Here is a 121,896-nt window from a genome sequence, read left to right as displayed (position 1 = left end):
AATTGCACATGCAGGTAAATTAGATCAGATTAGTTTCAATGGGAGGCTGTTGAATATACTAGAGATTTTAGGAAGGCCAAGAACATGTTACTCTTTTATTCAAGTCTGTTAAAATGCTATTAAGGGCTTTCCTTCCTTATAGTTATTCCTTAGAATATTAACACTAAAGAAGAACCATGAACTTTTAAAAAATATTTTAAGAGAAAATAAGGATTTCCTCAAAAATCCCTTCTGGCTTATGAGCTGAACTTGCTCCACTTGTTTCCAGGTGTTTTCATGTATACTGTAAATTCTGCTGACAGCTTTGATAAACATAATACATCAACAATGCGCATCTGGTGGATTACATAAATGATTGAGTTCTAGATAAACACAAACTTGATAGTCAAGATTTTTATTTAACATGTATCAAAACAGTATTAACATTAAATCTGATGAATTTTATGCATTTTTGTGAGTTTGTCTCGGTCTTCACCTAGTTCAAATATATTTTATGGTGCACATTAATATTAAATATTAACACAAGTTCATTGTAACTTAAGTTAACTCAACGGCAATCTACATTAGCAACACATGAAGCCAGAAAACAACAAAGACTAATCCAAGAAAAATCTTAGACCAAGAGTCTCAGTTAAGGAGGACTCTGACTAGGACCTTCAAGAGGGTTCTCCTCCTCTAAGATCAAAGGATTTGTCATTTGGGCTTCTTGGGTAACATCTACTTTCATCAGAACCACCGCCCTGAAATGAGAACAAACAGGTGTTAAGCAGAAAAAGGATATGGTACTATATTAGCAGTTCCATCCAACTGTGCATCCATTTTTCCATATCATCATGCTTTCTTAATACATATGTTCATTACCCTTCTGACAGGCACATGCCCAACATAGCTCCAAGAAACTACCAAAGTATGGCCATTTTTCCAATGTTACAGTAAGACATACATACGAAAGAGAACATCTGGTATATACACAGTGCTGTACACAGTTCACAGGGAACTACAGCAGACAGTTCCACATGTTTGATTTGGCAGATTTTTTTTGTGGCACTTGCTCTGGTTGATGCCTTTTATATAAAGCAGTTTGTCTTTTTCTTAAAAGACGCAATAAAAGCGTGTGTTTTTCATTTGATTTAAGTTATATTAAATAAAGCAATTGGTTCAACAAAGCTCAAAACTTTTGTTAAATAAAATAGACATTATGAGGATACTAGAGATGTATATTAACATGCAAAAGAGGAACTTGACCGGTGAGAAAAAGTTGGATTAGTAAGAGGAACTGAGTCCTCTAATTTCCAAGTGCCCAGTCAAGCAGAAATGCTTTTCTAGTCAAGTTAGAAAGCTTAAAACATTTCTGCCAAGTCGCTCTTAACAAGGAAACTGCCCCTTTTTTGGTTTACTGAATAAATACACCGTGGTTAAAATTCAGCAAACACCTTCAGGTACTTTACCTCAATGACATACTTCTATTGACAAATAATAATGTCACATGAAAGCAGCCTTGAATGTACCACCGAGTTTTGAGGATGCTACATGTATGTAAAATGCTAAAACATACAGTGACACAGACATACCGTTTAAAGTTTACGGTGATTACAGCCTGTTTTTAGATGTCAATCATATACATTTCACCTCTGTAATATTCTTGATATTTAAAATTGAGCTATTTCTTATATTTTGAACTTTGAAATATATTGTATTATTTAATTAGTTCACTCAGTTACTGTTATTGTCTTATAATAATAAATCATTTTGTCACAACTCATGTACATCATCTCTGGTTTTTAGTCAAACTTGCAAAGGCAGTGGTATGATCCTTTGAAACTTTGTTACACTTAAGGCATAATTATTAGCTTACCCAATAACAGACAAAGGGATCCCACAGAGTCCTGCAGACAACAGGAACACAAAGCCAGGGCACCATGACACCGTAGCAGCATAAATACTGTTAAAGACTCCAGTCGATACCTTGTTGCTTATTATCTCCAGAAAGTACAAGAAGGCAAACAGGGCTCCTGTAAAATAAATAACAATCATAACAGTAACAACACCACCATGCTCAGAAGGTGAAAGGGTTACACAAACCCTAAAGATTAAGAGTTTAATTCTGTCAAATCCAACAGAAACTTAAAGTGCTTCGTTTTTAAGTGCACCCACAAGCTTCTGGAATGTGCCATCCTTCAATGGACTGACTCCACAAACACTCTCAGACATGGTTTTGTGGTTCTTGTAAAGCACTAAACTCACTCACCCTGCTCAGACTTTGAGATGATCTCTGACATCATGGCGCGCAGAACAGGGAAAGGCATTTTAGACAGAATCATTGATCCAATTGCTGGAGGGGAAAATGCATAACAGACAATTACTTTTTTATTATGCAAAATACTTCAGCATTATAATATAATTACATTGAAATCTGGGCCAATGAACATTTTAGATTTGTTTAATGTTAATTTCCTGTTCATTGATAAAGATGCACATCTCTTAGACAGCATTAGATACAAGAGGATTATGCAAAACAGTGGTAACTGAGGATTAAATTGGACAAAAACCCATTGGTTACTTCCAGTTAGTAATGCAGATTTATAGTGTTTGATTGAGTCTATAAATCTATACTGTAGGCAAAGACAATTCAGAACTTTGCAGCTATGATGCATCTGCAGTTGTAATCGCATCTACCTCACTGATTGTGCAAATAGAACAATATTCTACTGGTGTTGACATTAATGCAGTTTTCCTCTTTTTGTAGCTCTGACAAAATGTGTCGACTTGAGAGCTAATAGATTTTGAACAGTTTTACTAAAAACCCAAGATGGCAGAGTCTTCAAACCAGCCTGCGAGTCTAGCATGATCAGCTTACTTTTACTCATCATGGCAGAGCAGCACAAACACATCTTGCTCAATATGGCAGGGTTTTATGGATATAAATTACTTAAGCAATTTGCAGAGTTCCAGTATTCTGATTGCCTAGTTAAGAGTGCTAAAATGTAAAGCCGCTCCCCCTCACCTACAAACATAAATAAGGTGGTCTCAGCAAACGCTGTCATCACCATGCTCATCACCAGAGACAGGATCCCAAACAGGACAATGAACAGCTGGGGCACACCACAGCATGTAAATAAGGACACTCCCACGAAGCTAGTCAGGAACACAGTGGTGGTCAGTGCTGAGCCGTAGCCAATCAAAATCTCAGTCCAGCACAGGGGCTTATTGAGCTCATACAGCGTTATCATAGAGACCCCACCAATATATGCAAAGGAAAAGCTGATAAAGATGACAATGAGGAGGGCCAAAGCAATTTTACAACTACGACTAGCCCCTGCAAGCATCTGGTAGACCCCACAGACCATCTGTTTTATGGCTGAGCGCTGAGGTGCCAAATCCATAATAACGACATCTGATGGAGGCTTTATTGTCTCCTCAAGGACAAAGACTGCATAGATTAGGCTCAAACACAGTATCAACGCAGATGTTAGGAAAGGCCAGTTAAATCCTGCAGTTTTCAGGAAGTAGCCTGTTGATATTGAAGCCCCGCCAGCCAACACGCCAATCATCATGTCTACTCCAGCCATGCGCAGAGTCTTCTTGCGACGGGTGTCACACAGGTCTGCTATGTAGGCAAAACAGCCACCCAGAAATGTGCCCAAGCCGCCACACAAAGCGCTGAGGATTGAGGAGCCAATGAGAAGGTAAATGTTGAGCTCAAAATAGGATACAGTCAGGTAGGCCAAGGTATTGATCAACATGCCAATCACAGGTATGATGATTGTGATTTTGCGCCCTGCTCTGTCGCTGTAGGTCACCAGCAAGAGAATGACCAACAAAGATGGGATTGTGCAGAGGACATCTGTGTCAAGGGAGAAGAGAGATGCCTGCTTCTGTACGCCCTAGAAATGCAGAGAGACACAAAACAGACTTAATTTTAACTGCAAAAGCAAACTCACCAAAATACAGCTTGGTAACTGTGTTTTTGGACACAGACATTTTTCAAGTTTTTCCTCTGTATAACCCCAGAGTGGATTTTAAAAATAAAACAAAGATTGGTAAGTAAAGTCCAACTTTTAAGATTCAAATCATATTAGAACTTAATGAATTTAATAACAATATAAAATTCAACTGTTTTGAAATTACAGCCATTTTTATATATTGCCCCATTAACAGAGGGTCAGAAGCTGACTGAAAAGCAGCTTCACAGCCAGTATTCGAAGGGATGCTCCCTGCAGTTGATTCCAAGTGTTTCAAAGCCATCCATATGGATAAAGCATACTGCAAAAGCAACCCAAGAGTTTCTTAATACCAAGAAATACTGTCTTGAGATATTCTTCAGTCACCTGATCCCTGAGGTCAGAGACCCAAAAACAAGCAACAATTGAAGGTGGCTGCAGTAAGGGGCTAGAAGAGCATCCCAACGTGAGAAGAAACTGTATTTGGCACTCTGTGCTCTACAGTTCTGTCATTCATCATATTATTCTCAGAGAAGTATTAGGAATAATCCTTATTTAAAATTGTTATTGTTCAGTTATTTCAAAGTCTCTGAAATGGAGGACTCTGTATAGAAATGGTTGTAATTCCTAAATCGTTCATGCAAAAAAACATTAAATTAAAGCCAAAAGCAAATTCAGTTGAAGAAACTTTCACATGCACTTGTAAATTTCTAAGTAATGCTAGATCTTATCTGAAATGAGCATTAAATATGAATTTTCCTGCTACAGTATCAATGACAGTATTCAGTGCAACAGTTTTAAGAAAAGTATAATGCAAATGCAGCTAATGCTGATTTGTGTTTTACGCCACTTAACTGATGGCTGTAACTGTGCATGCCCTCATTTTATAGTAGGTCCTTCCATTTTTGGTACCCATGAATCCTACCTTGGAGCCAGAGATTAATGACAAACCTCATAACTGCTTGAGCTGTTGCTTGTTGTACATCTGGATGTGTCAGAGATGGGATAGGTGGTGTTTGTCATCTGCGCCCAGAGTCTCCGGTAAACATACTGCTGCATAAGTGGAGCATTGAGAAAATAGGAAAAAGTGCACAGGGCCATCACAGGCTCCAGAAGCAAGAGACGCTTCATTCTGAGGAGGGCTGGAAAATGTCCTGAACAAGAAACAAGGACAATGATTAGATTTGAACTCAAGTGACAACTAAAACTTGATCACTCCACATGCCTGAAGAAGGCATGGCCATTCTTGTACTATAGTTTAAGAAAAGAAAGCAATCTAAAACAGGTGAAACCAGTTGGTCAGTGATTTTATAGTGTTGCAACTGTACAAGACATAGGATTAAAAAACAAAAAAGAAAACAAACCCCACAACAGTTACTCTACTCCACTAAAAACTACAGTTCTGATTCAATGTATAAGAAACTGTCTGCATGGGCAATATTTGTTTGATTGAGTTTGTATTTTATTTATTCAAGAAAACTGCATTACATTACGGATCAATTGTATACTGTATCAAACATTCTGTGGTATTCTACTCCAACTGTGCTACTTTAGTGTATATAGCCAGCATTCAGGTTTGTGCGATATTTGGAGATTATATCAAAAAGACTGTGTCACAGACTCACTGGTATAATATCTAACCAGAGAGCCTGGAGTAATATACCAACATGGTAGAAAAATACTGATTAAATATAGAAATCTTTAAATTATTGCTCTGTTTTTTTAAAAAAAAAAAAAAAAAAAAAAAAAAAAAAGGTACTTAGCAAGATAAGCACAACATGACTGCTTATCTTGCCACACACACACACACACACACACAGAGTGTAAAAACAGTTCTTGACTTTTTCAGTACAAAACACAGAACTAAAACAGTTAAATACATTTTTCCCCTAATCATAGAATGCCGTTTTGACTCAGCTTTTCCCCTCAACTTGTGACAAGGCATACACCACACACACCATGCACCAGTGCCATATCAGGGAAACTGAAGAAGCTGAAACAGCACCACAAGAAAGTAAAAGTTCACAACAAAAGGTTGTGAACTTACCCAATGCTGGCTTCCTATAAGCAGCGTGAATGCAAACAAAGCAGCCTTAACATTGTGTTCTTGGAGGAGTACCCCAGTGTGCAGTTGCCACCAGCTAATCCCCAGAACTGACTGGTTTGATGTTAAACAACCAGACTTTAGAGACTAAGAGGACTGGAATGTGCAAAAATTCAATCGTATGTATAACACAACCTCAAACTAGTCCTTCATGAAATACAAGCGGGATATAAAACTAAACAAGGTCAAACATTAACAATTTGTACTATGTATTATCTGCAATATTAAAAGCAATGAGAGATATTACTGAGGAAAAGACAGACAACTATTTTTTCCTTCTGTAAAACAAGACCGATTTATACGAGTTTTTTTCCCCCTCCTAGTAGGAGTTTGCATTTACACATAAAGAAAGCCAGTTTTCCAACATGACATTTGGGCTAGTGATCATCCCAAAAATGACACTAATAGTTTGTGAAAGAGGAAGAAAGCTCTAAATCGCTTCATTCGTTGATTTCACAGGTGTTCAATCAGACAGAGGGAAGCACAAAATAAGTAAATAAAGTAGATCCAGAACGCAGGTTTAAGAACCTGAGTCAAACTTCAATCCAACATGAGAAACTCATTTTCCAGAAAATCTGAGTTTCTTCAGTCTGCCCTGAGTATGTTTAGTTTGTGCTCAGAGTGTGCATGAGTAATGAAACAAAGTAGTCATCAGTGGAGCTCCAATACGAGGATTCACCATGGCAACAAGAAAATAAAGGGCAGAGCTTCTACTTCAACCCAGTCTACAGAGAAATAATAATACATACCAGTGGATCATGACATTTATCTCAAAAAGACCAGGATGGGAGGAGAGAGTGATTTTAATTAGTGAGATCCACTTGATTTTTAAATCTAATCATTCCACTATAACCTGAAGGGATAAAACTCACACAGTAAGTGCAGATGAGGCAGTTTAATTATGGACATAAATTTGCTTCGGGTGCTTTGCAGTTGAGGTTCAGTCTTCACATGTTTGGACATTTATAGTGAGAGTGGGGGAGCAGCTAGATGAGAGCCTGCAGAGGTGGAACTATGCTCTGGAGAGAAGAGGAATCAATGTCTCTCAAATCAAGTCAGAATGTGTGTGAACGAATGAGAAGGAGACCAGTTTAACAATAAATATGAAAACAATAGAGGTTGTGAAGGAGGACATACAGAGGGCACTTTGAAAGAAAATGCATGAATTAGGAAATGAAACAGCATTTGAGGCAGCTGCTTCATATCAGTTCGTCAAGTATGTGACACATTGACTAAATTTCATGAACTGAGAGAACTCTCAGGAGTGGCAATAGTGAGCAGGTAGGCACCAGCCTGGGAGCGCATTGGGTGTATAGTCTGCTGCCCCGATAAGTGACTCAGTTTAAGATGGCCCTTCTCTGGAGTACAACGCTCATTTCCCCTCATCTCAGTATGAACATACTCAGACTTGTACGCTAAACAGGCTTTTTGGACGAAGTCAACGATCAATAAAGTCAATAGAAGTTGTTCCGTTTGCTCGGACTGAAGAAAAGAATAAAGGTCAAACTAATATTGTTAACACCATCAATAAAAGGTCGGGAGTTCTAGCCTTGGATAGATTTTCCAATATGACTAAAAAAACTTAAACACTCATTCACACGCTATTGTCACGGGGTTGTTGTCACGGGGACATCATAGCAGCTGACGTCAGTGTACTTGCAGATATTTAGCTGTGAGCGGAGTGATTTGTCTGGCTTACTTTATCTAAAGACCGTCAAGCCAAGTGCTGCAAAATTCAGGTTACTTTTGGTATACTTGATAGATTCTGCTTTTGAATTAGAGCTTTTGACCTTACCCTGAGGTCAACGATATGAATTAAACATGGAGTAACTAAAGCACGCGGAAACTCACCTTGTCTAATTTCTAGTAAATATGGCACCGAAGCACAGAGAATGGTGGTAAATCCGTGGCGTTAGGTATCATGAGGTTTAATATGTGATAAATCTATGGTGAAGTACCACACCGATTGAATAAAACACGACCAGAATTTTACCAAGTGCGGCCTTACCTTTTTTAGGACGTTGGAAAATGGACACTGCCAGTGGGCCTCCTGCCTGACAGTAAAAGTAAAAGTGAACCAGGCAGGTTGATTGGCCAGCCAGAGTTTCTGGAAATTAAAGTCCCAATTCAGTTCACCTGTGAGGCCGGCTGGCTGTCTGAAGCTCTCTGACGAGTTTTTTTTTTCCCATGTACTAATTTCATATAGAAAAAACCTAACATCAGGTGACCTAAATGGGACTATGTTAGAAAACAGTACACTTGCAATAGTGGTGTACATATTGGCTATCATATAATTTACAGACATTCAGTAAGCAGGAAAAAGTGATGAACTGCCAAAGCAATTAGTAATGCTTCTATGGTTTTTAAGTGTCTAATATCTTGATTTAGATTGGTAAATAGACTGTAGTCAATACGAATTATGGAGGAGCTATAAAATACAGAAATGGCCTGTTTTACAAGTACTCTGTGTTATTTTACCTACATTATAATTAATCCGGTCCTTTTTGGCCAATATATACAATATATTTTTAAAACTGTGATGTTATATATTACAGATCTCTCTTGAAAAAGACATTTTTAATGTCAATGACACTTTTTACCTGGATAAATAAAGGATGTGTAAAAGTAACCTCTCCCCCCCCCAAAAAAGTGACAGGAATGTTGAATGAATGAAATAATTTTTTTTCTGCAGAATCACATTGTGCTGGGATTTAGCTAGAAAATTAGAAACGATTTTTTTTATGTTTGTTATGAAGGTCACTGGGTATAGAAAACAGTATTGCATTTAAAAATGTTCTTAGCATTTCATCTCCATCAGAAAAAAAATCCTACATATTTATTAAACATCACCTTGTTTGATACAGTTTTAAGAAGATAAATGATGTCGTGCTGATATTTAGTTGTGAATTTTCAGTCTGTATTAAAATACAGAAGCTTGGCCCACAGTGGTAAACATTTTTTTTTTTATTAGACTGTTGCGAATATTGTGTTGACACAATAATTAAGACTATTACACCCAAAATGTAGTAACTTAGCTACAACAAAACCTGAACAGAGGTTGAATCTTACAAACTTCAGGTATGTAGTGGCATAATTGTGCTGGTGCTTTCTTCTTCTGTTTTTCTCAAAAACCAAAGTGTGAAAGAAAATCCCACAACACTTTCCTTTATTTAGTTTGTTGATATTCTCCAGATAATTGGAAAGGTTTTAATTGATAGTATGGAAAACTGAGCTTTTCAACCTGGTCGTACCCCGAGGCAAGCAGAGACCTAATAAGTGACCAATTCAGTCCACAAGGTCTTCGGTTTGGTCATAATACAGAGTGGTGGGTTGTTTCCAGAAAGAACTTTAGTCCTCATACTTTGAAATGATTACCATAACTCTTAGTCCCCTTTACCATTTGTGGCTTGGTCTTTTACCTTTTCCTTGAGCAAAAATGTGATGTCAAGGTCAAATTTTATTTGCTACATTAAAAAAAAAGAAATAATATACATTTAAAATGTATCCATTCAAAATGTTTTTGAAAATGTCATTGTCATGGTCAGACTTCTACCTTCAGACCTTCGAGATTTCTATCAATTTTAACTGGGGTTGTTAAACCTGAGAGGTAGAGAAATCTGTTTATCCATAACTCCAATAAGCACAGCAACAAAGGAAGAAAATGTAACCTATATTAAACACCACATAAAATAAATCACACACACACACACAAAAAAACAAAAAACAAAACAAAACAAATCTTAACAAGCAAGGTGCTGTTAGTGTTTGGTAGTCCTGGCGTCTCAGGTAAGAAGAGGGCTGTGGTCACTCTGATCTTGGACAGGATTCTCCTCCTCTGAATTGAAACGCTTTGGCCTTTGGACCTCTGTGGCAACATCCACTCCTATCACGCTCACCATGCTGAAATGAGGCGGAGAAAAGGGGGATGATATAAGAGCAAAATAGAAAAGGGAGATACATGTCTGCTAAAGCTCAACATAAACTGGCCAACTGTTTCTGTGTCCGTTTCTTCCATTACATCTCTAGTAGCCCTTCTTAAGATTACATCCATACACTTTCTACAACTACCAACGTGGTGGATATGTATATTTAAGGGGGGGGGAAAAAATCCCATTTTGTACCATCTGCTACATACAAGACTCATCGGCTTCTTTTTAGCAAATAAGCACAACAACAACCAAACCACATCAGTTTCATTTCAGTGCTGACGTGGCTTGAAAATGCTACCACTCTATGCACTCAAAAGGAAAAATATAGTCTCTTGTTGAATTCAATTAGTTGTTCTGTTGTTAGACAAAATTGCTAAACCAGTGCTTTTGTTATTCTATGAATAGCCGCTAAGTAATAGGAAGGAAATGTGACAACAGCTTTATTCACTGAAGGAGTTTTTCACTACACCCCAGTGCAATAAAGTTCAACAGGAAAGAAATTCAACTAAACTTCAGTTGAATTAAAAGCAAAGCCAAGGCTGTAACAGCCCAAAAATCAAATCGAAGGGATACTATGCATGTCATGAGTTATAAGGGAGGACTTCTTTTGTAAAAGGAGTTGGATAACGAATGAGGAACTAATTCTTCCTGCTTAAGCAGAACCACTTCCCTTTTCTAAATAACTGATAAACAGTGACTTGGCAGCTTGTAACTTGCAACTCCATCCACACAGTGCAGAGTTGTGAAGTCTGATCTCACTAGAAATCTGATCACAGATCACCAAAAAAAAAAACTCACATGCCTTCAGTCAAACTGAACATTAACATAATCCAGGACAAACAACATACAGGGCAGTGAGTTTTGGTGGTAGATAATGGCTTCTGTGAGCAATGCATTAAAAATACACGGTAACATGAACAAAAGTAGCAAGACCTGAGGTGAGTAACCTTAAACTATGTCATGTGACTGATATTTATGACATAGTAAAATGAATGGAAACTAATAATGTCTGGGAGGTACAGCAGGAAATTAGTTTGGAAATGTATTACTCTACACATCAATTATAACTACCAGCTCAGAGAGCGTAACCCTGGTTACTTTTATAGCTACAATTCTACAGCTAATTGCATCACAGCCATTAAGTAAGTTTCTGTTTCAAAAATAAAACGGTTATGAAAGGCACAATGACTAAGGTTATACCTTTATAGCTGGAGACCTTTATTCCCTCCCGACTAAAATTACAGTTGGGTAATTTTAGTTGCAATGGATAAACTTAGGAGTCTGAGGCGTGTTGTACTGTCAATGATTGTCATCACAAAGCCCAAACAACATGCCTGTGTGTGCAGCCCTTCTCCTCTAGGTTAAACACTGGTGACTGAACAACTTTGAACTAAAATGACAACTGCTTATCTGCAATGTCTCAAATTGGACATTGCACTAATTTTCTTCACCATCGGCACAATGTGCAATTCCCTTGTATTCTTATTTATCCCTTTGTATATTCTGTATTTATATATGTCTCTGTAATTCTATCTGTGTATATATGGTATATTTCTGCTCACATTCTGTAACTTCTGTCAGTGCTGCGCTATTAGAAACCGAATTTCCTGGAGGAACCCACCCGAGCGATTAATAAAGTTTTATCTATCTATCTATCTATCTATCTATCTATCTATCTATCTATCTATCTATCACTACAGTTTGAAGTGGATCAGATGAATGGGCTTGAGTAAGGCTAACTGGCTGAAAAGTAGGACAGTTTTCCCAAATTATTAGTAAGATTGCAATTTGCAGTAAAAGATGCAAAAATGCTGGCCTGGCTATTTTAAAGTTGTGGGAAATCCATTGGCCTACTTATTGACTTACCCCAAGGCAGTCAAAGGAATCACACAGAGTCCTGCAGATAACAGAAAGACGAAGGCTGGGCACCACGCTACCGTAGCAGCATAAATACTGTAGAACACTATGGACGATACATTATTGGACAAACTTTCCATAAAGGAAAGACAGGCAAACAGGGCTCCTGCAATAGAGAAAAAAAAATCAGAAAAACAGAAAAAAATAAATAAATCTGCAGGTCATAGGGTTACTAAGAACTTCTGGTGTATAGTTTTAAGATAACCCTCTGCTAAATTCAACAGAAACTTGGAGAGCCAAAGCTGCTGGAACAGGCAATCCTTCAATGGACTCTGGCTCTACAAACACACTCAGACATGGTTCTGTGGTTCATGTAAAGCTCTGAAAAGTCACTCACCCTGCTCAGACTTTGGGACAATCTTTGACATCATGGAGCGCAGTACAGGGAAAGGCATGATAGACAGTAGCATTGGTATCCTCACTGTGGCAAATGAAAAACAGAAGATCAGCATTATATAATGCATCACACTGTAGTTTTAATGTAACTGCATAAAACTATACATGAGGAAATTAATATTTGCAAAATTGTTTAGTTACTTATGAAAAAAGTATGTTGCATCTATAAATGTAACAGATGTGTGTTTTCAATTACGTAGATTGTTGCAATAAGATAATTAAAGTAAGCAAATGAGCGATAACATAATTACACCGTTTATAAGTTTACAATGCACTAAAAAAATTAGGAGTCTCTAGTAGTAGTTGTGCACCTTATAAAGCCACCATAAAAAGTCCTATTCTGTCAATTAGTAATCCAAGTCACTAGCATGCAATGTATTTTGGGGGTGCCATTTCTCTGTTTATAATGCCTTATGTGCTTTTTCTGCAAAAAAATAAAAAAATAATAATAAAAAAGAGCACACAAGGCATTTCTACTTCCTGCAGCTAAAATTGTCCTTATGCTTTTTAATATGACACATTCTGCGTTTTTACACCCAACCATTTAATATCGTGCCCACAATGAACACTGAAACGGGCTTTGGTTGATGCATTTTTCCTCTTTTCATACCGCATATTAAGACAAATTTTACAATAGATCAATGCAAAACACTAAAAACTAAATTTGTGTCAGAAACTATATATAAGCAATTTCCTAATTCAGGGTGTTAAAAACAGATACAACTAAACTATGGACTTAGTTCATGGCACACCTTGTTAAAAAATAAATAAATAAAAATAATTATATAATTATTTTTTTTATTTAAACAAACATGGGTTAAAAAGTATTATCTCTTCATTTTATGTACGAGTCAAAACTACTGTACATTCCAATAGTTGCATTTTCCTCCTCACCTATAAACATCAACAAGGTTGTTTTAGCAAATGCCGCAGTGAGCATGGCTGATACAACAGACAGGATCCCCAACAGGACAATGAGCAGCTGGGGCACACCACAGTATGTAAACAGGGACACTCCTGCAAAGCTGGTCAGGAACACAGTGGTGGTCAGTGCTGAGCCGTAGCCAATCAAAATCTCAGTCCAGCACAGCGGCTCACTGAGCTCGTACAGTGTTATCACGGACATCCCTCCTACATATGCAAAGGAAACGCAAGTGAAGATAATAATGAGAAGGGCCAGAACAGTTTTCCACCTGCAGCTGGCCCCTGCAAGCATCTGGCAGACCCCACGGAGCATCTGTTTCATGCCTAAATACCAAGGAGATCCATCTAAAGTAACGGCACTAGTTGGAGCCTTCTTCACAGTCTCCTCAAGGACAAAGATGGCATAGAGCAGGATCAAAACGAGCATCAGTGAAGAGGTTAGGAAAGGCCAGTTGAATCCCACAGTTCTCAGAAAGTAGCCTGACGATAATGCAGCCAGTCCAGACAACAGGCCAATCATCATTTCCAATCCAGCCATGCGATATGTCTTCTGACGATCATCCTCGCACAAGTCTGCTATGTAGGCAAAACAGCCACCCAGAAATGTGCCCATACCACCACACAGAGCACTAAGAATTGAGGAGCCAAAGAGCAAGTAAATGCTGAGTTCAAAGTAGGACACAGTCAGCAAAGACAATGTGTAGATCAATGTGCCAATCATAGGCATGATGATGGCTATCTTGCGTCCTCCTTGATCACTGTAGGTCACCAGTATGAGAGTGACCACCAAAGATGGGACTGTGGATAGGATGTTTGTGTAAACGGAGAAGAGAGATGTCTGCCTCTGTACCTCCTGCAAAAGCAAAAAAAGAGAGAGAGAGAAAATGTGGTTAATTGTAAAGCCCTTTAAATTCTGTCAGCTTGCATTTATGAGGAATGCTAGATGTCCTCAGCTCTCCTCAACAGCAACTCTTGAACCTAAATTTAATGTTAACAGGAGTCCTGGAAGCAGTGCAGGGGTGCACAAATAGAGGATGTTGAAGGAGAAGATTTTTTTTTTGGAGCCAGATCAAAATATCTTGATCATACCTTAAACAGTGGAAGAATTAAAAAAAAAAATGTAAAAACTAATTATTTTCAGACATTTCATAAGAACTTTAATGTTCAGGACTAAAAGGGGAGGTGGGGGGAAAAAAAAGCTTTTTATAATACCACAGGTGCTGTTGTGGCCATTTACAGATAACACAAGTTTTGTCCTGTTGTGGTTTTCACTTCTCTTTTATGTGTAATTCTCATTCTATACATGCATGTTAAAGTAAAATGGCATTGTTCCTCATAGAACAATGTCTTGATGCATGCTTAATCATCCTCCCACTGAAAGGACTATGTCCAGATGAACACAATCAACCTTTTGGGGCTCATAGAACAATACTCTTTTACATCCTTGTTACAAAATTGTTTGCTTATTGCAAACATCCTACAAATAAAAAGATTGTACCATCATATCTGTATTCTGTAAGATTATCACTTTTTAGCTATAGTGTAGCTACCACAGTATGTGGGTATCTGCATGAGCACAGACCTGTAGTCATAAGAAATTCTTTGCACGTCACCTTATTGCGCTAAAGAAATGTTTGTAACCCAAACTGTGAAAGAGAGGAAGTTAAAAGTTTATGGGAAAAATGTATGAATAAAAACGTTGAAAATAGACATGGAACTAGTAATGCTATTACAAGTTCTAAGTAGGCAACTTGTTATACCGTACATGTAGGGCTGTTCGATATAAGATATATATCGGATGGCGATATAAAAATGTCTGTTTCATTTTACGCTATTGTTTGTTTCGTGGTGTAATAAACTGTTTATGGCAATATTTTTTCATTATTTTGATGGTCACTGTAGTGGCTATATTAATTTCTTAAAGTTCTCTCTTTCTCTTACATTTAATATAATCACACTACAGACAGACAAGCCTTTGTGGGGTTTTTTTTTTTTTTTGCCTTGTCCTTAGCAACAACGAAGGTAAAACCACCGCGTGTCCGCTTGTTCCACATAAACCTTTTACAATAAAGCTCAAGATCCTGTTGAGATTTTTCAAAATAAACTGAATTACGTGAAAGATGCCGAGTGTTTACGGGTAAGAAGCAAAAAAGAGCCGTCAGGTGCTAAAAAATAAACCTTAGACTCAAACGTTAGAACAGGCTTTTCCCCGCAGCACGCTGTGTAATAAATATTCAGAAAGAAAACAGCGCCAGTTACAACTTATGTCTAAAAATGTATAGTTTCATGCATCAGTTAAAACACTCGACTCCAGGTAGGCGACGTCCAGCTGGAAACACTTCACGCAAGTCGAGCTGCCCGAGATTCACAGAATTTACACAAAATGTTACATTTTTTGTGATTTATATCGTTATCAGATGAGAGATGTCTTAATATCGGGATATGAGATTTTGGTCATATCGCACAGCCCTACGTACATGTACTAGTTATTATTACTAGAGTACTGTGCGAAAGTTTTAAGCAGTTAAAATGTCTCACACAAGACCATCGGAGGCATCTGATTAGTGTACAAGTCATGCAAATTAACATAAACATACGGAGTCATTAGGAACTACCTTCATATTGATAAAAACGTGCAAATAATCCAGAGTCATAGTCATAACATGTCAGTCTGGAATTAATATGTAAGAAACTCACATAGAAGCTCCAGACAGTTTTTTTTTTTTTAGATGATTGAAACAACGTGCCACCCAATACCATGAAAAGCTGTTGACCTAAAAGAATCTGTGTCTTGGTTTAAAGGTAAATGTTTGCACCAAATATTGATTTTTTTTTCATGGCATTCATTCTTAAACAATCCTTGCTATATTCAAAATGTTTTTAGTTTTCAGTGTGGTGGGAAAAAAGAAAGAAAATAAGATACTCCAAATTTCAGGAATGGATAACACGCCTTTAGTGATTAAAGACTAACCTCATTATAGTGAGACTGGTTGCTGCTGTTGCTGTTTGCCACACATCTGGAAGTGTTGTCAGAGCTCAGGTAAGTGGTGTTTGTCACCTGCAGCCAGATTCTCCTGTATGCATACTGTTGCACAAGCGGATAGTAGAGGAAAGTGGCAAAAGCATACAGGGCCACCACCGGCTCCACGAGGAAAAGCCTCTTCATGTTTAAGGGCTAAAAAGTATCCCGTGAGAAGATATGAAAGACAGTTGATAGTTAGATTTAAGCCTGAACACAGGTCACAAAAATTAACAATACACTGCACTGTCAGATATTTAAAACAATCAAATACAGCATAATACACAGCTATTGTTGTGGTAAAAATTCAAATGAGAATATCAAACCCAAACTTCTAAGCACATTTTATTTTGCTGAAACTTTTGGATCTTTAACAGTCGTGAAAACAAGTAAACAGGCACCTCCAAAAAACAACCAAACAAAAAAACAAACAGACAAACAAACAAAACAGAGTCTGGTAACAGAGAGTCGATTTAAATAATAAGAAAGGATCTGCATGGAAGCAAACATACTTTATTTGTTTGGTTGTTTTAGAGACATTGAACTACAACGTCGATAAACAACATATCCTGACAGGCTGAAACATTACATAGAATAGTAGACAATCTAACGACGTTCCTGCTTGACAAGCTGGAGGAGATCCCACCGGAAGATAGCAGATGAGCATTAACCTTCTCTAGCATGTTGTGAAAAACAAGACAGTGCTACCTCTGTTTGACGCCTACCTGTTTAAAAAATCGTCAGGGTCACATACATCACAATTACTTATGCCCCGGCTAATGTTGTTTATATGAGGAAGGTCGGAGCGCTTGTTTTATACAGAAATGTCAGAGGTTATGAAATGCCGACGTCCCACCTCTAGGCACACACGATTGGACGGCAGTGTTCTCTGTTGGACTCATTGGATTAAAGCAGCTGTCAATCATAGGTGGAATTGCTCAAAACATTTCATGGGTTCTTTTTTTAAGTCGGGTAGTTCATAACTGCATATTAGCACGAATTTAAAATATTGCACGCTTGCAAAACGTTTAATTTACATACTCCAATGCCTTTCTTGTACTAAGGCATGCGCTTTACGTTTCCTTGGCTATTACGGTAACGTGAGGTAGGCGGACGTTTGCGTCGGAATGTACCATTTTGCCAACACACCGGGAAGGATTATGTTGTGACAGCGGAGTTACAACCCGGCGGGGGAGACGGTAAGACCAGATAAATTGTGTTACTTCTACATAATTTCTTTAAAAACCGGTCGGTAGTAAGAATTGCAGAAATGTAAATTATGTTTGCGTGTAAATGTTTTACATGGCCGACTTTGTTAAATGTATATAATAGTAACAGTTTGTCACCCCGGACATGCAGATAAGTGCCACCATCAAAATATTGTAGGCTAGCGAATCATAGCTATCCCTGTGATTCATCCAGCTAACTTGGCTAGCGTTACCAGTTAGCTTTGCAGAGGTTAAAGGCAGCTACTACTACTACTACTTTCGTTTTATACTGTCATCTGTCGTTTTACTTGTCGGTCTAGGATTGCACAAAACCTAGCATTTGAGCTACCTCGCTGGTGAACGTTAGCGTTTGTTCTGCCGTTGCATTACGGAGTCGTGACTGTCCAATGGATGGTATTTAAGCCCCCCCCCGGCCTAACTGTCAAGTACCGTTATCAGTCGCAGTGCTCCTGATACTCGCAATCTTGAGTTACCTGCAGTACTAATTTTTTTATATTAGTTAATTATAGGCGTGGGCCTGAGCTGCATCTGCACTTGATCTCACGTTAAGCTTCGGATTTCGCAATGCAAGTTTACCCCCTTTCCGGATTAGGGAATTTAATTATTGCCTAATTATGAGTTTAAATAGAAATTTGAAAAAAATAAATAAAAGAAACCCCGAAATCGTTAAATTCACAATAAGAGTGTTGCAAAATTATGGAAACGTTTATGTCTTTACCTTTGGTTTAGTCTGTTAGCTATACAAACTGTAATAACTTTGATATTGAGCCAGACATCTTTTTAAAAAAAGTGATCAGATTTGAGGTCACCTTTCTGATGCTTTCACCGTCATTAAATTGCAGGTGTTTTATGTGAGAATATTTCTTTTCTGATCTATTGTCATTCTTTTTTTAATTTCTCTTGTTTTCCAGGTAATAACATAGGGTTTTTTTCCAGCTTGGATCAATTATGGCCTTCAGCAAGGGATATCGTATTTACCACAAGCTGGACCCACCACCTTACAGTGTCATAGTGGAAACTAGGGCCAGGGAGGAATGCCTCATGTTTGAATCAGCAGCTGTTGCTGTTCTGTGTAAGGCATCTTGTTTGATTATACTATAATAAGATATGATTTACATTCTTTTTAAGCCATTGCACCAAATAAGGAAGCTGTAAAAGCAATGCAACTAAAAGATGAGTATCCCTTATTGTGTAGTGGTGGATGTGATATATTGCTATGATTTTCAAAGGAAGGTGGTGCAATATTTTCCTTAAATTTTGTTGCCATTGTTTGTCTTCTAGCGGCAGCAGAGAAGGATGCTATTAAAAACACATATACCAAGATAGTAGATGCCTATGGAATTCTGGGTGTTCTTCGCCTAAACCTTGGTAAGACGCGAGAATGTGTTTTGCTTGTTGCTCCTAGATGGGTCCATTCCTGATTGACTGTGAACTTGCTCTGATTATTTTCACCATTGCTGCTTTCTTCTAAGCTGCTTTCTCATGTCCTCCATGTGCCCTTCAAGGCTCTTGTTATCACAACAATAAAAAAGCACTGTAAGCGATTAAAGCTGTGATTTGAGTGGCTTGCGATTTTAACCATTTTTTGTCCAGAATTTAATTTTGTAATGTTTCTGTATTTCCTTTCTTAACACTCCAGCACTGCTTCTCCTTCTTTTCTTTATAGTGGATGTAAAATACTTTTTTTCTGTCATATATATATAATGTTACAGTTGTGGATGCTAATATTAAAATTGTGTTTTAAACAGTGAGGTCAGATTATCAAGTTCTAAACATTTGATATCCAGGAATTTGTTTTCTACTCTTGCATCTTCATGATGTCAGAAAGAGAGAATATCCTTCATATTGTGATATCAGGCACACAACTCTGGCTGTGAGCATAGCAGCCCCACCCACCTGCTGTTCAGTCTGTTTGTTTGCTAGCCCATCAAATGATAGTTGGCTTAAAGGGAATTTGTCCTTTTAAAGGAGAGTAGCTGAAATGGCTTGCTTCAGATAGTGAATGAACTGAGGAGCTTCACCCATACCCAGTATAAGATAAAGAATTATTTTGAACTTGGAAAGATATCTTAGTAGTGTCAAAGAATAAAAAAAAAAAAAAAAAAAACCAATATGAAAACTGGAAATAAGAGAAGGGTGTGCACTAAATATGGTAATTTTTTTTTTTCATATTCACATTTTTTTTCACAGGTGACTCCATGCTCCACAGTCTTGTAGTTGTGACAGGCTGTAGCTCTGTGGGCAAGGTGCAGGATTCAGAAGTTTTCAGGGTCACGCAGACAGACTTTATATCACTGAAGAATGATCCAGGAGATGAGGAACGAATTGCTGAGGTGCGAAAGGTCCTAAACTCAGGACATTTCTACTTTGCCTGGTCTTCCACTGGAGTCAGCATGGACTTGAGTCTTAATGCACATCGCAGAATCATAGAAGACACTACAGATAACCGCTTCTTTTGGTAGGAACTTAAAAGCATTACTGTTCCAACATTATAGATATGCTATAATTTATGGTTTTTCTCATTTTGTGATATGGGGAACTTTTGTGATTTGCAAAACTGCTCTCTGTGTTTACGGTTACATCTGACTTTGTGAATCACTAGGAATCAATCTCTGCATCTGCACCTAAAACATTACGGTGTAAACTGTGACGACTGGCTGCTGAGGCTGATGTGTGGGGGTGTGGAGATCAGGACCATCTATGCAGGGCACAAACAAGCCAAGGCATGCATCTTCTCACGCTTAAGCTCAGAGCGTGCTGGCACGCGATTCAATGTCCGAGGAACAAATGATGATGGACAAGTGGCCAACTTTGTGGAAACTGAGCAGGTGAAATCTGTTAAAGTTTTTGGAACCTTATACTTGCCATAAAAATGACACCGTAAAAGATAAGATAAGATAAGATAGAACTTTATTAATCCCTCGGGTGGGTTCCTCTGGGAAATTCGACTTCCAAAAAAAGCAGCTGAGGAAAAGCTGAGGATCAAACATGTGTTGACAGGTTGTGCTCATGCCCTATAACGACACATAGTCTGTTTTATGATTTCTGCTTTACATTACGTTTGCTTCCTGAAAATTCAGCTACAAACCACACACGAGTATACACCTATGCAGATGGATGTTTTATACAATGTGTATTTTTTGTTTAGTTTTTTTCCCATCTTACTTATTTTAGGATTTAATTTCTTTTCATAAAATGTTACATTATACACTAAACCAAATTTGTAATCTTGTTTTGAACAGGTTATTTTCCTGGATGATAAAGTCTCATCCTTCATACAGATCCGTGGGTCCATTTCTCTTTTCTGGGAACAGCCGGGAATCCAGGTAATGAAAGCTAAATGTATCCCATACAACTGTTGATTGTGGTTTTCCTATATTAAGCCACACAGTTAAAAAAAAAATGAAAGTAGGCCTGATCTTTGGGGGGGGTTGTTTTGTTTGTTTGTTTTTTAAAAAGCTGGTCATTATTATCATTGATGCTGTAGTTATAGATGAGGCTCAGTTTGGCTTGCTGGAACAGTGTGCGTGAATTAAAGAACTGATGAAACTGGCACTGGTCATTTGCAGAACAAGCCAAAAAAAGTTTTACTGTTTAAAAATGGCAGATGTGTCTGTCTAAGACAGTGTGAAGGGAATGGAGTGCATATATTTATCACACACTTTTTAACACATTTTGTTGCTGTGTTCAGAAAAAGTCCATTAAGGGTGTTTTGTTGCAACTGAATGAGAATCGGCACCCTAATAGACTGGCTGAGAACCTCCACCTGGTATAACCTTTTTGTTTGTGTTGTGTTTTTTTGGCTTTGCTGGTGCTGGTGCTTTCAGACTGCAGATAGGTGTTCCCCTGTGCAATGACAAAGGATATCTGTGGAAATCAGGGAATCCCTTGATGGAATTTTCTTCCTATACTCAGTATCTGTACAGAGTAAAAATATTTTTGATATTTTGATCAGGAAGTGGAATCACATATTTAATTTGCATCACAAAGAACACAAGTGGGATTTTCTTCCCTTTATCCTGACATTGCACAGTCTGGAATATTAGATCAGATGTGGGGGAGGTTAATGACAGTGATAGTGTTTGGTAAAGGGCATTCTTCTGTTTTCCTCAGCTCCCAGACATCTTTGGTCAGGTGAGAGAACCTGATCTGAAAACATTCCCGAAGCACTTCCCTTCATTGTGTCCGCTGATATTCACCAGGCAACTGGATGAGTATTTAATTTGATAATATGGACAGAGCTTTTCAATTTTGCAGGAGCTCTTAAAAAAAGCTAAGACCAAATTAATCACCTATTCAGTCCACAAAGTCATTGGTTTGGTCAAAACACTGGGTATTGGGCTTGGGGTTGTTTTCAGACAAAACTGTAGTCCTCCTGCTTTAAAGCACTGCCTTAGATCTTCATCCCCACCAGTTGTGGCTTTTAAGCTCTCCTCCTCATACTCTCTAATATCTCCTGAGCAGGTTTTGTACATTTGGTTTATCAATGGTAAAATTTACTGATTTATTTTTTTTCTCAGTTAGTGCACATTAGACATAGATATTAATTAGTCTACAAATCATATTTGTAGTGTAGTATTAAGGCTGTAAATCATTCAAATGATTGGTTGATCCCTCTTAGTTAATTCTAAATAATTTTGAAAATGTTTACTTAATAAGTTACTGCTTTATAGATTAGTAGACGAAATGTGAAAAAACTCTTCCTGTAGTTGGTGACAAAGCTTATTTAGTTAACGTTGCATAGAACAGTAGATGCTTTTGAATTCAGAGCAAGTAAGAAAACTGATTTGACTGCAGTTATTCTGCAGGTCTGAGTTGTACAGCTGTAACCTGAATAGTTTCAGATGCCATCTCAGGAAGTTATAAAATATGCAAAGCATAGACCTGCTCAACAGTAGAGAAAGAGAGGAGTGACAAATGACAACAGCATGGAGCAAAAATGTTAGCCCTTCCACACATGCCCAGGCTCGGCCACATTGGTGCATAGAAGCAAACAAAGCAGATTAATTCTAAGCTCAACACACACTGCAGAATAAAGGGAAATATAAGATTCTTAGGGAAGTAAAAACCTTCCACAACACAATGAAAGTCAATACTGAGGTCTATTACCGAGTACTATCTCCAGAGAAACTACAGTTTTTTTAGACACAGAAAGCATCCTGAGTCACTAGCTGAAATATGAGGGAGTGTTGCTGTATTTTTTCTTGTTTTAACAAGCTGTCACAGACAGTAAGAGAAATATTTGAACACAGAGAGAATCAACTTTTGTTTATACAGGAAGTAAAACTCTGCTGACTAAGAGTCTCTTTTGCAAGAGTGTCCTGGGCCCAGATAGCCAGCCTTAAGATGCCATGTTATTTGATGGTGGGAGAAACCACAGAAAACCAACATAAGCAGAGAAAACATGTTAACTCAACACAGCAAGGGCCCTTCCTGGGTTTAAACCCAGGACTACTTGCTATGCTAACCACTGAGCCACCATGCACAAATGAGAAGAGAAGATGTAAACTCAGAGTGAGGCAGAAATTGGTAGGGATAACAAAGGAACAAGTAGAGACATGCTCTGCAGAGTCAAGAGACTTGCGTAGTACAGTCACAATGCCAATGTCTTGCAAAGCCTATCCAGGTCTACTCGTGTGGTCATGTTTGCCTATGAGACTGATGATTTGCTCAGTATCAGCATACTTTCAAAATGAGAATTAATATGAGAAAAAGAGGCTAAATGTGGGAAAATGCTGATCAATTACAATGTATCATTTATCTGCTGCTCAGTGTCTTTGTTGGAACAAATCTCCCCGTTTTGCACCTATGTTGCTCTTTTCCTAAGCAATTCTCTTTTTGGGCCCTATTAAGAGCTCGTTTCCTCATTTCAGATGTCTACACTTTCTTTCCGAAATCCATTTGTCATCATAGGGTTTTCTGGTCATCTGCAATGTGTGTGTGTTTAGAAAACAGACTTTTTTGGTATCTTTCACCAAAGAAGGACACTGTGACTTGTGTCTCTCCAGGTTGGTTCTCATCGTGTCAAACTCTCAAGGGGATTTGAGGCAAATGCGCCGGCATTTGAAAGGTAATTAAATTGTTTTGTGTGCACAGCTCTTTTTGTGTGTAGCAGTTTCCTGCAGCTTTATCTGGCCTACCACAGATAGCCACTCCTCTGAACCACAGAGGAAATGCTATATTATTCCTGTATATCTCATGTACTCGTCACAGTAGAGGAAAAACTATTAAGGTCTGTGAAGAAGACATTAATTGCAGTGTGTCCTCAGAGGTTGGTTTATTAGTAGCCCTTATTTAGCCATCAGCCTTGATAACCTGTGGTTTACATTAATCACAGGTAGTTCATTCAATTTGGAAGTCATTATTTCAATTAATGAGTGTGTGTGTGCCTGTTCTTGACAGCTATCTTTATTTGTGCCTCATTAAATACAAACATTTTTTGGTTAAATTTAAATATCAAAAAAGTGAAAAATTAAACTGCTCTCAATGTCTTAATGTCCGTCTGCTAAAAATAAATGTTTCTTTACATACGCAAATGTTTTAATAATCATTAAATAAGTTAAGATTTTTCCCAGTAAGAACAATTTGACTTTAGTCTTTATAAAATGAAACTTTTTTTTCTTTTTTCTAGAATTACGCTGTGAACTGGCTTGTTACAGCTGTAGGGTTAACAACAGAACAGAGCTGCAAGTTCCTTTGCTTTAAGCTCAATGCATTGTTGCTGAAGCATACACTCAGGTCATCAAGAACAAAAATGATGACCCGAATCTGTGGGTTACACCTTGCTAGTATGAACTCCATTCTTATCAGCCCACAGCAGCTACCCAACCAGTCTCAAAGTAGCCATGTCATTCACTGTGCATTCCAGCAGATATGTCTTACAGAGTTCTGTCAGCACTTCTTTGATTTCCAGATCTTTTGGATTCTACTCATTTTTTGTGGAGCATTTTAATGGAGTTATGAATATGAATGTATATTAGACTTTAAATCATTAGTACTGTGTAACACATTATTTGTTTTTTCCCTCTAAGTAGTTGTCAGGGCTGCTAATCTTTCTAATATCTATTCAGCTAAGGGATGATGAGTCATCCTTTGTGATATCTGGTTACCGGTAGTTTTTGTTTGCAGCCAAGAATGTCATTGTAAAAGCTTTGCTTTTACACATGTATTCTATTCCATTACCGGTAATATGACTGCAGTCAAAGCTTTTACATATCACTTTTAATTCAGCACATGTCTGTTAACACCACTGTTAAGATAAGCTATAGTAAGATTATAACCCCCTTGTAAGAAATAACCAGAAGAGAATTCCAGGCAGGCTTTAAGGTCCTGTGCAGGCTTTTGGTTGACATGGATAGAAATGTCCTTTTTCTGGATTCTACCCGCATTCATTTGTAGAGGAAATCTCATAAGAGGGGCAAGGTAGATTAAAAGGTAGGAACAGGCCTTACAAGTGACAATGGAACAAGAGAGTGCAGCTCAGAACAGCTTTGAACATTTGCTTGAACAGCTTGAGAACATTTGAGCCACATGTGGATATATAAATCTTAAGCTGTGAGGAACATTAAGATAAGAGGCCTACAGACAATATTAAGTGTCTTAGAAAGTATTAGGCCACCAGATGCTGCCAGAACAGCACCTCAGCAGTTCTCCATAACTCTCAAATATCACTGGAGGGATTGAACACCATTCTTATAAAAGAATCCCTCTTTTGGTGTTTAGTGGTGATAAAGAGCACTGTCTTTGTCTCCTATAGATGTTCAGTAGGATTCAGATCTGTCAATATCTGCAAAGCTATAACAAGTTACTCACATCAGTTTTCAGTCACAGCCTCAATTTTTCGCTGTGTAAAACAGATTGTGGTGGATTGAGCAGCTAAAAAGTTTGCTTTTCTTCACGTTAGTTTGTTGATCAGGTGCTTTGATGAAGGACTACCACGAGCTTTTTCTCAATAAAGGCTTTTCTAGTGTTTACAGGAACAGTGCTGCCGTTTTGGACACTAGGAACACGTTTTCTTTCACAATCTCAGTAACGACTCTGCCACTTTGCACTTCACAGTGTGCAAAGAGGCTCATCATTGCTGCTGCTGTTGTATTATCAGTGTTGTTGTTAAGAACTGAGGGCTGCACGAGTTTAATGTTGTCAGACTATTTATTCATACGCTGCTTCTAAATAAGTTTTTATTACAGGTCCCATTTAAGTTGCAAATGTGGGTGAAGCGCTCGCGTTTGCATCGTTTAACACAACAGTACGCCACAGAGTTGTGTGTTAAGGTTGCTACAGTGACAGGACTTTTGATGCAAACTAGGCTGTTGGTGTTTAATCATAGATGAGTCATTTGTATTTGTCTGTCCTAATTATTGTTACAAAGTATGAATTTTTTATTTTATTTTAAGTGAAATTTGTAAAGGATAAGATAAATGTGCTTAATGTCATTTTTATAAAGTGCTTACTATATCAGATTGTGTGTTTTGCAGACACTTTACTGCACTGAGGCGGTTGTATGGTAAGCAGGTGATAATCAACCTGCTTGGAAGTAAAGAAGGGGAACACATGCTCAGCAAAGCGTTTCAGGTGAGAGGTCAATACATTGTCTGTTAACAGTGATGTGCTGTGAGATATTTATCTGAGGATGACATTCCAAAATACACTAGCAGTAAGCTATGTGTGTTCAAACAGATTCTCTCTGTTGTGTCCACGTAAGCCCACGCCATAAAGGCAGGGAAAAATATTTCAAGTGGGTGGGTACTGCTGCTCAAGAAAGACTACCTCAGTTTCTTACTGTATTTTCTGGTGAATGAGTCAGTAAAGAGCATTATTCATTTGTTTCTATTTTACATATTTGCACACCATAGCATCCTCTATTTTTACCCTTTATCATAAGATCTCGAACCCTGTCTTTTTCTGTGGTCTTGTAGTTGCCCTCAAACCACACAGGAAGTTTACCTAATGAAGTATAAAGCCCCATATAGCTGCAAATGCAAAAGATGTTACATGTTTTGCAGCAGCTAGAAATGTTGGGACTTAAGGTGTCATATGTTAGGGTTAATTGCCATAAATGCTGTTGATGTCATCAGTGAGCTGAGTTTGTGTTTAAAATATATAAAATGGTTTCTGACTATGCGACCGGGATGTTCACACATTACTATGACATGCTTCAAGAATTCAGGTCAATGATTTGCAATGCAAATTAATTTGCCCTTCAGTTAAGGCAACACACCTTACATGCAAAATAGTTTTGCAATAGATTTGATTTTGAGGAAGTCTACCTGTCTCACCATTTTAGAGTCACCTGAAAGCATCAGAACATGCTTCAGCAGTGAAAATGGTGAACTTTGACTACCATCAGAATGTGAAAGGTGGAAAGGCAGACAAACTTCACAGTGTCCTCAAGCCCCAGCTCAACAAATTCATAGAAGAGTGTGGTTTCTTCTACTATTCTGGAGAAACTGGGATATTAAGGTGAGAAATTGGTGCTTGCATGCCTGCGTACCCGACCTCTTACCCCATGAGCGATCTGTAATCTACTGTATAACATTGAAGTGGATAAGTGGAAGAGGATGGATTTAAAAAAAAAAAAATTCTTGTTACTGTTAAAACACAGAATCACTTTTATTTATGCAAAAAATCAAACCCAAAACATTCCGTTGTACCTTTTAATTTTGTTTTTGTTTTTTTTAGTTGCATCTGATTATTATTTGAGTTGAAGCTTCTGTTCATGATATGTTCACAAGTCATGCAGCAATTTTAGCACTATGTAAACTAATAAGTTAAATGCCTTTAATGATACCCTGTGTAGACAGGTGTTTTATTATGCCATTGTCACCAGTGAAAGTTTTAAGTGTACATGATGGTAGGGCTGCTCAATTAATCGAATTTTAATCACGATTACGATCTGGGCTTTCAACGATCATTAAAAATGACTGAGCCGATTATTAGCCCCTCCCTCATTTATCCGCGACACCTTAAAGGCCAGTCCGTGAAAATATTGTCGGGCATAAACCGGTCCGTGGCGCAAAAAAGGTTGGAGACCGCTGATTAAGAGGACCCGAGGGAAGCTCGGAAAGCTAAGCAGAAGTTATTTGGAGAGGAGAGTGACTGGCGTTGGTTGAAAAGAGAGGTAAAAAAAAAAAAACTTCAGTGGTGTTGCACACCATTGTTAACCCTTTAAATCCGGTCAGAGCAGCACGCTCCGTTTTGTGTAACTATTTTTAAATCCCTGTAGAACCGGAACCGTGTAAGCTAGCGCAATAATTTGTTTTGCATATGAAACCAGAGGAGTTGTACTTACATCTGATGCCATCAGCTTGTCCTCGGTCACGGTTTCCTTCCACATATAGCTTTGCAAAAATTGCATAAAAAGCGCTTGCAGGAACAAAAACATAATATTCCAGAAACACGCTTTGCCGATCCGATCAGCTGTTCATAACACTTCCCACAGTGAAACAGATGTCAGCGCGAACTGTCTCATGTCCGCCATTTCCTGGCCGAAACCGGAAGTGACGTCATTTTCGCGGAAATGTAGTTTTTTACTTGTAGACCTTAAAAACCTCTACTGGTCATGTTTGACTTTTCTGAATAGTTTCTGGGATGCTTAGAACTCGAATTGCACTGCTGGAAATAGTTTATTTTGATGCACCTGCTGTTTTCTTTGCAAATTTGCATCATAGGATTGGTTTTTTTGTTTTACCTGCAGTGTATATAAAAATTGGTGTATCTCCAAAATAAAACTATGAAGACACTCAAAATAAATTTCCTGTTGTTGTAAACTATTTTTTGCAACTTTTTTGTATTTAAAGTTTTGAAGGATAAGCCTCTTAAATTTCTCCAAGTAGAAATATATGTAAAAAAAAAACAAAACAAAAACGATTTTCAATTTTTTTGTAGTTTATTGCACTTTTTTGCAATTAATGTAGTTACTATGGACTTAATGCATACATATTATTAAAATATGGGCTATAACAGTTATTTAGCAACTTGAAATGCTCCCACAAATGGCACTACAACATGTAAAAAAATAATATAAGCTCTGGCGGACTTGGTTCTATAGTAGGTCTTAAAGGGTTAAATAAATATCGTCAAATAATCGCGATCTCAATTTCAGTGAAAATAATCGTGATTATCATTTTTGCCATAATCGAGCAGCCCTACATGATGGGAGGAAAAAAAGCTGCAATAACTCTTTATTGTGTGGTTTTAGGACTCAGGGAGGGACTATGAGGACCAACTGCCTGGATTGTTTGGATAGAACCAACAGTGTCCAAGCTTTTTTTGCTCTCGAGGTAAGAGTACTGCTGAGCTTGTCTGCTCCTGTAGTCTTTAAAGAGGATTTTAGTTTGACCCCTGTCACCCTCCTTTCCTCAGATGCTGCCTAAGCAGTTGGAACAAATGGGTTTGACAGAGAAACCACAGCTGGTGGCCAGGTTTCAAGAGGTTTTTAGGACCATGTGGTCCGCTAATGGTGACTCCGTCAGTAAGATCTATGCAGGCACCGGGGCCCTGGATGGCAAGGCCAAGGTACAGACTTTTACTGCAGTAAAAATGCACACGATACGCAGGTTAGCAGTAATTCACAATTGAAGCACTTCAAATAATTTTTCAATTTCCCTGCCAGCAGCCAGATTATGGCCTACCTGATAAAGCACAGCATATTCCAGCAATCTTTAATTGTTGCTTCTGGATATGTGATGATGATGATGATTATTATTATTTTTATTACTACTACTACATAGGTCACAACTTTTAATATTTAAAGCGTGTGACCTTTTTAAATATTAAAAATCTACATTTGATATGTCTGAACTGCAGTCATGTTACTGGATAGACATGCACCGAACCAAAGATGGGTTTATTCTAGTATATAAACAGAGGGGGAAGCATAAAAAGCTGTAATTTAAAAATAGGAACGATCCAATTTTAAAATGTTAGTTTTAACTTGGATATTAAAGCATAAATTACAGTTTATAATACAAGTATGGACTTAGTAAGTAATATAAATAATGGGCATGTAGTACCTGCAGTGACAGTTCTGCATGGACAGCTGATCTTCTGTGTGTAGAACTGTGTGCTTCTGTTTCTTAACTCTTGTGTGCTGTCTCTTTCGGCTGTCCTCTGGACCTCTCTACCTGTGTGGTAAGTTAACAAGATAGTTGATGTTTTGTTTTGAGCCGTCGTGGTGAATTATTGATTTCCATGTCTGGGTCAAATGAGGATGGTGATGATGATTGAGGGTTAGTTCAGACCTCTGTTTATTTCTTTGTTGTATTGCCATTGAGGGTTCCCTGTCCTAGAAAAACCTGCTGTGGACACTCCATGGAGATCTCATCACTGATTTACATAAATATGAAAAGAAAAAAATGAATGATCATCGGGCACTGTCTGATATCTTCTTGGAACCTGAAGGAATCAGTCTAGATTATCAGTGTCTGTAAATCAAACGGTCTTGCGCATCAGTCAGTGACATTTTAAAGTTCTTCTGTCACAATCTGTATTCATTTGATCTCTCTGAAGTGGTCCTCTTTTGTTCTCTCCGTTGCTGGAACGGAAAGTACAGGCTCTTCACACCAAATGAGAGCATTGTTAAAAATTAAGGTGGCTTTATGTAATTGTTTTTTGCACTGTGTGTGAATACCTGTCGTTATTGTAGGCGGGGAAGCTGAAAGATGGAGCTCGTTCTGTGACTCGGACCATCCAGAACAACTTCTTTGACAGTTCAAAGCAGGAGGCTATAGACATCCTGAGGCTAGGCTCCACACTCAACAGTGATTTGGCAGACAAAGCTCGGGCTTTGCTCACCACTTCCAGTCTTTATGGTAAATGCTGGGGGGGGGGGGGGGTTCATTGGATTAGTGGATGTATCTTGCCTAAAATTTGGGGTGAATAGTTACATTTTAATGTTCATAATATAATTTTATTTATCTGCCATCAAGAGAAAATTATTTGCTTAGATATGTTTTCTGTATGCTCCTGTATGTTATAGCCCTGTTAGCCAAAAGCTACTGTGTCACTAAAGTGGGAAGCTTAATATTAACGTTCTTCCGGCCTGACTGACTGCTTTGCCGGTATTAACTGTTACAGCGCTGGTTAACCCACACTTCTTTCCCTTCTCTCCCTCTCTGCTTTCGCACACAATTGTAGTCACTGAACCTGTCTTACAATCAGGTATAGTAACTGGCAGACTGCTACCAGTGGATGGATCTTTTTCTACCCTGTCATAACCTCGTCCTATAATTTGTTTTACTTTTTATTTTTCATTTGTTTGAAAACCAGTGTTGGTAGTGGTTTAATTGACTATCTGTTGCATATCATCAGGCTTCTTAAACTGTAATTTTTAAAAAAGATGTTTTTAATTTTGCATTGAAATGTAACACGCCTTTAAGTGGAATTTTACAGACAGCAGTGAACCATTACCAAGGTTGATTATGTGAACCTTTTGTTGTATTTCAGCACAAGCTCTGATTTGCATCCTTTTCTCCCATGCCCTATGTTTTATGACATTGTTGTGGTTTTCATTCATAGTATATGAATACCACCTTTCCATTGGTTTTGTTGCTTTTGGTTAGTGTTTCCCATTCTAGTTTTGTTACCCTGAGTGCAGCCGTCCATATATACATAAACTTACTAAACTAACTGTAGAATTACATTTTAATTCAAATCCTTTCCCTTCTGCAGCATCTCCAAGAGTATTGTTGGGAATGTGTCAGAACTACCATAAATACACAAGGCCCAAGCAGATTCGTGTTTGCATCGGTACCTGGAATGTCAATGGGGGTAAACAGTTTCGAAGCATTGCTTTCCGCAACCAGACACTCAACGACTGGCTGCTGGATGCTCCAAAGAATGCAGGACATCCTGAGTTCCAGGGTATGTCAGTGTTTTGGACTTTTTGTATATATAATCTACAGATATATATTTATATATCTTTTGATTTATTGGGTAAGAGAAATATTTGGGTGGGGTTTTTTTTTTTTGTTTGTTTGTTTGTTTGTTTTCTGACAGTTTGCACATTTTTTCCCTTAGATGGGAAGAATTCTCATGTCTATACTAAATATGAAAAGTTACTGCTTATATAAGTTCACGAAACTGAGATACCAATTGGAATGGCAAAATAAGTTTGATGTCACATCTAAATCTGATCATTTAACGTTTAGAAAGTACAATAAATTGTAATTAATGCTTCTAGAAAAGGTGGATTGTTATGAATACATTTTCATGCTCCTTTTCTGGTACTTAATGGTATAAATGTTAAGATGCTGATATTTTCTGATTAACTTGTACAGTTATATACTTGCTTGCTGTCCTTTATCCGAACCCTGTAGGTACAGTATAGTTAATCACTTTTGCTGTTCCTACAGTAATTATGCAATACTATGCCAACATAATTTTTATTAGTTAAAATTGAAATAATGCACGTGTAGTTAAAAGACATTTATTGAAATCTAGAAACTACCTCCATATTCTTATGATGGAATATATCAAGGTATTAGAATGTTTACACTTATGGATCATTAATTAGATTTTTGTCCTTTTTACAGACAGCAGAACAAACCCCATAGATATCTTTGCCATCGGTTTCGAGGAAATGGTTGAACTGAATGCGGGAAACATTGTCAGTGCCAGGTATGTGTGCAAGATCGTGATCTAAGATTAAAGAACTTTGTCTCGTAGTTATTACAACAACACTAGAGCTTCTTTTTTTTCCTTTAAAAAACTGAAGATAAGAAATATAAGCTTCAACGATACACTGATTGCTTTAAAAGTGAAAAATAAAGTAGAAAAAAAAGTTGTTTCCAGCAATGGCTGCGGATTTACAGTTTTGAGTTTGCTAAAACTTGCTCAGGTCATTAGACAATGCCAGAACTATGACATGAACTGCTTTGAGGGTTTTCTAACAGTTAGACAGTTAACATGATAATTTGGTTAACTTTATCATCTGCACTGTAATGCCTCATTTTGTTCCTGTCTCAGTACTACCAACCAGAAGCTGTGGGCTGCTGAGCTCCAAAAAAATATCTCACGGGACCACAAGTATGTGCTGCTTGCCTCAGAGCAGCTGGTGGGAGTGTGTCTTTTTGTTTTCATCCGCCCACAGCATGCACCATTTATCAGGTATAAGCTGCACAGAAACCACATTAGTAGTTATATAATTAGGGGTGTATGGTAGTAGATGTAATCTGATATTCGTTGTGTTCCAGGGATGTAGCTGTTGATACTGTAAAAACTGGAATGGGTGGCGCCACAGGTAATAAAGGAGGTGTGGCAATCCGCCTGTTGTTCCATACCACCAGCATCTGCTTCGTCTGCTCCCACTTTGCTGCCGGCCAATCACAGGTCAAAGAGAGGAATGACGACTACAATGAGATCACACGCAGACTCAGTTTCCCCATGGTAATAACCATAACATTATTAAGTCAAGAAAACACCCTGTTGTCTAAGTTAAATGCTTAATAACAGAAATCTTACCCTCCAGGGCCGTCTGCTGTATTCACATGATTATGTGTTCTGGTGTGGAGACTTTAACTATCGTATAAGTCTGCCTAATGAGGAAGTAAAAGATCTCATCAAGCAGCAGAACTGGGATGCCTTGACAGCAGGGGACCAGTTGTTGGACCAGAAGAATGCCGGTTTGGTAAAGCCTACAGCACACATGCATAATTATGCAGATGTTATACTTTACGCATCCATGTTTGAGTGTCTGCTAATTTGTGGGACTGAGCCTGGACATCTGCTAACAATGTGATGATACCAGCAGAGCAGTATTTTTCACTGTTTCAATATATATTGCAATATGTCAGATTTACATAAATAATTTATGTTGTGATTTTTATGATATCAAACTTTTGGTTTGTAAAAAAAAAAATAAAAAATTGAGTGTTCTGTGTTGTAATGTTAATTATATGAAATGACTGTATAGTATGGTCTCTTACTTCATGTAAATGTACTTTGGATTACAAAAAAGATCCTGTGATGAAGATATTAATCTAAAAATGTCTTCCACAGGTCTTTCGAGGTTTTATTGAGGGAAAATTAGATTTTGCCCCCACCTATAAGTATGACCTCTTCTCAGAAGACTATGACACCAGTGAGAAGTGCCGCACGCCCGCCTGGACTGACCGTATACTTTGGAAGAGGAGAAAGTGGAACTTTGACAAAACAGGTTAGATGCAAAGTCAGTGTGTATAACCCATCTAAACCAAATTATTTTTCCCTTTTATTACAGATCTCTAAAGCAACACAGGAAAAATAGAAATAGGAGCTCAGGATATGCTTGCATTGATATATATTTGTGTATTTTTTACAGCCCAGGAGATGAATATAGTAGCAGCAGCTTCTTCATCTAGAGATAGTGATGATGATGTAGAACAAACCTGGAGCCCTGGCACTTTAAAGTACTATGGAAGGGCTGAGCTGAAGACCTCAGACCACAGGTAACTCACAGCATGCATAGAAGTGTGAAGGTTTAGATTAAACTTTGTAAAGTTAAGCTATCTCATCACATAGATTAGAAACAGAGGTGGTTAAAATGTGGCATTTTTTTGTAAATCAAGTGCCGCTATCATTGGAGTGACCTGCGTTCCCTTGTATCTATCTGTAGGCCTGTGGTGGCAGTGATAGATGTGGACATCCTAGAAGTGGACCCAGAGGCTCGGCATCAGGTCTACAAGGATGTCATTGCCCGGCAGGGGCCTCCAGATGGGACCATTCTGGTGTCACTCTGCTCCTCCGGGCCTGACGACTACTTTGATGATGCACTCATAGACGAGCTGCTGGAAAAGTTTGCTAATTTTGGAGAAGTTATCCTCATTAGGTGAGCCTGATATCTTAATACAAAGAGGCAGGCATATCACCTTCAGATGGTTAGTGTGTATTGACAGTGGCCTTGTTTGGACAGGTTCGTTGAGGAGAAGATGTGGGTGACTTTCTTGGAAGGGTACTCTGCTCTAGCTGCTCTGTCTCTCAGTGCTTCCACTGTAAGTCTTCACGAGTATAAAATTATTCCAAAGCTAAAAGACAAAACATTTAAAATCACTATTAAACTCTCATATAAATGTCTATCAACCCTTTTTTGTCGGTGGCGTATGTGGTAACTACTCTCTTTATTCTGCCTTGCCTGTATCACCTGGTTTACATTTAAGGTCCTTGGCAAGGTGATCGATATCCGTCTGAAGAGTCCAGGCTGGATCAAGAGTCTGGAGGAAGAGATGAGTGTGGAGAGGATCTGTGGAAGCATTCCCACATCTGCCAGCTCCACCCTGCTTGCTGAAGATACAGACGTGGGTGATGATGATTACGACATGGAAGGTGAAGAATGGCTGCCAAGCAATCCCAGTCCTTACCCTGAAAAATGTGCACTATAAATGATGGCTGTAGGGCACTGTTTCCAGTTATTAATTCATGCCCTCTTGTGTCCCGTACCAGGTGATGTGGACGAGGAGGTTGAGGAGATCCTTCCTCAGCACCTGCAGCCTGGAGCAGGGACTGGCCCTGGATCTTCCCCTCTCCCTTCTCCCAGAAGTAGCCCCTGTCCCTCCCCCACCCATGGAGAACCTGCTGCACCCAGCAGACCTAGCCGTGGAGCACAGCCCTCCCGACCATCGCAAGGTAAATACGGCACTTAGTAAAGAAGTGCTTTCATGGCGGTCTGTGTCTGCTGGAATGTAAACTGTAATTTTGTTGTTTGTAATGTGTGGGAGTAGATTGAAGTCCATTGTAACTGAGGAAGGAATATCAGGGAATGTTATACGTGATGATGTAATTTATGTTTAGTGTTGGCAGATGATGTGTATATTACAGTAAACTACTTGTTTTCTTTTTGAGAGATGTTTAAGTGACATTTTTAACATAATCTTTTCTTAAGTCCAAACTAAACAGATGCTTTGTTAGATCAAGAAATTGTATAAAAACCGTTGGGGAAAATGTGCATGTTTTCACAATGTCTCTAAAATGGGCAGGAATACATTTTCTCGACCCATTTGGAAATGTGGAAAAATGTCACTTAATCTACTTACTTTTTTTAAATAAATAAATTTACCTCTTACATATATATCTTTTCCTCACAGGGCCTCCTGTTGACTTCCAGCCTGGTGCCCCCACAGCTCAAGGCCTGGAGCCCAAACGTCCACCTCCTCCTCGCCCCAACGCCCCCCCTGCCAGACCAGCACCTCCACAACGCCCACCACCACCTTCAGGTAGAGTAAATTCTGGAGTCATGCATACATTTCATTGAAGCCTGATTTTTAAGAACAGATAAGCAGGCAACCTTAGAGAAAATAGATGTCACTTTTAAGTGGAAGTTTGTAGATTTGATTTTTCTGGCTGGTATTGCATTGTGGAGTTTAACATTTTCACTCTCTCCCACGCTTTGCCTTATTTCTGAAGGAGGCATGAGCCCTCTGCCAGTTAGAAGGCACTCTGGAGGTAAAGTGATTGCTGTGCAGTTAAATGCTTAGGTTGCTTAAGCATTCCATGCAGTAGGCACTGTTTTATATGCCAGCTATACATCGATAAGCAGCTAAAAATTAACATTAATTAGAAGTTTGGATATATTTTTTTAAATTATTCTGCCTGGTTTTGTGACATATAGGCAGATAATAACATTTTCACCTTTTTTCCATGCTTTGCCTGATATCTGAAGGAGGCATGAGCCCTCTGCCAGATAGAAGGAGCTCTGGAGGTAAAGTGATTGCTATGTAGTTAAATGCTTACATTACGTAAGCGTTTGCTTTTAGCAAGTGCTGTTTTCCATTAGAGCTATGCGGAGAAAATTTGTTAAATAAATCTTTAATTTGAATTTGGATTTGTAGTTTAATTTTTTTCCCCGGTATTGTATGGCATGTAGGCAGATGCTAACATTTTCACTTTCCCGCATGCTTTGCCTTATTTCTAAAGGAGGCGTGAGCCCTGAGCCAATTAGAAGGCACTCTGGAGGTAAAGTGATTGCTGTGCAGTTGATGTGTGTAAGCACTGGATGTAGCAGATGCTGTTTTTCATTTGAATTGCACGCAGACAGGAGCAATGAATCGGTGCTGATTTGGGAACATTTAGTCTGTGTGTGTGCTGTAAAACAAGAATATGCTATGAGATTTCAGATTAATGTAAATATTGAATATTGTCATCATTTTGCTTCTAGAGTTTAATTACAAACAAGCTTTGTAGGAATAACATATTACAAAAAGCTTATTAATAATTACTGGCCATACATGCTCAGCTGTCATAGAGATGCTCTTGAGCAAATAACACCAGATATATAACTTAACATTATATAGTCTGAATTTTTTTTAAATTTTGCTAACTGAGAGCTGCTCAGACTTAAATGCATTTTTTTTTTAAATTGGCTTATAGTTAAGTTTAATTTACACACAATATTTTTCTCCCAAATGTATGTTTTTTTTTGCTGAAACACTAATGCAACATATACCTGAACCTTAATGAATGCACACACATCTGGATGGACTGTGGATTTAGCTGGAGCTTTTCAGCTGGGGTGTCATGAAAACTTGAAATGAGATATTTGGATCTGTTTGGTTTACAGGGAGCAGCTACAAAATTAACTGTGTTTATGAAGTTTGTCAGTTGAAATGTGCTGAAGACCACTTAGGTCAAGTTTAAATGTGCATCCTCCCAGTACTCTCCATAGTGTGTGTGTGTGTGTGTGTGTGTGTGTGTGTGTGTGTGTGTGTGTGTGTTTTTTATTTGTTTGTTCTTTGTAGTTGATACAAATCAGGGATGTCAAGCTCATTTTACATTGCAGTCCACATACAACCTATTTAGATCCGATATGGGTCAGACCGGTGAAACCAGTGATTTATGTCAGCATAAAGAAGTTTTATTTTCAACATTTTGTCTCAGTTTTGCTACGTTATAATGAAATGCTGGTGTGGTAAGTGAAAGAAATCTGTCCGTATGAATCTTTGGGCGTAAATTCTGAAAAGTAAATGTGTAACATTACTAATTATAATTTATTATGTTGATGTGTTGTGAATGGCCATGGTGGCGGTCTTCATCAGTAAGAAAAGCAGTGAAACTTTTTAAAACGTGGTTAAAAGATAAAAATGTATGACGTCCTTCACAGGTTAGAGTCTTGGCAGGCCAGTTATGGCCCCAAGACCTTATGTTTGATACCCCTGATATAAATTCTTATATAGTCATTAGTGTCTCCCCCTCTGTACTCCCTCTGTGAGTCCTGCAGTATTCTTAGTGTTTTAGACATTGGTTACTCTTTCTTGTATTTATTCGATTTCTGAGTAGTATGTAATATACATATATATACATAGTAGACATTGTCATGATGTTTCAACAACACCAAAACTTAGTAATTTTGGTTTTAATAAATTGGTTATCATGTGTCCTTCTGTGCTTTATTTTCAAAACATCGTTTTCCCTCTTTGACTTTAAGACTGTGTCCAGTTTCCCAAACCACGGCTTGGTAGGAGGGCCAGTCAAGGTAACCAGAGACGAGTTGTTTTTAGATCCCTGTATTTTTGCGCCCGGTCATCAATGTGAATTAGACTTTTTTATGACATTGATGATTTACAGATGTTTTACTCTGAGTCTTCTTTTTAATCTTGTGTGTGCGTGTTTGAGAAAGAGAGATGTGTTGCAGGTTAGGTTATATTTCTTCCTTCCCATTTAATATTCACTGGCAGTACACGACATCCACCAGAGGTCATTGGGTTCTAGAAATATATTTTACAACTGTATAAAAAGTTGGACAATGAAAATAAATCAGGGGTCATGAGTTCCATACTTTGTTAAAAACCATTTGCACATACTGATGAAAAGGATACCTGACAAGTGTGTCTTTTGTCATTACGGACTAAACGAGTAGTTGTCTGATTGTTGTCGTCAAACCTGGGGAGATGATGTGAGTTGAAGGGAAATCTCTTGGTCTTTGAGGTGGTCTTTAATTCAGTTTGGCTAATCCCTTTTGATTAGTTGGAGGTGGCAGGTGGGTGTTCACAGCATCACATGCTTCACTGCACTGCTGCATTATTGCCAGCATATGCTTTTGCTACTGCTTTTTATACCGTACTATCCTTGGGGGCACGTATATCCCATCAGTACTATTCCAGTTTGTGTATAACAAAATGTGGTTTGGTTTCCTTTGTGCTGCAAAGGACAAAAAAGCCCTGCTCTTCCTCGGCCAGATGCTGCAGGTGAGTGCCTGATAGCATGCAAAGCTTCACTGAGCATCCATATACTATTAAAGACAAGGGAGCTTATCTTTGTGTTGTGTTTTACTTGGGTATGTGTTAATACCCTGATACAAAATACGCCTGTCCTGGGCTGGAGGATAGGGTTTGGATTAATAGCCTATTGGTGACCTGACTCATTTGTATGGTGACTCTGGTTAGCTAAATCTCTCTGTTACATTAAGGGTGCGTGTGGTTGGCAGGGGTGACTGTATAGTTAACGGAGTTAGTTAGACAGAGACAGACATCCAAGTGGCGTGAGAAAATGTTTGCAGGCTCTGAGAGGAGCTCAAGAAGAGAATAGTGAAAGATGAGGAGTATGCTTTCTCTGTGGTAAGCAGTTGGCTCACAGAACAAGGCCTGCCTCTCTCCCAGACCTCCTGCAGCTCAGGAATGACTGAGTCATCATTAATTATGAAGTCAGCCACAGGGAATTTGGTCTGTCATAGGTTCAGGTCAGTTTGCAGTCTGTTCGAATGATATTTAGTGCTGCTTTAAAATTTTCTTTAACTTGAACTTATTAATCTTAAAAGTCCCTGTTCTGTGAATCTCAACCTACAGGGCACACCCTGCATGGTCAGTATTGTTTGGAACAAATTATCTTACAGTTTGTTTGTCTCTCAGGTCGAGGGCAGACAGCAGCAGGAGCACCTGGACCAGGAGGTGCTTCCAGACCAGTGAGTTTAATACTTAAGATTTATCATCATTCTTTCTTTTTTTCTTCTTTTTTAAATTTTGCCCACCTCCTAATTTCTATTCACTTTTCTTTCTTCACCCTTCAGAATATCCCTCCTCGAGCCGGGGTAATCAGTGTGACACCTCAGTCTCGCCCACCACCTCCATCTCACCCTGGAGCACCAAGGCCCATTCCAGAGGTGCATCCCGGGGCCCCTCACCCTATTTCAGATACCCACCCTGGAGCCCCACGACCTGTGCCCAGTGCCCAGACCAAACCAGCTGACCTGCCTCTGGGTAAAGAAATACGTTTTCATAGAGGTTAATGAATTGTATTATCGATAGTGGGGCATTGCTGAGATATTCCAATGTGAAAACTGTCGCCAAAATCGTTCTTCAAACTAAAACAGCTTCTGGTGTGTTTAATAAATTGCCATTTTGATTAAAGAACAAGATGAATTGGTGAAATCCACCTACCACTGTTTGTTTCTGTAAGGATCAAAAGTCTTAGAGGGGCAGGTTCCTTTTGCGAGCCAGTCAGGACATGTTAGGCTCAAAGGAAGGACAGCTAAAAGAGACGGGAGCTAAAACAGCCCATCTCAGACAGAGGCTACATTTAGAGGGGTTCAAATGGCCAGTTAATTTAATTATACACAGAAAAAAATAAACCTGGAAATTTGATTAATAAGTCTTTTGTTGTCACACAGCAACTTTAACCCTTAACTGTTTTCTGTTTCCTCACTCTTGCCTCACTTCTTCAGGTCCTCAACCCTCAGGAGCACCTCCTGCAGCTCCACCTGCAGTGAAGCCCCAGGTTTCATCACCCATGCAGCCTCCCATGCAGCCTCAGCCAGCTGCCCCTCCAGCTCAGTCTCAGCTTCCACCTCCAATGCAGCCCACACTTCCAGCTCCTCTCCAGCCACAGCCAGCGCCAGCCCCTAAAGCAGCAGGTCCTTCTGCTGCACCTGCTGCTGCCGCCCCCACCGGGCCTCAGCCGAGTTTAGCCTCTCCTAAACCCCCACCACGTTCCCGCTCCTCTCATGCTCTGCCGCCTGACGCTGCCAAGTCTGAGACTGCCCCAGCTGCACAGGTAGTTGCCAACTTTCTTTTCATTTAATTATTGGAAGTAGTGAACACACACTTATTTAATTAGTACAGTGAGATTATTTTTCCAGATTGCTGTTTGGGTTCGCTTTGACAGATTTTGAACTCCGGTTAATTAAATAAGATGTTGTACACCTACTTATGAAACTGCTGTGGGTTAAAGACTACAAAAATAGAAAAAGATCTTTTTCTGCTTCCTTTTCTGTCAGATGAGCTGAGTGTTCTTTGTCTTTCTTTCTGCTTTACTCTTTCTGATACATTTGTCTCTTTTTCACAAGCTGGAGAAGCCCTCAGGGTGAAAGGTACTTGATATTAAACCACCTTTTTGTCTCATCCTCCATAGCACAGTCCTGATGTTAAAACCTTTCATACATTAAACCCAGTAACTTCCCTTTTTCTTATTTTGTAATCGATTTTATCTTTAATGCCAAACCTGAATGTTTTGCTCTCCTATAAGGCCTTGCATATTTTTTGTGTTTGTGTGTTAGGCTCATAAAGCGGAGCGTCATTTGTTTTTACTTCTCTTGTCCGTCAACATATCAAACCATAAAAGATTTGAGAAGGATGGGAAAATAAGAAAAACAGATGAAAATGTGATGCTTGCTGTTATCCATTTCCTGTCACTTGTCCTTTCATATGGGTTCACTGTGCTGCAGATGTTGAGTGAGCTCATATCCAATGACATCAGAATTTATTTTGACATTTCCTTTGATTTGTTTTATTTTAACCATTTTTTGTAGTCGTGCGTGCGTGCGTGCGTGCGTGTCACACCATTTATGGGTGGGGAAACAAGTTGGAGGGGGAAAAAAAGCTTTGGCAATGTTGTGTTATGAATGTCATTCAAGTCAAGTTTGTTTACAAGGAATAACCAAGGGGTCAACATTTGTTTCAAAATATATGGTTCATTTGATAGTTAAGTACTCCAGTCATAATTGTGCGTGGTTCATATCTTCACAGTGCATTTGTTGTTGAAGCATTTTCTTTGTTTTGTCCTTTCTTAGACAAACGGACTGAATGGGATTCAAGGAGAAGCACAATGGAAGCCCGACCCCTTTGACACACTTACATCTGATTTCTTGCCCTCCTCATCCTCTTGGCACACCACCCAGTCACTGACCAGAGGATCCTCCCGGCGTACGCCAACTGTCTTTTCCTCCACCACTCTCCCATCATCCTTCTCCCACCAGTCCTCCACTCTAGCAGATTTGCAAGCCTTTGATTCATCCTCCTCTTCTTCACTCTCCACCCCGTCACCATTTGCCTCGACGCTGCTCCCTCCTCCTCCGGTCCCGTCTCGCAGTCGCTCTCAGGAGACGCTACGCGCCTCCCCCAACCCTTTCTCAGCTGACCCACTTCCTGCCCGACCCAGCAGCACCAACCCCTTCACTGGCCCACTGGTGCAGCAGCAGCAGCGGCGCCCGCTCACACCTGACTTCACTTTTCAGCTTTCGCCTCCAACAGCAAACCTTCAGAGAACTGTGTCTCTTACTCCACCACTGATACCCACCCCAGCTCAAACAGGAGCTCCTGCAGCTGTACCCACCACCCAACTCCAAAAGACCATGTCTCTGTTTGGACCATCATCCAGTCTTAATCCTGCTCCTGCTTCTTTACTCCCTCTTGCCCTTAACCCATCTCCTCCTCCCACTTTACCCATGGTGGCACCCTCATCTCTTCCACCTGCCGTTGCGCCTCGACACCAGCCACCTGGCCCAGTAGCAAAGCAAGCTAAGCAATGGGTCACTTTCGATGATGATTTTCAACCTCCAAGCAAAACTTCACAAAACCCAGTCTTTCCTTCCAGTTCCCTCGTGCCCCAAACTCAGATGCAGCCTTCCAGCTCTGTGTTTAATTTAGAACCAGAGTGGTTATCTTCCATGCCTGCGGCAATCCCGACCCTCTCTCCTCCCATCCCAAATAGAACTGCAACCAGTAACCCAAAGCTCCCAGAGGGACCCACTGACAACGGCTTATTCCCCAGGGATTCAATGGAAAGATAGAATCACAGTTCATATGTAAAGGGCATATCCAGATATGTATAGATCTATGATAAATGTGTATATGTGTGTATGTACAAAAGAGACAGTATTTAAGAAGTATAGACCAATTCCCTTCTGAATTACAGGAAAGGCTTTGTATCTCAAGCAGTACGATGAGAAGAGTATGAGCCCAAAAGTGTGTTGTTGACTTTACGTTCCCGGATATTAACACTTATTTTACTAAGAATCATTCTGACCGTTATTTTTTATTCATGGCAGCAAACATGTGCCTGTGTCTACAGTATGTTAATCAAAGTATATCTATACGCACAAATCATTTGTGTATTCACTTGTGCAATATCAAAATATTCCTTGGCCGTGCACCACGCTGCACTTGCCTGCGAAGTTTTACCTAAATCTGTGTAACTTTTAAAATTGCACACCACGGTTCATATCCTTCATTTTGAATGAGCTCCTCGCCGGAGTTGATGCTAATCTACTTTTCACAGTATCGTCACAGAAGGTTATGCACTGCAGGTTTACATTTGCCCCGATGTTTGCTGCTGTCCGCAGCAGTTTTCTTTGATTTGCAAATATAGTTAATTGTACGTTTTATTTCTGTTCTTTTGTATGTGAGATAAAAAATTATAGCATTACATGGTATGCTTGCTTTTATCATGAATGTACTTTATTTTGCACTGGAGGTTGTCATCAGCTCCTTGCTAAAGCCACAGTGTGGAAAAAGACAGCACAGGTCAGTTAATGTGACTGCTCACCCAGGGAGCCATGCTCTTTAATATCATCTCATCCAGCGGATAGAAATGCATTTTGTTTTCTCTCTGTTCATTCAGGTTTCTTACGCTTAGCTGAACATATTCTGTAGCCCTCTATCAAAACCTATACATAGAAGTTATGTATAAATGTGTGTTTCCAGTATGGAAAATAATTGGGTGTGTGTGTGTGTGTGTGTGTGTGTGTGTGTGTGTGTGTGTGTGTGTGTGTGTGTGTGTGTGTGTGTTGACCAGTGTCAGTGGTTTGCATAGAGTAACTGAAATGCACTGCGTGTGCGCTCCTGGCTGTTGAGCCTGAAGACTGAGTGAGCATAAGAGGGCTTTTTTTTTTTTTTTTTTTTGTTATTTTGATCCTTCTTGATTCATCCAAAGCATCACACTAAACTATTAAAGAATGTGGTGTGTGTGTGTGTTACAGTACAAAGAGGATGTGATCTGTGTTCATGGCAGCAAGCACATGCCATGCATCAACAAGAGGGCACTTTTTTTTCCCACTTTAGTCTTTGTTTAAAATGCTTCTTATTTCTAATAGAACTTATTCTGAATAATCGTAATGTTACTGTGGTGAGAAGTGATGTGTTTGAAGTGCATAATCGTCTCTTATCGTGTTTGACAGTGTTTGTATTTGGATGTGAGTGCGTGTACAGACTTAAGAGTGGAATACCGGAGCTTTTCCCTTTTGAGTATAAGCGGTGTATTTCCTTACAGGCTCTGCACTAACAGCTACTGTATTCACTTTTTCCTGGCTGCAGCTGTGTATGTATTCCCTCAGCCTGCCAGAGGCTACACCCAGGCTGTTACGCAGCAATGTTGACAATACAAGACAGGACTGTTTTGTGGGGGGGGGGGTCTCATGCCACTCTCCATCTAAATAAGAATGCCTCTGTACAATTGAGTACTCTGAGTACCATCTTGACTGACTTCATTAGACTGAACTACACACTCTGCTCAGACCCAGATGCGTCAGCAGAACACATTTCCAGTGTGGCCCACATTCCAGACAGAAGTTTGATTTGAGTGTTGGGTGTCAAAATCTCAGCTTTTTCTGATCCACATGTGATATCTATCCCTTGGTTGTTTGAGGGTGTTTTATGACTGAGCCTCACTGATATCGTAACCATTCTTCAGGTGTGTGTGTGTGTGTGTGTTGTCAGAGGTGATGTGTCAGTATTTTGTCCTGTACTACCTACTTCACTTTTTCACTGCTGTTAGTCAGCGTTAACGTTGACGGTGATGATAAGCAATAGATTTGCAGAAGGATGAGCAACAGGTACCATGCCTCGACACATGCCATTTCCCCCAGCCTTCAGGAATTATGTTATTTGAAAAGCATTACAGTGGTTCATGAAAGATGAACATCAGATTTAAGAACGCGCCACCTAACTAATGCTTCTGCTTTCTGTTTAAACACTTGTAAAATACGCAAAGATAATCTTCATTCACTGCAATGAAGGCAGTAGCTCTCTATGTAAGCAAGTGTATCGGCTGCCTCTGCTTACATGTAAGTGTCATCTCTAAAATGCATCTGTGTTATTCAAAGTGTGCAGTAGATACTGTATCTGCATTAACAGTAGGTGACTAGCCAGCGCTTTGTGTCATGTCACAGTTCGAGATGACATTTTATAGGAAATAAAATGCTCCTTTTGTGAGGTTGGTGTCCCTTTTTATGGCTATAATCCATAGTAACTAAGAGTCTGTGTTGTGGAACATATTCTGTATGTATTAAAGTGAAAACTTGGAGCTGTAATTCACATTAATATCCAATGTTCCATAATTTATGTGCACAGCAGACAGCACATTTATGTATGAAGCAGTTTATGTTGTATGTATGCAAAAAATAAATAAATGTATGTTGACATGAGTACTTGTTGGTTTTTGACTGCATAAAAATGCCCCTTATTCCTGGATAGTCTTTTGAAATTTTAGAAACATACAGTACATTGTTATGCCATAATATTTATTTTAAATTAAGGACTTTTAAAAGATCCTAATTATTTCCTTAAGATGCCATCATGAGTAACGAGGAAATTAAAGGATTTTAACGTGACGAGCATGGCAAACAAGGTGAGCGCTTCTAGCCGGTTTCTCTTTGCACAGTGGAAATGGAGCACAGTGTTGCCGCTGTGCTCCATTAGGGGGCAGTGTCACAGCTTTTATAGCACGAAGTGTCCTCCAAATTACAGTCGAAGAAAGCAGCCGGGCTGACCAATCGTAATTGGGAAGTAATGCCACCGGTTGTAAACAGTGTGAGCTGTTTAGTGTGAGCGCAAGTTAAACTGGAGGGACCGAACACAGTGCTTCACGTTTTACTGCATAGGTACGTGTCACCGCTGTAGGTCACTGTGAGAAAATAACAACAGACAGTATCACTGTGTCACTGTGAGCAGCCATAACAGTTAGCTTCCATAGAGCTAACGTTAGCTACGTGTGTTCTGGAAGCATCCGCGACAGGCACGGCTGTCGTTATGGTTACGCACTGTTGTCCTACTGAGGGAAAGTGGTTGGTGGTGTTCAAGTTTCATTCAGGCCCCAACTTTCTTCTCTTTCAAACCTATCTTTCAGGAAGGTGGGGTAAGCAGGTGTTGCTTAGCGAAATGGTGCAACTTCACGTGAAGCGTGGAGACGAAAGCCTTTTTCTTTTTAACACCACCGTGGACACCCCTCTGGAAACTCTGATCCAGCAAATTACTGCCATTTACAACGGAAGGCTCAAAGTGGAGAGACTATGTTCAGGTGAAAACACACCCTCGGTGCTGCCACGACTCAAACCTGCACCTCACTACTGTTGAAACTTAACATCAGTGCTGGTGCACTCTATTTTGACCAGTTTCGTGTCTCTGAGTTCCCCAAATAGCATAATTCAACCCTGTAAGTGGGCCTCTGACAAAGATCTGCTTGTTCCTCTGTGTGCCCTCAGAGATTCCCGAGCTTGCAGACCATGGCATCTCACTGCCACCCAACATGCAGGGGCTGACAGAGGAGCAGATTGAGGAGCTAAACCTGAGGGATGAATGGGGAGAAAAGTGCATCCCCAGTGGAGGCTCTGTGTTTAGAAAGGATGAGATTGGGAGGAGGAATGGACAAGGTGAGACTGTAACATCCGTTTGGGTTTGCATGATTTAATATAGCTCTGTAGTTAAAGCCTGGTTTCCTGACTTTGTGCAATTATATGAAATGATATCTGATAGCACGTAACAGCTGTAGATAATACTACACAAATTTCCTTTACAAAGATGACAATTTTGCAAGCAATCCTTTTTATTTGCAAGAATGCATGTTTAAACCATCCCTTTGCCTTCTACTAGCGCCTAATGATAAAATGAAAGAGGTGCTGATGAGAACGGTGGAGGCTGCAACGGCGCTCATCTCCAAAGTGAGTTATTTGCTTTAACGGTTGATCGTTACTTTTTGCTTTGTTCAAAAAGGGCGTCACAAACAAATTACGTCATTCTCTTTATCATGCAGAAACAAGTTCAAGCCAATGTTTGTGTCACTGTGGAAATGATAAAGGAAGCACTGGATCAGCTAAGGGGGGCGGTCATGATCGTGTACCCCATGGGGCTGCCTCCTCACGACCCAATCAGGATGGAATTAGAGGACAAGGAAGACCTTTCAGAAACACAGGTGAAACAGCTGAAATGGAGGCTGATGGCCACATAAAATTAGGAATTTTTATCTTCCATTTATGGTATGATCATTGGAGGTGTTATTTTAAAAAGGTGTCTTATTTTTAAATTAATTTGAAGCTCATGAAATTGCCTTCGCCCTCTCTCAACTGTTTCTGCTACTTTTCTCTTCATCTCAGGCGTCTCTGCAGGTGATCACAGACGACGAATGCCAGCTGTGGTGGGCTGCCAAAGAGATGCAGAGGGGCAAAAAACTGCAGGACTACATTGGCAGAAATGAAAAGACAAAGCTAGTGGTTAAAATCCAAAAGGTGAGAGCCATTTCAATCTAAAGTATGTTTGAGGCCCATGACCTTCATCATATGTTTTTGAGGGTTTTTTTTAAACCCTTTTACTATTCACTTTAGAAAGGACAGGGGGCGCCAGCGAGAGAACCTGTAATCACCGATGACCAGCAGAAACAGATGATGATGCACTATTACAGAAGGCAGGAAGAGCTCAAGGTGAGGAAATGTGTCACATGTTATAAACATTTGGCTTTGAACAAACATTCTAATCTTTTCTTTGTCACATTTTTAGAAACTGGAGGAGGCGGATGATGATCGCTACCTGGACTCAGAGTGGTCAGACAGGCAGGCCCTCAAAAGACAGTTTCAGGGTCTCACTAATATCAAATGGGGGCCGAGATGAAGACCAGCAACACTCTACAAACCCAACTCGGAGCCACTTCTGTGATCTGGAGTTCAACAGCTCTGTATTCAGCTGGACAAGTTGCCTTTTCAAAATCTTAAAATGAGCTTCCTCTTGGTCTCATGTGACATCATCCAGATAGTACTAATGATTCAGCCTGTGTGCTCTTATATCTTGGAGTTTCTCCTCCTCTGTAACCGTCCTGAAGTTCAGATCCTGACATAATGTGAAACTGAGGCTGGTGTTTGATTTATTTAAATATAAATTTGCTCCCAGTGTTCCTTTATCAGTTTCACCATGTTGTTTTTTATTGAGTCTGTACGAAAAAAATAAAGTTTATTCTGTGTTTTATATTTTGATCACGTGAACACAAAAATTGATCAATATCAGTAGTTTTACATCCCTGGGAGTGCAAGGACAAGGATGCTACACCTTTCCTCTCTTTGTCTTCTCGGTAATGAGACAAACAAACGCCTGTGAAAGTTGCTCGCAGTCAGGAAGTTTCCACACAGTTCAGGTCATCCCAGCAGGACTGAGAAAGGTGTAGAGTTCAGACTGAGTTGTCATCCCCTTGAACTTTTGACGGAGACGAAGCAGTTATCCAGAGAGTTCTATCAAGTTTCACAAAATGCCTCCAAAAAGTCTGAAATTCTCTTAAAGTTTTTTCTTTTTTGATTGGTCAAAGCTTTACTCTAGAAGATTATATAAACCTCATCACCAAAGGTGCTGTCACTTGCTTTGTATTAAGTCCGCAGTGGATGATCCAATCAAAGAATATCTAATAGGAGGCGATAAGGAAATATCTGTCATAAAATTATCACTAGTCTCAGGGAATACCTTACACTTGAACATTAGTTATTTTTCCTTGGAATGTTATCCCCCCTCCTCCTGATTCTTGTTTTTGTAATACATCAAATGGTCTTTACATGCATTTGTATTTCTTAGTTTAGTGATCTCTTTAGATTACAGGATCTGTTCCCTGACATGTTCTTCGGTTTATATCACAAACACAGCCGCTATGAGACTGCTTGATCAGGAATTAGTGCAGTAATACACCCTCTGGCCGCTTAATTAGCTACACCTGTTCAAGAGATGCAAATATCTAATCAGTCACTCACATGACAGCAAGTAATGAATAGCCAGACTTCTTCCAGCTGATAGGAAACAGTAGCTCAAATAAGCATCTTTGAAGGAGAGGGCCACACTGCTGCTCCTGTCAGCTACGAGCACGAAACTGAGGTTACAATTCACACAGGGTCACCGAAATTGGACTGTAAAGACTGTAAAATCACGGTCAGCTGTGACGTTTGGATTGAAGGTGAGAATTTGGTGTAAACATCTTTAAAGTATAAATCCATCATGCATTGTATTAACAGTGATGGTGTAATGATGTGAGGAATATTTCCTTGGCACGGCTGGTGCAAATATTGTAGCTGACCATGTCCGTCCCTGTATGACCACAGTGTACCCATCTTCCCATGGCTGCTTAACGAGCCGTGCCACAAAGCTCAAGTCATCTCACACTGGATCTTGAACTTGACAGTGAGTTTACAGCACTCAAATGACCTCCCTAGTCACGGGATATTAGTCCAATAGATGTCGTGGAACGAAGATTCCACATGGATATGGAGCTGACAAATCTGTAGTGACTGTGTGATGCTATCATGTCAATATGAACCAAATATGGATCAAAATGTCAGCATCTGTGCTGAAGAATTAATGACGTTTTAAATGCAAAAAGGGGACCAACCTGGTACTAGCCTGTGAACCTGATAAAGTTGTTGGTGAATGCTTTTTTGTTTGTTTGTTTGCTGGGGTTGTTTTTTTTTTTATAAATAATGTTTCAGCCTGAAATGTTAAAGCTATATTTAGTGGTGAGTCTGTATAAATACAAAAGACATAAAACTTTGTTGATCATGGAAACTTTTGAAAACTTTTTCTTCGCATATTGTTCGCAAAAATGGCAAAACACAACAAACTGCAATGTTAAAAAAGGAGCTTCTTGCGGTGGTGATCAGTATACCTGATGGGAAAAAAACACCAGATGCTGAGTAGCATCCACAGGTCATGAGTTATTTAACACGAGCTGCCATTCAGATAGGCGTTCATCCAGATCTCCTGCATGATCATCTCTCTGCGCTCAATCCTCTCCGCCCGCTCGGCCGCTTCGCTCACATAAGTCACTTCCTCCCAACCGTATATCGCCTTCCTTTCCGTGGCTGAGAGCAAAGATCTTCCCGTTCCCTCGTGGTCATCTTCTTCTTCATCTGTGTCATCCTCATCCTCGTCATCTTCCTGATACTTAACAGTAGGGCTTCCCGGCTTGGGTGCAAGTCTGTGATCTCTGACCCAGCGTGCCCTGCAGGTCACTCGAACAGATACAGCCAGCAGGGTGAGCAGGAGACCAACGCACACGCTGGAGGTAAACAGCAGAGCTGCCATTTCAGGATGCTCTGTGTAGGAAACAAAGAGGGGGAGTTGCGATAAAGCATGGATTGGGAGTTAGTTCATGAGCGCATGTGTGTCAATACCTTTGATGTAAGCATATGTCAGGAGAGAGTTGCTCATCATCGCTCCTGAGTTGTCAGGCCTTCTTGAGCCTTTAGGAAAGGGCTCCTCCAGATCTGCAGGAGAAGATTGTGAAGATTACAAGTACGATGTGAAGAAGTCACAATAAAATCTTGGAACTGCGTGGACGGCATGACGCTGTTGTACCTTTTTCTGTGCCCACGCTAGGAGATGAGGTGAGGCTTACTATGTTGGGGTCTGCCACCCTTAGTAAACTCTGCGGTACTATTGGGAAAAGGACAGAAGAAGTCTTTGTATCGCTGTGAACAAAATGACTCAGTGGCTCAGTAGACCGTTTTAAACAAGCTACTTCTCACATCCAAACTGAGCCAACAATGGAGTTACACATTCAGATCGAAAATACTTTCCCTACTATTGTATTAATAATAAGCGCCCTTCAAGGCTAACACACATTGTTTTGCTCTATATGGAGCCAACACATCCAGTCAGAAGAATTCTTTCAACACCAGGCTCCAAATTACGATGCATGAATGTGACCTCGATGGCATTTGTGCCAATCACAGGAAGTTTATCAGGATGTCAACTCCAACTCACAAATCAGTTGCTCACAGTCCAATCTTCCCCTGCTATTGCGCTCTTGGGTGTGATGGGATAAGAACAGCTGATGGCTGGGATCAGCTGATAAGAATCCAGAGTAGGAAGTTAGAAATGTTCACCGATGGAGCTACCGCGTAATGAACGAGGCCAAAACAAAAACCTTCCTTTGTGTACGTGCTCCTACTTTAAAACAGCTATGTTCAATTCATCACAGGGATTGCAATTAAGGTGAATGAGGAAACAGAGAGGGTCCTACCACAAGAATAGATCACACTGAGGTACTTCCTGGTTCCTGGAAAGCATGGGTCCCTAAAGGTCTGGTTGCTGACGGGAACAGCACACTTCTGTTTGCTGTAGCAGGACTTGGAGACCAAGTGTACGGCCTCATGGTTCAGACACTCTGCAGGGAAAGAGTCAATTGCAAAAAGAGTTACTGAATAAGAAACATGGATTAACTGTAGTTAATCCATCTATTGGCTTCCGCTTATCCATATCAGGGTCGTGGGAGGGGCTTGAGCCTATCTCAGCTATTGTAGGGCAAGAGGCGGGGTGCACCCTGGACAGGTCACCAATGTGACACAGGACTAACATAGTTGTGGTTAAATTTGAATAAAATCAAAAGCATCCAGAGACCTAACTGTATCCTGTCATTGTACAATGTGAAATCAGTCACGTACAGTTTGAATGTCACACCAGGAAATGTTCCCAGAACGAAATGATAACAATGGCTGGGACACACTCCAATGAGTAAATGTATTATTCCATTATTCATGTTATTATCTGCACCTGCTTTTTCATGCTATGGGAAATGTCAAGACAAATGTGAATAGATATTTGTTTATGATAACATCAGAACATTTTCTTCTGCTTAACCAGGTCTGGGAACAGCAGCAATTAAATAAGTATCCCTCCACAAACTGCCACCTTATCACGGTCTCACACACAGAAGTTTCACAAGATTATACAATGAATTATTTAATTCTATTGAGAAGCAATATGTCGCCCTTTTTAAACTTTCACAGTGCTGTACTCTAAATGTAAAACAAACTGTGTCCTCTTTAACTTATTCGTGCATCTTGAGACCTTTCATTGCTGGAATCGTCTGCTAGAAACTCACCAAACGGGGGTGGTCTTGTCAGGTGTGAGGGGCAGGTGTCGGTGTGACCCAGCCTTCGCCCGTAGACAGCTGCATAGATGTTCAGCGCCCTGGGGGGCTTACAGCGCAGGACCATGGTTTCTCCTTCACACACCACATGTCTTTTGTGTTCAGCTGAGTGAGGGGGGGGAAAAAAGGAGTAAAGACGACTTGGAGGAGGGTCTGATGGTGGTAGGAAACTGACGGCTGAAATTGGGTGTGGGGAGGATTTTTATGTGTGGCTGTGTAGCTATTCGCTTAAGAATGTGTGAGGAAACTTGTGCTGAAACAAAATTTGACCCGATGAACTCACTAGGTTTACACTTGTAGTCCACATGGAGGTATTTGGTAGTGCCGGGGCAGGGGTCCTTCCCAAATAGCAGGTGATTGACAGGCATCTGGCAGTCTCTGTGGCTCTGACACTCCGACAAAAGCTTCTGCACAATAAACATGGACGACAGTCAGCAAACACCATCCACAGTGAAGGAAGGACAACCAAATCAGATGCAAAGAGCCAAGCTTATGCACCGACTGGTTGACATGACGATTTTCAGACTGCGTGAAAGTGACGAGCAGCCACTAAGTAACAGCTGACCCAGTGAGAGTGAAAACAGCTCTTTACCCCACATATAAAATGCACCTGTAGGGCTGTGAAAGCTGAGCAGCTGTGATTGTGTGCCCCGAGTGGAGGGTGTGGAGCTACTCCGCAAAGCTGCATCTCGCTGCTCCCGTAGAAGGCAGACTGGATGGAGATGGTGGAGTGGCGTGGACAGTGGAGCCGCAGAGGTTGCCCATCACACGCGTGGGCAGAGTGGCTGGTAATGATCCTGGACAGGTAGTCTGTTAGACAGAAGACATGTATGCATGCACAGAAGGGAGACTTTGCTAATTTTACACATTACATTCAGAATTTCACCTAATCATACTGAATTAAAAAAAACTAAACTGTAGTAATTTATTAGCTACATAAATAAAACACTCTTTTTCTTGGATCTACTGCATCAGTAGCTGCGGAGCAGGTTGCGTGGCCTCTTTGGCGCTCTTGCAGGTGTCTCAGGTTGCTTTAAAAAAAAAAATCACTGTGGTCTTGCCTCACTCACTGTCTTTTTTTTTTTCAAAGTGGCATATTCGGCGAACCGGCATTCAACAAACATAACTGCCCTGTGCTGTACGGTTATACATTACATTACTACTGATTCCAAGGTGTTGAGCTGAAGCTGTGCACAGTGTATCCAAAGATAAATACATTTATAAATCCAACACTGGGGAGATGGTTCAGATAAAACACAAGAATATGAGAAGAAATGCTGCGCAGTCATTTTGTCAGCTTTACCAATACAGCAAGAAGACACAAAATAGAGAATTAAGATGTGTTACATTATACCATCCAGACTTTCTTGCTGTATCATGAACACTAGCAATGAGAAAGAGTACAGCCACATTATCTATAACACCATACATAAAAATGGCAAACAGAAGGTTCACCCCCCACACACACACCCCAGCCACCCAACCCCACTGGCAGCTGTTATTACACACCATATAACAGTGGGGCTCATACCCAACCTGCTGTAACAGAAATACTTCGTGTTCTCATTGTCTGCACGACCACCACCACCACCCCGTAATCCCCCACCCACCCACATCACCATCATCTTACCTGAGAAGTCAGCCAGTCCACTCATGCTTCTGGTCCACAGGAGTAAAGTCAGACAGAGGAGGCTGTGGCTCCAGTCCAGTCCGCGACAACGGGTCCAGCTCATGACTCGCATCCCCCGTCTCACTGATCATATTAAAAGCTGGGACGCTTAAAAAAAAACCCACCGTAGGACTTCCCAGACTTCACAAGAACCCACGCCAGATGGTGAAGGCGCTCAAAGAGGCCGCGATACCGAGCTTCATCTCTGTGTCGCCTGAGCTGAGATCAAATCACTTCTTCATCCGTCTTCACCTGCAGCACAGGAGAGAGAGAAAAACAGCGGCCGTTTGGGGTTGAGTAAGATCAGCCGCTGTGTGCAGCAGCAGCAGCAATGGACCACAGAGGAGGTTGGGAATAGCAGCTGCGCAACAAGTTGTTCAAAACTGACAGACGAGGTGACGGATCCGAGCGACGCGTGGAGTGGCGAGTCTCCCACGGCGACTTCCCAAACGCTCAAGCCCGCAGATCCGTGAATGGATCCATGTGGAAACTGAAGGCGACCCACAGTAACAGCTGAGCGGGAATCATAATGTGGGCGTGGCGCATAAAACTATTTTAAAGGGAAGAGGGGCGACACGCTCGCTGGTAATGACGCACTGGCTCCCTCCCCCTCCGCGAGGCACATGTTTACTTTTTGGAACTTGCTGTTTTATTCTGCCCGTTTCCTTCGCCTTTCTCTACAACTCCTAAGCTTTATTTTATTTTTCCACATCATAGCTTTAGACCAGTGTATTATATTTGGCGGAATATTTCGGCTTTCTTCGCATATTAATCTTACATCTTCACAAAAGTAATAGAAATACTCTCATAGGACATTGTGCAAAGGTTTAATCAGTAGAAAACCTCTTAGAATTAGAAGTGCCAAATTTTGAGGTTTTAAGTGACATTTTGATTCAGTTTCTTCTCATAATCTGACACCCTAACCATGGCGCCTTTCAGTGAAGCTGGGGGCCTACTGGGTAAAGTGCTCCCCAGCCCACATCCATGACCCACTCCATGGTAACCAGTCAGTCTCCGTGTCAGACTGCACAGCAGACGTACAACAGTCAAACTGACAGAGACAGTTGGGGTCTCCACGCTCAGCTCCACATAAGTGGGAGAGAGGCAAGGGTGGGTTTGGATCACAAGGGGGGTATTTTGCATATAAACTGGACAAGTTTGTTGCATTCTCCGTATTTTGGCTCCGGGTGCTCAGGCAGTGGCCCCAAAACCACTTTTACGTGCCATTATCCTTCCAAAGCCTGTGGAAGTCTGCTGTCTATCACAAAAGGTTTCCTGCACTTTGTTTTTAAGAGGTAACATAGCCATCTAGGCCAGTCAGTAAAATAACAGTGGCACATGGGTAAACAAGAAATTCATGTAATGAGGTAGTGGAAAGGCTTCTGAAATGTGTTGATGATGCAGTCTTTTTTAAAAGTATAGAAATAATGCTTTTTATTACAATTTCTTTTGTTCAAGACAACTATGTCAACATTCACCACAGGAGACCCATCAGTAATAACACAGACTATAAATCAGGGGTGTCAAACATAGACCTGGGACCCAGAATTGGCTGAAAAAAAGCTCAAATCTGACCCCACTGGGCAGCTTTGGAAAATTTCAAGGAAATCTTTGGATTTTTAACTGTATATTTACATGTTTTACAGCTTCTTCTACAGATAAAGACCTCCACCATGGCCATTTATATTACACCAAAGTAAATAAGCAATAGAAAAATAATGAAATAATATAAAGTTTCACTTTTTTGGGCAGTGAAATACCACAACCTTTCCTGTTATTTTCACACATTTACTTCTTACAATTTAGTTGTGTTGGCAGATTTGAGAAGCTTCTCTGGTCCAGCCCACTAAAGATCAAGGTGGGCTGTATGTAGCCCATGATGCAAGAGGAGTTTGACATTCCTGCTAAAAGTGTTTGGGAGACAAACATCTTTTGCGTGGTTACCAAATCCTGTTTTTTTAAATATGTTGCCATCACAACAAAGCTATTCATTTAATGCCATCTACCGTCTCTGTATTTGGGGAGAAAGATCAGACTCTCACGACATGTTGTTAGTACTTCTTCGGAGGGGAAACAACCCCTCAATTAGACTGCAGTGAACAGAAAATAAAGACAACGCTCTTGATTAGTGTTAATGATGTCTGTAACAAACAGGAAGAGGTGGAGGAACAGAAAACAGATGAAGCCAAATGTTTTTGTTCTCTAATAAATACTCTAATAGGTAACTGTGAAATAAAGAGAAATATAAAGAATAATATTGACAAGACTTTAAAGCTGGAAGTTTTGAAAAAAGTGCCTCTAAGCAGCTCTTACTTTTAGAGCACAAGGAGACTTGTCTCTGCACAGATCTGTTGGGTTGCATAAAAAGAAGCCAGAAGGTGGGTGTCAAAGCAAAGAAATTTAAGTGACTTTTATTATTTAACAAACACAGTAAATAATACAGTAACATTAGACAAATCTTCATTTAAAATCCACATTCATCTCAAGCTGGGAATCAAGTGCAGCCTGAAAACAAAAAAAAGAAATAGGATCAAATTCAATAAATCAGCCACCACATCTCATCCATTATTGAGCGAGTTTTTAGGATGCTTACCAGCTCTCTTTTTGCCTCTTCTATCTTCACTTGAGCCAGAGACGGGCTCTGTTTAGAGGAGGAAAAACAAAATTCAGAAACCCAAATTCAGGAAGTTTGTTTCCACACGTCTGAACACGGTTCAACCCTTTCCTTCAGGTTGGTTTTAATAAAGTCATTTGTGCGCAAAAAACATTACCCAAAAGGATAAAAACAGATTAAGGGGTTTGGTCGTGGAGTATTTAAAAGTCAGTAACAGAGTGAAAACAAACATACCGGGCTCAGGTCCATGTAGGGCTCCAGTTTCTTCTTTAAGGGGATTATTTCTTTTTTCAGCTCGGTGACTTCCTGTAGAGAGAAAAATAAGATGACACTTTCAGACCCTCTAAGCAGACGGTATTACATTTTCATTTCCATGGCAATGAATGGGGGCGCATGTGGAAAAGCTGAAATACCTCTGACAGCTGCACAAGAGCCTGGTGGGTGATAGACTTGTCCATGTTCCTGGATACAAGCTGAGCCTGCAGGACAGAAAGAGCAGAATAAAATCAGTGCTCTTTAGAATATCTGCTCCCTCCTGACATTAACAGGAACTCTTGGACCTGTTCTGCAGAAACATCTCTGTTCTCTAAACTGTAACGTGGTGCACACATTATATCTGGGAGATCAAACACTGATGCATAACAAAAAAACTGGAAAACTGGTCATCCCAATGAGGAAAACAGTGCATTTTTCTACACTTTTTCTTATATTTTTTGAAAACTATCTCTTTTTTGTGGTAGTGTCGTCAACACTTCATACCATCCCAAACGTTTTTAAAAAATACTTTTTCTTCTGCATCTTTTCTCCTTTACTATGACCATTCTTAGAGTTTTATATACATAAAATTGATCTTTTTGGCTTCTGATGATGGATATTTTTACTGTAACTGGAGGGTAACTGTACCTCTAAAGCTGCAGGGCAAAAACTTATTTGTACATTTTGTTATAGTTTCTCATCCAAAGCAAACCTCCAATTAATTGAGTCAACACAAAGAAACACAGAGCACTTTTAAATATCTTGATGAGTTCTGCAAAAATGTTACAGGCATTATTATCATTAGCTCTTCTTTCTTTTTCAAACTGCCTCAGATATCACTGCAATATACACATTATTCAGTCTGCCTACTGGAGTACTGGTAATGCAAGTACAAGTAGCCAATCACAACTCAGAGCATCAAGACCATCTGCTGAAGTTCAAACACAGCATCAGAATGAGCAAGAAATGGGATTAAAGTGACTTTGAACCTGGTTGATGGTTGGAGGTGCAGACAGGAGTACTGTATTATTCTAGCTTCTGGCTGAAAACGCCTCATTGATGCCAGACGGGAAGGACCAGACTGCATTGAGCTGACAGGAAGTAACTCAAATAACCACCCATTACAACCAAGGTATTCAGAAGAACCTCTCTGAATATAATACAACTAAGCTTGCAGCAGATGAGCTACAGCAGAAGAAGACTACACTGGGTGCCACTCCTGTCAGCTAAGATCAGGAAACTGAGGCGACAATTTGCCTGGGCTAAGAAAAAATTGGATTTCTAAAAAAAGATATGAAAAATGATATGAAAAAAAAAGCCTGGTCTCATGAGAAAAAAGGGGTCCAACCCTGCACTAACAAGGTATACCTAATGAAACACAAACAACATACCTCCCACCGCTCCCGTCTGTTACTGAGCTCGTTCGCCTTTGCTGTCACAAAATCCATTTTGAGCAGCTTCTCCTCAGCTTTAGCGCTCTCCACTGCCTGAGCTTTGCCAGTTTTGTTGATATCCCTGAAAATTAAGATTGCCAGTATTACAAAATATGCTACATATCATCCATATAAGAACAGGTGAGTTACCTACTCTTGCAAACTTCCCCGGAGCACCAGAGTTGCCCCGAGTCTCTTTCTGAGGGCCCGGAGCTCTCTCTCAAGTCTTCTATTTGACTTCTCCGCTTCCAGAAGTTCACTAGTGAGGTTGTTTACGGCTGGCATAAAGCTGCACACAAGATGACGAGACACGAGCCAGTTTATCTCACCCTGTTTTTTTAACCTGGCCAACTTCATTGAAGAAAAAAAACAAAACAGACCTGCCCAGTGAAGTGTCTCTCACTCCAAGCACCATAGCATTGTCTACTAAAGCAGATAAGCAGTCAGCAACTGGCTTTGACAAACTGGCAGAGGACAGGCCAACACTTTGTAGAAGAACATCCTGGAGATGAGCACCTGAGTGGAGAAAACACTGAAAACTTTAAGGTGGAAGTTAATGTCTCACATAAACAGCACAGAGAAAAGTAAATCATTATAAATAAAGGCTTATTAATATTATTTGTAACAACTTGGATTTTTTTTAAATACTTTTGGCCGATATGCATCAGAGGAAGAGTACCACAGTGCAAAAGTAAAACAGATGAGGCATCAGGCAAACATACAAAGAGAAAACTAAGATGAACAGTTAAATGGTTTTAATGTAGAAATCATTGTATACTGTTTATTACTTCACTATCAGTATCTGTTCACTAGTTTAAGTCTAGACAAATGTGTTTCTGTATTCCAAGTATAATGTAAACACACTTTATAATACACCACACGTTACAGTGTAAAGGTTGTAGGCACTTTGAATTTTTAATTTCTCATCCATCACATAATAGCCATGTGCAAAAGTCAGTCCTGAAAGAGTTTGGAGTAACCATGGTGAACGTTTCATTGCCTGCAACATCATCTGTGAGGAAAACGGGACGCTGGTGGGAGGACCTGCCAGTTCTGGTGTTCTCAGGCGAATGCCAGTTAATCTGCATGGTGTTCGGTTGTGAGCACAGGTCCCACTAAAGGACCTTAATGCCACCGTCATAGTTTGTGTGTTTAGGTTTGGTAACAAAACATGCACATGATTAGCCCACTGGAGGTAATTTTGCAGGGCTCTGGCAGCACTCCTTTTGTCCCTCCTCACACAAAGGGGCCGATACTGATCTCACTGCTCGGTCGATGCCCTTCAACCCTGTCCAGCTCTCCTTGTGTCACCACTGTTTTGAGACCACGATGGAAGATACAGCAAACCGTAGTGATGTACCATCCTGGAGAAGTCGCACACTCTCTGCTGCCTGTGAATGACCTGCATCTACCCTATCAGCAGTTTCTGCCTCCTGCTCGGACAGACTGATATCCCTGAACTTTAACTGTCCTTCTATTACACTGTGACCTGCTAAATGCCTTTAAAATTAGTGCAAGTGCACTTGGATGCTGTCTTAAACCCACAGCATATTTATCTCCCCTCCCTAGATTAAATGAACTTTGTATAACTGCCTGTAAATTACTCACCCTCAGCCTGGTACTCTGCAGCTTTCTGTTTGAGGTCCTCTATAAGGAGGGCTGTGTCACTGCAGCGGGCTTCGCTGGACTGGGCGAGCTGGTACAGGATGTCCACTGTCCGTGTGTTGACTTCAAACTGTGGCACAACCTGCTCACCAAACACGGCGCCGAGCCAGCTGTTCACCTGAGGATGCCACAACAAGCAGGAACATATAAACACGGGGCAGCAAAAGCAGTCAGCGGGATATGCTCCCGAAACAGAAAAATACCTTCTTAATCTTCTCACACATGACTACTGAAAGGTCGTCACAAACCAAAACAAACGTCTTCTCGAAAACTGCAAATGTTTTCGCGCCCCCGAAATCATCCCAAAAACTTCCTGGTTACCGGCCAATGAGAACACAGGGCAAAACCACGTCAAGTAACAAACGAGAGACATATGTTTTTTCTATATTTTCTAAGATATTTCATAATACAAAATTAAATAAAAGATAAACAGGCGTAATCAATCACAGTTGGTAAGTTAAATAAAAATATATATTAAAAAAAACTTTTTCCAAAACACTGTTTCCGGTTCACGTTTCCTGTGGGCAAACAAAGATGAAGAAAAACTTAAAATAGATCGCCTCCATTTCCGTTCAGTTCGACGGAACTAAAGAGACTTGTAGACTTGGATTGTTAGAGCTAACTAAAGCTAAACTCAAAGCTACAACTCTTGAAATAAAACTAAAAATTACAATTTCAACAAATTAACAAAACAACATGAACCTACCTAAATAAAAATGTGGAGGGAATGTCTTAAATTTTTAACTTTTCCAATTTGATCACATTTTTCACAAGTGATATTGGCTCTTTTGTTGTATTATTGTTCTGAATCAGTCTGGATTCAGTCTCACACTCTGACATTTTCTTCTTCTTTCAACTCCTTACTTTAGGGGTCATTACAACAGACCATATGCTTCCATCTCATCCTATCCCTAGCATCCTCTTCTGTCACAACAACCTTCTGCATGTCTTCCTTCACTACATCGCTGAATATTCTCTTTGGTCTTCCTCTTTCCCTTCTCCCTGGTAGTTTCATATTCATCATCCTTTCCCCACTGTGTCCACCATTCCTCCTATGTCCAAATCATCTCAGCTGTGCTTCTCTAACTTTGTCTCCAAAATGTTCAACCTGAACTATTCCTATGAAGACTTTAGTATCTTCAGTTTAGCCACCTCTGGTCTTTTTGGGAGTGCCACTGCCTCCAAACCAAATATCATGGCACATCTCACTAGAATCTTCCAAAGCTTCTCTTTCACGCTCGCTGCTATCCTTCTGTCTTTACATTCATATCCACCATGCTTGCACTGTGTTCTTCACATCTCATGTGTATTGTTTGTTGCTTTGGATGACTGATCCTAGGTATTTATTCTCATTCACCTTCACCATCTCTACTCATCTCTGTGTGCGTTGAGACAACAGGTTTTGTGATTTGGTGCTGTATAAATAAAACAGAATTTAATTACTCTTTGGAGTTTCACTACTTTTAGTAACGTTTTACCTGACCTGCTGTTTTTATTGTTGGTGTCAGATTAATTATAACACAGTGAATGATGAATGTTGGTTAGAGGTGTCCCCTGTGATTTGTTTTTATTTTTCATTTATTTATTTGCCCAGAGACCCAACAGAATCGCCACTGATATACGCTTTGTTCTCACCGGGCTGAGTGCCACAAGCTAATAAATAAATACGTTAACGGCCAACAAACAACAACAAGCTAACAAATATTCATATTTAAAATTATTATTTTAAAAAAATGCATCCGAGTGGAAGGACGAAAGCGGAAGTGCGTGCAGGTTAACGTTTCGTATCGTCGGATACCTCTCGGATGGTTACTTCACCGTCAACAACCCGCCGAAGTTCAAAATAGCTTGTTTGAAAAAGCGAGTAGAAATGGCGACGAGGAAACAGTTGGAAAAATCTTATAGTAAAAGTGTAAATAACTCCACATTTGACGCGTCCAGCATAGACTCCACCACGGTCGGGGAAAAGCTTTTCCGCCCCACCGAGAACGAGGAGGAGAACGGCGATGACGGACCTGTGGTCTTCATCTGCGCGAAATGCAAGCTGCCTGTCGGCGATTCATTGTCCTGGGATGGAAGTGAAGATGATCTAAACCAAATCAGACTGAAGCGTAAGTTTGGCTTGGGAGATTGTTTGCCCTTTTAGCCCAGAGCCGGCCCAAGTTGTTATGGGTCCAGAGTTTGATTTGGGGCCCCCTTGTAGGCTCAACGCCTACCACCCACCCCAGCACCAGCAATATTAACTATATGTTATCAATGCTTGATTGTTTGTGCATTGTACCCATTTTACAAAGTTAACTATTTAAACTGCTTCTGAAATTTTCAAAAGGGCAAAACAATCATAAAGAATTTAACAGAAATGTAAATATTATTTTCTTATGTGAACTTCAAATGTAAAAAATGAAAAAAGTTAATAGATTAAATAAGTATTTGAGTAAAAACACCCTCTACTTAAAGTCGGTGTTAATATATCTGTAACTTTGTGCCTCAACTAATGAAAGTGCCCTTCTGACATGCATTTTACCTTTCATATTTATTACTTTAAAAGGAGATACATGTTAAAATGAATGAAAAGACTGATGGCCTGGTGTGCTTATTTACAGGATGTGAATTTACAGATTTTTGAGCTGCGTTCAGCTGACCTATTTTTTATCCTTAGGGGTCACTGACAATGTCATGATTGGAAAGGAGAACCGACTGTACGAAGCAAGTAAAAAGTCTCTCTGGTAAGATGATGCCCAGCAGTAAAATATGTATTCCAGTCCTTTACTACCACCTAGTTTACTACTAGTTAATACTAGTGTAGCACAAAACTTACAATGTTCACAAGTGGATGAAAGCACCAGAACTTGCACATAGGAGTCTTTTATGATTTCTTATTTAATCAAGTCCATTAGGGCAAGGACAGAGAGACTCAAGAGGAGCTTCTATCCCCAAGCCATCCGTGCCCTAAACACACACACCCGCCCTCTCACATCATCTATAATTGACTGAGACAGGACTCTCTTCCAGACACTTAACCAAGGAACAATGTACATTTCAAATTCCTTTAATTTTAAATATGTTTATATTGTCTATTCTGTAAAATAGTCAGATGTCTATAATAATAATTTCCCCCAGGGATCAATAAAGTATTCTGATTCTGATTCTGATATTAATGTACAGAATTCACCTGCTTGCTGCTACCACTGCACATTCACCCAATGTATATACTATATATATATATATATGTTCTTCCTCTTCCCCCCCCCATTTTTGCACATGCCGAGGAGCGTGTCAGGTTACATTTCACTGTGTGTTATACTTGTATAACTATACATGTGACAAATAAAGAACCTTGAACCTTGAAAACTCAAGATGGTCTCTAATTTCAGTAAAGACTTGGATTTCCCTTTTTTGATTGATGCTAGTGTCAAATTCTACACATCCAACCATGTGGGAGTTGACTTTAGAAGTCTGAAATTACTCATAAAAACTTCCTGAGAGGATTGTGGAATCAGGTTGAACAGATAGTGTTTTTGTTTCAGTCACATCACCTGGATGGACCTCTCACACTCCTCACTCAGTTCTGTGGCCCTTGAAAAGCTTGATGCATAGGTAGCAGGTGATCATCTTCTTGCACTGCTGAGGTGTTCTTGAAGCAAAGGTTGCTTTGATGGTGGCTTTCAGCTGGTCTGTGTTATGGGGTGTTTGTCATCTTCCTGTTGACAAATCCCCACCGATTCTCTCTGATTCAAGTCAGGGGAGTTAGCTGACCCATCGAGCACAGCAATAACATCAGGTGATCAGCAGATGGAAGAATGTGCTGTAGATGCTTCAGTTGTCTCTAGCCAAGGAAAGGCTTGATATGTGGAGTACAACAGTTGCCGGTCCTTCGCCGAGGATGTCTGTGTGTGGTGACAGCAACCTCAGAGCACTGTGAAGATCTCCCAAGTTCTTGAATCAACCTTTCTTGACAATCAAGTCTGCAATGATCCCTCCTGCTAGTTCACTTTTTCCTACCACACTTTTCCTCTTCATGCAAACTTTCCATTAATATTCAGTACTCTGTGAACAGCCTTTTCAGCTATGAAAAGTGTTGATAGTTGTCAGATAACTGCAGTGGACTCTGAGATAGATCTACCTCTGAAGCGTTGCAGTTTTAGTACAGGTAGAGCAGTAATACCACATGTGCATGCCTGATTCCACAACGTCCATCGGGGCAGGAGCAGGGTAAGCCATTCTTTTGGCATTTTTTATATATATGTATGTGTGTCCTTGTTGGAGTAAATCTGTTTCTCTGTTTGAATGTTGTGTTTTTTCCTCCTTTAATTTCTCTACAGTTTGGTTGTGGATCTCATCTGTCGAGGCTGCCATTCTGTGCTTGGCATGGTGTACACATCCACCCCTAAGAACCTGGACCACAAGAGGTTTACCTTCTGTTTCAGTGTCGCTGACATCGACAGGTGCGTTTTTGGGACAGACTTTAGTTTAAACAACAACAAAACATGGTTCATGAATTCACTACTTTTCTGATGACTCCATGCGGATAATGCATCACATTGCAAAGCTCAAATCATCTCAATCAAGTTGGTTTGTTGAACCTGACAATGAGCTCAGTGCATTATAGAGAAGCTATAACAGAGAAAATTTGGGATGTGGAGGAACGGAAAATTAACATTGATGTGCCAACAATTCTGCAGCAACTGTGTGATGCCATCATGTAAATATGGACCAAAATATCTGAGGAGTGTTTTCAGCACCTTTTTGAATCTACAGCAAATCTTGTGGCTCTTTTTGAACCTTGAAGGCAAAAAGGTTGTCTAACCCAGTGTACCCAGCAGTGTACCCCCACTTAAAACATGGATCTTTAGTATATACTCACGATGAAATAGAAGAGGAAGAAGTAAAATCTCCCGTGCAACTTTTCACAAAGATTTAAAGAATAAAATATTTTGGTGATTTGTTAAAGTAGATTAATAACTGAGACACAAAGCTTTGACATTTTACATATCAAACAGAAGAGATGAGACATGTTGTATATTGTTATTTTAGAACAAATTTTTATTAATATTTTAGTTATTTTGCAATAAGCTGTACTGTCTCTGGTCATGATATTGTATTTAATACCATTAATCGTAATGTGTTCATGGTGTGAATCCTCCTTTTACAACTTTATTGACAGTGGAAATCTTTTTCAGCTACGTGCTCGGCTCTGGAGGCCAGATGTTGGCAGCAGAGGGCCCCAAAGAGCAGCCAGTAACACTGGAGTACAGAGGCATTGTTGAACAACAGCTGACAGAGGTAAATTACTACTGCTGCTTCTCTTTGTCTGCTTTCCCTGATGATGTCTTGCTTTGGGAAAAACAAAATGTTTCACGTAATGAGCAGATTTTCTGCTCTAAAGCTCACTGTAAACTGATTATATCTCCAAACGCAGGTTGACATTAGTCCTTAAAATTGTATTGTTGCTTTGCAAAAAGTATTAATGTTAAAAAATCAAAATCTGGTCAGCAGGTCTAAACTCTGAAATAGTTTTTCTTTATTGACCTGTCTCTGACATAGTACTTTCTCATTAGCAACAAGCAGCGCTTTCGTTGATGCCCAATGCATAGGTTGTACTAACGGTGACATCAGCTTACTTCTGGGAAACCCTTTGTGCTGTAACTGGCAGGCAGACACTAATATCAGACATTACCTCATCTATCCGTCTCGTCTTATGCAAGCACTATACCATTTTCTCTGGAATAATAGCAGTGATGTTAATATGTTTAGGGTTCAGTGTTGACATCCAAATCTCCTGTTTGCAGTTATCCAATATCTCAATTTTAATTTCCTTACCCTAATTTAGTGTCATCTTATAATTCTCATTATCACTGCTCAGGAATTCTAGTCAGATTTTTCACGGGAATCGTGGAATGACTCCCAAAGTTGAAGTCTAAATCACCCTTTGTTTAAAATATCCCACAAAACCACTAATTGGCCAGTAGGCGGCGATAGCGCGCAGGAGCGCCTGCCAGCCCTTCCACACTCTCTTGCACCGGGGACAATAGATGTGATACAGACCATGCTGAGGAATCTTCGCTGGAGAAAAACATGTTTTGGTCATGGAGTGTTTTTGTCACGGTAGCTTGGTGTGTGTGCGCGGTGCTCTGCTTTCACTTTGCACCAACCTGTGAGTTTTCATCACAGACCATGTGAACCATTGCATTTTGAGATGTTATCTGTGCAGCAGTATATTAGGAACAGGTTATGCTGATTATGGGACAAGAAAAACAAAGCACGAGCAGCGTATGTCTTTTTAAATATCTAGAAAGACTTGTAGGTGTGTCTAAAGTTCGTTAAATGCTTTGTTAAATTTTTTTGCCCGTGACCTGAGTATTTGTGTATAATTGCCTTCCCTCTTCCTTTTCCATTTTTGTGATCCACCAAAAGATATACGTGAAAATCCCCCCAGTTCAACTGATTAAATTAAACCAGTGTCACTGCTGTGAGAATATTACTACACTGTGTGTGACGCAGACAAAGGGATACCCCAGGAAAGTGCATAATGAAGTGAAGATATTTACCTCATACTGGCTTTGGTTAATATTTGGGTTGGATTTACTTCTTAAATCCATCTTGCTTTGAGTGTTTAGTGCTTGTCTATATAGATTACAGATTAATCAGACTATAACTACACAACAGTTATATTAATTTCTGGTTATAGGCAGGTTGTCTTGTTAGCTATTGGTGCATTGTAACAAGATTATAAAGGTTTTTTGATCAGCTCAGATATTAACATCGCCGCTTTCTATTAATACTTGTTTGCAGACAAAACCCTACATCAAGATGATACACTTCAAAAACCCAGTTTCAACTTTAAGGCTTCAATTTTTAAGATATCTAGCTGGGTGTTTTTTAAATCCAAGGCTCATGTAAGTATAAAGTTAAACGTTTTATTGCTCAGTAAAATGTTTTGATAGTAACAGGTCTGAACTTTCATCAGTTGTTAATGTTTTTGAGTTTGAAAAGTGTCATTTTAGTCTGTTAACTGAATTTTGGTTTATGTTTATGACATTTATTGCTAACCAAGTTAAAGTACAGGTCAAGTTTTACTGTTTTCTGGCATTTTATATCAGGATTGCCTCATTATTTGGGGAAATAAATGACAGAACTGTAACTCAGATTTTCTAGATACATGTGCCGTTATCGATTCTGCTCATAGAGCCTAGCCTTTATCGAGTCCTAAATAGTTTTCTGCGTCAAGCATCCCATAGCTTTCCAACAAACAAAAACCACAAACAAACAAAGAAACAGAAAGCGTAGGAAAAAACGGCTGGCAGGTAACTCAGGTGTGCAAAAGCTCCATGCTTAACGAGTTTGACATCATTGTCTTCCACTCAGTTAGAAAAACAGAAAAACACGTCCCTGTGTTTGCAGCACGGAGTGAATAATTTGGCGTCTGTTTCTGTTTTACCAGTTCTCGTACACTGACTATGAGATAAAAAAAAACAAAACAAAAAATTGTTGCGTGCGCCCATTTTGTTAAATGAAAGGAAGGTGTGATAGGAGGATAGTTTTTATTCTCTTTGCAAAATGTAAAACGACAAACAAAAATCGTGCAGCAGTTTTGGTAAACACAGGTGGCATTCGTGCTCTCTCTCCGAACCCTTTTGCTCTTGGTCTTTGTTCTCAGCTATCTGATGATGCTCGTGGCTCCTGATGCCACGCTTAATGTATTCTGTCTGTCTGCCTCCCTGTCCCTCCGTCTGTCTGTCTGTGACTTGCAGACACTTGTTTGGGTTTTTAATCTTCTACCCTCAGTGACCTGTCTCCCCCACCCCTCCCACTCTCTCACTGCCCCTCACACCCGTCTGCCCCTGACCACTTCCTCTCTGGGTTACCTCATTCTTCTTCACTGTCTCCCTGTACCAATTATCTTTACTCCTCCTCCCCACTTTCTTCCTCACTGCTGCTCCCCGCTGCTCCCTTCATTTCCCACCTGTCCCGTTTCCCCCTTTGTTTCTTCCCCGCTCTGAATCCCTCCCTCCTCTCTCTATCCTCTACCTGCCCAAAACGCAACACAATTTCTAAACCATCCTTTTCTCTCTTTCCATGAACCCCCCCCCCCCCCCCCCCCCCAATCTTTTCTAGATGAAAATGCTGGTCATGTCCATGGCACACAGGCTAGAGGAGATCGAGATTGGCCTTCAGGAGGGATGCGATGACGCCTGACAGCGATGTTTAATATCCACACCCCTCAGCTGTACCTTTACATTAACGCTTTTATCTGTGACATATTCCTCGAGTTATATGAGTCGTCCTGACCGCAACACCTAAAAACACACACACACACACACACACACAAAGCTTCCACTCTGCTTTGTCCTGATTACCAGTGGTGAAACAAAGCCTCCCTGCACTTGTAATCAATCACGTTGCCAGCTCTCGCGGCTCATGGCACCGTCTTCCCTGTAGGTCGTAGTGCAGAATGAATGCGCGCTACGAGCAGAATGTTTATTTGTTCGGGATCTCATCAAACAGGCTGCTCACTCAGCACAATGCTGTATTGATCTGGCCACTCGACTCAAGGCCACACACACTTTTTCTTTGTTCTCTCCCTCAAGTGTGGAGCCTTGAAATCAGGCTCGGATACATGCTTTTAAACGTCCAGTCGTCGCAGGAACTGATGAGTATTTGCATTATTCTGTTCCAATGATGACTGAATTTTCCAGAATGGGTGGAAATTACCATCTGTTTCTCTGTGCGTTTACTCATTGTTGGATTGTTCGTTTTGTTCTCAAAGTTACATGTTTTTCTCATCTGCGTAATAAAGCATTGAAGTTTCAAACATGTTCCGGCATTGTCAGTTTCACATTGCAGTTTAAACCAAGCGAGACAACTTTAAACTGTCAGGATAATCTTTTTAAATGTTTCTTTTGCACTTAAATTGTTTGGGGATCAGTGGCTTATCCTGCTTTGTCTTTAATTAGACGTATTTCTTGGATTTAAGAGTTAAACAACCAGTTTAAGACCATCAAAACTGGGAAGGTTGCTTAAGTCGGGGTCAGTGGGTTGATTAAATGTTAGAGCATTAAAAAGTGTTTGTTTGTTAGCTGACCTCTAATGTGCCTAGCAACACTTTCTACCAAAAAGCAGCTCCACGCCGTACCGCTTGCCCTCCCTCACCCACGAGGTTTCATCAGCCTCACACAACAACAACAGTGAGAAACGGCCAACCAGCACGCTGTATCCAAGGGCAGGTTGCGATGGCAACTGAGAGCACGTGCTACGCTGACTGCCTGTTGCCATCTCGTCATCGTGTTCACCGCCGGAGGAACAGCCAGCCAGCTCGCTGGCCAGCATGCCTGTCAACAGACGTTAGCCCCCCCCCCCCCCCCCCCACTCGTGTTCAACCACACACCACACACAAGGGAAGAGTCGTGAATGAGCTCACCCCTCCAGCCCCCCAACCTTAATCTCTGTGTGATGTTTTTCTCTCTCTCTCTCGTAACTCCACCCTTGGTTCTTTCTCCCTCCCCCTCCCTCTAATTCTCCCCACCCTCTACTGTTGTTGTTGGTAGTGGGGGCGAAGTCAAAACAACAACAAACAAACCGCATGGTTTTTGTTGTTTCTGGTAGCGGTGGTCGCAGCAGAAGTGTTGTCTTTATCCAGCTCTCGCTTAAGGATGAGTTGCCTGTTCGCATCCTGCGGATGGATGATGCAAGCCAGCCGACCAGTCCAGATGTGCGCTGTTGCACCCTGTTACACAGGGTGGGTAGCAGGCTTGTTTTGGAATACATTTCCCAGTTTGCTTTGTTTTTTCCCCATAGAATGAAATGAAGCTTAAAGGCTGTTACCTCTGTTTAAAGTCTGCATCTCAGGGAACGGCTCAGTGGATCGCCTCTGAACTCATCTGGCCGTTTTTATATATAGACTTGGTGTTGGTGGATGTGTTGCACTACTGAGTGCAATTATTGCACCGATTTCACCCCGTTCACCTCTTACTTCTGAACCAATCGTTACCACCCAAACCAGGACCAACATAGAAACACACGTCTGTCAGTACCTCTCATTCTACAAGCACTCGGGGACAAAGGATGAATAATGCAGAGGTAGCGTCTGAGTGAAAGTCGCCTCCCCTCTCTCCCCTGTTTTCACCTTCCCTAAGCAATAAGGAAGCAATGTTGCCATGGAGGCAATGAAGCCTCGGCACGGCAGCAGCCAATTGAAGCCTTTTCTGTGTGAAACAGAGGACCAATGGCTGCTCAGACTGATGCTGTTATTGCCACGGACTCTGCGAGCTGATTGGCTGTGCTCTGCTCTTTGATTGAATTTCTGATCTTGTTTTTGGAGAGGAAAAAATATCTCAGGGAGTGCCACCTGTGCCAACTTTGAAAATATGTTTGGTTTTTTTTCGATGGATAGAAAAGGATTATCTTGTGAGAAGGCAAATGTTTCAGTTTTATTGGTTTTGAGAGCATTAAATGATGCTTCTTGTAATTTGGTTCTGATAATACTTGAGGGATGAGGGTGAGAGTGGTAATGAGATGGTTGTGTGTCAGATGTTTTGTTAAGGAAAACATTGAAAACATTATATCTGTACTATTTTTTTCAACCTGCGCAATAGATGACTTTATTTAATCCTCGTTTCTGCCTTTTCCTATCCTGGTATTTGGTTTTCCTCCGACAAAGGGACCACACCCCACCAGTTGCTCACAGCTGGTTTTGGACCATTTCCTGGTTTAACCCTTCATTTTACACAAAACTGTGCATGTTCACTGTGCCTCCTAACACTGAGTGCTTTAAAAATATTGTTTAATAAATAATAATAATGATGATGTAATAAACAGATAATTATTAAAAAATAAATTAAATATCCCACTGGACTTTTGCCGTGGCTGATTGCCCCTACTTTTCCAGCGTGGTGGACTGACCAACAGTATGCTTGAACAGAATCTTTTTTTTTTTTCTTTTTTTTTTACATTTAAGTCATGGAGACAGTCTGGAGCCATCTTTGTCTTTGTTTCCCACAGATTTGTTGGAAGGTCGGTTAATAAACATCTTCATCTGGGAGGTTCCCAAGTGTAGGATGATCTTAGGTCTTTGTTCAACTTCACCCAGTTCAGATTAACTAATAAAACGTCTCTGCCCTCTCAAGGTTGATGACCTTCCTCTGTGTCTGTGATGGAACTATATAACCGACCAGTCGGTGACTCGTCTGACGGAATAACCCCAATCCCCTCTGAGTGCTCAAACAAAGCCTCCTACTTCATTAGAAACATCTGCTTGTTTATTTCCCCCTAAGTCTTTGTGTACAACCGTGGCTGCCAGGTAGTCTAGCTGCCTCTCACTCTCTCCTCCTCTTCCTCCTCCTCCTCCTCTGCTGGTGTGAGCGCTGCTGAGGGAGGCTGTACTGGTCTGTGTGGCTGGACCTGGATGTTCAGGTTGTCTATGTGCAAACATCCCTGGTGTGTGTAGCAGGTTAATCGTCTGTTTTTCTCAGACACAAAGCCTCGTCCCTTTGCCAGTGACACCCTGGTGAGAGTGTGTGCGTGTGTCTATCTGTATATGTGACGAGCAGGGGGCTGAAAAAGGGATTAGTGTCATCAGGACCTAAGCCTCAACAGACTGACAAAACTAAATTCCTGCTGGACAGTAAGTGGTCAGTTTGGCCACACATTAAAAGGATGCCAGCCATCTGACTAATCAGAATTCTTTTTTTTCCAAAGAGAATTATTAATCATGCACAATTTTGAATATTGACAGCAAAGTCACAATTGTTCAACTTCTGTTCTAAATCTGGCAGGATAGGGTTTTATTAAATTCAATTTCGGTATCTGCTGTGTAACCAGACAACAAGAAGAAGTGTTACAATGTCTTCATATTTATAAATGTAATGATATGTAACAAGCTGCAATGTTAGCATTCCTCTAAAGTGATAAAAATATCCACTTATGCTCCATTCATATGTTGGTGGGGTGTTTATCACAAGCTTGTTATTGCTACTTGATCCTTTTATACGCAGATTGATTTGAATAATAATCCGTTTTTCCAATAATGCTTCCTGAGACTACATAGATTAATGGCTCTATAGTCAGATTCTTACAAAACGCAGTCTGAAGCTTCAACTCACCAAATACTTTTATTAAAACTCTGCTATTCTTTGCATAAATTGTTCAACCTTGAAAATGTGAGAGGTTAAAAATCATTTTCCTCAAAGTTACATAGGGACTCACAGTCTGGTCCTCCAATATTTGGATGATACTGGGTTTTTTGCCTCTGTTCACCACAATAATGGACATGTTGCAATAACACTTTACAGCCATTTTCGCAGACTGAACAGTAATTTGAGAAACAACTCTGGTCAGTCTGAAAATGATGGACACCAAATGCTGAGTTTCTTGCCATGCATTATCTTCAGTTGCTGTTTGTTTCTGGGTTTTCCCGCCCTGAGTTTTGTCTTCAGTAGATAAAGAAAGGTCTAATCGGGTCACATCACTGGCTCAGCTCAGTCAGCTTAGAAACAGTTGATAATGTGTGGAAAATACAAAAAACCAAAACAAGAAGCACTCCAAGAGGACGGGGTTTACTTTTAAGGGAATAGTATTGTAGTTTAAATACATTTATTTTGTTTTCTGCCTTCTTGTTAAACATTAAGTTTGCAGTGCAGTAAAAACAAGTGGAAAGTGCAAGATTTTGTTATTTGTCCTCTTAAAATTGAATTTAATATACTTATAATAATAATTTTGAACATATTTATTTATTGGTTTTAATTTATCTAGAATTCTTTTTGTCTTGACAAGATTTTCTTACAAGATTTTGAGGTAAACTTGAAAGAAAGGCAGGTGTGAAAAGTTAAAGTGAGGTCAGAGGTCAAATGTGACATGATATTTGGAGGGAAACTATAAATATTTGATATTTAGAATTTTCATATTCCAGTATAAAAGTTTCCAATACAAATAAAGGCAGTAGAAATTTTAAGTTCAATTTTAAAGATAAGACATTGTATGAAAGTTTGAGTCTAGTTTTATCTTGATGAAGAGATCAGAGGTAGCAAGTTCAATATTTCGTTCATTGGTATCAGATGTGGGGTTGAAATGTTCCCATAACTTATTTGAGCTGTGTGCATTCTTTCAAAAAGGTCTTATGGAGTGATGAATTCAAATGTAAGATTTTAGGGTTAAATTTTCATCAACATGTAGTTCACTAGTGAGGTACAACAGTGAGTGTCTACAGCTACCTGTGAAACAGTGTGGAGGCTCTGTCATGGTTTGGGGCAGCATTTCAGTGTTGAAGAATAAAGATCGTCATTTAGAATTTTAAGCTTGTTAAAATTTTACAAACTCTCTTTTCACCTTACATGCTGCATTTCCATGTGTGTTCACACATTTCAATAAGTCACAGCTCCTTTTTCCTATTTTCCTTACAAAATATAAAGAAGAAAGTGTTGTCTAAAGACGTTTGCACAGTATGTTATGTCAGTGCGCCCCAGGGCAGCTGTGGCTACAATGTAGCTTGCCATCACCTGTGTGTGAATGGGTGAATGACTGAATGTAGTGTAAAGCGCTTTGGGGTTCTTAGGGACTAAGTAAAGCGCTATACAAATACAGGCCGTTTACCGTTTACCATTTAAAATGGGTGTCACAATTCAGATTACTATGATACAAGTGGTAGATGACAGGCTATGAGGTGGTGCATGCACCCAGGCACTGGGGATGTGGGAAATGGTGGTATTTATGTCACTGGTGCAGTAATGGCAGAAGTAGTCAGGCAAGAAAAATGACTTTGATAAACAGTATCCAATATCTATTTGAGAGAAGCTATGTTATTTGTTTTTAATGCCTTTTGTCTTGCAAATGTATTCAGAGTGGTGCCGTTGAAATACTGAAAGGTTTCTGTCCATCTTTCCAGTTCAGCAGGATTGTTTTTTTAGCAACTGTTAGAGCTGTTAGTGTAATGTGAGTTGCTCACTTTTCAGAACTTGAATCAACAGATGTAAGATCTCCAAGCAGAAAAACAGATGAGAAAACTGCAAATGAGCTGGTCTGGATGAGTTAATGTTGACTAACTGTTTCTACTCCACTTAACGATTATTTTTTTACAGCAGCTATTAGGGCTTCTTGGTGCATATTATATTGTATATTAAACAAAAAGGATTGTTGTGGTTAGACCTTTATATTCAATCGCAGGTATGAATGTCACTCCTAAATTTGAGCTTTTTTTCATGATTTGTTTTGAACAGTTCTTTTTCCAGGGTGGAATGATTGTCAAATTAAAATGCATTCAGCTCTATATATTAAAAGATGTAAGTAAAAGTATGTATATATTTTAGCCTTTATACACTTGACCCTTTGTGGATTGGAGTGTGAATTATTTCACCCTGAAAAAAAAACTATTTTAAATAAATCATTAAAAGTCACATAATAACCATCCCCCATAATGAGTGTTACAACATCTGTTTGTGCGTCTTTTTAGAGGTCTCCCATCGACTACTAATTTTATCTTTCTACTGTTAACGATGGTAATGCTAAATTTATTAAAGCATCACTTGATCGTAGACTTCGACCAGGTTACATGTACCTCTGTGACAGTGTTTTACACTCTGCTACATGCTGTGACGAGGTTTTATCTATGCCAATAATTCCATGCTATTCTAGGTAGTTACAATGTAGTTAAATTGCCCTAGGTGTGTTTTCTTTTCTTCATCCCACTGAAAGCGTCCTTTACTTCCTAAATTCCTGTGAACAGTTAACGAAACAAAATTGCCCTCCAGAGCTTTTACTTTGTAGAATTTTTAATGAAATAACAAGGCCACACCTGGCCACCAAACCACTGCTGAGTCATTTATCTAATTACTTTGGAGCCTCAGGAAATGCAGATACTATGTTAAGAAAAATTGCTCTAATTCATAAATATATTAAATGTTAATATCATTTAAGCCCCTTGAACTAAAGCTACAGGTCTACACTTCAGTTATATCTTACCGGTAATTGGTTTCAGTCCTTTAAAGTGGATTTGAAGTGAAGCAAATTGCATTGCCCTTCAAATGTTTATGGTTTTGACTGTATTTTGTTCAGCCAACAACGTGTGAGATTCATATTGACACCAGAAAAAAGCAAATGCTTGCGTTCGGGAAATGGGCAAAGGTTTTCGTGCATTCGGTTACAGCCACGGTTTATTTTGCCGTAAACGTGATTCATCGATTTTGCTGAAATAAGAGGTAGAAACTGTTACAACATGTCCTTCACCACCACAATCTCTCACCTCACTTTCTGGAAACAATACGTGTTTAGTCAAAAGCGGCGCCTTTTTGGGTCCTTGACTTTATCAGTTAATGGTAAATTACACAATTACCGCAGCAACACTGAACTATATTTCATGATATTATCTGTCTGTGTGCAGTAATATCCTTCATGCGTAGTATTCCTGGTCAGAGCTTGTTTATGTCACCAGATCAACCAGGGATTTTGAGTAACCGTTGGCCTGTCGGCGATAAACAAAAGGCTCTGGCTTTAACATATTTGAGGGCTCCTCTTGCCCCTCTGCTTTTATCAGCTTAGCCACGCTGATTTAATCGGACAGCCCTGTTTGTGGTGTCCTGTGCATGTGCTTGTTTGTCTCAAAGCTCTGGTGATCCCCCTTCTGTGTCTCGACAGGGCAGCGTCACCCAGAGAGGTTTAGGGAGGCACAGCTGAGTAGATTAGTGTCTATAACGTATGTGTTCGTGAGAAGGAAGGGCTTGTAGTGTATGTGTGAGTGTGTGTGTGTGTGTGTGCATGTAGCCAAACCAAGGATCATTCAGCTGTTGCATGGGAGTGTCATGCTTTTTTTTTTTTAACCTCTCATAGGTGTTTCGTGGGAAATGCATATGGTATGTGAGATAAGTGGCACATTCAGTAACATAAATCCTTTCACACATCGTCATCAAGTCCTCCAGGAGATGAGAGCTTTAAGGATGAAGTATAGATGTCAGACTTTAGGTAAAGTGTACATAAATTAGCAAGAATATTGGATTCTGTTGAGTACCATATTATTACTTAATGATCATAATTAAAAGTTTGCATATTTTCAATACGTCTCAGATGAGCCATGTGAACATGTGACGTGCAAGAATGAAGCCAGACAGCATGCAGGTGCGTTTAAAGAACTAGACAGACACATAAAGGATTCCTTATAAATATTTAAAATACTTTATACAGCATAGAAATCTCTTGACACTCAAACAAAACCATCCTTTACAAAATCTTAAAAAAAGACACCCCCCACCCAAGTCCGTATCAATCTCAGTATCAACCAGAAAAAAGGTACAAAGACATAATTTCAAATGCTGACAACACAAGTTTGACTCATGCAACTTTTCATTTGGACATGAAGAGATTCTACAGTATTTTAACAGTGAGAAGCCTCGTGTGCCCGTGGAAGCCTTTTTTTTTTTTTTTGTTCGTTTTTTCCCCCTTTGTTTTGTACAGGCAACTAATTTGTGACAGTGTCGGCTCAGATAAACGTCTTAAACTTCTGTTCATACAGAACGGAGTAAGCAACAGGAACACAGGAGCTGCACTGTTATTTACAGGAACATTTTTCACATGTCTCAGAGCTCTTGGCAAATACTCATCATTGCAGTTAACACTTAAGACTATTGCACAAACTACAGCGTTAAGACAAAAGGAAGTGAATTATTTCCACAGATGATCCTAGTAGCAGTTCTTTCCACTTTCATACACTCAACCTGTGGTGAGGTTGATCTGTTTCATAAGGCTTTTGATGCTCTATTCTTTTTTCTTTTATTTGTTTTTTATTACAAACTGACTAGGAACAGGCATATCCTGCTGTGAGAAAGTCAAGACTTTTACAGATTCCCTGTGGGTCTTAGAGGTGAAGCAACACTTGTGGATAAAAAAGTTCAGTGCTGAGTGAAGGTTTATGAGGACGTTTATATAAAAGTGAGAATATGCATCTGCTCTTGCAACCTACGGCTATTTTAGTGTGTTGATTCTAATGGCAACACTTACACACTGCTACACTGTGACACGATCCACACAAGCATGTCACAACCGACTGCCGTTCCACATTTAATGCATGAATAAATGCAGTGAGGTAAAAGATGTTAAACACCGTTCTAAGTATACGTTTTGGTTTTCAAGAATAGTGCAGTGAGCTTCTTCATCCGGTCAGCATAGGACATAGTGCCGGCTGACTGGATGTCAGTGGCTATTATACAGAGTTTTCACAGAGACAAAACATTTATACATGTAAAATCAGGGTTAGGGTAAAAGTTGGGGTCTGTTAGCTGGTGTGAATCAGTTTGCGGCTCAATTAGTAACCAGTTACACCAATGTTACATAAGAGAGTATCTCTAAGTTGGTCTATAATACATCGTTCAGTGTGTACTCATGTGTGTGCTTGTGTGTGTGTACAATTGTTATTGGCAAGGCTCATATTACACAATGTCCCATGTCCATTCCGTATTTAGGACACAGAGAGATTTAGTCATTGCTCATGGATCCGTTCAGATCTTATCTCCTCAGTGTCACTTCTCACATTACATAATAAGTGTTGTAACAAGAGGTAATACATTTTATATTCTCACCACCTTTTCTTTTTTTCTTTTTCTTTTTTTTTTAAATAAGTCTGTCATGAAAAGTGGCTCAGTCGCAATAAAGGGACAGTTCACAGTTCAAAAGGCCGCTCTGGAAGACCTCTCCCAACATAAAAATGTTGAAAGGGGCATCGAGTTCAGTCCAACTTTTTTTTTTTTTTTTTAAATCATCTTATAACTCAGCAGAGGGTCTTTAGTGCACCTGAAGCACAGAGGAGAGTCTGCATGGGGTAGGGAGGAGGGGACACGACTTCCTCGATGACTTGTTCTGGACGAAATGTAAATGGCTGCAGCTGGACCTTCTTCTTTAGGATCTGTCCGATTCCCATCGAGGGGAATTTGCTGCGATGCGTTGGGCTCTCGGGATCGCTGCTACCGCTGCTGGAAGGAGGACTAAAAGCTGAGGTAGGATTGAGGGGACTGAAAGCAGACTTTGGAGGGCTAAAAGCTGAGCTCCCTGGGGGACTTCCTATAGTGCTGGGAGGGCTACCACTAGTGTCAGAAGAACCACACCAATCTGTCGAGGTGCTCTTCTTGGGCTGTGGATTGACAATGAGGACGGGCGGACTGGGGATTGTGGCTTTTTTCAAGTAAGAGGAGTCAGGCTGGAAGGCGGAGACGTGGCGGGGAGGGGATAGGGTCCCGTTAGTCAGCTTGTACCAGGGCGAAGATGGGGTGTCTTCGATTTGTTCAGCTTTGGCGAGCGAGCCGAAGGAATGCATGCCAATCGGCGACGGCGCGGGAGGAGCGGGAATGTTGTGTTCTGGGCTCGTGTTGACTTGCGGAAGGGTGGCCAGGCGCCTTCGTTGCTGTGGCGTGTTGGGGAATAGAGGGTGGATCTCTAGGTACTCCATGGAGGAAGAAGCAACTGTGCCCGGAGGTGCCAGAGGTGAATTACGATGCCCACCAGTTATGGCACGCAGTAAACCTGAGGATGAAATTAGAAGCACTTTAGCTTTTGTGAAACATTGTTTTTACTGTAATATTTAATGAAAATTAAAATAAATTCATTAAAAAAGTGAGAACCCCATCTTTTCTTAAACCTCTGCCTGAGTAGCCATTGTCTGTATGCCATTAACAAGATCCTGACAGACACAATGATCTGACAGCAGACGTAAAGCCAAAGGTACAGAAGACAAATCTGTAATTTCTCAATACCACTTAAAGGTAAGTGAGAAGGGAGTTTAGGTGTGTGCTAAACTCTCTCTTGCAAGCTTGAGTCAGTTCAGTTATTTCTATATCATGAACTTACTTCTGCACTATGCTCTCTTAAGTAATTTCTGATTAAGATTTTAGTGTTTGTGTTTGCCCCACGAGTGACTGGCAAGTTGTCCTGGATGTTTCCTCTCAGATGGATGAGTGGGTGGTTAGATGGATGGACGAACAGACAAACAGTGGATGGATGGATGGTGGGATGGATGGATGGATGACTGGGTAACTACGTGTGTGTGAAACAGGTCGCTGTACAAGAACATGCATGCTCAGTCAACCTACCCTGTATGAATGAAAGTAAATAAAATAGATACAATAAATAAAGTGAACATTAAAAAAAAACTGCTTCCTAATTGTTGTTTTCATTATTTTTGCACTCAACTGTGCAAATCCTCACCTGTTCTGTGCTTCTTCTCCTTGCTGGGCCCCTTGCTGACAGCCAGGTAGACGGGCGTCTGTTTCGGGGGTATGGTCAGCTTATCGACGTGCTTCCTCCACTGGGTCTGGAAGTATTCGTTTTTCTGCTTTTCGCCTCTCTTTTTCTCTTGGAACTGCATCTCCTTAACACACACACAAGCAACATTTGTTGTTGATGACTAAATGCTTTGCGTCATCCCGTCACAACAGTTTATTGGTGTGAAAAACACTCCTGGTCCTTTTGAAATATTACTATGACAAACTCCTTGGGAAAAGGATGTGCAAGTGACTAAAATATTTTTTTCTCTCTAAACTCACTTTACTCACTGACGTCAAACCGGAAAGTATATGAATATACATACCCTGTATTCTTTGGAGAGTCTCTTCATTTTCTTGTTGAGGAGGAAGTAGACCGCCAAAGTGTGGCAGGCGCGATTGGTGAGGACGGCGCTCAGAACTTCACTGTGCTTGTAGCCCATCTTCTCCGTCATATGCAGCAACACTGTGTGGTTGATTTCTTCAATGTGGATCCTTAACGCAAAAAAAAAAAAAAGGAATATTTAACAATGCTTGACAAATTAAGCTTTTAAATGCAAACTACAACAAACACAAACTCAGAGCAATTTAAATCTGTGTACATCTACCTGTTGAGGTATGGTGCCCCTGTGTTCTTATTGGCCAGCTGAAGCCAGGAGTCAGCCATCACCTGGTGGATATTGGGACGCTTGTTGGGGTCTGGCTCAAGTAGCTTCTTCAGAAGACAGATGGCAGCTGAGAAACGAGAAAAATCAAAATGTGTATTGTTATTCTTTCTGCACGCTCATCAACACATAAAACAGGAGCAGCTTTCTCGGTGCTGAAACATGTTACGACATGTTGTGTTATCATTGTGTTTATTCCCAGGCCACAAACTTGGCTCTCTTCCTCCACATCCTTAAGGTTCAAGATTCCTTTGAATTACCAACGCTGCAAAGTGAAACTGCTTATGCAACAACAAAATAGATGAAACTGATAAAGTTATCATTATTAAGTAAATTGTTTCGTAACGAACCCAGTTGCGAAGTCAGATACATGTCGTTATAGTATAATAGGTGCTTATAAAAGTGAGTTATGGTATCGCCCCTTAGTTTGCATATAAGCGAAATGCAAACGACTGTTCTGACATGCCGTGAAGGAGTGACTGCAGAACGAGTGCAGAGATTGTGAAATGAATTTGACACCGTCATACCTATGCACACCCTTTCCACAACACACGCAAGCTTCTGAGGAACTACCTTTGAATTTATCTGTGTAATTATATCTAAATATATGTGTAGGACATTTACACTATATTTAGTGACTCTAAGGCAAAGTCAAGCCTATGAACAATTTTAGTTTCCTAAAGTCTACAAAAACATTGACCAAACCTCTCAGGAAGTGAATCATTTGTTTTAAGAAACAAAAAGAAAAAACTGTAGAAAAAATCTGAATCTGTGCCAGCGTCTTCACTGGAAGAGCCACCTAATCCCTGATAAAGAGGCACAAAAGGTTATCATGTTTTCGCCTCTGATGGAAAGGTTACTAGTGAAATCACTGAGAATTTCTTGCTGTCGCGTGCAATGATGTGCATGAATGTACATCCCTCCGCCCGTCACCTGTTTTTCTGCTTTTTTGCTTTTCGGTTTTTAACTGCATTTAAGCAGAATAAATGAAAACAAAACTTCTTTTTGAAGGGTTTAAAATAAGATGTCATAAAGAATCTTAAATATGTCAAAGGCACTAAGCCTCAAGTTATTTATCCTTTTGCTTCTAGTTTTAAGTAAGCAGCTTTTAAAATCATTTTTCGAAATTCTGAAGGCCAACCAGTCAGATTTCCTTCACCCTCCACTTTTACGTTTTATCTGCACACAGCAGGTTTGTGCCGTCGTGTTTTCATTCCTTACCTGTTGACAGCGTGGGAGGTAGCGGGTTCATCTCCTTGTCCACCATCTTCTGGTGCAGCGCCCGAAGACTGAACGGCTCCACGGTGAACGGGAGTGTCCCAGTCAACATTGCGTACATGTTAACACCACTGGAAGACCCAAATACACACTTCAGCTCTCTGTGCACTCATTAAATAAAACTGATGTTTATTATCAAATGTCTTAAAACAACTTTAAACTCACATGGACCAGACATCCACTTTTGGTCCATACTTTTTCCTAGAGAGTAGCTCAGGGGCGGCGTAAGCTGGACTTCCACACTGGGTGCTGAAGGGATCAGAGTATCCCAAGATGCCAGCACAGTTACTTAGGCCAAAATCTGAGGGAAAGGAGTGGTGGGGAGAGTGGGTTTATTATTTTAACTTGCCCATTAAAGAAACACAGGGGTGTTAGCACTTAGGTGAGAGCTTAGGGAACATTACTCTTTTCCATGTGGATTCTTTTATGTCTGAATACATGTACAGAATTTCTGTATAACGTTTTGTGCACATAAAAAACACTGAGAGCATCGGGGCTTACCTATAAGCTTTATGTTGTCCTGCTCATCCAGTAGGAGGTTTTCTATTTTGAGGTCCCTGTAAAACAAAGGTCCATGTTTATATTAGATAACCTTATATTAGATGATTAGATAACCTTTAGTATCACACAATCTACCCCCTGCTTCTTGAACCGTGACATAACCCCTCCTAATTTGGGTCATGCTGCTTAATTTTCATAGTCTATTGTGTATCTTCAGATCCCTCCTCAGTAGCAGAAATCCTGTTATCCACAGAGGCCATCTCACTGTGATAGAAATTCAGTTCCCAGGCTCTAAATAACAAAAACTATTCCTCACAAGAGCCTTGGGAAACAGTGCATGTTTTTTCCATAAATCTTACATAGATTTTGATAAAATGTTTGAGAAAACCCTAGAATTAACAATACTGTGACTGCATTTCTGTAATGTTTTTGCTCTTTACACCTAAATGGAAAACATTAAATTATTACAATGTAGTTATTGTGAAGACAGATCTGCTTTCATGGATTAATAGTCATGTGCATAAGAAAGACTTAACCCACACTTTGGGAAAGAGGATCATGTCTGACCCAGAAGTCTTAAAGTTAACTTTGACCCACATCGAATGGCACAGTAATTATATGCTTATATACTAATGTTTTTGGGGTTTTTGGTTTTGTTACCTGTGAACCACACCAGCCCTGTGCAGGTGCTCCACAGCCAGCACCAACTGCCGGATGTACTTCTGCGTCTCTCTCTCATCCAGGCGTTTCTTGTCGTAGATGTGGTTCATGAGGTTCCCACCGGGACAAAGCTCCATCACCAGGTAGTAGCTGTTCTCTGTCTCCAAGATGTCCAGCAGCTGAGTGATGTTGGGGTGGCGGATCATCTGCTGGATGTGACCTTCTCTCCGCAGGTTCTTGGTAACATATGAGTCCTTCTTGGCCTTCCTCTTGTCGATCACCTTCACCGCCACCTGAAAAAGAAAATGCAGGAGGAGACAGGAGGGCGAGGTTATATTTATATTTTACAAAGTACTAAGTTAACAGCGATTGTTGGCCTTGTAAACTGTGCAGCATGCAATATTGTGAATAATATCCATGGAGAAGGGAGCACAGTGCTGATTTCAGAGCGCCTAGGCGTAACAGGTGAAGAGCTGCTCAGAATATGTAACTCAAAACTGACCTCTCCCTCACAGCTGTTACTAGTGGGAGAGCTACAAGGCCCTGCAGCTGAGGGGGAAGTGTGTGTGTGTGTGTGTGTGTGTGTGTGTGTGTGTGTGTGTGTGTGTGTGTGTGTGTGTGTGTGTGTGTGTGTGTGTGTGTGTGTGTGTGTGTGTGTGTGTGTGGACATGGAGGGGTTAATGAACCATCATAAACTGGGATATGTTACCCTATATGCTGAGAAGGCCCCAAGGCCAAATGGACAGTTAACATTCCCCCATTTGTCTAGGTTTAGTTGCAGCCAAACACACAAAAAGCTGAGACAAATACAGATGGAAAGCCACAGAATCTCCTCACGAACGCCCCAGAACATGTCCTTTAACTCAATGACTCTCCTTCAGTTTTATTGATAATTACATTCAATAACATACCCATCTACTCTATTTCATCCATGTCTCCTTGTATCCCGTCTAGACTGAGTTCAAGAGCATGGCTACCACGCACAACAAATCATCTCAAGGAGAGCCCACAGACATGGAAAGGCATGACAAGTGAACCTAATCACCATATCCATTAATGAAATGGTGAGGGCCAAAGTGGTAGTGTGTGCATATGTGTGTGTTTTTTCTTTCTTCTGACCTTCAGCTTGTCTTTCATTTTTACTTTCATCCTTTCAGGACTGGTAATTGATTCAGTGCTGAAAACCTTTTTACAACTGCTAATTAAACCTGCCTGTATGTGCATGCATGTGTGTGTGTGCAGTGTTCTGTCACGATAATAGATGGCCTGTGTTTACACACTCCTAATAAGGAGTGCAGGGTATGTATGGGGTGGGGTGGGCACTGTATTTACAGTTGGCTACTCTATATGAGGAGGGGGTGGGATATAGAGGGGGAGGGGTGTGCACTCTTGCCTGGGGGCTATTGAGGGATTCGGTTGTTTATCATCAGGCACCCCTCAGACAGAAAGGGGGTGGTGTGTGTGTGTGTGTGTGTGTGGGGGGGGGGGTATGGAGGGGAAAGTGGGTTACAGACATTAAAAAAAAACCACACATATGACCTCCTGAGCTGCCTGCCCATGACAGCCCCATCTCTCGCCTCTTCTCACCCCCATACCCCTTTTCTGCTTTTTAAATTCCATGCATTTACTTTGACTTTCTAGTAAAGTAAAACAAACAAAAGTGGGGGTGGGGGGATCTGGGAATCCTCATGCATTTCCTTTTCACCCCCATGTACTTGAATAAACTCACTACCCTCCTGTACCCCGCAAGCGCCTGTTGGACGCCTGCATTCAAATGAGTGAGGGAGAGTGTTTGGATGTGCGATTGCCAGCGTTTGCATCATCCTCAACAAAGACAGTGTGAGTGGGTGGGTGAGAGGAACGTTTGCTTTACAGCAAGGGAGGAGCTGGGTGTGATCCGAAATATTTTTAATATGCAAATTTAGGAATTTTCAGTGACAAATTATAGCCTGTGCATTACCTATAGAAATGGTATGCATTTAATGCAGGAGCGAACAGTAAAAAAGAAAGAAAGAAAAAAAAGGAGACGTACTTGTTTTTCTAATATGCAAATTTTTTGGCTCCTTCTCAAAAAAGCCTGAAGAGACAAAGGTAACCAGTGGCCAATGGTAGCCCGTATCAAACCCCCCCTGCGATGGCGGAATCATAATGAGGTTGAAGCCCATTTATCAACGACAAGATTTCATATTCAAGTAGCAGCTCTGCTCTCTTATAGGCCCGGCAGTTTTCTTCTCTGGTCCTGTCACACTCTAGCGCGCCCACCGCGGGGATACGGTGAGATCACCAGCAGCAGCAAACAAAGCATAGGTTCAGAAACGCAGGGCGATTGACGCGTTATCCGCAGGGTTGGAGAAGAGACAAACACCCATAGATAACTGTGTCTCTCTCACGCACAATTAGCAAATATTGTCACTAGAGGAGCTCCTGCTGTGCACAACCTATACTCGGCATTCAGCAGCTGCTGGTGGGACGCCGCATGCGCTAATTAACAAAGGCGCAGCGCAATCAGAAGAGCTGATCACTTTCTCTGAGGAGAGAACCACTAATTAGGAAGTCCTGGATTGGCGGATTGCATCGCAATATAAACAACTTTTCCCACTGTTCACATGCAGCCGAAAGGAATGCGTTGCCAAGCACGCATGGCATCTGATTCTGTCCATTGAAATGTAATTTAAAACCACTACAGACGCAATAAATGGTGAGGCACAGTCAAAATTAAAAAGAAAATTCATTAAAATGACAAAAAGGCAATGAACTATAAGAGTCAAGCTAACTGTTAATTCCAGATGACATGTCATGACATCACAAAATAGATTAAAAAATAAAATATATGACATATATGACACACACACACACACATATATATATATGTACAGTATATATACAGTCTGTTGCGGTCCGCTTACCTTTTCTCCTGTTAACGCATGGAGACCTTCTCTAACTTTGGCGAACGACCCTTCTCCCAGCTTCCTCCCGATCATGTAGTTCCCGACCCGTTTGGTGTGGTAAAAGTTCTTGAGGATGTCCGTTACAGGACTGCATAGGGAGGCCGGGAGGATACTCTCATTCCCGGCACTGTTTGGAATTTTACCCTCGTATAACCCGTGCCCGTTGTCCACTACCATGTCGCTGTCTGCAACAGGCATCACAGCTCCCTTGTCAAGTGTCCCCTTTTAACAAGGGAGGATAATACGCAGTCCGAATTACACCCACTTTCAATGCAGGTATTAAATGCTTAACGTCCGGTAAAGTATCTTAACTCCGTTATCTGCGTAATAACAAATTACGAGTACCGGAGCTTGCGCCACCTGTTCACCCAAAGCACCAAGTGAGCTCACTCAGCAGTTTCCGAGACCACTGTGAAGTTAATGAATGAGTTTAGATTAAAAAAAAACGGTAGAAAAAAGGGGGAACAGACTCAGTGACTTAAGTTAGTAACCTGACTGCCACGATCTATTTTAATACCTTGGTGGGTTTTAAAAAAAAGCATAACAACAAGCATCGGCTCTAATGAAGGTGTGCTCTGCCTCTCTTCTCCAAACACGTTCGTCTCCTGATTAGTCTGAGAACAAGCAGCGTGTTTTGCAGTTTGAAGCGACTTTCCCGGTCCTCCGTGTGGGCGTTGCTTAGTGCGAGAGGGTAAGAAAAAAATGCACATGTTGTTGGTAGCCGGGGTAATTTTCAACCCAATCAGCGAAGGTGGGCGGAGCACGGGTACAGCTCCACCCGGTACCACCGCCTCGCCGTTTTGCTGCATGCGCTTGGTGGTGCGCTCGGATTGTAGGTGTGAACAAGAATACACGTGTAGTCAGGAGAGGGAGACAGCAACAGAATAACTATACATATTTATATATTTGTTTTAGTCCTCTTTTATTTCTGAGTGATTAATTTAGGCACAATTGTGCGTAAAGTAGCCTTCTAAACCAACACACCCATGCCTGTGCGCCAAGAGGATTCGCTTTAGTTAGCTGCAGTGGCACATATACAATGACACATATGCCACTGGCAATAAATCATCCAGTTTAAACAATGTCTCTGACCAGCTAGCATATATTCGAGGATTTTTATCTCTCCTCTCTCGTGGTTGAACCCGGAGCTCTGCCAAAAATAGAAAGTTGTACTCCAGTAAACCAGAGTCAGACAAAGAACAATTTTCCTCCTCGGTGGCTGAGGTGTAGTCTCTGGCCTAATTAACGCTGGTGTTCATCACTCACAGGAGGACACCTGCAGGGAGGGGCGAGATTTTCCTACTCCGTTTGTCTTCGGCTCAGGTTTGCCTGACCTAGTGTATGTTTTCCTACTCGGTAAACTTGCAAGCCCTGAAAAAAAATAAATAAATAATAATAATAATAATAATTATTATATATATATATATATATATATATATATATATATATATATATATATATATATATATATATATATATATATATATATATATAACACCTGACAAGGAAATTTATCTAATCAAAATTGTTAAATAGTCCCTTTCAGTTTATATTTAAAAAAAATCCTGCCAGCAAGAAGCATATGTTTTGAGTTTGTGTGAGAAGGTGTCAGTTTAGCTTCTTACACGGGTTTAGTTTGGGTTACTTCTCTGTTTCTGCTGTGTTTTGTTTTCCTCATTTCACTCGCATAGAAGGAGTGAGAGGAGTATATCTAGATATGCATATACAGTGCCAACTGGACCATGCTTTCTAGACACTAAACCAGACATTGGGGCAAAGAACTGATAGCACGAGTGCACCATCTATTGGAAGATTTCTATACTACAAGCTCAAGCACTACATCCCATACATTAAAAGTAATAAGACCGCAGAACTTTAATGAGATCATCGGGTCAGTTTTTTTTTTCTGCACAAGTAGTGACAGGTATTAAGTACAAACGTACTGTAGGTCATTTTTGTTACTCTGCACAAAACAGATTTATTTTGAAATAACACACTGAGACTTGGAAGTACTTCTAGGGTTAGGGTGGTCATCAGTGGTCAGATTTTAAGTCTGATGTCTTACATTACTTGTTTAAATGTCATGCTTTATTTTAGAATGTTTCACAAAGCGAACAGATGAAAGTTAACAAAATATTTAATAGTTTAATTATTTTGATATGATTCATTGCAGCTAATTTTGTTAAATAAGCGTGGTTTGGACTCTGGGGGTGGGGGGTTGATATTGCTCTCTGCTGAAACACCTCTGGTGTTTTCTCAGTGATATGATATCACAGACGCTTCATGGAACTATTTTATTTACTGATTTGTGGTGTGATCATTACTAGTCTGTCTGTCATTAATGGAATCCAAACCCTCAGTGATCAGACAGTGATCTGAGTTATTTGAAACAAACAAATGTTATCTGATTAATGACACAAAGTCACACATAAAGCAGGCTGGTAAAAGTAAATGAATTTTTTTGACAGCAGTAAGCAATCTGACTTTTCTTTTTGCTGCTTATAAGATTTCCACAACAGTAGAGAGGATTTGGACTGTTCCTCCCCACAAAGCCTTCCAGATTATTAAATTTCCTTAATGTTTTGATTGTACATGCATCAAGCTACAGCATTTTAGGTGAGTGGAAGTTCAGCACTCTGACTTGGCCATTAGAAACATATTTTTTCCTCTTTTTCAACCATTCTGTTGTTGATTTGCACTTGGGGTCATTGTCTTGATTCGTTAGCCTCTTTTAAACATCAGGATGGCTGCAGTAGCTGAAGCCATGTCGTCTCATATCTGCACACTGTGTTTACATTAGTGATGACAATAAAGTTTACTTTGACTTCAGACTGATGCGTTGTTTCTTCAGTGACTGCCGAGTGTCCAGGTCCTTAGGTAGTTAAGCAAACAATGGTGCCACCACCACTGTGCTCAAAGCTTGCCTAAAGTTTTGTAAGTGTAAGTGTTTTTGTTTTGATTTTTTTGGCTTGAAACATTATGTTGTGAACAAGGACTTCATAGAAATGTAACATTTTGCGGAATCTCTATCACATTCCTTCTATTCTTCAGTCATGTTGACTGAAACATGGTTCAAACAAATCTGTTTTCCTTGAAAAAGGCATTTTATTTAGTAACTGGAGTTTGTAGTTAATGCTTTTATGCACAGGGAAGGACATCGCCACAAAACCACACTTTCAGGCACATCTCATTAAATGGAACATCATCAGTGGATCATCAGTGGACAGATTTTGGAGATATAACCCATTCTTCAAGCCTCCACTGTGAGTAATGACTGTGTTTAAAAAAGACACAAAAAGTACACCTTCCTGGTTAATTTCTTTAAAGGAAACTAATTTTGCATAGAAATAATTTAATTAGTACTTCATTCAGCACTTCTACTCTAAAAATGTCTAGAAAAGAGACATATTTCTAAAAATCTAGTGCACTTGTTAATACTGTATCAAAATCTACTAAGACTGAATTTATATTTAAAGCACATGATGAATAAATGCACCATTAAAAACCTTCTGTGTATTTATGTGGTAACATTTTACACATGCTTGTCTTATTGAAGGAATAGTATTGTAAATGAAGCTGCAGTTTGTCAAAGCTGTTAATGTTAAATGTGTTATATTAAAGGCCAAATTGTTTAAATATATTTTGTCTGGTTTTCTTATCGTACTACTAAGACAACAATGAAGACAAATCAAATGCAACATAATTTCACATGTAAGAAATAATCCTGCAGGTTTGAATCCAGTCTGGGGTTGAAATTGTATGTTCTCCTCTGACTTCCTCCAATATAGATTTAGATATAGATACAAACCCAAACTGGATTTGAGTTCAGAATTGAACCAGTAACCTTTCACATGTATAAACCAGAACACTATGGAACCGCCTGAGATGGTTACTTGGTGAGTCTAAAATGACCATGGATGTAAATGGTTGTCTCACTCCATTAACACTGCGACAGACTGGTGACCTCTGTGGGTGCACCCTGCCTCTTGCCCTATGACAGCTTGGATAGGCTCCAGCCCTCCTGTGACCCCAAATTGGATTAGTGGGAGACAACGGGTGAGTGGAATAAATAAACCATTTAACTGAGGTATAGATAAAATACAAAATTGCTTAAACAATATAACCAAATATTTATTTAAGTACAATATATATGAGTTAAAGTATATTTTTACTCAAATAATTTAGTTAAAATGTGGAATTTAATAAATTTGCATTAACTGAAAAGCATTAAGCTCAATTGACTAGAAAAATAAAAATGCATCTGGATTTAGATGATTTTTTTTGTGTACACACATATTGATGTATTGAAATATCTTGATTTAAAAAATGTTCTTATTGTACTTCATAACATGTTATGCATAATATTATGCATAATATTATGCATAATATTGCATATGAACATTCTACTAGTGATATAACTTAAGAGAAGTGTAAACAATGATGTGCACATTAAAGATATTTACTTATTAGAATTATATTGATGCTACTGAGGAAAAAGTGCACTTGTTAATAATAAATCTGAATGTATTTTGTGACAATATTAATATATATATATATATATATATATATATATATATATATATATATATATATATATATATATATATATTAAAGTACGATTTTAGTATATCATCGTAGAATAAGACATTTAAGGAGTAATCAGTGCAAAAAATCTTTTATTGCAAAATTATGACAGCAAAGCACACCTGCCATTTTTGATTTGATTCTATAGTCTGCTTGGAGTGCAGTAAAGATGACAGTGGTCAAACCCAGGAGTTGCCAATTCATTTTCGCAAGGGGCCACGAGAGCACCAATGTAGTTATAAACAGATTTTAAAAAAGAACTAATGTTGACCAGAACTAAGTCCAGCTTATTGATTGGGCCCTCCACAACAATCCCAGTTTCTCATAAGGCCACTTGGGAAAATCCATTGCCCAACCCAGTCAAAACAAATGTTTGTGTCGATAGCTTGTCTCCTTCAAAGGGCACTATGTACACTGTCCACGCAACATGCTGCCCCCTTGTGGACAAAACTTAGAACAACAACATTGAATCCCATCATGCTTTGCCGTACCCGCCGACCCGAACACCTCCAATGCGAAGCTAACAGGCGTTAGCTACCGGGAGCGGACATGTTGTACCGACCCTTTCTTTAATAAACATCGCTGTAAGCGGGGAACCGGGAATTTAAGGGAAGGCTCGGAGCGTCTGGCAATCATGGATGCCGTCAACGCCTTTAACCACGAGGTAAGTGGCCTTCGCTGAGTGTCTGAACTCCCCTAGTGTGGTGCTGCTGATCATGGAGCTGCTGCTGTTGCACTGGAGTTAGCCTAGCTGGTCGAAGCAGTGGGCCTGCTCGGTGAGTTAACTGGACATCTTATTCGGCTTAAGTGTTGCGCTTGTTTGGCACCCCTGAAGTAAACGAATGCCACTGGAAGGAATAGTTGGATTTTCGGCCACCCACTAAGCTTACACAGTAATATCCAGTCAGTAGCGTTTCCAGTGACTGCCGCTTTGCTAGCTTGTGGGAGTAAGTTGTGGTTACCAACACAATGCAAATGAGAACGCGCAACCACAGGTAGAAAGATCAATACAGCAATAGCTTGTTACCATACTGTACACAAACAGACTGAATGTTCATTACAGCCTCGTTAATGTTAAAACCAGTGCTCGGTAAGAAGATGCTAGGCCAAGTTACTACAAGGCCTGACTAAAGGCGGTTGATGTTGTTAGGAGTCCAGTCAAAACACTAGTCAAGCCATGTTTTGGTGTTTCTGCCTGCACCCGCGAATTTGACTCACCACAGAGACTGAGGGGCAGAAAGACATTTCTTGTCGCATCTTAACACGCTTGTTCAGATCATGTTTCTTGTACCATATCTGAGCTCTCGTGGTTGTGAACAGCCCACGATGCTTCTTGAGCGATATCGTCCAGTTTCAATTGTAGTTTCTGTCTCACACCCAAGCAGAGAAAGTAGTGGCTGACAATGAATGCACATCACTATTTGATACATATAGATACGCACACACGTGTGACTCATATTCGAATACAATCTTAACCTTGTTGTCAAAGGTGTATAGATGTCTAAATTACATTTTCTCCAGATCCTCTCCATCTTGTCTATTTTATTCTGAATAAACATTTCGCATGCTAAAAAGCACACACTGTCACAAAGCTGTATGTTGTAGCTAATGTGAGTTATGTTGCAAACCATTCAAAAAGGCCAACTGCACCTTGGCAGAGTTGAGGAACAGCTGAAATTTTGTTTTGATGTGAATTATAGTGGGAAATACAATACTGCATGATTCTTTGAAGTGTTTTTATTTATGAAAACAAAATGGAAATATGCCTGATTTTTGCCCATTCATTTTCATCATAGTGGTCCTGGTGTTTTGTGAATTCACCGTACCCATTTATTTATGCGGTTTCCTTTTTCAGTATGACTAAATAAACTCAAGTTACCCTGAGCCATGCTGTAGCATCGATCAACAGTTACAGCAGATGGGTTAAAAAAGATCCTCATTAATCTTTATGAGTCTGTATAAACTGGGATATTCATTGCTTGGATACCACCTGGTCTGCATCTATCATTTAATGCAATTATAACGTGAATGCAGTAAAGACCCAAATGTGGCTGTTTGATATGGGATGAGGAGTAGTGATGAAATAGAAGTGATCAGCACCACCCTGGACACTCCTCCAGCGTCGTGACTCTCCATCTCACAGAATGATTATCTTCTATGTCTAGTTATTCTCATTGATGGACTCCAAACCCCCAATATCTCGGGCAAAGATGATCTCCATCACCAAATCTGCCATCAAAGCAATGAAAGTAAGAATACGACATTAGAATGATTCTTGTATATTTATTTAATTTGTTATGTTTGGGGTCTATAATATAACGGCATGCTCATTTGCTCCTCTCTTCCTCAGCTTTACAAACATGTGGTCCAGATTGTGGAAAAGTTTATAAAAAAGGTGAGCCGAGTCTGTTTTCATTAAAGTTTGCAGACTGTGTCTCTTCACTAAATACCAATGAACTCTGCTGTTTTCTTCCTCTTTTCCCTCCAGTGTAAGCCTGAGTATAAGGTAGCAGGCTTATATGTGGTGGATTCCATTGTTAGGCAGTCCAGACACCAGTTTGGACCTGATAAGGATGTGTTTGGACCAAGGTTCACCAAAAACATTACAGGAACTTTTGAGAACCTCTGCCTTTGCCCCGTGGAAGACAGGGTAAGAGAAGAGACCTGGTGACAATTTAATTGCACTGCAAATTAACCCGAGTATTTGCCGCGTCTCAGTGTTTCCCACAGATTTACGTTCTCCTTGTGGTGGGTGGTGCAGGCATATGGGCGCGTGTGTGCAGGAGCAAAAAACTGGTAGCATATGCACACTTTCCCAAACAAATTATTCAGTATACACTACTCCTGTGCAGTAGTCCCAGTGAGCTTGGCATTGCAGCACATCAACCAGTTCTACCCCTGCTGCAGGTTCTGGTTTAAGGAATCCTGTCCCCAGCTAGAGATATAGGAGCTGGAGTTTGCCCAGGAGGCAAGTGAATGATGATGGTGTGAGTCTATCGTCAATCCCAGGGTTGATGGTTTGACCCACAGCTCCTTCACTTCATATGTCGAAGCATCCTTGGGCAAGATACCGAACCCCAAATTGCCTGTAACATATCCATCAGACTGTGATTGTGTGTGATAGATAGAAAGCATTTAAAGCACTGCATGATTGTGGCTTCTAGTAGAGAGCCACTCTGAGTACTTAAAGTGGAAAAGGGCTGTATAACTTCCTATCCATGATGACTGGAACTACCACAGTTGTGACTTAGAAAGCCCTTTTTTTTTTCCTTCAATCTATAACTGATCTTGAGATGTGATTGTTCTCTTGGCAGGATAAAAGACTAAAGATGTTAATAATAAAATGAGTTGCCAGTTATAGTTTGGTGGTGGTGGGGGGGAAGGGGGGTTGTTAGTATATTTGGATTACCTGCCTGCCCAAGTTAAATCTGTTCATAGGTAGCGCTCCATTGTAATGATAAATGTCCTGTGCTAAATATTTTCATTTATAGAGTAAAATTGTGCGGGTGTTGAACCTGTGGCAGAAGAATGGGGTGTTCAAGATTGAAGTTATTCAGCCCCTCTTGGACATGGCAGCTGGCTCTGGCAGTGGTGCTGCACCCAACACAGGCGCAGATGAGCCAGGTAATTTTTGAGGTTGTGCATTGCTTTATTAATATAATATTAATACGTTGATGTATGATGTTGGCATTTGAAAACAAACGTTCTCTCTTCTGGCAGGTTCTCCTCCACCTCCAGCCAAAGAGCCAGTTACAGTGGTAACGGCAAACTCCACCATGATACCTGCTGCTCAGCTGCACAACTCTGATGCCTTTGCTGCCGTGGCACAGCTCTTCCAGTCCTCACAGGGTCAGCAGGTATGTTTTTACTAATGCGGACTGGCATTAGATTGTTGCCTTATTCACTTTCTTGTATTTTTGTTACTTCTTAAGCATCTTTCACATCTTTATTACTGACTCTTCTTTCACTCTGTTTTGGGCATCTAGCTCCAACAGATCCTGCAGAACTTTCAGCAGCACCCAGTGAAGCCAGAGACCAACACCCAGCCTTCACCGCAGATTATTCAACCACAGGCCCCAAATGTTTCTGCTGGACTGGGCATGGTCGCGCCACAACCTCCCCTTCCCTCCCAGCCCGCCCAACTAACCCAGCCTGCCCAGCAGAAGACGGCCTTTGACAAGGTGACAATGCATTCTTGTATTTGCATGATGTTCTTTATTTTATTTTATTTTCTTTACCGTCAGGCAAGAAGGTAAAGATGCCCACTTAAAACCTTTTCAAATTTATATCATAGGTGCATCTGCTAGAAGGCTGAAGGGTATCACACGGTATAGCACAGTAAAGGAAAAGTAAGGCTGAAGAAGCGTTGCCACATGAAGAAAACATCATTATTTGTGTGTTTCTCTCGCAGAAATTGCTGGACCGTTTTGATTATGATGATGAACCAGAAGTTGGAGAAGAAACAAAGAAGGATGAAATCTCCTCTCAGCCCCCCTTGTAAGCTTCTTAATTTATTTTATATGCTGCAGTCTGTGATACCAGAAAGCAGAAAGCTTTGATGAAAATGTATTTTTTTAACAAAATAAAAGCTGTGGAGCTGATAGTGTATTTTTATCATCGCAGTATGCAGCAGCCTCCAGCCTTTCCACAGCACATGGATCACTTTAAACCACAGATTAATATACCACAGGACATCTCACAGCAGGTAAAAAGAACAAGACTTTTAAATGAAAAAGAGCTTCTTCTTTATTGACAAATCTTAACATCTCATTTTGTAGCTTGATTTAACAATAGGATTACATAATACTACGGCTTATTATAAATGCACATACAACTGTTTACAGTATATGCTCTCTATCTGAAATAAAACGGAGAACTGAGTTTGTTACTGAGAAACTGATTTGAGGGATCATGTTATATGTTTTTCTTCCCCTCAGGTTCCTCTTCCTCCTAATGGGCAGCTCCAGGTCCACGGTTTACCACCAGGACAGAGCTTTCCTGCTGTGATGCCTCCTATGGGCCACATGCTGTCAGGGATGTCCCTCTCTGGTTCTTCTGGGCCTCCAGGCTTCCCTGGGGTTTACCATCACCAGAATGCAGCCCAGCAACAACAGGTAGGCAAACAGTAGCATAAAGATGTCACAATAAATTGTAGTTGGGCATAAAATTGTAGCAAATTGAGAAAAATGTCAGAAAATTAAATTCTGATGTTTTGAAATTGTTTTGTTTTTTGGTCTTCTGTAACTTTGACTTGCACAGAGATGTAGTTCTGTCGCTGTAACAGATTTTACTCATAATGTATCTTCTCTATACTGTGTCAGGATTTGCCAATGGATGTGGACCATTCATCCATGAGAGATGGCAGACATGGCCGAAGATCACACTCAGGCTCCAGGTAAACGTCTAAAACAGGATGTAATTTTTCAAACTAGGTTTCCTTGTTCACACTGTTATATCTTATTTCCTGTTTATTTTGCCATATATAGATAATCTTCTTAGTATACACTTTTTAAATATAATGCTTTGAGTTGAAATGTCTTCTTCCCCCGCTCCCCAGATCTCCAAAGCGAAGGAGATCACGGTCCAATTCTCGTACACGTCGATCCAGGCACAGGCGATCCCGCTCACGCTCAAGGGATCGGCGTCATCACTCACCTCGCTCACGCTCGCAGGAGCGCAGAGAGAGAGAGAAGGAGAGAGAGAGACGGCAGAAAGGTCTTCCACCAATTAAGAGCGAGACAGTCAGCAGTAAGTCATCATCTGTTTATTATCGTAAGACTTTCAGTTACATTCTTTAGTTCCTAACTCTTTGCTCTCTTCTCCTGTTTAGTTTCCAGCACTACTCTCTGGGTAGGCCAGCTGGACAAGAGAACACAGCAGCAAGATGTCGCCTGTTTACTCGAGGAGTTTGGGCAGATAGAGTCCATCAATGTAAGTTCTCTCACAGAGATCAGCTTTCAGTTTATCTAACTGTGAGGTCATCCTGCAACCGACACTTTGTTGATTAAATCTTTCAGTCAGCTTGTAGTAAATTTGACTTTATATACTTTCTTGATTTTTATAGAACTTGTTACACAGACAGCTCAAAGCCTCAACTTTGTTATTTGTATTTGATACAGTTTGTGTTAATAAGTGTGATGAAAATGGAGTAAATGCTGACATCAAATTTGCACCAAAGGCTCTACATGTTTAAAAAAAACAAACCCACTAATTACAGGCTCAATAAAGTGGATGAGTATGACTTGTTTTTTGTTTTTAAACACTCGTTTTTTTGTTGTCTTCTCTCTTTAAGATGATCCCTCCACGTGGCTGTGCTTATATTGTTATGATACATAGGCAAGACGCCTTCAGGGCTCTACAGAAGCTCAGCAGGGGAACATTCAAAGTTAACCAGAAAGCCATTAAGGTGAATGAGCAACACTGATTGTTGCTTTGTCATGTATTAGTTTTGTTAGGAAAGGGCAAAACTAATAAGTTGCTTTTACTTATCAGATTGCTTGGGCTTTGAACAAGGGCATAAAGGCTGACTATAAGCAGTACTGGGATGTGGAGCTGGGTGTCACCTACATACCTTGGTCTAAAGTCAGAGAGGACCAGTTAGAGGAGCTTAAAGAAGGAGGAATGCTCGATGTGGACACTTTATCACCAGGTAAAAAAAGAAAAAATGAAGACACTTTATTTTGAATTATTTAGTTTAATTCATTTTTGTTATTTAATTAAAAGATCAAATTACTTTTAGTGTTCTTATGTTTTATTCTGTCTTCTGTGTACCTCATGTTGCTTTTACCAGTTTTATTACATTTGCTCTGCCTTATTATTGGCTTGTCAACTGTAAAGCACTATAAGCTGAACCAATCCCCATGAAAGTTATTATACACATACAGTACGATTTTGTAGGGGTTAAGGAATCATGCTGTTCCTCAGAGATATTGTTTTAATTAAAAAAAAAATGCTGTCTTTTCTAGAGTGGAGTGGCACGAGGAAGGCTCTCGACCACCCAGAGGAACTCACTCACAACGGCCGTTCAGAGCAACAGCAGCCTGAGGAGACACAAGCTGTACCTGTACCTGCCCCAAATGCTCCTCCTACACAGGTTAAAAAAAAGCCATATAAACTGTTACCAGTATCGTCATATCCTAGACTTTGAGAGGTGTTGCTTATTGCTAATTTAAAAGAAGCAGATTCTGAATCTTGACGGAGTCAGCTGTGTTTGACTGCTATTGTTGTGGGTATGTAAATGCTGAGTGGACTATGTTGATGAGAAAATTGGAGAATTGGTGTTCGAAAAATAACATAAAAGGTAATCAGTATACACACATGGTTTTATTTTAGTCTGGTCCTTGTACCATAATGTTTTTCCAGAAATGCGTTTTTGCTAAGCTAAAACTACATGTAATGCTACATGGCTAATTAAGTTGTATCTTTACACACTTTATTACTAGCAGCCTGTTGCAGAAACATGAAATAGTATTTTTGTACAAAATGGGTGATTCCCAAAGAGCTGCTAGCTGCATGCTTTGTGATGTGTCCATGAAACATTTGAGGATATTAGACAAGTGGAGAACAGAGGGAGTGGCAGGCCTGGAGATTGACAGAAAGTCAAGTCCTAAAGAAATGGGGAACAAATTTTGCTACTGTTTTTGACCAATGCCAAATTTTATACAAGAACGGGACCGAATGGCAACAGGTCTTACGGACTGATGAAAAGAAAAAAATATTTTCAAACATGTATGTACAGAGGAGGGCAGGAGAGGGGTACCAGCAGTGTGTCTACAGCCATCTGTCAAACCTCGTAGAGGCTTTGCCATAATTCAGGGCTGCATTTTGGCCAGAGGTGTTAGAGAGCTTGTCCTAATAGACTGAATTATCAACATGCAAAAGTACTGTCAGATTTTTGTCCACCATCTGGAAAGTGTCTGATTGGCAGCAGTTCCATTTTTCAGGATTGCAATGATCCCAAATGCACTTTCAGTGCAGTAAAGGCATACCTGGATAGAAACACAACATGAAACACTGTCTCACACTTCTCTCATTTAAAATCAACTGTAACTTCTAAATGTTCTCAGGTCCCTCCAATGCAGCAGCCAATGGTTGGTGTGGGTTCTCTCCAACCTCCTGTCTTTCCTGGGCCTATAGGCATGCCTCCACCTTCCTTCCCTCCAGGTGTCCCGCTGCCTCCTTTCATCAGACCTGGCTTCAACCCCATGCAAATGCCTCCAGGTAACAATTTCTATTATTTAATCATACTTTTGTTTGTGGTCTTTTTTATACAGTGTCTGCTCTCAGGTTTGTGTTTTTGTTTTCTTCTTTTATATACCCCTCAGCCGTAAAAGGCTGATAGAGTATTGTTGTTGGACACCCAAGTTTGTGAATGCGATAACTGGAAAACAAGGCGATTTTCAAATTACTACTTAAAATCTGGGACAAGTTTGAATCTCAGTGACCTTGACAAAAATCTTGTGAATGTGATAACTTGAGAATAAAGCGACATAAGTGTTTGAAATTGATACCATCAACTAGGAGGCTGAGGGGCAGCACTGGACACTGCCAGTAATAGAAATAAGAAAAGGACAAGAGTCAGTTTTAACTTGTGATTCATTTTATTTAATAATGATGGCAGCTGGGGACTGAGGTATGTAATGATGACAGTTAACCCATTTATTGAGTCATTAAAAAGCTCTTAATCGTTTTGCTTTCATGAGTGAATTGTGACTGAAAGCAAATCATGCAGGACATGATTTTTTTGTGTTCCCATCATGTTGTCAGAAGGAGATCAAAAAGTTCGTAATGATAAAGATTTAAAGGGTAAAACAGAAAAAAATCCATGTTTCTTGTATTTTAATATTTATGGGGGATAGTGGATGTTGACTAGTGTTATTTCTCTCTTTTCACATTTACGTTTATCAGAAATACATTTATTCATTTGCTAACTTGCGTGCATGTTATGAATGAGATTTTGGCAGTTTGATTTTGCTGTTTTACTTCAACAAACTGCACAAGTGCACCTTTTCAGATTTTACCCATCCAGCTTAGTCCAAGTCATTTTTAATTGAATCAAACAGGACCCTAACTCCTTTTATTACTCTTCTTCAGGTTTTCCTCTCCCTGGTGCTATGCCTCTTGGTCCCCCTCCTCCTTCTAAAACTGGAGTTGAGGACCCCCCTCTAGACCCAGCAGGTCTGGGAAACCGGAAAAATGACGAGGCCCTCGAGGCTCCCAACATCTTTAATAATCAGATGGGATCTATGGGTCAGTCTGCCTTTCTTACCTATCACAGAAAGTGATGTTTCCCTTCTCCTCTATCCATTCTAAAGAGACTTATGTTTGACCATTAAAGTGTTATTTTCTTGCTAAATAAACATAGAAAAGTGCTAGAAGTCACTTAGTTGTTTTGCAATATAGTACCAAAGATTTTGTAGTTAGTGTTTGTTTAAATATATTGTTTATTTGTAATCATAAGTACATTGTAGTTATATTAATGCTATACTTTGGTTTTCGTCTTTAGTTAACCAGGTAGGCTTGCCTCCAGGTGGACCTCTGGGTGCTCCTCCAGGCGGACATCTAGGTGTTCCTCCAGGTGGACCTTCAGGTGGACCTCCAGGTGCTCCTCTGGTGGGGCCCCAGGGCGGCCATCCCGGCAGCATTCCACCCCCCTCAGGTGGTCTTCTAGGGGCACGGCCTGGTTTGATTCCCCTCCAGCGTCCTCCTGTTCCCCCACCAACACACATGCAGCGTTTCCCACCACCCCATGGCTCAAGGCCACCTCACCCCGGCATGCCCCCCATGCCCCCACAGATGATGCCCAGGGGGCCACACCCTCAAATGATGCAGCACCATGAGCCACCTCCGCCTAAAGGAGCCTTTGGGATGCCCCCGCCGCACAATTTAAGGGCTCCTTTCCCTCATGGGCATGGCCCCCCTCCTCAGGGTCCACCTCCTTTTACCCGACCAGGCGGTCCTCGGAGTCTAGAGGGGCCAGAAGAAATGGATAGCAGACCATTCAGGGGAGACAGGCCTGGTTTCAGGGACAGAGAGCTAGAGAGGGACAGAGACTGGGATCGAGATAGGGAAAGAGGTTTTGGAGGTGGCAGGCGTCCATTTGGCGATGGAGGGAGAGGAGCAGGTGGTGATAAAATGGATGGTAGGGACAGGCTTGGAGGATGGCAGGAAGATGGAGGCGATCACCGGGGTGGAGGATGGGAGAGAGACAGAGACCGAGATCGTGACAGGGATCGCGACCGGGATCGAGAACGAGATCGGGACAGAGACAGGCGGGACTGGAGGGAGAGGCGAAGCAGCCTCGATAGCGACAGGGAACGTGCCAGGGGCGATGATGGAGATAGAGAGCGAGCGAGGGGGGAGGGAACAGAACGAGGAAGTCGTGAGAGAGGCAGAGGAGCCGAGGCAAAAGGAGACAGGCCAAGGCGGTCAGAACGGCGTGAGAGGGCCACACGCTGGGACAAAGATGACCGTTTAGCCGAACTGGAAAACATGGACAGATTTCAGACCCCTAACAGTACAGAGCAACCTTGCGTGACCCCTGAGGTTACCAAGGAAACCAGTAAGGAGCCAGGTGTGGAAGCTTCTGAAAAGAAGCCAGAATCAGAACTTATAGCTCCGCCTCCAGAGGGAACTGCTTCTACAGGAGAAGAGGCACCCTCTGAGCCGGCTCAAAGTGAACCCACAGAAGCAAACGAGGAGGCTGCATAGACTGCTGCGAACCACTGATGGATAGGAACGTGTCTCTGCCATGATAGTCAGTCTGTTCTTGGCAGACTGATTCAAACTAATCAGTTTGTTCGTCACTGACTGACAGTTTCTGGGCAGTAAGTCGAAAAGATCTCCCACAAATGTTGTTAAGCTTATGAAAATTGATGTCGTCAGGCTTCACGTGTCAAAATTAGGCCTGTGTTTCAAAACAAGTGAAAATCACTTTGGATAAATGGCCGTAGTTTTTCTCCTTCCTGCAGGTTATAAGAACGGACAGTGTTTGCATGCTCATGTAGCTCTATTTGTTTTTGCTGTAGTTGGTTTGCCAACGAAGGAAACGACTGATTTGTATGACACATTTCTTTTACTTCACGCCCCTAATTTACTGGAAAAAAGGATGTTTTCAAAGATGTAAATGGTATTGTTTTAGATTGTTTTTAAATTTGCCAAATTGTCATCATGTCAAACACTGAATAACTTTTCAAGCAACTCCATTATACCTAGGCTTTTTTGTTTGTTTGTTTGTTTGTTTTTTAATTATCTCGTTGCTTTTTTGTGTTCTAAATTCTCATTGCATTTTCACATCCAGGAAGGCACAGGTTTGAAAGGAGTTGTTGTGGCCTTAAAATCTAATTCAGTTACTTGCAGGGCTTGCAATTTAAAAATAAGGAAAAGGAAAAAAAGAAGACAAATGGAAAATACAAACTCCTTGATGTTTGGGTAATATACACTTTGAGTTAGACGTTGGAATAATAACAGCCCTTCTTTCAGTTATGTCCCCACTTTCTGCCTTTCAATCACATCAGTAAGAATAAAAACAGAGCTTTAGTGCAATAACTGATGATTTTGTGAAATATACCGTATCCTTAAAAAGTCACAGCATAACAGTTTTTTTTAAATATTACCGGTACCTCTAAAGACACGCTAGTACAGGATTTCTTTAAAAAAACAAACATAAAACTTGTTGTTATCGAACTGTATCGTCACAACATCGCTGATCCCAGTGTGTTAGCTCTCAGAATCTTTTATTGTGTTTGGATTTGATTATATGATACAAACCTGTATAACTGGTCATAACCAAGAACCTAAACTATAACAGAGGCAGTATAAATCTATAATAAAATCTGTAAAGTAGATTAAGCTTGATATTGACATGAGGTCAATAAAAGCCCGAGGTTGGCTTTGTTTTGGTAGTCAGAGTGATCTGAACATTCAGAAATTGTCTTGCTTAAATAAAAGTCCTTTGCAAGCAAATCAACGTGTCACCTTGAATAACAGATCATCAAAAGTAGAAACAAAGAAGACGCTACTGGTAAAGTTAAGAATTATACTGCCTGCCAAATTTTGAAAACAATGTTTGCAGCATAAAGTTGTGCAAGTAAAATGCCACTGAAAACGTTATCCCCCCCCCTCCGGTCTAAGACATTCGTACCTAATGTGCGTGTGTGTGTGTGTGTGCATTTTGTTTTTTATTTCCTCAGCTAAAGAAAGACTTCCTCAGATTCAGCAGATAAAAATCTTATTTTATTGTTAACTATGCAGAATGTGCAAATATTCAGGCCCAAGCTTAGGTGGATATTGAGCATTTTGATTAACCCTGTGAGGATCAGAAATAACTCATAACTCCTAACACTATGTTTTGCTGGAAAATAACCTAACAAATTTCAGGGGGAGGAAAAATGTAAATAGCTTTAGATTCTTGTGAGCTAGAATGTTTAGGGTTTTTGTTTTTTTTTGTCCCCTAATTGCTGAGACATGGGAGAACAATTTTTGTAAGCCAAATACTAATAACATAGGGTCCCGGGTTTCTTGCACTTCTCACAAGGATAGATACAAGTTTCTGTGTACGTGGTTGTTTGTCTCTTAGTAGAAGTCCATTTTTGGATCACACACAAGAGTCCTGTTGTGTTTTGGAAGCATTTCCCATCTTTCTCGTCCATCCATCACAGTCATAAATTAGTTTTGACTACATGGAAATACAGAATGAATCCTGTGGCTATTTGCTTTTATGCTCTTTGATAAAACACAGCTTACTAACTAGGTCTCCGTATCACTGTAGACATACTGTATCTGATATTGTTAAAATCACAAGCCCAGATTCAGCAAGCATAATACTTGTTCCCGAACAATTTCACACAAACAGAGACAAAGAGGGTATATCTAACGCGATGAGATGAAGAACATTGCTTGGGACACTGCTGTAAATATGCTTGTATCACTGACGATTTTGAAAGACTCGCAGTAATTTCTGTTAATAATCTGTGATTTCTTTATCTGAGAGAAACGCGTCGACTTGGAAGGAACAACAGAGGCCCTTTGCTTTAACGTTTTTAACTCCTAGTGGTTTGAAAATTGACAGATGTTTCTATGATTTGTTAAAAAAAAAGCAGAAGACATGGACATTAAATCTTCAATATTTCAACCATAGGATATTGTTTTTAATAAACTATTTTTGTACCAAATTATTTTTGTGTTCAATTTTTTTTTCTTATGTAGTATGATGTTTACTTATGATCCTGCCACAGCACTTGAGGCAGGTTGAGGTGTGTACTTTGAGCCATTGTGGCACCTCGAATCTTTTCATTTTCAGCCATTCTGTTGTAGATTTGTTGCTGTGATTGGGACCATTGTTTTCCTGCATGACTCAATTTTGTTCAAGGTTTAGCTGTAACATAGATGGCCTCACATTTGACTGTGGTACACGGAGGAGTACCACCACATGGTCTGCTTGGTGCCGCAGTGATAAGGTGCCAGATCATCACTCTTCCATCACAGTGCTTGGCAGTTAGTGTAGTGCTCGTGCTGATATGCTGGCTTTGGTTTTGTTTGGAAATGGCCTATACGCCTTCTCAGATTGATGGGCAGCAACAGATGCTCCTCTAAGATCATTGCTGATATCTTTCTACAAATTGTCAAAATTTCTGCTTTTGTAGCAGTGTTCACACTAATCAATTTAATTTGATTAGCAGCTTGATTATGATTTTTTTTACTCTCAATTCCTATGGCAGCAGTTTTTTTTTTATTTTTTATTGTGGTGGAAGCAAAACGGCAAAAGTAAGAGCGAGTCCTTGACGATGTTTATGTGAAGCTTAGTTTGGATCTTCTTTTGCTGCTGGTTCGGTCAATATTGTTCGGAGAGAGATAAAACTAACAGCTTTAGAATCAGGGCAAAAGGGGCGTAAACACAAAGCGCGGACCCGCCAAAACATCAGAATCAGCGAGCTGTCGGCTTTCAGCCCCGACCGTGTCCGTGCCGTCGGGTGAGAAAGGCGACATCTCACTGATTCTGATCCGCGGTCTGCGCTTTGTGTTTACCTCTTTGTGCAGAAGCCGTGTACCTGCTCTCATTTACTGTTTTAAATGTTTGGTGGTTGTCAAAATTTTGTGAGCTGAGATTCTGGAATTTTGGGCAAAATACATTTATATAAAAAATCGATTCAGGATTTTAATGAATCGATATCACGTTATCCAAGCCAGAATCGATTTTAATCGATGAATCGATTATTAAAACCCACCCCTACTCACAAGGATGCATATGACATTTTTTAAGTACAGGGAACTTTCTCAGATCTACTCTCGAAAAAAATTATATTTCTCACTTATCTGTGTATTTTATATATTTAATTATTTTTATAAAGTCGTTATAGAGATTTTGTTCCGTCTGTCTGATAAGACACTGTCTTAGCGGTGACCAATCAAAATGTGCCCTTTTTAATTTTATTTGATTCTGATTGGTTGATGTAGCATACACCCGCCTATTAGTTAAGTAGTATCGCGTAATCGCTTGTCAAAAGCAAGACCACGGCTGGGTGTAGTGTCTGAAACTTCTGCAAAGATGGTGCTGAAAGCTGTTTGCGTTTTGAAGGGAACTAGCGACACTAGTGGGACAGTTTATTTTGAACAGGAGGTAAGACGAGCTATTCTTCTTTGAAGTTGAGAGAAAAAAAACATCCCACAAACTACGCATTTAGCCGTTTAAAAGCGAAACGCTACCGTTATCGCTGACGGCTAAGCTAGCCAAGTTCTGCTCTCTTTAGCTTGTCTAATGGTTAGTTTGCTGTTGGCTTGCTAGCTAGGTACGCGTTACCTTGTGAATGACAGCTCGTGCACAATTGCGTGGGTTTTCTTGCAGTCTGGTCTCATATTCAACGCCACCCCGTTGCTAATTAACCTCAGTTTACTCTGCACTTCAAAGTAGGTTGCTTGTGTAAACCACGCATTTAGCAGGATATATGAAATCACTGGCTTGTCACTATAGCAGTAACCTTTGACCACTAAAGCCTGTGCAGTGGTAATGGTTAAAGGTGTGTTTTTTAAGGGCCGCCCAGGCTGTTTGTATAAGAAAGACGCTTGTTGCGTAAATTTAACGTTTGCAGGGCCAGTATAAAACAGACGGCCAGATGTGGTTTCATTAACCAGGCAAGCACTTCTGCATGTAATGCTTTTGCTGTAACTCCGAAACAGCCGGCAAAATGCTTCGATATTATTGTGATCCGTCAAAACGAGCAAACGCGAATTTGCTCGTTATTTTTTGCCGAGTCATTGCCTGTCCTTGTTTTCGTTGCCTTTCGTTTATTTGGCCTTCTTGATAAGGGTAAAGTGCACGGTGCAACCGTCAAAGACACATGGTCCACTATCAAAGAGACGGACTCATTCACATCAAAGAAGACTTTGTGTGTAAATTACAGTGTATAAGTAATATTTGTAACCAATCATTTGATTTCAGTTCAGTGCATTTTAAAATTTTTAGATCACCAAATCACAACAGTTGCCTTAAGGTGCTTGGAGGTTTTCTAAGAGATTTCCTGCTGTGTAGACGTGATGAATGATCACCTGTCCTTTTCCCATAGAAAATGCATTGCACCCTCCAGTAATAACTTTCAGAAAGCATGATTGTGCAGTTTAAACTAACCGTACCATGCCTTAAAACAAACTTATTGAACATTACTGTTGTTGTAGTTCGATTTAATAAGATCTTTTAGGTTTATATTTGAGAGTATGCCTTTTGTAGTATATCTGAAAGGTCTGTTAATTTTTTGGCACCAAATCCTACAGCCCGGTTTTGTTTTTCCTCTCCTTACCTGATTATAAGAAATGATTACTTCCGTTCAACAGCATGAGTGGAAGTAATCTTCATTCAATATTCCTGTCCTTCTAGCCACCTGGCTTAGAGAGCTTCTTTTGTATTTGTGTTTTTGATCTGCTAGAATGACTCAGCCCCTGTGAAGCTGACAGGAGAAATCAAAGGCCTTACCCCTGGTGAGCATGGTTTCCATGTCCATGTTTTTGGAGATAACACAAACGGTAAGTTTCTGTGTGTGAGAGATTCAAATCCAAAGAGACTTGGATTTCTTAATTTTCAGAATTTGATAATGTTACTGCATCACCTAGGTTAGGTAATCTAGACTAAATTTGCAATAGTTCAATATGTTTAATATATATTTTCTTTCCCAGGGTGCATTAGTGCAGGTCCACACTTCAATCCCTACAGCAAGAATCATGCTGGACCTAATGATGCGGAAAGGTGAGTCGAGTCTGAAGAAAAAGTATCAGTATAAAAAGTTAATATATTGCATATCAGTAGTAATGTTACGTCTGACACTGAAGTCCCAAGGCCCGTGTTAAGCAAAGTGGGTGTGTCCAAATGAAACCTTTGTCTAGGCCTGTATTCTTTAGAATATCACGTGGCCACTTGCCTGACTGCCTTGTTATGTGATTCGAGCTGTTAAAAAGACGTGGGAGTTAATTTTTTTTCATGAACTGGATCTGAGGTCATTCTGAGGATCATCACGAAGTTACAAGGAGATTTTATGCACATTATGGATCAACAAAAAGGCCAAAAAAAATATCAGCAGTTAGGGAGGATTTTAACATGATACCTCCCAGTAATAACATATCTTTTCAAATCAATCTCTGAGGTATATATTACATTTACATATTCACTGGTATGTAGCACACATGTATTATCACAACAGAGCTGCTGTACATTGAATGACCAGTAAATGTCAGTACTTTCAAATGAGCTTCTTGTGATTTGCCTTCTGGCGAAGCAATTGGCCAGAAAGATTCAACACATTCACGGGGCTTCATTGCACCATCACTACTTCTCAGCAGTGGCTACAATAAGAGGTAATATAAATGGTTACAAAGGACTGAAAGATTCAGTAGGGTGCTTTAAAAATAAGCTTCAGATCATGTCAAGAGGGGCCCTGTTGTGATATGGCTGTGTCATTTTAAGGAAGACCAAAAATAGCCTTGGATTACTTATCATTCAGTTAACTCAAAGTTGCAAATTGTTTGCTTGAATAGATTGATTCTCATATAGAAATGGCCCAGGTGAGTTTGCAGAATTTTGCATGCAGTCTGTGTTAGGTGATGATGCTTAATACTTTCACGTTACACTAGGTTTGACTGTAGCTTTGATTTGCATGTATGTGGAACAAAGGTTAAATGTCACCAGTTTAGGCAACCTGTGATAATTAAAAGTGATGCAGGAAAGTCAGAGAAGGGAACGTACAAACAATATGCTCAGCTGATTTCAAACTGGATAGATTATGTGGAATGAATCCTAACTGTAAGGCCAGCATATGCCATCGTCACACTCTGCAGTGTTGTATCATTAAAACAAAATTCACCACAATAAAAGAGACTTAAGCAATCTTAAGGTGATGTTTGTAAATCTTAAGATTTTTGTAGGTTATATTCCATCCATGAAATATTTATTATTTATACACATGTGGCTCAGAGCGGTAGTGTAGGTGGTACAAACAAACAAAACAAAAACAAAAAAAACTAACAAAAAAAACTCTTTGAACTATTACGTTTTATTTATTTACTTATTTTACTTTTTAACTATCTGTCTTTTGACTGGTACTTAATTACTTTGCTGTAGTACAAATGATCATGGGGAAAACCTGCATCAATAGGAAAAGCTGTAAAAAGTATGAAAACAGTTACTATTTCATATTTTCTCCTTCATATTTTCCATATTGACACCCCTGGATAAAAGCAAGGTTGTTTTGTTTTTCCTTTGTAAACAGGCATGTTGGAGACCTGGGGAATGTGACTGCAGGAGCAGATAATGTTGCCAAGATTGACATCACGGACAAAATTATCTCCCTCACAGGTCGTGACTCCATCATTGGAAGAACTATGGTGGTAAGTGAAAAATGACAGTCCTTTGTCACTTTGTTCATTTCCTTTCTGCTTATTTTCATTTCCCTTTTATTCTCATTATATGTGAAAGTGATATATTCCAGATTGCGAGCCTCAAGTTACTGTATGTGGCTTAGCTTTGAGAACTGTTTATGAAAACCTTTTTTGCCCTTTGTATTAGATCCACGAGAAGGCTGATGACCTGGGAAAAGGAGGAAATGAAGAGAGCCTGAAGACCGGTAATGCTGGTGGACGTCTGGCCTGTGGAGTCATTGGAATTACCCAGTAATCAACTTAACAGAACATGAAGCACTGAGTTTAGTTTTGTTTTTCATAGAGCACTTAACAAGACCAATAGAGCTACTTGATGTGACAGTTTGTCCTTTTCAGTTCTCTGTGACTTTTAGTCACCAGTGAAGTAGATGAGCTATGCTTTGTCCTGTTTGTTCCTCATGACAATTGTATGAATGGGGTTATGTTTCCATGTGAGCATCCCAAAGAATTGGTAACGCACAAGTGATGAACAATTGTATACTTAAGGAAAAAAATAAATAGTTCATCTAAGTTGTTTCTTTTTGTGTGTGTGATTGATCTTGTAGTTGAAGGTGGCCCCTTTTTAACCTGTTTGGATCCTCTAAAACATGTAAGGATGAAACACCAGTCAGTTACTGGAAAAGGGCCCCATAGATTTCACTGACATTTTCAATGACTATTTTATGGCTGAAATCTTCCAGTTTTTCTTATGTTAGCTTGTTCAAGAAAAGCAGTGAGAAAGATTAAATATTTAAAGATGATAATTTAGGACTTCAACATTAATACAAACAGCAATGGCCTGTATTTATCAAGCGCTTTACTAGTCCCTAAGGACCCCAAAGTGCTTTACATATCCAGTCATCCACCCACACACATTCACGATGGCAAGCTACATTGTAGCCACAGCCACCCTGGGGCGCACTGACAGAGGCGAGGCTGCCAGACACTGGCGCCACCAGGCCCTCTGACCACCACCAGTAGGCAACAGGTGAAGTGTATGAACCCTGTTACCTGAAATGGTTTTCCAACAGTCTTGAAGTTCCCATCCTGAGCACTTGTTGGCTCTTTTGCCTTAACTCTGCAGTTCATCTCATCCTGAAACCATCTCGACTTGGTTTTGGTCAGGTTACTGTGGAGGCCAGGCCATCTGGCACTCCATCACGCTCCTTCTTGGTCAGATAGCCCTTACACAACCTGGAGGTGTGTTTGGGGTCATTGTCTTGTTGGAAAATAAAAGATGATGTAGGATCCGTGCAGGTGATTTATCTCCAAATATCTCAAAGGCAATGAGAAGTATTTAAAGGTTGGGAAAAGCTGGCTTAATATTGGCTTTAGATGTTTCACTACAATACAGTACAAAACAAAAAATCAGGCAACTTTAAAAAGACATTTTAATATTTTGTAAATTAATTAACCTCACATTTACAACACTATGAACAGGTTACTGTAATTTTACAGTAACTTTTTTTTGCAAATTTAAATGAAAAATCTTGCTGTAAATCTAATTTACAATAAAGTTACTGCAAATGAAAGTCACAGTGATTTCCTTGCTCTAAATGAAATTTCATTTTGCTGCAGGGAATTCCTGCAAAGTGGTAACAACAATAAAACTGATGAATATAAATTCTGCACTGTGTAATACCCCAATCTTCCTCTAGAGGGGGCACTTACTCTTCGCGAATCAGTTGTAACAATTAGCTGTTGGTTTTGTTCTCCAACACAAATTAATCCAAACAGCTTTTGTCTTTTTTATTAAGATTAAAAATCCTGTCACACAGTTTGTGCATTTTTACTTAAAGAAACTAAAAGAATACGTATGTATCAGTGGAGGCGAACATCCACAAGTTAGTGTGTTAGTGCTGATCAGGACCTACATAAGGGAAAAAATCCTTACTTTAAATTATTAATTGCTATTTCCTGTAAATATAAACTTCTGGTGTACATGTCACACAGGCGATGAGTGTCAAACTGCTGAAATATCACGTTGGAAGCTGGGCTGAAATTAAAAAATCTTGGGCTATCCATTCATCCAGAAACCTGACTGAACAGCTGTGACCCATGCTGACCAGCATCCACACACGCACGCACGCACGCACGCACGCACACACACACACACACACACACACACATACATACAGACACAAACAGTGTTTCTATCTCAGACAGTATGCACACCTCTGCCTACCGATAACAAGTGCGTGGCTGCTTAAATTGCATTTTCATTTGAATGTAAGTTGCTCCCATGTGAGTTGACATGACCGTACTCTTCTTGTGGGTAAATGGGAGATTGGAGGCTCTTTCAGTGAAGTCCATGCCTCAGGGAGCAATCCAATGGCAAGCTGCAGCGTGTGCAATTTAAATTGCACATGAAGATGTGGAGTAGAATAATCATATACTCTAACAAGGCACATGAAACAAAATTTATGTTGCTGTGCTTGCTACTTAACAGTTAATATATTGCTAGTGAACACATTCAGGTACTAGAAATGTTAAAAAAAAAATGAAAGCACCAAGTATTTTATGAAAAGAACTTGAATTTGCAGGGTTTAAGATTGCAATATTCTTTTAAATGGGAAAGCATTTAAACTTGAAGTGATTTTGTATCTGGCCAAGAACTCTGAGGCAGCCTAAAATTGTAAGCTGAGATAGCTCTATTCAAGTAGATGGATGCAGCCAGTCGAACAGAAAGACAGGCTGGCTGTAAAAGTTGGTATAAATAGCCTGGGAGTGGAGGTGATGAATAATAGACACTACCAGTGCAGCTGGCATTGAGGTAGGGAGGCCATGGCAGCCGGAGAATCCAACAAAACTACACAGAACTTTATGGAAAAACAACAGAGACTCTAACCAGCTGCTGATTGAAGATCATATTGGAAGATTTATTTTTATTCATTTATTTGTTTATTTTTGTCACTGTCACCTTTACACTATACGGCTTCTCATTCTTCGAAATCTTTTAGTGTCAAATAAAGAAATGGCTGTCAGCACATTCACTGAAAGGTAGTGCTTAGAATTCAGAGGCTTTGTATGTTCTTCCCCAAAATACCAGTCTTACAGGAATATTTGTTTCTAAAGTAGTTGCAGTGACAAATGTATCTGCGTGTGCATCATATGAGAAAAGAAAGGAAGAGATGTCAGCCTATTAACTGATACCACACACCCACATCTACATAGTCATACTTGTGATAGTAAAGCCTTCCCTCTGGTGTTCACATAGGGATGACTCACAGTTAGTTCTTTTTAACTAAGTTATGCAAGCTAAGCAGAGGGACAGACACTTTACTGGCATGCCTAAGTGTCTGTATGAGTGAGTGTACTGTACTTGTGATTTTGTCTTTTTGTATTTTTTAAATAGGCATCCAGCTTTGTGCTTTGAAACGCCACAGAGGAGAACCAGTGTGTTCACATTTCTGGAGGAGGGCTCTTACTGTTACTCCCCCAGGCTGCAGTAGAACGTGTATGGCCCAGCACTCCAACCGAACAGCCTGTACCGGCTTTTCTTTAACAGATTCGTGTTTATGAATTGCACACAAAACGCATGGCCGCACCCCTGCCTAATAAACAGCTCTATTCCACTGAGAAATGGACTCCAAGAAGATACTGTAAAGGTCATCGGGGTGTTTTCTTAATCTCTGAGCATATTGTTTTGGGCTCACCTGTGTTCCCAGTCATTACACATTTGTGTCTTTTGTCCATTCCTGGTTGTCGAATTGAGAGAATAAAAATACTAGTTTAGATCTGTGGTCTCCTAACTGGTGTATAAAGGAATTTCTTCATATTCAGGTTCGTAATGAAAATGCAATCACCGATAAATTGGTAATGGACTGTGCAAAAGTCTTGAGCTACCCTTCATCTCTTTATGTTTTGCATCCAAGGTGCTTTTAAGAGCTGTCCAAGCTCTCTGAAGTTCTTTTTTAGTTTGTTTTATGAATTTTTATTATTTGACATTGGATGCTTTTACACTCACTTTCAGTTTTCAGTTTAGTTCTTCTACCTTTAAAAAGGATTTTTCTTTGTTTGTTAAGCCACTTAAACAAGCGCAACAAAGGCACCTACCTCAAGGGATGAACCAGTATTGTGTCTACCTAACAGACAGCTTTGCAAAGATCATCTTGACAGAGAACAGAACAAAAGTCAGGCAACATCCAAAGAAGAACTCTGAATGTCCTTCACGAAGTCTGGAGCACTATTCCTGAAGACTACCTACCTTGACGTTCAAGCTTGTTAGAATTGTTTGAATTCTGTTTTTGGATTTTAAAATATATTTGCATGTTTGTTTGCTTGTGTCTCAATAAAACACAGCACCTATGGCTGGCTTATGACGTTTACTGCAGTATTTGTGACTTAAGGTACACTCCCCCTCTTGGGATTTAGGCACTACATTGTACGCTTACCGATGAAATTAAAATTGAAGTTTAATTCTAGTTTGAATTCTCATGTTGAGGTATATATAGTAACTCCCCTTTGAGGTTCTGCCGTACTCTAAGGTGAAAGTTCACTTTCCTGTATACTGTTTACCACTGTCTACCACGGGGATATTTTAGAGACTAGGAGCCATAGGTCAGGGGTGAGATGCCATAAACGGTGCTCATGCTATGATGCTATTCTATGCTTTGTAGCCAGACTAATTACAAGGCCCCTGTGACCTAACCTCTGACCTCTGAGTTATGTGTCATGTGATCATGAGAGTGAAGCCACTGAATACTCTCATGATATTTATAACGCCAATATACATTTGTGCTCTCAACCTTTAATAAAAGTAATGTTAAGGTTCATGGTTTTGTGTACTCAAGGAGATGCTTATTATTCTTTCTAGAAAGGATGGCTTTATCTCTAGCTATTAGCATGATCCAAATCTGCAGTTTCGGTATGAACAAATTATTTTTGCCTATACTTTTTCACTCTTATAAAGCTTTTGCGTGCAATTATACTAGCTTTGTAAGTTTTGCCTTACTGTTCCAATACTACCTTATACTTGAGATGTAACTATAGTCTATATATATGAAATATGGATGAAATCTGGCTCTGAAAAGTGAAATTGTTTGAAAATGCATTAGTTCTATGCTGCAGTTGGGTAAGCTTATGGATGCAAAGAGTAGTACTGTATGGTAATAGCATCACTTCCCAATTAATTAATGCCACAGTAAAGACTTTTATTATGAATCTATAGTCTCAATCACCAGTTTAAAGTCTAATGCACTGCAGAATAGTGTTTATTTTATAGGTTATTTTCGAATACAAACTAAGACAGGAGGTAAAGTGGCGGTGTACTTTAGGACATGAACTACCTCATGAGCATGCAGTGTTCTTGATATCATGTTAAAAAGCCACATGCTGCTTGTCATAAAGGGGAAAAAAACAGGGAATGACTTATCTTTTTCAATGATTATTGCTTTTTAACCCATGTTAAACAAATATTGCATTATATATCATAATTTAATACTGTTAAAGTGAAATTAAGTCTTGTCTGTACATTAAAAGTTTATGGAGTAGCAGCTTTGGAGGCTTTATGTATTATATAAATGCGTACACAGACAGCACTTACATTCTGGTCACTATGTTGTGTTTTCACAGCCGTTAACACGACATTTGCATCAAAGCACAAGAAATAAAAGGGACATTTTTGTCACTTATCCACATATTTTACATATATAAATGGATTTGAATAAGTTTTAAATATTACACAACCCTTTTTGTTCTACTAGTTGGTTCATTCAGATTTTCCCCTGCTAACAGAATTCTGTTACGGAAATTCATACCCCCATTAGCTGTTATCAAAGCAAATGTCTATACAGGAGCGGAAAAGGGGAAGTGAATTAAAGGTTTTGCTGCCTGGAGAAACTTTACATTCTGTCTTTATTTGAACTTTCATTCTGTGCTGTGGGCACCTGTGTGTATGTTTGAGATTTTTGCATTAAACACTCTTTTGCGTGTGTGCACGAGATGTCCTGCACAGCTGTGAAGTGTTCCCAGCAGGATATATATATATATGTGTGTGTGTGTGTGTGTAGCTGCTCCTTCCCTCACAGTCTTTTTCTTCTTGTTTCTGTCCATTCCAGATAAAGGAGAAAGTCTTGGCTCTGACCCCCACACTCTCTGAGATGAAGGAGGAAATTACTGTGCTAATATGCGCATATTTTAGATCCTTTGAAACATCCAGCCTGGAATTATACACTTCTCACCATGCTTCGCTTAATTATTCATCTACTTGTGAAACGTTTCTGGAAAGTAAAATATGCTCAGGCAAGTTGAACTGGAAGAGAAACATGAGGGCTGCATCAGCTGGGTAATTTCTCACTTAATTGTTTGACCTATAAAATCTCAGAAAATAACATGAGTTATTTAAAATTTGGTTTTGTGCAAACAAAAATTGAAAACCCCCAAATATTTTATTTTTTTCATTAATGCAAAAAATTATAAAACTAAATAAATCAGAAAATCTAAAATTTAAGAAACCGAAGCAAACATGTTTTTTCCATCAGCAACTAATTTTCTGTTGTTAATTTCTGAATGCACCTCTACAAACGATTTAGCCTCGCATGTAGTCTTAGATGCATTTTTCTGTTGTGCTGTGTGGACTTTCTTTTCTGCTTGATCTTCCTCAACTGAGGTGTTTTCATTATTTGTTTGTAAATCAGCAAATACTATGGAACTAAACTCTATGAAATTTGGTGGAAAGGTGGAACACAAGGGGAAAACAAATGACATTAAATTACTTAATTTTGTTGTAGATCTGTGTAACATTCTGAAAACCGACATATGCCATAAGCTCTTGAGGAGGATACAAGACCACTTGACCTCCACTGTGCACCAATATATATCAACTGATGCAAATTAGCCAAAGGTAACCCAAAAGCAGTTAAATGCAGTATGTTCTTGTTACATTAATGTAACCATTAATCAGAACTACACCTTAATTGTATGATTAGGCTGTGTTTCCTGCATAGCATAGGAGCATAACTCACGCTGTGTGCACACAAGGGATAGAAATAATCTCTTGCTGGTGTTTAAAGTTATCTCATTAATTACTTGTGGTGCCCCCAGTCTTGTTAGTTCTGGACAGCAATTAACTTGTTTTAATTGGTCTCCTGTTGCTGAGGGAGGTGAGTCAAAAACACCTGCAATTACACAGAGATGGTTAGAGTGAGGGTCATCATTCTGCCGACTGGCTTCAGGTGAACAATCTGTTGCTGGTGTATATGAGCACGAGAAAGGCTGAACAGTCTATCTGTGCTGTATAATTTCGATTTTTTTTAATTGACCAAACTCTGCTAACAAACTAGTTAACTGTACTAAGTGATGGAGATGTTTTCTAAAGCAACATCTAAATTACACCCATACAGTTGTTATTCTATTCTCCTTCACTATTTACTTACAATTTCTTACATGAACACAAAGTCTTTATAACAATTTATGTGACTTGATCCCAGCTAATACTGACCATAAAATTTGATGGGACCCAGCTGCTGATCATATGTCATTACCACTGGTGAATTTAATCTTGTTTGCCAGTACGCCAGTCAGCCAGTTACAGTTAACATGGTGAATATCAGCCGATACCAGATCATCAACTCTAATTCAATTTTTACCGTTTCCGATATCATCACACCCAAAATAATACATCATATTATGTCAATCAGTTGAACACACCCGGCAGTCTACACAATTCCACCCTTTTGACCTGATAGGCTCTTTACTTCCGTACCATCAGAGTGAGAACAAAGGGAACTTTGTAAGGTAAGAAAAATCTGCTTAATCTCCAAATCAGCTGGTTGCTATTTAATGTAAAGGGATATCATATCAGTGATCATGTATATTGGTTGTATATTAATTGTGTTACATTAGATTCCTTTATTTTGTTACTTTAAAAGTCGGTGGTAGTACCAAAACGGTGGATGGATTGGTGATGTAAGTTGAGTTTATGATAACTTGTTTGTCTTTGGTTTTATTTTTAAATTATACAATTAGTCCATCCATCAATCATACATAGGTTTGTGAGTCAGTGGAACCAACTTTGCTGTATTTTTTTTTCAGGGTATTTTTATTCAATCTTGTGCTTACAGTTGCTCAGCTGTTTACAGTAAATTAGCCTGCAGAGCTCTTAACTTCCTATAGAGCAGAGGCAAAGGTAAAGGCAAAGGATTAAAATTCATCCATCCATCCATTCACTTCCGCTTATCCTTTATCAGGGTCGCGGACAGCTGGAGCCTATCCCAGCTGTCATAGGGCAAGAGGCGGGGTACACTCTGGACAGGTCACCAGTCTGTCGCAGGGCGAACACACAGGGACAGACAATCATTCACACTCACATTCACTCGCACATTCACACCTAGTGGCAATTTGGATTATCCAATTAACCTATCCCCACAAGCTGCATGTCTTTGGACGGTGGGAGGAAGCCGGAAAACCCGGAGGGAACCCACACAAACACGGGGAGAACATGCAAACTCCACACAGAAAGACCCCGGCCTTATGGTGGAATTGAACTCTGCCAGAATTAAAATTATGAATGAAATTCTTTCCATCCCTTCAGCAAAAGAGGATGAAAGCAAGGAGCGAACCCTGGAAGATAGACAACTACCCCCTAAACAAAATCAGAGGGGAATATATATTTTAGGAGCAAAGAAATCCTGTCTACTCTGCACCTCTCCAAATATACCATCGCAAAACTGCACCTGGTGCAAAAGCCCTTGATCTGCAGGCTATAAGAGTAACAGCTGTGACAGGCAGCTCCTGGTATACCTCCATTCTCCTGGGAGTAAACCAGCTGCTACAGATGTTAGAGAGGCAGATAGACGTAAGAGGTGAGATGCTTTATAGAAACCTACAGAGAGATTATGATGTTGAGTGTGAATTACAATCACTTGTGGAGTGGAGTTTTTCCTAAAAATAGAGTTCCATCCATCAGCAGCAAAAACAAACAAACACAAAAAAAACATGGAGAAAATTCCTGCCAGATCAAGTGACTGTCACTTATTCCACACACTGCAGGAGAAATAAAAGACATTGATGTTAAAATGTCTAGTTAAAAGCCCATGAAACAGCAATGAATAAATTAAGCTATCAAACACAGTTAGACTTTTATTTGTTTATTGCTCTTAATTAATATTGCTATTTTATTAAAGCAGTATCATACACGGTTATATTCCTATACTGAATATGAAAACTTGGCCTCCATTCTCATGTCTGTCACCAAATCACAGCTGTGCTGATAGTTACTATGACAACACTCCCTGTTCAGCTTAAACAACATTTGGGTAAAGATTAAAATTAAACCTGTGGATAGAGTGGTTAGTCTTGAACTACATATTATACACTGATGCCCTTCAACAGGATCAGCAGCTGCTCGCTAACTGTGACACTGAAGCCACTGACCCCGAGGTTGTGGTTCAAACTTTTTGATCACTTAATCGATTTAAAGGTAAAGAGGAAGGGCAATTTGACACTCTTTTAAAAGTATCGTATCAAGAGGAACAATCAGTTTGTGTCTGACATGAAAAACAGCTTCTTCCGCTTCACCTCACACACGTAAAGATCAGCATCCATTGCTGTCACATGACCGAAAGCAGCAGATACTTGCGTTAGCAAGAGAGAAACTGAGAGCGTCTAGAGAGGGCCCATCTTTCTATGATGGGGCATAATTGAGATATATGACCAGTGCTTTCCATTTAATTCTACTAAATGAAAAATCAATTCACTAATCCAGTAATTCAGCATCAGATCGCCTGTTTAAATGCCACAGTGATTAGTGTAAAAGCATTTTTTTTGAATGCGAACAATACACATCCTACAAAGAACAATGACGATAGCAAACATGTCCTTAACAGAACAATCAACAAGTAATCTAATATACAAGACACAATGTTATACTGTTTTTGTTATTATGATATTTGAGATCTGAGCACTTTTCATTTGATGTTGTGAGACATTGCATGTTTTTTTTAATTATTCAGGATAAAAAAAAGGGACAATAACATAATATTTGTTGTCTGTTTATTATTTGTGGTGTCAAATTATCAAATGAAATATTGGCTTTTTCAGTGGCTTGGCAGCATCTTTTAGTGTCGCTAAATCCCATCCTTGTCTGCCTCCTGTTGTCTGCATTTTTCTGGCTGTTTTTACTTTTAATTATTTGTGCTTGCTAGACAGCATAAACCTACCAAACGATGTGTAAGTAGGGTTGCAGCAGTCCAAGTCTGCCACAGACACAGCAGCAGAAAAACACCCTCAGTCCTGTCTTCTTTCTTTTTTCTTTTCTTCTGAGGGCACAATGGCCCTTGGTTTTGCTGATGCATACAGAAAGCTTCAAGTTAGACGATGAGGACACCTGACACTCTACAGCACAATACCTGCCACCTATGCACTCTGGAGGATTTTGTCATTTAGTGTCTGCTTGTTCAAATTTGTATATATTTTATTTTTCTGATGATTTAATTTTAGCACCCAGATGTAAAAAAGAAAACTGGTCTCTGTCTTTGTGTATAGCTTCTCTGTGGTCCCAAAGCTGTGCATCAGTTTATTGTCTGTGCTTGCTGTTCGTGTACATATGTGTGCATGTCTGTGTACATGTTGTGGTTTGTGTAAGTGTGGGTTGTCTCTGTCTCTATGTTCCTCTCTCAGTGGGTGGTAACTGTTAAACTCTTCCATTTGCTGGGATTACTCCTCCAGTCAGTCCTGTGGGAGCAGCCATCAGCCCGTCATCTTTCAGAGCAACACTATACCTTCTGAGGCTTTAATCCCTTCTTCCCTCTCCTTCCCCTCCTTTTCCCACACTCAACCTCTGAACCTCATCTCCAATTTTCTTTTCCCCCCTCCCTCGTTGGCTTTTTTTTTTTTTTTTGCTGGGGCTGTCAACTTTTAGCTGAACTGGCTAAAACTCAGTGGATGCAGCAGTGATTGCATTAAAAGCTGTGATTTTACACCTTTTAAGATGCTACTGTTCTTAATCCTTTTAGGGAGAAACTGTCGGCTTTTTAGCACCAATCACCAAACTGATAAACAAAATGCTATAGAACAAAAAAACATTTATTTCATTAGTATTAAATATGTGCATTAATTTGTTAATCGTTGCAAAATTCGTAATAATGGTCATATTATACAATAATATCTTGAATGCTGAAACTAAACTTTGCCTGTAGCACTATAGGCTAACCCTGTCCAGTACAGGCAACCCGGGGCTAGATGATGTGGATTTGAGATGGCTGTTTGTTACAGATAAAGAGTGATGCAGTGAGACAAGCACAACTGGAGGACAAGAAAGGGTCTAATTCTGTCTCTGCGGCTTGACCTGGAAACAACCCATACATAAAAATTTCTTAAATGAGCAGGAAATGTGTGTGTGTGTGTGTGTGTGTGTGTGTGTGTGTGTGTGTGTGTGTGTGTGTGTGTGTGTGTGTGTGTGTGTGTGTGTGTGTGTGTGTGTGTTTTATGTGTTATTAAGTGCAGGAAGTAAGTGGGTGAGAAAAAAGAAGAAGAAAAAAATAACCCCCTTTTAAAAAAAGGTACCTCCTGCCTTTGAATCTAGCTGCTGTTCTTGGCAGAGTGCTACATGCTGAATGCTATACTGCAGAGATGCTTACAATAACAATACTAATGATAATCAGTATTGAATGACTACTATATATCCTCCTTGTTAACCTGCCACAGGTACGCGTGTGTGTGTGTGTGTGTGTGTGTGTGTGTGTGTGTGTGTGTGTGTGTGTGTGTGTGTGTGTGTGTGTGTGTGTGTGTGTGTGTGTGTGTGTGTGTGTGTGTTGGGTGGTTGCGTAGGAGAGGTTTTTGCAGGTGCTTCCATTGGGCAGCTACCAGTTAGCTATCTAAATCATTACTGAAATAATAATATATATGTTTGTAGTTTTTATCAATTATAGTAAGGGTTTATTATTCTGTTATTAGGCATCCTTTCATTGCCTTTGAGTTCTTTCTCATCTACCTTGCTGAGCCATGTTACGTGACATATTAGCACTTTGACAGGATGTCACATCTGAATCCATTTAAAGCCTTGTCCAAGAGTCCCTGAGTGGTGAACTATTTTGATGTTTGAGGCTGTAACCACACAAGAGTTTGAGCTCATGGGTCTCATAACAAAAGAGCAGTCTGGTGTGTGTATGTGTCAGTGTATGTGAGACTGTATGGGGCAGTGGAAATGATGCTGTGCAGTTTAGTGCTCATGAGGTTGTGACGAGGTCAGAAGGTTATTTTGTGTGCACAGTCATCTGAGCACCCCCCGCCCGCCCAGATGACAGACCTACATGGTGCATTGTTCTCCATTTTTTGCTCACTCTGTCTTTGGCTCACTCACTCACTCACACACACACACACACACAGATGTCACGTATTATTTTTTGCTGCCGCTTGTTGGTACGTATTTATTTTACAAATAAGCGTAAGTAAGAAAGCTGAAGTAAGCCAAAAGAACATAGAAACAAATACAGTGTTTTCACCCCTCCCATGTCCTGCTATCCCACATAATTGTTTTTTAATCCATCACCATAATTATCTCTGTTCTTGGTTTACATTGAAGGTTATTATTGTTGTGAGTATGATTTCATGTATTTACTCTGGTGATCTGGGCTGAGCTATGCTGAGTGACAAGTGATTATTTCCTGTCTTTTGATCGCTCAGAAAAACTGCACATAGATACCCACAACTTAATTCTGCATCTGGCTTAGTCATCTTGGAGTATTAAGAAGAGTTTATCCTGACTAAACATTATTAATGATGCACTGTCTCTTCAGGTGCCCTGTGTATATTTTAATGGATTACTATGTGGATACAACTGGCGTCTCTACTGTATTAAAGCATCCCTGTTTCGTGTAGACCTCTGTTGAAAGATCTCCATCTCTGCTGACTCTTCCAACACACGTTACATATTTCTTTCCCTTTGCGCACTAATTGACTATTTTAGTCTCATCTCAACCCAGATTCGTGCTCCTACCATTGTGTCTTAAACCCACCTGATTCCAAAATAAATTCATGTTGACTGTAGTGCCCATCTTATTTAATTTATCATGCTGTTTATCTCAGTATAAGCTACAAAAAGACATATGGTAAATTAGTTTAGTGTAGTAATGATTTTGTAGTGTCTCCAGGGAAAGGATTTGTAGTGGTTCTGCTGTGAGGGTCTAACTGCTACTTCAGTGTGTTATCTAATTAAGGGCTAAACATTGCTGCCAGTGTTTTTCAGTGAGTGCTTTATTAGTATGGACTGAGCTAGCTGTGTGAGCTAACTGTAATACAGCCCATAAATTTACAAAGGGAATCAGGGATTTACTGATTTACTCCAAGGCAGGCCATCAATGCCTCTGTGTTTATGTTTGTCTTGTACTGATTTTGAAACTGTTTAAAAATACTGGGTCTTTATTCTTAACATGACTATGTTGCTAGCTTCCACCTCACTTACAAAGAATTATTATGAACACTCTACTTTTCTGGGCAATCCAAAGTTGCTTAACTCAACTTCACGGAGTCTTCGGCAGATTTAAATGCACTGTGGCAATAGCACACTCCTGCATCTGACACAACAATGATGTAAATGACTAACTCCATTCTTTTAGACAGCAGGCAATGGGCTTACGGTCATGTTTGTCTTTGCTGTAAAAGCCTATTAACAAACCGCATAAGTGCAGCAGTGGTTTAGGAGCAGTAACATGAGAGTGACCAGAATAAAAAGAACAATATATAATGTTCCTGTTCGATAACCACACCGCAGGTAATGAACTAACCTCTCCCACATGAATATTCATTATAGACTCAAAGCTTTAGGCTAATGTGGTACTGTGTGACCTTGCAGTCTACGGGAAATAACCAGCTAGCCCATTAGTAATTGTTAACATCAACTCACCAGTATATTTGCTCTTTTTGTCCATCTGCTCCTAGGGGCTATCAGCTCCTAGGCTGATAACAGTGAAGTAGAATTCATTCACTTGCAGCATCTAAAATAGAATTGGAAGCATATGTACATCGCATCCAGTAAGGTGGATCTTTATAGTGTTTCTCTTTTGCTGTTGAAATGATTACATGCATAAACATTTATTTTATTGGTTGAGATGAAGATATTTGTCAAGAAACTGAGATAAATAAACAAGTGAAGGTACAGTATGTGTGCTCTATGTGCATACATGGTTGCATGTTGGGGTGTGTATAACCCAGTATACTTGACGAATGGAATAACAAATATCACATTTTTTGCCAAACCCAAGATATCCAGCGTACGCGATATGAACAGTAATCTTTGAATTCAGCTGTCTCATTGCCAAATGTTTATAAAATCAAGCACCTAGCCATGCAGTCTGCCTTTACAAGCATTTGTAAAAAAAAAAAAAAAAAGGGGTTATTCTAAAATGCTTACTGAATTTAAGCGTGGTACCAGTGCAATGAGACAGTTTGTTAAAGTTCTTCCCAGTAGATAATTCACATTCACACATGGTACTGCTACAAAGTGAAAGCATTTAGGAACCACAGCAACTCAGCCATGAAGTCACACACCAGTATTTACATCAGCACAAACAGAGTGTGATGGGAGCTTCATGGTACAGGCTTCTGTGGATGAGCAGCTCCTGTGTATGTGTCATAATGTTAATCACTAGACAACCATGCAGTCTAACTACTGATGCTCACCTTATTTTAAAAGTCCAGTCAGTCAGATCTGTTGTCACTATTCACGAGTGAAGTTGTGTCTTCCTCTGTAGG

At 40.0% G+C, this 121,896-nt stretch overlaps 10 protein-coding genes across 22 annotated transcripts; 5 read left to right on the top strand and 5 right to left on the bottom strand.

Annotated features, from left to right (window-relative positions):
* Positions 1-446: 446 nt before the first annotated feature.
* LOC308387290 (lysosomal proton-coupled steroid conjugate and bile acid symporter SLC46A3-like) lies at positions 447-8,087 on the bottom strand. Of its 2 annotated transcripts, none has more exons than XM_080867240.1 (6): positions 8,054-8,087; positions 4,893-5,095; positions 3,005-3,884; positions 2,249-2,332; positions 1,856-2,012; positions 447-740 (listed from the first exon to the last, which is right to left on the bottom strand). In XM_080867240.1, the coding sequence occupies exons 2-6, from the start codon at positions 5,070-5,072 to the stop codon at positions 632-634; spliced, it is 1,410 nt and encodes a 469-aa protein (XP_080723366.1). In that variant the 5' UTR covers positions 5,073-5,095; positions 8,054-8,087; the 3' UTR covers positions 447-631. The 2 variants fall into 2 exon arrangements, with proteins under 2 accessions (XP_080723366.1, XP_080723367.1); XM_080867241.1 differs by lacking the exon at positions 8,054-8,087 and adding an exon at positions 5,989-6,082.
* Positions 8,088-8,998: 911 nt separating this feature from the next.
* LOC308386776 (lysosomal proton-coupled steroid conjugate and bile acid symporter SLC46A3) lies at positions 8,999-28,072 on the bottom strand. Of its 2 annotated transcripts, none has more exons than XM_080866546.1 (6): positions 27,751-28,072; positions 16,183-16,386; positions 13,182-14,064; positions 12,229-12,312; positions 11,841-11,997; positions 8,999-9,945 (listed from the first exon to the last, which is right to left on the bottom strand). In XM_080866546.1, the coding sequence occupies exons 1-6, from the start codon at positions 27,841-27,843 to the stop codon at positions 9,828-9,830; spliced, it is 1,539 nt and encodes a 512-aa protein (XP_080722672.1). In that variant the 5' UTR covers positions 27,844-28,072; the 3' UTR covers positions 8,999-9,827. The 2 variants fall into 2 exon arrangements, with proteins under 2 accessions (XP_080722672.1, XP_080722673.1); XM_080866547.1 differs by lacking the exon at positions 27,751-28,072 and adding an exon at positions 16,956-17,071.
* synj1 (synaptojanin 1) lies at positions 17,189-43,753 on the top strand (the record flags this gene model as incomplete). Of its 7 annotated transcripts, XM_080866544.1 has the most annotated exons (32): positions 17,189-17,429; positions 18,371-18,531; positions 18,741-18,827; positions 19,650-19,917; positions 20,062-20,287; positions 20,702-20,785; positions 23,468-23,529; positions 25,937-26,033; positions 26,746-26,921; positions 28,660-28,741; positions 28,824-28,976; positions 30,106-30,271; positions 30,597-30,620; positions 31,131-31,322; positions 31,994-32,078; positions 32,427-32,567; positions 32,654-32,846; positions 32,929-33,087; positions 33,459-33,615; positions 33,760-33,886; positions 34,054-34,266; positions 34,351-34,429; positions 34,595-34,760; positions 34,878-35,060; positions 35,519-35,647; positions 35,838-35,881; positions 37,866-37,902; positions 38,576-38,614; positions 39,275-39,327; positions 39,433-39,622; positions 40,087-40,415; positions 41,431-42,429. In XM_080866544.1, exons 2-32 carry the CDS (start codon positions 18,408-18,410, stop codon positions 42,427-42,429), a joined length of 5,064 nt encoding a protein of 1,687 aa, XP_080722670.1. In that variant the 5' UTR covers positions 17,189-17,429; positions 18,371-18,407. The 7 variants fall into 7 exon arrangements, with proteins under 7 accessions (XP_080722670.1, XP_080722665.1, XP_080722664.1 ...); XM_080866539.1 differs by lacking the exons at positions 35,838-35,881; positions 37,866-37,902; positions 38,576-38,614 and adding an exon at positions 21,151-21,228 and having other exon boundaries at positions 30,115-30,271; positions 41,431-43,753; XM_080866538.1 differs by lacking the exons at positions 35,838-35,881; positions 37,866-37,902; positions 38,576-38,614 and adding an exon at positions 21,151-21,228 and having other exon boundaries at positions 41,431-43,753.
* Positions 43,754-45,376: 1,623 nt separating this feature from the next.
* On the top strand, positions 45,377-47,874 carry cfap298 (cilia and flagella associated protein 298). 2 transcript variants are annotated; one of them, XM_080866225.1, is made up of 8 exons: positions 45,377-45,516; positions 45,762-45,932; positions 46,117-46,284; positions 46,505-46,572; positions 46,710-46,823; positions 47,005-47,136; positions 47,233-47,328; positions 47,405-47,874. In XM_080866225.1, the coding sequence occupies exons 2-8, from the start codon at positions 45,794-45,796 to the stop codon at positions 47,513-47,515; spliced, it is 828 nt and encodes a 275-aa protein (XP_080722351.1). In that variant the 5' UTR covers positions 45,377-45,516; positions 45,762-45,793; the 3' UTR covers positions 47,516-47,874. The 2 variants fall into 2 exon arrangements, with proteins under 2 accessions (XP_080722351.1, XP_080722350.1); XM_080866224.1 differs by having other exon boundaries at positions 46,665-46,823.
* Positions 47,875-49,436: 1,562 nt separating this feature from the next.
* On the bottom strand, positions 49,437-55,912 carry eva1c (eva-1 homolog C (C. elegans)). Of its 4 annotated transcripts, none has more exons than XM_080866222.1 (9): positions 55,789-55,912; positions 53,437-53,727; positions 52,399-52,616; positions 52,090-52,213; positions 51,759-51,911; positions 50,898-51,041; positions 50,231-50,308; positions 50,047-50,139; positions 49,437-49,968 (listed from the first exon to the last, which is right to left on the bottom strand). In XM_080866222.1, exons 2-9 carry the CDS (start codon positions 53,546-53,548, stop codon positions 49,592-49,594), a joined length of 1,299 nt encoding a protein of 432 aa, XP_080722348.1. In that variant the 5' UTR covers positions 53,549-53,727; positions 55,789-55,912; the 3' UTR covers positions 49,437-49,591. The 4 variants fall into 4 exon arrangements, with proteins under 4 accessions (XP_080722348.1, XP_080722347.1, XP_080722346.1 ...); XM_080866221.1 differs by lacking the exon at positions 55,789-55,912 and adding an exon at positions 53,864-54,135; XM_080866220.1 differs by lacking the exon at positions 55,789-55,912 and having other exon boundaries at positions 53,437-54,135.
* Positions 55,871-59,757, bottom strand: haus1 (HAUS augmin-like complex, subunit 1). The gene is made up of 9 exons (XM_080866226.1): positions 59,646-59,757; positions 59,386-59,560; positions 58,158-58,293; positions 57,932-58,066; positions 57,736-57,859; positions 56,503-56,568; positions 56,324-56,395; positions 56,069-56,116; positions 55,871-55,980 (listed from the first exon to the last, which is right to left on the bottom strand). Exons 1-9 carry the CDS (start codon positions 59,664-59,666, stop codon positions 55,936-55,938), a joined length of 822 nt encoding a protein of 273 aa, XP_080722352.1. The 5' UTR covers positions 59,667-59,757; the 3' UTR covers positions 55,871-55,935.
* A 1,472-nt stretch (positions 59,758-61,229) lies between these two features.
* Positions 61,230-68,256, top strand: mis18a (MIS18 kinetochore protein A). The gene is made up of 5 exons (XM_080866106.1): positions 61,230-61,553; positions 62,102-62,168; positions 63,765-63,887; positions 64,623-64,725; positions 67,558-68,256. The coding sequence occupies exons 1-5, from the start codon at positions 61,313-61,315 to the stop codon at positions 67,636-67,638; spliced, it is 615 nt and encodes a 204-aa protein (XP_080722232.1). The 5' UTR covers positions 61,230-61,312; the 3' UTR covers positions 67,639-68,256.
* A 7,324-nt stretch (positions 68,257-75,580) lies between these two features.
* hunk (hormonally up-regulated Neu-associated kinase) lies at positions 75,581-85,781 on the bottom strand. Its single transcript, XM_080867826.1, has 9 exons — positions 84,682-85,781; positions 81,776-82,068; positions 81,116-81,171; positions 80,780-80,915; positions 80,558-80,685; positions 79,280-79,406; positions 78,998-79,166; positions 78,616-78,778; positions 75,581-77,934 (listed from the first exon to the last, which is right to left on the bottom strand). Exons 1-9 carry the CDS (start codon positions 84,919-84,921, stop codon positions 77,186-77,188), a joined length of 2,061 nt encoding a protein of 686 aa, XP_080723952.1. The 5' UTR covers positions 84,922-85,781; the 3' UTR covers positions 75,581-77,185.
* A 3,999-nt stretch (positions 85,782-89,780) lies between these two features.
* scaf4a (SR-related CTD-associated factor 4a) lies at positions 89,781-102,479 on the top strand. The gene is made up of 19 exons (XM_080867477.1): positions 89,781-89,971; positions 91,473-91,556; positions 91,658-91,702; positions 91,796-91,957; positions 92,799-92,931; positions 93,028-93,164; positions 93,294-93,488; positions 93,719-93,804; positions 93,931-94,012; positions 94,245-94,421; positions 94,629-94,702; positions 94,865-95,055; positions 95,138-95,238; positions 95,600-95,713; positions 95,800-95,956; positions 96,273-96,400; positions 97,374-97,527; positions 98,401-98,556; positions 98,813-102,479. The coding sequence occupies exons 1-19, from the start codon at positions 89,942-89,944 to the stop codon at positions 100,015-100,017; spliced, it is 3,411 nt and encodes a 1,136-aa protein (XP_080723603.1). The 5' UTR covers positions 89,781-89,941; the 3' UTR covers positions 100,018-102,479.
* Positions 102,480-103,769: 1,290 nt separating this feature from the next.
* sod1 (superoxide dismutase 1, soluble) lies at positions 103,770-107,734 on the top strand. The gene is made up of 5 exons (XM_080866396.1): positions 103,770-103,924; positions 105,225-105,321; positions 105,472-105,541; positions 107,058-107,175; positions 107,354-107,734. Exons 1-5 carry the CDS (start codon positions 103,853-103,855, stop codon positions 107,459-107,461), a joined length of 465 nt encoding a protein of 154 aa, XP_080722522.1. The 5' UTR covers positions 103,770-103,852; the 3' UTR covers positions 107,462-107,734.
* Positions 107,735-121,896: the final 14,162 nt, after the last annotated feature.

Source organism: Rhamphochromis sp. 'chilingali' (genome assembly GCF_963969265.1).
Source record: "Rhamphochromis sp. 'chilingali' genome assembly, chromosome: 19".
Classification (NCBI taxonomy): domain Eukaryota; kingdom Metazoa; phylum Chordata; class Actinopteri; order Cichliformes; family Cichlidae; genus Rhamphochromis; species Rhamphochromis sp. 'chilingali'.
The sequence above is the reverse complement of the archived record's forward strand: the minus strand, read 5'-3'. Positions and strand labels throughout refer to the sequence as shown.

Excerpts from the sequence above, each read along its gene's own strand:
- scaf4a (XM_080867477.1), top strand. The coding sequence starts at position 89,942 with ATGGATGCCGTCAACGCCTTTAACCACGAG. Across the intron at positions 94,013-94,244 it reads CACAGGACATCTCACAGCAG|GTTCCTCTTCCTCCTAATGG; the intron begins GTAAAAAGAACA and ends TCTTCCCCTCAG. Across the intron at positions 95,957-96,272 it reads TGTGGACACTTTATCACCAG|AGTGGAGTGGCACGAGGAAG; the intron begins GTAAAAAAAGAA and ends TGTCTTTTCTAG.
- LOC308386776 (XM_080866546.1), bottom strand. The coding sequence starts at position 27,843 with ATGTTTTTGTTCCTGCAAGCGCTTTTTATGCAATTTTTGCAAAGCTAT. Across the intron at positions 16,387-27,750 it reads ACAAGCTGATGGCATCAGAT|CCCTTAAACATGAAGAGGCT; the intron begins GTAAGTACAACT and ends GATACTTTTTAG. Across the intron at positions 9,946-11,840 it reads ATTCCTTTGACTGCCTTGGG|CATGGTGAGCGTGATAGGAG; the intron begins GTAAGTCAATAA and ends GCCTCATTTCAG.
- hunk (XM_080867826.1), bottom strand. The coding sequence starts at position 84,921 with ATGCCTGTTGCAGACAGCGACATGGTAGTGGACAACGGGCACGGGTTA. Across the intron at positions 82,069-84,681 it reads ATGCGTTAACAGGAGAAAAG|GTGGCGGTGAAGGTGATCGA; the intron begins GTAAGCGGACCG and ends TTTCTTTTTCAG. Across the intron at positions 79,407-80,557 it reads ACCTCCCACGCTGTCAACAG|CTGCCATCTGTCTTCTGAAG; the intron begins GTAAGGAATGAA and ends CTCGTTTCTCAG.
- haus1 (XM_080866226.1), bottom strand. The coding sequence starts at position 59,666 with ATGTGTGAGAAGATTAAGAAG. Across the intron at positions 58,294-59,385 it reads TGCAGAGTACCAGGCTGAGG|GTGCTCATCTCCAGGATGTT; the intron begins GTGAGTAATTTA and ends TTCTCCACTCAG. Across the intron at positions 56,117-56,323 it reads CCTACATGGACCTGAGCCCG|AGCCCGTCTCTGGCTCAAGT; the intron begins GTATGTTTGTTT and ends TCCTCTAAACAG.
- LOC308387290 (XM_080867240.1), bottom strand. The coding sequence starts at position 5,072 with ATGAAGCGTCTCTTGCTTCTGGAGCCTGTGATGGCCCTGTGCACTTTT. Across the intron at positions 2,333-3,004 it reads CACCTTATTTATGTTTGTAG|CAATTGGATCAATGATTCTG; the intron begins GTGAGGGGGAGC and ends TTTCCCCTCCAG. Across the intron at positions 2,013-2,248 it reads CATCTCAAAGTCTGAGCAGG|GAGCCCTGTTTGCCTTCTTG; the intron begins GTGAGTGAGTTT and ends TTTATTTTACAG.
- mis18a (XM_080866106.1), top strand. The coding sequence starts at position 61,313 with ATGGCGACGAGGAAACAGTTGGAAAAATCTTATAGTAAAAGTGTAAAT. Across the intron at positions 62,169-63,764 it reads GCAAGTAAAAAGTCTCTCTG|TTTGGTTGTGGATCTCATCT; the intron begins GTAAGATGATGC and ends ATTTCTCTACAG. Across the intron at positions 64,726-67,557 it reads TTGAACAACAGCTGACAGAG|ATGAAAATGCTGGTCATGTC; the intron begins GTAAATTACTAC and ends AATCTTTTCTAG.
- sod1 (XM_080866396.1), top strand. The coding sequence starts at position 103,853 with ATGGTGCTGAAAGCTGTTTGCGTTTTGAAGGGAACTAGCGACACTAGT. Across the intron at positions 103,925-105,224 it reads CAGTTTATTTTGAACAGGAG|AATGACTCAGCCCCTGTGAA; the intron begins GTAAGACGAGCT and ends TTGATCTGCTAG. Across the intron at positions 105,322-105,471 it reads TTTTGGAGATAACACAAACG|GGTGCATTAGTGCAGGTCCA; the intron begins GTAAGTTTCTGT and ends TTTCTTTCCCAG.
- eva1c (XM_080866222.1), bottom strand. The coding sequence starts at position 53,548 with ATGCGAGTCATGAGCTGGACCCGTTGTCGCGGACTGGACTGGAGCCAC. Across the intron at positions 50,140-50,230 it reads TAGCGTGGGCACAGAAAAAG|ATCTGGAGGAGCCCTTTCCT; the intron begins GTACAACAGCGT and ends CTTCTCCTGCAG. Across the intron at positions 49,969-50,046 it reads GACATATGCTTACATCAAAG|AGCATCCTGAAATGGCAGCT; the intron begins GTATTGACACAC and ends TTTCCTACACAG.
- cfap298 (XM_080866224.1), top strand. The coding sequence starts at position 45,794 with ATGGTGCAACTTCACGTGAAGCGTGGAGACGAAAGCCTTTTTCTTTTT. Across the intron at positions 46,573-46,664 it reads CAACGGCGCTCATCTCCAAA|AAACAAGTTCAAGCCAATGT; the intron begins GTGAGTTATTTG and ends TTTATCATGCAG. Across the intron at positions 46,824-47,004 it reads AAGACCTTTCAGAAACACAG|GCGTCTCTGCAGGTGATCAC; the intron begins GTGAAACAGCTG and ends TCTTCATCTCAG.